At 55.8% G+C, this 140439-nt stretch overlaps 1 protein-coding gene and 3 long non-coding RNA genes across 7 annotated transcripts; all 4 read right to left on the bottom strand.

The window, feature by feature from the left end:
* Nucleotides 1–23334: 23334 nt before the first annotated feature.
* Nucleotides 23335–26783, bottom strand: LOC128795310 (uncharacterized). The gene is made up of 3 exons (XR_008433481.1): nt 26458–26783; nt 25327–25447; nt 23335–23587 (listed from the first exon to the last, which is right to left on the bottom strand). It is a non-coding gene; the product is annotated as an uncharacterized LOC128795310 (long non-coding RNA).
* A 49236-nt stretch (nt 26784–76019) lies between these two features.
* On the bottom strand, nt 76020–86384 carry LOC128795185 (uncharacterized). Its single transcript, XR_008433429.1, has 4 exons — nt 85855–86384; nt 85349–85431; nt 84210–85079; nt 76020–79575 (listed from the first exon to the last, which is right to left on the bottom strand). It is a non-coding gene; the product is annotated as an uncharacterized LOC128795185 (long non-coding RNA).
* A 12437-nt stretch (nt 86385–98821) lies between these two features.
* On the bottom strand, nt 98822–140153 carry STARD8 (StAR related lipid transfer domain containing 8). Of its 4 annotated transcripts, XM_053955640.1 has the most exons (15): nt 140055–140153; nt 137746–137779; nt 108461–108532; nt 107059–107140; nt 105950–106013; nt 104296–105662; nt 103514–103687; nt 102877–103036; nt 102436–102634; nt 102107–102317; nt 101834–101948; nt 101321–101536; nt 100888–101105; nt 100553–100729; nt 98822–100444 (listed from the first exon to the last, which is right to left on the bottom strand). In XM_053955640.1, the coding sequence occupies exons 1-15, from the start codon at nt 140097–140099 to the stop codon at nt 100327–100329; spliced, it is 3252 nt and encodes a 1083-aa protein (XP_053811615.1). In that variant the 5' UTR covers nt 140100–140153; the 3' UTR covers nt 98822–100326. The 4 variants fall into 4 exon arrangements, with proteins under 4 accessions (XP_053811615.1, XP_053811617.1, XP_053811616.1 ...); XM_053955642.1 differs by lacking the exons at nt 137746–137779; nt 140055–140153 and adding an exon at nt 128462–128694; XM_053955641.1 differs by lacking the exons at nt 137746–137779; nt 140055–140153 and adding an exon at nt 116803–116843.
* Nucleotides 122817–125008, bottom strand: LOC128795123 (uncharacterized). Its single transcript, XR_008433408.1, has 3 exons — nt 124791–125008; nt 123230–123434; nt 122817–122949 (listed from the first exon to the last, which is right to left on the bottom strand). It is a non-coding gene; the product is annotated as an uncharacterized LOC128795123 (long non-coding RNA).
* Nucleotides 140154–140439: the final 286 nt, after the last annotated feature.

The raw sequence follows: 140439 nt of genomic DNA, 5'->3' as shown, positions 1-140439 counted from the left end.
CAGGAGCAGGACTGGATGGAGCGAGGGGCAGAGCTGTAAGCCCCCTGTGCTCCATCCTGGGGAAGGGCTGGGAACAAGGATTCAGCATGAGGGAAGTGCAAGGATTCTTGCACAGGTCAGTGACACTGCAGGACATCCACAGCCCTTCTCAGACGTTCCCAGCCCAGGCTCCTGTCACTCCCATGCTCTGGCATAGATTCCTCCCAGCTTGCAGCTTTATCAGCTGTTCCAAGGCAAGATGCTTATCTGCCTGAGCCTCTTCAAGCTGATAGCTGCTCTTATCTCTGCTGCTCTCCAGGGCTTTGAGGCTGGGAGGTTTTTTGTGGCATAGTCATGGAAAAATTTCAACTTTGGGAGACTAAACCTGGGAGTGATTTCTGGATTTTTATCACTCATTGTTCATTGTTCAAGAGCCTATGAGGGACTCATGGCATGGCTGTGTTAAAGGGACGTAGAAGCAGAACCTTTTCCAGCAGCCTTTGTCCATGACAGACACAGCCACACGTGTCCCAGACATGGCAAAGAAGTGTCCCATGGGCACACAAAGGCCATAAGGAGGTCGGCACAGGAAGGCCAGTGAGAGACAGGACTAAAAAAAATTGCCCTGAAAGCTCCAGCTTTGGCTGATGGTCATCCGAAAGCCTCTTCATCCACCTTTGCAATTAAATTTTTGGATTTTGTCCGCTTTGACCTTGGCCAAAGCTCTCCAGCCTCTGTGGCTTTGTCTCCTGACCTTCTCCATCCTCCTGGGAACAGTGCCTCTGCCCACGGGCTGTTCCCGAAAGTTGCAAGGAAAACATAAACATAATTGAGAAAAAGTAATTGAAACTTGTAAGAGCTGATGAGAGAGTTCTCTCCTTGGCCCGCCGTTCGTCGCCAGGAAATAAACACCTTTATGGCTGCTGTAATTAAGGCCTAAATACAACGGAGACAAAATTTCTGTCATTAAAGGCATCCTCAAAGATCTCATGCCTCCACCTGCTTCCCTCCAATGCCGCTTTCCCAGACTTCATCCACACAGCAACAACTTTCCAGACACAAGCGTCACCTGTAACCTCAGCTAAGTTGAAATTTTCCCAGTTTCTCAGCAGTTTTTCCCCATTAAATCCACCGCACACCGCAGTGCTGCCCTGAAGCTGCTGCCCTGTTGGGCGCTGTCCCCATTGCCCGGTGTGACCTGGCCACGTGCGTGTCCCCATCACTCCCTGCATTCCGTGATGCCCCGAGACATCAGTGGCCCAAGGATGTTGTGGACTCCCCATTCCTGGAAATGTTCAAGGCTGGGTCACCGCAGGCCCCCAGCTGGGGAATAATTAGCAGGTGTCCAATCATCATTGACTCCGTGGTTGCAGGAGGCTGATCAATTGCTTTATTATATCATCCTATACTGTAATTACTATTCTTATAAAGAAACTCAGTAACCCTTCCAGCCAGTCCGATGCAGCTTTGACCTAATTGGTCAATCCATCCAAACACCATCCAGTGTCCAATTAAGAAATCACCCTTTGGTAAGCAAATCTCCATGACACATTCCACATGTGCACAACAGCAGGTGCAGCAAGTGGAGATAAGAATTGTTTCTCATTCTTTTCTCTGATCTTCTCACAGCCTTCCCCTGGAAAATGCCTGGGAAAGTCTGTGGCCAGTGCCTGCTCTCTTTGGCCAGAGAGCTGCTGCCACAGGACAAGGCTTGGAACAACCTGGGATAGTGGAAGGTGTCCCTGATCATGGCAAGGGGTGGAACAACATGAGTTTTCCAACCCAAGCCATTCCATGATTACATGATGCTGGAGCTGGTAGAAGCTTTTTAATGTCACATCTCCAAGCACTGTGTCTTGCTCATCTCTGCTGGCCCGCACTGGGGCCAAACCATGGCTAATTCCATGTTTTCTGGAGTGGCTGGAGACCCTTGGGCATGGTGGCTCTCAGAGAGCACCGTGTTGCTGTGTCTATTGTATTTCTAAGCTCGTTAGCTGATTAACCACACTAGCAAGCTGGCAGCCTGAGCTGAGGGGCTTCAATGGGAGCCTGGAACAATGCAATGACACAGACAAAGGGTTTAATGGATAATTAATTGTTCCAGCGTGTGAAGTTTCTGTGCAAGGATCCTGGTGAATCAGAGTTTCCAATTTCCACCCCTTTACAACAGAACTAAATAGTAACACAGAAATCATGGAATGGATTGGAAGATTTTTGAAAAGAGAAGGGCCAGAAATGAGGCTCATTTGGGGTGGGATGCCCCAGCACTGCAGCTCTGTATCCATGTCCTAATCCTTCCACACAGAGAAGGTGCTGCCTCTAGGAAAGCAAATACAGCAAAATGAGGGAAAGGCTCAGTGAGGGTGCCCAGCCCTGCAGGGAACACACTGCCAGCGCTGTAAAGGAGCAGAGGGGCCTGGTGCCTTCTCCATCCCCCTGTGCTGCCCTGGCACCACCGGGATTGTCACCAGCACTGCCTGTGAGCGCCTGGCATGGCAGCATCCCTGTGCCAGCAGATCTGCAGGGACAGAGCCCGCCAGCCACAACACACTGAGCACCCAACACATCCGCCCAGTGCTACATCCACACATGGCCTCCCGGAGCCCTGATCCCACACCGGAATTTCTGCCCTTTCCCTCGTTTTACCGGGTGTATTTGACACCTCACAAAGGCCAACATCAACACCCAGTCGGTGCACAGGGCTCAGAGTCTGGGGCACACGGGCACAGAGAGCGACAGCACACACACATACATGTGCTCACACACAGTAATGCTTTTCCCTGTCTGTATCCCCCTCTCTCTCTCTCGTTTCTGAGCTGTGGCCAGATCCAGGGAGAGAAGCTGCTCCCAGCCCAGGCCCGGCACAAAGCCGGGCTCAGCGGGACTGGGCACAATGGCAGATTACATTAGAGACAACAGCCAGACGTGTCCTTGTCATCCCAGGTTAATATGACTATGGATTAATGCTGTAGCTGCTGATTGTTATGAAAATCCCCCCATTTAGCTCCTTCCCAAAGCATTGACAGTTCTAGCCTTGAATTCCGAGCAGGGGTGGAACTTGTTAATGGATTTCATTTTCCTGCAGGAAGCCAAAGCATTTAGAGGGAGAGGCAGCGCCAGGGTGACTTCCTGGAAGCTTTCCAGTCTGCATTGAGGCACCGTGGACGGTTAATCCCTTGCTCGGATGCAAAGCCGTGTTGGTCTTGCCTCTCTAGGAAAAAGGAGGAATTTGGGTGTGGGGAAGTGAGTGTTCATGGGATTGTTTCCTCTGGAAACCTCTCCGGGCCTGGGTAATGAATGTCCCGGGCCCATCCCACTCCCTGTTCGCAGCCACGCCTGGCACTGCACCTGCTGCAGGGATGGCTCTGCCAGCCTTGGCTGCCTGGTGCCAGCTCGGGGACTGGAGCTGCTGCCACCCCTCTGCTTTGTTGCCATCTTGTAGCTGCTGTGTGTGTTCCTGGCTGTCCCCTGGCCGATGGGAACGTTCCGCAGTGCGGCTCAGCCGTGCTACGCTCTCCCTGCACCTTTTCAGTGCTTTGTCCCTGTCCTCCTGAGCAATAGGAAAATATCCAACTGCTCCTGAGCAAACCTGGAATGTCTCTGTACATCCCTACCCCAATGAATTATTTAGGATTTAGATGGTGGCTCATGGGGTAGGTCTCCAAAAACCTGAGCGAAGGAGGGCTCTGACACCAGCACGAGGAGCAGATGGATCGTGGGGCGCAGACACTCAGAATTAGGGTTTTCCTTACAGGTATTTGGGTTGTGTTTAAAACCAGGAGTGGCTGGAGACCCTTGGGCAAGGTCCTCTCCCCTTCCCTTCTGCTCCCTCTCATCAGGAGGGATCGTTAGTCCTTGCAAGACGGTCCAACTTCTCTCTGACATTTTTCTTGACTTTTGCTGGGGAAGTTCGTGGCTATTTCATCCCCCAGCCAAAGGTCACTGCTGCCCATAGGAAGGGATGAAATCCCATCCATCCCATCCCATCCCAGTTCTGCCACAGCGAAACAAACCAAATAGAGATGCAGCCTAGAAGTACCATGGCTTTTTCCACGGTGCAGGGAGTTGATTCCCAAGCCGACGCTCCCGTTGGAACAGAGCCCTTGGTGGGGTCGGAGCGGTGGGAGGTGACAGCAAAGAGACACCCGGGGTCCTCCCCTCTGCTGAAACACGTGTTCCATGGAGAAACCAGCGGAGTTTCCAGAGGCAGGGGCTGTGTCTGACAGCAGTTTTACACACTCCCAGCACACAGGATACCTGATCCTGACGGGAGCTTTGGGATGCTGCTGCAGAACACGCCATGCATAGTAATAACGCTAATGAATCCCGTCCCTAATTGTCCCACTCCCAGGGGTGACAGGAGCTCCCTGTCCCAAGCCCTATTCGGGGGAGGGAAGGGGGGTTGCTGTGGAGATGCCTTGAGGGATCTCACACTTTGGAGCCTGACTTCAGGTGCAGGAATAAGCAGCACGGAGAGACAAAGCTGCCCTTCTCATGGAAATGCCTCTGGTGGTGCCGGGAAGGGAGGGAGGGAACCAGAGGGTCTCTAGCCATGGAGATGCAGCATTGTTTCCCAGTAATTAGCATGTTTTCCAAAGCTTTCCACGAGTCATCAGCAGCCTTTTAAGGGGATTTTGCCAAGGAGCATTTAAATGGAAATCCCCCGGTTCAGGGTCTCCCTGGAAGGTAGCTGCTTCCCAGGGAAACCAGCCCCCACCTGCTCGGTGGGTTTATGTGGATCTCAGATTCGAGGGGTTTTCATGTGCTCCACTATGGGCACAGCATTCTGGATTGCAGCCCCTGTCCCGCGGTGCTGCTCCTCAGCCCCAGCTCCTCTCCTGCATGGACACAGGATGGTCACTGCTGCTCCCTTACTCACATGCCCGGGGGTTCCCAAGGGAGTAAAACCATGGAATCATGGAATACTCTAACTTGATGAAGTCCCTTCCAACCCCAAGCCTTCTGTGATTCCATGGGTGGAGCAGCACTGGGATCCCAGGGGACAGTGCCAGGCATGGTGGGACTGGCAGGGAGGTCAGTCCTCCTCAGGGAAGCCACAAGAAGACACCTGGAACAGTCGCAGGCTGGAGCCATCCAGCTTTTGGTCATCCAGATGAGCAACACCAGGTCCCTAAACCAGCATTTGGAGACAGAAATGACATCACCCGGTGGCCAGAAATGATGGAGACCCTGCAGCACCACCCCACGGCTCCATCCAGGTGCAGGTACAGGTACAGGTGTAGATGCAGATGAAGGTGTAGATGCAGGTACAGGTGCAGGCAGACACCTGCCCATGGGCAGCCCTGAGAGGTGTGGGCAGTGAGTGCCAGTGCTGCTCTCGGGGTGGCCAGGCTGGATGAAGATCCTTCTGCAGTCTCACTTTGCCCTTCACCACTCTTTTTACCAGTCCTGTGGCAATTCAGAGGTTCCCTACCAAAACCGTTTGTGACTTTCCCAGCTGACGGTCTCAGTGACCAAACTGCTGGATCTGACTCAAACCCCCCATTGCTTTCCTACACAAAGGAAGCTGCAATTTTGTTCCTTTTCTCAATGATGAGGAATTTCAGCCCAGTTTATTGTATCTGGGAGATTTTCCTGGCCTGGTGATTTATGCCAGGGCCTGAGTTATAACTCCCATTTCTGTTTAAAAGCTAAACACTCCAATAGTGGGGGCTATTACTGTCAGCACGTCCCAGCTCCCAAGATCCAATCGAGCCAGAGCCGACATTATCTGGGTGTTTGTCTGCCTGATGGAGCTGCCTTGCTTTTCCCTCCCTCACATATTGCTGTCTCAAGGACTGTTTTCCAAGCAACAATTCATGTCTCCTTCAGTCATCAGCGAAAACAATCAAGCTCAATTTTATTTTTGGCAGAAATCAAATGCTAAATGAGATCTCAGAATCATAAACAAGAGTGATGTCGACAAATCAGAGGGAATTCAGCGAAGAGAGGCAGAGATGATGAAGGGGCAGGAGGGATTGATGATGGGGAAAGATTAAAATAAGGAAATACAGCCAGGCCCAGAGAAGACTAACAGGGAATATAATGGCTGACTAGGAATATCTGAAGGGTGTAAACACTGAAAAGGAAGAAATATTGTCCAGAATGGCCCAAAAGCAGTGGAGCTATGAATAAAGGTGATGAAACTCAACACAGGGAAATTCAGCCTGAACACCGGCAGAGATTTTCCCCATTTCTGCCCATCCAGCCTCTCCCAAGGAAGGCAGGATAAACACTGTGCTTAAGTGTTCTGAGCCTGCCAAGGAGAACATCCCTTCAATAAATAATTGGCACTGGAACATTTTCAGCTTTCTACTCTTTCCTCATAAGCAGCTGGGATGAATGAATATTCCATGATGGAGAGTTTACTCAGTGAATCTGGCTGTGGACATCACTCACACTCCGCTGGTGAATGGATCACACTTCCCTTCAATTCATCTCAGATTGGTCTTACCTGATTCTTTTTTTTTTTTTTTTTTGGCAAAGGGTTTTACTGGATGCACTGAGTGCCCTTGGAGAGCTCTTCATGCCTGCCAGCTTTTCACAGAAAAAGGAAAAGTCCCCTGTCCGCTGGCCTGGCACTGCCTCCCCTGGGACACAGGGGTGCAGTGGGGAAGTTTATCTTTTGCAGGAAGTCTGCTTCTGCCTCCAGCTCATGCTGTGTTGGAGCTCCTGGATTTGAGGTCTGAGCGGGATGTGCAGCCTCTTGGCACGGTGAGAGTTGTTTGGGTTATTTCAGACTTGGTAATGGGCTCATCACCTGGCCCCACTGGCCAACAGAGTGCCAAAACCCCTGTGTCAAATGAGCCAGGACCCCCCTGGAGCCCTGCTAAGCTGTTCAGAGCCCTGTGTGGACCAGTCACAAAATCCCAGAATCCCTGAGGTTGGAAAAGATCTCCAACATCATTGAGTCCAACCTGTGACCAATCCCCAGCTTGTCAACCAGCCCAGAGCACCGAGTGCTCCCACGGGCATCGCCAGTCCTGCTCTCACGGGCATCGCCAGTCCTGCTCCCACGGGCATCGCCAGTCCTGCTCCCACACCTCCTGGTACCAGTCCCAGCTGTCCCAGTGCCTGGGGGATCCCTCCTGGTGTCCATGATGGCTCGCACATCGCCCTGTGTACACACAAGTCACCACAGCTGCTCACTCCAGCCCTGGTTCTGCCACGTGTCACATGGGGCTGCTTGGGGCTGTCCCAGAGTGTGGCACCCCCAGTTCATCCCCTCAGACCCCCATGTGTCACACGGGGCTGCTTGGGGCTGTCCCAGAGTGTGGCCCCCCCATTTCAGCCCCCCAGGTGAGGCTGGACCCCGGCAGTCACAGCTGTGCCCCGAGGCCACCGCGGGGTTTGTGTTCCCCGAGTCGCTGGCTGAGACTGCTCAGGGTAAAGAACAACAAACAAGGAATAACGCAAATTCAAACTGCCAGCCCGTGTTTGGGCCAGATAAACAGCAGGGGAAGGATGGATGGATGGATGGATGGATGGATGGATGGATGGATGGATGGATGGATGGATGGATGGATGGATGGAAGGGGTGGGAATGGAGGGGCTTCCCAGGACAGCCTGTGGAGCTGCACTCAGGGGTGTGGGGACACACCAGCCACACCAGGCAGTGCCAAGGGGACACCCACCGAGTCTGTCACCTGTGCCACTATGGGCATAGCATGTTCCCACTGTGCTGTTGCCCCAGTGGTGGAGATGGAGCTGGGAACACTGAGCTGTTTTCCTAACGGGCACCACTGAGCCAGAGGGGTGAGAGGACAGAGTGGTGCAGCTGGTGGAGCAGCAGAAACTGCCTTTTCTTTGTCATTCAGGAACGTTCCTGGTTTTCCTTTTTCTTTTTTCACTTTCTTTTCCTTTTTCTGTTTTTTTTTTTTTTTTTTTTTTCCATGACAAATGGTTTTGTGCTGGAAACAAAATAGTTGCTCTGACCTTAAAATAAGAGACCAGAAGCTCTGGGAGCCACAGGGAGCTGAACTATCTGGGGACTGGGATGCTCCTGTTCTTGGGATGTAGGGGCCCCCAGCAGGAACATCCCCCTGCCCAGGGGTGACAGTCCCTGTCACCCTTCTCCAGAGCCCCAGTGCCAGTGGGGTGGTCCCAGGTGTTCCTCTGGGACAGAGAGCTCCAGCCCTGCCATTTCCACCATGGGCTCACCCAGGCTGCTCCACAGGGAAGCCCAGAAGAGCCCAAATAGGAAACACATTGGGGATTAGTGGGAGAGATAATTCCAGCAGACGGGCCCGGGCTGGCCTTGATTAGTGCAAATCACAGTGATCGCTGCTGGTTGCAATCCCAGCAGAAGCAATTCCTTTTTTATTGTGATTTCTTCCTGATTGTGTTTGGGGTTTTTCTCCCTCTGGTGTGGAGTTGAAGTGACCCTGACATGTAGTTTAGGATCAGATCTGGCCCTGTCAGGGAATTGCTGTAATCTGATTACACAGGACTGTCCCCCACGTCTGTGACATGACAGCTTCAATTGCACTTGAACTGTCCTAAAAAAAAAAACTTCCTTTGTTTTATTGAACAAGCAGAAAAATTCCAGTTGAACACATCTTGGGCTCTCATTAGCAAGAGCAGTGCCTTGGTCCCGCTTTGCACTGAGGGTGCCTGGCAGCTGAAGGCACTTTAGCTAAACCACCCTCAGGTGTGGCAGCAATGCCACCCCGGTGGTGCCACAGCAGGGCAATTTGGGCAATCCGAGCTGCAGGTGCCAGTCGAGCCCCTGTCAGAGAGCCCAGCTGCTCCAGTCAGATATTCCCATGGGTCCTGGGACGGGTCCTGGGATGTGGCCCAGGATGGCTCTGCCAGGCTGGAGGGTCCCTTGTGCCTGGGGTGGCTCTGCCAGGCTGGAGGCCGGACCCTGCTGTGCCCGGGGCTGCTGCAGGGAGAGGCTGAGGCAGCTCCCAGCCCTTCCCTCTGTGCTCCCCACACTCCTGCCCGTGCTCCTGTTCCCACCAGCCATCACCTGTGGGATCTGGTGATTTCTCAGAGGTGCCAAAAACCCTCCAAGCAATTAAGTGAACTCCTGCACAACCCATTGCTCACTGCAGGGACGCGCTGGGGCCGGTGCCAGATGAGCAGCCCCACTCCCAGCAGAGCTGGGACAGCAGCACCAATGTCCTGGGAGCTCCTGAGGGCTCTCTGATTTGGGGAGAGTTGGCAGCGAGGGCCAGGGGTGGCAGCTGGGCTGGTGACCCCAAAAGCAGCTGCAGCATTTGCAAATGTATCAAAGCGTCCCAGAGGGTGAGGGTAGGGGGTGTTCCTTCGTTTAATTGCAGGATGGTTTCTTTATCTAAAAGAAGGGATAATTAGTGCCTTCTGGAAGAGACAGCCCTTCCCTGGGCACAGAGCAGGCTGCAGAGAGGTCCCTGGGCAGGAGTTCAGCCCACGAGCAGCCCTTTTCCTCACTGCCTTCCCTTTGTCCATCCTGATCCATTTAGGATCTCTGCTCATTCATCCCTACACTTCTCTCCCCCTCTCCCTGCCTGTCAGATTTCACCCTCCCTTCATACCTGCAGAGATGGGATTGGAAGGTTTTGAGAAGCACTTTTGGAGACAGCCCTCACCCTTTGTTTCTCTGATGGCATCTGGTGATAATAACAGCGCAGCAGCCCCAGACCTCCTGGCTTCAATTACTTTACAGGATCAGCTAATCCCAGTTAAAATTACCTTTGTAACTGAAGGATAATTGTAAATCAGGCTCTCTCCTGCGCTCGGGTGTGCTGAAAAATCGTTGCTGAGATGCTCCGTGTGCCAAGGTTGCAGAGATCAGCGGATGAGGAGCAGGCGCTGGGAGATGCTGTCCCAGAAGGTTGGTTTTCTTTTTCAAAGCAAATTCCAAACAGATGGGCCCTTTTTATTCCTATGGCTCTGTGGAATGGATGAGATTGAAGTGATGGAAAGGAGACATTTCACAAAGGTTTTTGCCTAGGTGATTTTCAGTCTCCAAGGATTCTCCCAGGATTGCTCCATGAGGAGGCTGGTGCAGAGGTAGGTTCAGGACAGCTCTGGCAGTACCCTCCTGCCTCAGGACTCTGGGAGCAGTGTCCCCAGGGCAGCTGTGCACCCCCTAAAACACCAGCACAGAGCCCCAGGTCCAGGGAAACACCACATGAGGCTGCAGGCAGGGTGAGGGTTGGGTTTGTCCCCCTTTGTTGTTCTCAGCCATGAGTGAAGCAGGGGAAGGTCTGATAGGAAAAGGGTGAGGGGCTCAAACTGAAGGAGGGCTCAGTTAGATTGGATATATTTTTTAAAATGAGGGTGGTAAAACCCTGGCACAGGGTGCCCAGAGAAGCTGTGGCTGCCCCATCCCTGGAAGTGTCCAAGGCTGGGTTGGATGGGGCTTGGAGCAACCTGGTTTGGTGGGAGGTGTTCCTGCCCATGGCTGGAATGAGATGGGCTCTAAAGTTCCTTCCAACCCATCCTAGGATTCTATGATTCCATTATCTCTTCTCTTGCTGAAGCCTCCCTGAGCTTTCCACCACCTCACAGTCTCAGGACATCTCTCTGGTACTGCCATCAAGTAAATCCTGCCACAATTCTTCCTTCCATGGCAGATAAATCTCTCCTGAACTGCTTTATCCAACCACTGTGCTCTGCTTTATCACTTTGACCTTACAGTAACTTCCATGGCAGTTTCTGCAAATTGTTCCTTTAAAAGCTGAGATTCCCTGGCTGTGACCCAGCTCTCATTGTGGTCACCTCGTCCTCTCTGCCCAGCCCTCCTGCCAGCCTTGCCTTAGCATCCATGGCAATTTCACCACCTGCCCCTGAGCAGCAAATTTATTTTCCCTGGCAGTTTAGCTGTAAGCCCTGATGAAGGATCAGACAGACTCTAAAGGCTCAAAGACTCAATAAACTTTATTAAGTCCATGACAAACTGAACACTCTCCCCACAGGCTCTGATATGGCCCCAGGTTTCAGGAATTGCTTGGTGCATCCCACAGAAAACCCCAGCCCAGCATTGTTTGGCAGAACTCACCCACAACTGCTGAACAGATCCCTAAAAAAAAAAAATAACAAATGAGGCAGGTGTATTCCAAGATAAATCATCTGGTCAGGTGCTGCCAAGAACAGCACGGAGTTAATCCTGAGCATATAACTCTTCCTGTGAGCTGCCCTGGGGCCGTGTCCTGTGACCGCAGTGGTGCCATCGGAGCAGCTCTGGCTGCCTTCGGCTCCCTGGCAGGGACAGAGAGCCCCAAAACTCCCACCAGTTGTCCCAGTGAGGGTGGGACAGACCAGGGTAATACAAGAGCAGAGCAGCTCTGCCCCTCTCCCTGTGTGCAGGAGATGCTCCTTCCTCCCTCCACTCCAAGGGTTTGACAGTGCAGGGAGGGGGAGAGGGGGCCTGCCCAGGGAATTTTCCTAAGGAAAGTAAGGGTTAAACCCAGCACAACACACTGGGAATGCAAAGAGCAGCAATGCCATGCGTGGGCTCCAGTAAAGGTTTGTGATGTCTGCAGTTCGCTGAGAACTTTCCCAAAGAAAGATAAAAATGGGGGGATAGTGGCATGATCAATGTTGCTATTTTGTCCTCCTCAAATTGTTTTTCTTGTGTAAGTGTAGCCCAGCACTCTGGTGCCATTAGGCCTCTCCCCTATTTTTCAGTCTGCTTTATGAAAGCTATTGATCTCCAGCTGCTCGAGGATCCGTCAGCCCCGGCTCGTCCCAGCCCATTACAGGCTCTGCTCTCTGCGGTGACGAGGGATCGATGCTGTCCTGGGCACGCTCCCACTCCAGCCCCAGTGTGCCTTTATTGATCTGTGGCTTCTGAGGTACCTGGGGACACTGGCAGGTGACAGGGGCGCCTGAGGCAGCGGGGAGCAGGCTCGGATCGCCCGGCAAAGCTCCACTCCAGCACCAGATCTGCCTCTCTGCTTCTGGGCTCGCCATAATGATTTTTGATTTGTCTCTTCCAGCAAGTAAATAATTATGTAAGGCCAGGAACCTGCTCAGAGGGAGGATGAGGGGAAGGCAGAGGCTTTTTCCTCTTTCCAGTCCCAAAGTCACGAGGTTCTGCAGAGGAATGAGGCCGTGTCTGGCTCCATCTGCCCTCACCTAGCCCATTCCCTCAGTGCCTGAGGGGTGCAGGTCATTGTGCTGGGCCAGAGAGGATTAAGGAGATTTTCACAAGTTATCTGGGATGGATTTACATGAGTTTGTTCAAAAACAGACCCCAGGGGTCTCCATGGCTGGAGTGTGTGCCCAGGGAGAGCCAGCATGCCATAGTCCCAAGGCTCAGGGACCGGCCTCGTAACCATGGGTGTTTTATTCTCTGCTTTGAATTACATCACCAAAACTGGAGGCTGTTCATGGGCAATTTTGAGTCAAAACCAAGCAGAATTATTCTATTAACCAGGTTACCATGAATGATGCAATCCTGGTGCAGAGGTGGAGGTGGCAGCTCTTACAGATGTCAGAAGGGTTTTGCTGAAAGGGTGAAAGTTTGGGTGTTGATGGGAGCAGACTGCCCAGAGTGCCTGGCCCAGGGCTGCTGCTGGTGTCCAGCAAAATGTTTACCCAAAACTGCTTGTAAGGATCAAATCCTGCAGCAGCTACTGCAGCTGATTCTCCCCATCTCCATCCTCCTGCCCACAGCAACCAAACTGGTGAGGAACATCTCCATCCACGCCGGCACAGCAGCCAGGCTTGGCCAGCCCGGGAGAGCCTCATTTCACAAGGTGGCAATTAAAATTTTATGCTCTGAGTTTTCCCCTGAATGATTTTAAACCATCTTTTCTGATGACTTCCTAGTAGCAAGTTGAGTAAATTAGAATCTGAATGCAATCAACATCCTTGATTCCTGGTCCGTCGGGGAGGCTGCGTCTGAGCAGCTCTGCCTGATGAAGAAGGTCAGGGGCTTGGGGTCCTCGGAGGCTTTGCCCTTGGGATATTGTCAGAGAGGGAAAGAAACAGCTGAAAGTAGGACACAGTCCCCCAAGCAGCACAGAAATCCCACCCTGCTCAGCAAACTTTACTTCTTTCCCTCATCTGTGTGTTTTCTGTCATGTCTCAGAGATGGGACTAAGATGATAAACGAATAAAGGAGCTGCAGCAGCAGCTGAGCCAGAACCAGCCTGTTCCTGTCTGTGGGGCCTGAGAGGGCACAGGGGTGATGCTCAGCACCCGCTGCAGAGTCAGGGGTGCTCTCAGGTCACTCCTGGAGGGGTCTGGCACAGAGATCTCATTCCCTGAGTCCTCTCCTTCTCCTCTCCACCACTGCCCCGGCCATCCCCAAGCTCCCAGCAGTGCCCACTGCTCCAGGTGGCTCCAGGTTCCCATCTCCACCTGCAGCAAAGTGATGTCACTGTGGGAAGGTCCTCGGGGGCTCTCCCACTCCTGATGAGTCTGTTCAACCCCCACAGCACAAGTTGTGCAGTGCTCAGTGGGGCTCAGGAGGCACCAAGGACACGGGGAAGGACCCGTTCCTGGGCTCAGGACCAGCAGAAGGCACAGGCTGGGTGTGGGCCATGTGCCCTGCACACACAAGGACGTGCCATCCTGGCTGGCACTGGGGACACTCCATCGGGGCAGCCTTGCAAACACACAGCTCTGAAACTCCCGGAGAACCTTTGGATGGAGACAATCCTGCTACACCAGGAGAGGGGAGAGTTTTCCTTTCCAGTTACCAGCTCAGAGGCTCTGATACACTTCAGCTGCAGGGAGTGGGGTCACTTTCCCCAGCCCTGGTGAGCTCGGGATGGCTGGGACATGCTCAGCCTTTAATAAATCACAAAACGGCTCAGGGAGGGGCTGCTGGCAGCCCACACTCCTGCACCACTCCTGGTAAACTCAGCTTGCACCCAGCACCGCCGTGGGATATCAGGGATGGGACCTTCCAGGGTGGGGAGATGCCCAGGGATGTGCCAGTGGCCATGGGCAGGTGATGTCCAGGATCACCTCAGCAAGCAGCCAGGCCGGGCATCTCCCTGGGGAGGAGGAGCCATCCCAGAGGCAGGAGCTGTACCCTGCCTCAGGGGGAGTGTGGGGGTCCCTGGGGAGGAGCAGCTTGGCCATCCCAGGCGCTGTGGTGGGTACCACGGCCGGGGCTGCTCCATCTCCCGGTCCCCTCCGTGGAATGAAAGCCGGGATTGTTTCACCTCCACCCCGGAGCCGGAGGTGTGTAAACATTAAAAGCCGCTCCCTGCACACTCGGAGCGAGGGAAAAACGAGTTGTTGAAAAGATGACAACCGGCTCTGCCCGGGAGTTCACCTGGGCTGGGAGCAGGGGCGGGAAGAGCAGGGAGCGAGGGATGGGGAAGGCGGGAGGTCCCCAGGAGGAGAGGAGATGCTTAGAAAATTGTATCCTTTATTTTGGGAGCAGAAAATATTCTCTATCGCTTCCTGGCATCAAAGGATTTTCACTTTCTTGCTCCTTGAAGAAGGAAAGGCAGGACGGCGGGAGGTGGAGCGGGGCGGGCAGGGGCCGGGCAGGAGCGGCGGATGAGAAGCGCCCTGTGCGGCTCCGCTCTCCCGGGGGCAATCAGGGCTCGGGAAAAGCCCAGAAAGAACCTTTATCATGGAGCGTTTAGCGCTGAGGTCATTGCTGCCCTTCCCCTCTCCAGCCTTCTCCTCCCTCCCCTGCTTGCGGGACCAGGCTCGGGGTTTTCCCAGGGAAACCTGCCGTGTCCCAGGCGCTCCCGCCGCGCTGTGCTGTGGGTGCCTGGTCTGGGGACAGTCACAGCGGGGACACGGCTCCATCAGCGCATGGTTGGTCAAGGCAGGATACCGAGACTCCCCCACGCTGCACCGCTGTGCACGGGGCTCATGAAAAGTCCTTTTTCTCCAAAGGGCTTTCGAGAAAATTGACATTTGGTAGCAGCTAAGATCCCTCCATCCTTCAAAAGCATTTCCCCATCGCCATACAACACTCCAGGGAGGATTTCTGCCCCGCCGCTGCTCCCTGGAGATCGATGTCCCAAGGCGCAGAGATTTCTTTTCCCACCCACCAGTGCCTAAGAGCAGCTGTCCGGGGCCGGGTGGCATGAAGGGACAGCCGGCTCCTGCACGTTGTTACCACCTGGTGGCACCAGAAAAGGTTGTCAGAGCAAGAACTAATTAATTCCAGCCGCAGTCCTTGGCTTGGGAATTTCCGCGCAGTTTTTCGGCTCGCTGTGGTTCGCCGTGTGGCTGTTAAACACCGAGTCAGGTTTTATGGCCTCAGGGTTAATGTTCGTGGGCTTCAGCCTCGCACCAGGGGCTGAGCACTCAAATAAGTGAGGGGGGGGCTTTTCCTGCCGAGTTCGGCCCCTGCACCCTCCGCTCGCCCTTCCCGCGGGGCTGGCACGGCGATGGCACCGCGTCTTCCCCGGACTCGCTCACAAGAGTGAGACTCGCTGCCTTTACGATGGTAGGCAGTGATTCTGTGGGATCCGAAATCCTTTCGGGCGATCCCAAACCCCACCGGGGCTGGATTGTCCCCTCTGCTCTGGGCACGGCAGGAGTGAGGATCGGGGATGGCTGCTGCGACCAGCTGCATCCCAGCGCAGGACACCTTCGGGGCTGGGGTGGCTCAGTGGGAGAAAACCCATCCGAAATTCCTCCACAAGGCAGGAGGGAGGTGTCAGCACCGCGGCCCCGGGGGTTGGACCTGTAGGAGCAGAGGTCGGGTCCCCGCGGGGCTGCATCGCCGGCTGCTGACAGCAGCTGGATCTCCGGGAGCCTGGAAGTGACCCTAAAACTGTCCAAACAAACTTTTAACCCGTCTCACATCTTGGCCGGGTGAGGCACAATCTGTCACTGGCTCTGCGTCGGCGCAGGGGGAAGGAGCTCGGCAGGGCTGTGCGGGTTCTCCCTCTTCCCGGGAACATCCCACAGGGACAGGGCTGGAGCTCCCCGTCACCGCCACACCGACAGCTCGTTCCTTTCTGCTAAAACTTTTCTTCATCCCACGGGAATGGCATGGACAGGCACCGGGAGAGGGGATGGGAGATGGGGGGACAGTGTGTGAGGCACCCAAGCTGCTTCCCACCAGCTGTGCTGCCCTCCCGAGAGGTGACCCCGGGGCAAGGGCTGCTGCTGGAGGTGACGGGGCTGCAGGACAGCAGGACTCACCTGAGCTATCTCTGCCCACATCCAGACCCGTGCAAGGCTGCAGGAGCCTCCCACATCCTTCCTTTGCCGGTGATATCGCTAAACAGGAGGTAAATTGAAGGCAGGACATCTGATGAAAGAGCTTAATTGCTTCAGGTTACATTCAAAAAACACAGCCTAAATAAAGAGGTGGGGGGAGGTTGCAGCTCTTGATGTCTGGAGAGATTTATGTGTCTCAGCTGCTCCTGATCAGTCCTGGTCACCTCCAGTTCCCCATCGCCTGTTTTTCACCTTCCAGGGTTGCCCCATGTGTTGAAATGTTTGGGTGTCCCCAGAGGGCTGAGCCTTGGCCCCCATTAATCCCCCCTCGCTGACCCGACAACAGGGAGGAAATTTGCCTCAATTAAACGTGTAAGGTCTCATTTCCCTTTGAAGTCAGAGCGGCACCAGGAACTGCTGGGGAGGTCTGGAGAATAACCAGAGAAACTGAGCCCAAAGTCTTAAAATTAGGGAGTTGCACACTAGAGATGAGCCCAAGCCTATGGAGCAGCCCAGCTCCTGTCTTATCTCCCTCAGGAGAGTGCCCACATTCCCAAAGCAGAGCTGGAACACCCTGGCAGGGAGGGAGAGCAGTGCAGAGATGCCAGAAGGACAAGAGAGAGACCCCCAATCCCCTTCAGCTGCTGTCCACGGGAAGGAAAACCTCCTCTGCTTCCCTTCCTTCTCCAAGGCTGTGGTGATGGCAGCTGGCACTGACACCTCCAGAGAGGGGCTGAAGCCCCCAGGTCCTGCCGTGCCTCGTGTCAGTGTCCGTGCAGGACGAGGGTGAGCCCAGATCCACGGAGCTGGCGGTGCAGGGAAGGCTCATCCCAGAGCCACCGTGCTGGAGCGAGACCTGAACTCACCCAGCCACATTTCCTGCATCTTCTGGCGCGGTGGGAATAACAGATCACCAGCTCCTGCCTGTCATCCATCCTGCTTATTTCCTGCACAGGGCCTGATTTATGCCGGCATCTCCTTCCCCTGTGCCATCGGCGCGTGCTGATGGATGGCCCCGCTCCCTGCTCTCGCTGTCCCCTTGTGCTGCATCAAACCATTAATTCTGTGCCAATGTAAACCTGTCTCACCTTCAGGACTTTAATTTTGCAAAGGCATAAACACCTTATAATCCCTCTGTCTTTATCTGGCTCCGGAGCTCTTCCTCCCCTCCCTTGGCTGGGGTTATCTGGGGTGAGGATGTGGCTGCAGAGGGGGAACAGCAGAAAACGTGGCCAGTGGGGCTGCCCCAGTCCCAGCACGGGGGACAGCTGGAAGATTCACTCCCCACCCCCATCATTCCTCTGGAGCACAGAACAGCCTCTGCATAATTCTGGAGAGATGCAGGAGGTGCAGCCAGGCCCAGTAAGTCATTAAATCCCAGGGTCAAGTGCTTGGAGAGCCACTAAGTGGCCTAAGCCCAGCTTCCAGACCCTGAATGATGCCCAGACCTCCAGTGCAGGGAGGGTTCTCACCCTGAATGAATCCCAGGATATCCTGGGGTTTTAGTCCTGGAGACAGAGTGAAAATGGAGCTTTGTGAGGACCTGGGAATGGCCACGCAGCTCTGGCCCACTCTGCTGCTCCCCCCGTTCTGCTCATCTGGCTGACACTCAGGGGTCCAGCTGAGGAACTGTCCCCTGGCTGGGAGCCAGGCAGCACCAATGACGCTGCTTGGAGGCACCACACAAGAGTGCCTGGGGTCCCCTCCAGCAGTGGCGATTTCACCATGGCCAGGAAGGAAAAGTAAACTCCAGTGATGTGGCAGAAGCAGCTGTGTAAGCCCTGGCACTGCACAAGGGCTGGACACGGTGAGCTCGGAGGTATTTTCCAACTTCATATCTAATGGTCCCAAGGGACACGTGTGTCACTGCCCTGCAGTCTGCTGATGAATGTGTCGGTTCCTGAGAGAGGGACACAAGGAGCTGCAGCCACCAATGTCCCTGGGCCAGCCCCAGGGCAGAGCTCTGAGCTGCACAGCCCAGGTGGATGGACAGAGCCACAGCAGGTCACAATCTGGGCCATCACTGCCCACCCCTCAGTCCCCAGTGAGTCCTGCAGCATTTTTTCCTTCCTTCCCCAGCTTTCCTCTTTCCCCTTTTTGATTCCCGAACCATTTGTCTCAATCTTTGGCAATTCCTACCATATAGAAAAATCCATGCCACTCCTCCCTTTGGGGAATGACGTGCTGCAGTTCCGTGGCTGCCATCCATTCAGTGCCAGGTTATGAAAATGAAGATATCTTTCAGCACTACAGACCTGTTAATCAGGGGAATGGCTTCAGAGGGCTTTTGTGGGCTCTGTTAATTTGTGCTGCATTGAGCCACGCAGAGCTGAGAGGAGCATTAGGGGTGGCAGAGAAAGGAATAAATCAGTGCAGGGATGGAGGAGAGCTGGGTTGGCTGTCCTGGGGCTGCCACGCTCTCACTTAAACACTTTCTATCCATCAGAGCCTGCAGGTGGAACTCTGCCTCCCAGGCAACAGGTTTTGTCCTTAACAGCTCAGCATGTGCTGTGCAGGCTCCTCAGGGCGGGGAGCAGCTGATCCTGCCTCACCTGGCTGGCCCAGCTCTGCCCCAGGGGCTTCTGCAGCTCAGGCAGCAGCTCTGGGGTGCTGGGAGGGGCTGGGCACACCATGGTTGCTCCGTGATGACGTTCACAGAATCATGGAATCACAGAATGGCTGGGTTGGAAGGGACCAAGGGACCTCAATGCCCATCCTGTTCCACCCCCTGCCATTGGCAGGGACACCTTGCACTAGCCCAGGGTGCTCCAAGCCCCATCCAGCCTGGCCTTGGACACTTCCAGGGATCCAGGAGCAGCCACAGCTTCTCTGAGCACCCTGTGCCAGGGCCTCCCCACCCTCATAGCCAGGAATTCCTTCCCGATATCTCATCTATCTCTGCCCTCTGGCAGTGGGAAGCCATTCCCTTCTGCCCTGTCCCTCCAGGCCCTTGTCCAAATTCTCTCTCCAGCTCTCTTGGAGCTCCTTTAGACCCTGGAAGGGACTCTAAGTTCTCCCACTCTTGCCCTGAGACAGGAGAAGACAAGCCCACCCCTTTTCTCTGGCCCAGTTGAAGGTTGGGTTGCCCGTAGCGAGGCTGTTCCCTGCGGGAGCATCCCCTGGGAATGCAGCTGCAGGGAGGTGAGATCTGGCCAGAGCCCTGTGGTCAATGCCACCACCCCAGGGACACCCTGGGAAGAGAAGAGCCTGGGCATGTTCCACTGGGCAGCTCCTGCTCATCTCGGAGGCAGCCCAGGGAGGAAATCATTCAACACATCCATTAATAATCAGCACTGCCCGTCCCCCGCCAGCGCCAATAGCCTGACTTTGGGAAATTCATAACTTCTGCTAAGTGGGATTTTCCTTTTATCCTAATGGCCTTCTGGCAAAGAGAATCCATCAGCCTCCCTCTGCAGTGCTGAGCTCCCGTCCTTGCAGAGGGGAGGCAGTGCAGATCCTGTGTGCAGGGAGGGATCCCCTCCTCACTGGGGATCAGCAGGAGCACGTGCCATTCTCCATCCTCCTTTTGGCTGAGAGGGAGCTCTTGCTTCTGAAGGAAATGTTGCATTTTCATTGGGTCTCATTCTTTAGGAAAAGGAATCATTCATGTCTCCTGCCTTTGAAACCTGCAAGTCTTATCATCTTGCTGTTAATAATGTTCTTTTTTGCTGAAATGTTTCAGAACAGCAGCTTTTAAGTCTTTGCTGTGGTCAGACAATGGGGAGATGGCATCAGCTCCATGCCTGTGAGTGGCCTCCAGGGAATTTTAAGGGAGAGAGATGCTGGAAGTTCAGTGCCAAAGAGATGGATTAGGATTGTTGCCAACTCACACTGCTGCTCAGGATGAAAGGTCAAACCAGGTTATTGCCTGGCTGGGGTGATGGAGTTTGGGCTTTCCTACACAGAGGTGAGGGGGGCAGAGGAGCCAGGTGGGTGCTGGGACCCCAGCACTGGCACAGGTGACAGGGTGTGACCAAGCAGGAGAAAATGCCTGATGGTTCAGAGATGGTGCAGAGAGCTCATCCCATCTAGAGCACACGGATAATTCAAGGAGCAGCCACCTGCAGAAGAGCCTTCCCCAGCACAATTTGCTCCTGGCATTTCATCAAGCTCTGCATGGACCACCCAGTGCCCTTGGAGATTGAGGAATGGGTAGAAAAGAAGAGTTTTGGAGTTCTCCCTGGGAATGCCTGATGAGGATGGGTTTTACACTTTGGAAAGAAATGTCACCTCTGGCTGCCACCTTCCCTGGGCTGTGGCCATGGGGATTTGCCCATCCCTGCTGAACCCCAGCTGTCTCTGAGATCCCCTTGCTGTGGATAACCATGGAATGTCCCCACTGTGGGAAACACAGGGAGGTGCCAAGGCTGCAGGTCCTCCCAGGAGCTCCAGATTTGTTTTTCCTTCACCTGAGGATGCTCTGGGTGAATCCCTCCAATTTGCTTTGGGGTTTTCAGCAGCGAGGAGAGCTCGTGGTGCCTTTGGAGAAGATATCAATGGCTGGCAGCCTGCAGCCCTGCCCTCAGCCCCCTCCCCACAGCCACAGGAGAGGGAAGGCACATGCATGAGACGCTGCAAAACGCTCTTTGTCAGAGGAGGAGCAGAGATTTTCATGCATTCTGTGTACATTCCTTCTGGGCTGGCTCTGGCTTTGTGTTTCAGAATCTCCTGGTAACTCACTCTTACAGCACTCTGCCTTTCAGCTTTGTGGGTTTTGCCTTTTTTTCCCTCCAGGCTGGATTTTCTGGTTTGGTTTGAGGCTCTTTCCTGCCCGCCCTCTGCAGCTGCTCTCAGTGCTCTGGCTGCCATCGGCTGTTTGGAGGTAGAGGAGCTTGGGGTGCTCTGCTCCCCCTGCTCACCCCAGAGGAGGGGATGCCTCTGCCTCTGAACATGTGCTCCAGAACCAATGGGGGGTGGAAGAAATCTCTTCATTCCCATGGATATTCCGTGAATCCCAACACCTGCCCTCAGGCATGGAGCACCAGCCTGGGTGGTTGAGCACCTGGAATAGTCCTGGGCCTGGTGTCAGGATGGCACCCTGGGCTGGAGGGAGGCTGCTCAGGCCATGGAACAAGGCAGGGATGAAAAATCCATCTGAACACAGAGGTCCTTAAGGACAGGGCTAAAGCACCTCCTGTGCAGTGACAAACCTGCCTTGTCCCAGCTGCAGGACCCCGGGCACTTTGCTTCCTTCCCTGTTCTTAACTGACTTTGACAAACATTTGGAGATTAAGAGCTACCATGAGATATAAAAAAAAATGTAGAAATCAACATCCTCCATTATATCAAAGAGGTTATCAAAATGCTTATTTCTTCCTTCCAAACAAAACTTAGCTGAAGATAATTTCTTCCTGCCGAAAGGCCGGTGTTCAGTGAAATGGTGTTGGGAAGAGGATGTAAAACCGTGTCCCCTTTCTCTATTGAAGTGGGTGGGGAGAAAAATCCCAAAACACCAAAGGCCTTAATGCTTCTCTCAGGGAATCTGTAGAAAGCATGAGGCAGCCCAGGGACTGCCAGGAGCTGCAGCTTCTGCTGTCCCTGCCATGTCCTGCTCCAAGGAATTTCAGTGCTTCCAATCTGTGGGAAAAGAAGGGAATGGTTTTCCTTCCCCTCGTAGGATTTTGCAGACTTGTTGTGTGGGCCCTTGACTCAGTTTCATCCATCCAGACTCTGCCTTTTTATTTTTTTAAGCAAACTCTTCTCAGAGATGATAAATACCAGCCCAGCCTCAGCCATTCCCCTCATGCCATCCACCAGACCATGACACCAGCCCAAGCTGCAGAATCCCCTCTGGGTGCTGGCAGCCCACAATTACCCGTGATGAATGGGAGGCTCCAAAGAGAGATACTGAAAGATAAGTTGCTCAAGAGGTTTAAAAAATGAACTGTAAGGATTTGGGGTAAAGAATAAGCCGGTGTCTGCCAGGAGGGAGGGAAAGCTGGCTTTAACACCCTCATCATCCAGCCAGTCAGTCCCTGGGTGCTCACAGATCTGGAAGGAAATTTTGACCAATTCAGACCTCTTTTCTGAGAGCACGTAGAGCACTAGATTTGTAGTTCTCATGTAAAAGCAGCTGCTGTTTAGTTGGGTTTAAATCCTTATCAGCATCAAGGCACTGTTTGTTCTTAAACAAGGAGAGGCCAGTGTGCAGTGAGATTTCTCAGCAATTGGAAATTAATTTGAGGCACAGGGAAGGAAGTTTTTTGCCTTTTAGCCCAGACCATATGTAAGAGAGAACTTTATATACTGAAATGCAATTATGAACCTGTATTCTCCCCACAAGCTCTGAAACACAGAAAAGGGGCCATTAAATGCTGGAATATTTACTTTGCTGTCCCAGCTGAGGAGCCAGAGGTGACAGCAGTGGCTTTGCTGTGAGAAGAGCACTCATCAGAGAATCAGGGAGTCACAGGATGGTTTGGGTGGGGAGGGACCTTAAAGCTCATCCAGTCCTACCCCTGCCATGGGCAGGGACACCTTTCCCTCTCCCAGGTTGCTCCAAGCTCCGTCCAACCTGGCTTTGGGCACTTCCAGGGATCCAGGGGCAGTTCTGTGGTATGTCCCTGTCACACAGGCATCACTGTGGCTGGTTCCCCTGGGTGTACTGGGTGTACTGGGCCCCTGTGATCATTTCTAGACCTCAGACCATTTTCTTTTACTGCAGAAAACTTGATTCTAAAGTTAATTTTTCCAGTCGACACACCAAGCTCTATTAACTCAGCGGCCTTTGTGAAGCTCATTAGGTGTCTGGGGTCTTTCCCTTCTGCCTCGAGGCCAAGGGAATGGTATCATTAAATAAGATGGCAGAATCTCCACGGAGGAGTTTTGCAGTTTGTGCCAATTAACAAATTCAGCAATGCTTTTAACTTTTCTTTTCCAGGTAGCCCAGAGCCCGTGGGCCAGGCACACGCTGCAGCGGGCTGTGTGTGTTCAGAAAGGGCTGTTAATAGCTAGAATGGCTGCTCCAGGATTGGGAAGAGTTTGAAGCCCCCGGGAAGCTCTGAATGCAGAGGAGTGTGGCTGTGGTGGAGGCCACCCCACAGAGAAAAAGGGAGTGCTGGCCTGCAGGATGTCCTGGGATGGAGGACTGAGGCAGGCTGGCTGTCTGTGGCCTCCGCTGGAAATGATCACAAAGCCTTTAAAGCAAACAAAGTTCCCTGAAACTGAAAAGGTACCATTTGAATGCGCTGAGAAAGAGGAGGTTTTAGCAGCACGATCCATTCTGTCTCCGAAATGTCACAAAACATTTATACAGCTGCTCAGCTGGCATTCAAATCTAGGTCTTGTGCAGGAACACGGCAAACAGCTCCAGGTCACTGGGAGAAGTCCAGGACCTCCAGCGAGGGGTGGCTGGGGCCGCTGGCACCCGGCAGCTGCGGCAGGAGCGGCTCGTGGGAGCGGAGGAGCCGCAGCCACGGGCAGTGCCAGCCGCCACCGCTCCCGGTGCTGGCACAGCTCGGGCTGGAAGGCTTTCCCTGCGCAGTGCAAGGGACTGCTTCCCGAAATACCGCATCCAGTGCAGGCAGAGCTGAAGAGGATGGAGAAAAGAAACAAAAGGAGAGGGAGGTGCCAATATGGGCAGAGATATCCCATTCCCTTGGCTGTGAGAGAGGGAGCGGAGCTCCCTGGTGAGCGCACAGCCTCTCCTGATGGTGGGAGCGGGGAAAACACCAAGCAGGCGTTTCGGAGGAATGGCTACATCGGCAGGAGCGTGGCGGCTCTGTCTGCTCGTTATCTCCTCTCTCCACTGGTCCTGTTCCTCACCCTGTCCCCCTTCGCTGTCCCCTCCTTTGTCACCCCGCGAGAGGCCGATCCCCTTGCAAGCACTCGCAGGTGCCTCGGTCCCTCAGGCACCGCTGCCACCTCTGTAACCACGAGAGCGGGTGGGAGGGTCATGAGACCCGTCCCTGTGTCCCACCCTTCGGGAGCTGCCCCGTGCCCTCGCTGACGGCCCGGTGCGAGCACCGGCGCTTTCCTCCAGCCCGGAGTAGAGGTCTGCGGCTTTGGGTGAATATCCCAGCTTTGATCCTTTCTCCTGGCTGCGGTTCCCTGTTTACACAGACAACCACAGCTCTTTGTATCCGCACTCATCAGCTCCTCGGAGGCGTTTCCTGATCCCCACGATACGGTCCCAGTGTCTGCGCGGGGCTGAGCCGCATCTCCGCGCTTCCCAGCCTGCCCCGACACATCCCCCCGAGCTTCTCGGCACTGATCTGGGTTTGTTGATGGTGGCAGCCGTCCCAGACAAACCCAGGGGGGACGGAGCTCTCCTCCCCGGGCAAGCACGGCTTTTGTTTCCCAAAAGGCCAGCGTAGGAGGAGACCCACCTGGAGCAGGCAGCGCACAGTGAGCGGCGGGCAGCGCTCCATGGAGGACATGCCTCGCTTACTCTGCCGCTCCTTCACGTGCATTTGGGGGTTTTTGGTTCTGTTTTATTTTTTTTTTTTTCCTTCTTTCTTTTATCCTCCCAGCCCTTCTGGCAGGCTTTTGACTCCACATAATGACTTGGAAGGTGCGGCAAAGGTTCTGGCAGCCGCGGCGCGGGGCGGGAGCTCGGCCAAGGCGCGGGGCCGCACAGTGGTTTCATCCCATTTGCAAACTATAAGGCAGCCTTTGAGCGGGGGGGCAGAGCAGGGAACATGTGCTAAACATCATGTCGGGGAGCTTAGCGCATTACAGGGAACAGCGCTGGCCACGCACAAACGGAGCCGCTCTGCTGCGAGAGGCAGGCGCAGGCAAGAACCGTCTCTGTTGATTTAGGGCTGAGTGAACAGTTCTGGCAGGGCAGGTAGGATGGGCTTCTCCAGGTGTTACAGTCGAGCAAGCGTCAGAGTGGCATAAATCAGAGAGCTCTGCCCGTGTCTGTCAAACCCTCGAGGAGAACTCTGCGGTGTCTGAGGGCGCACAAAGGAGCACAGGGTAACGAGATGGAAAGAGAGTTCTTGGGAAAATAAAAACCCAGACACCAACCTGCAGCACATGCTTCGAGGCTGGGCCCCAAAAACCTTCCCATAGCCACCTGGGGTGGCACAGAGGTGTCTGCTCCTGCTCAGCACTGCTGTGTCACCAAGGGGCTCACGTGCCAAGTGCCTCCAAGAGCCCCAGAGTAACCGAGCAACCAGCACACCAACCATCGACCCACCCACGGTGTTTGTGTGCTTCCCTTCCTCCCCTTTGTGTGCTTCCCTTCCTGCCATCCAGAGGCCATGGCATTTGATGTGCTGAGGTGGACCCTGGGTGCCCAGGGTGCTCTCACAACCAAAATACCTGCAGGACTGACAGGTTTCATCCATCATCGTGCTCCTTGGGATGGTGGCACGGACGGAAGAGTGAACTTCAGAGCTGGAGTTGTGTGTGCTGACTGACGGGATCGGCTGGGTCAGGTTCCCTGGGATTTCAGAGGAAGGTTCAAAGCTCCAGTTAAAAACTGACATCTCCCCTTCAAAGGAATTCTGGTGTGTCCCTCATTTTCCCCACCGCATGTGGCAGGAGAGCACCATGTCCGGGCTGGGACTGCAGGCAGGGGCTGCTGACAGCAGCAGCCAGACAAGAGTCCCAGGGTTCTGCGGAGGCAGAAGAGCTTTTCCAGACCCTCTTGAACTCTGAGCTCCCACAAAATGAAATGTCTGGGTATCAGTTTTGGGAAAGAAAAAGCATCAAAGCAGCAGAAGTCTTTTGAGAGTCTTTTGGCAGATGGAGGAGGATGTTCTCCCTGCCAGGCCTAGGGTGAGCACACAACACTCCACTGCAGCCACAGCTCCTGCCCTGCTCAGCCTTGGAGCATCTGCCAGACGAGGCAGTGGGACCAGCTCGGGATCAGAGGGGATTGGGCTGGGCTGTGCTGGGCAGAGCCGGCTGGTGACAAAGAGGCTGGTCCAGCATCACCAGGTGTGCCCAAGCTCAGAGCCTCTCCCAGCCACTCCAGAGCCCAGCTGCACATCAAGGAATGTGGGCCTAGGGCTGGACATGACTCCCCGTTCCCTGGCTGCTACATCTCCCTGGTGATTCTCCAGTGCACAGAGAAGGGTCCTCAGTGACATCTCAGTGGCCATGACATTCCCTGCTGCTGTCCCCTCACCCCACACTGAAGCACTGGCTGGTCCCACATGGATGCTGCACCACCAGGGCTGGGGAGATGCTTTTTGTGGTGCTCACTTTCCACCCCAGCACATGAGCGAAGGGATGGAGCCCCAGCCTGCCAACCAAAGCCCGTGGCTCCCACTATTTGTGGCGGCACAGCACTCACCAACCTGCTCAGTGCTTGGCAGCTCTGCAGCCAGAAAGGTTTGATACCCAGGAACCTGGCAGTGGCTGGGTGGTGACAGTCACACACATGGCACAGGGAGAGCTCCTTCCCTCCAGCACTCACAGCTCCAAAGGACAGAGGGATAAGCCCACCTGGCTGGTGTGAACACTCTGTGACCCCTCTGGGAGGATGGAGCAGCAATTCCAACATCAGCACTCCCCAAACCACTCTGGTTCTGCAGGAGGCCCTGGCACTACCCACCATGCCAGGCTGGGTGACAGGGGCCCCAGTCAAGCATGGGCAGGGGGACACAGCCAGCATCACCCTCCTTCCAGCAGCAGCTCTCTCTGCTCCACTGCTCCCTCCCCTTCCCTTTTTCCATTTGTTTGTTCATTCCTTCTTTATTCGCCACAATTGTCCTTAATGGAAACAGCATCTCAGCAGAGTCACCCCGCAGGAAAGCTCGAGCACAGAGGGATTTTTGTAGATGGCTTTAATAAAAACATTGAAGGTCTGTTGTTCTTATAGTGCTGTGTGATCCATTAAGTCTATTAAATACAACAGAGGAAAACTGTGAAAAAAGCCAGAGGAGGCCATGATGTCACAAAAAACAAATGAGCCAGGGCTGCTTTCCTGCTCCTCTCCAGTTCCACGGCTCTGCCCTGTGCCTCCCTGGCCCTGCCCTGTGCCTCCCTGGTCCTGCCAGCAGAACAGGGGCCTGTGCCTGGTCACCCCTCACTTGTGCAGGTCTGTGTGTGTGTAATTGGGTTCCCATAATTGTGTAGTTCCTAGATATTAATCCAGAGGATATTAAAACTGAAGACCCGGGAGATCTGTTCCTCCCTGCTGCAGTCAGACTCCTCCTCAACACAAATCTGCTGGGCCGTGTCAGCCATGTGTCAGCCAGGGCCTGGCCGTGCTCTCTGCACCCATTAAAACATCTTTGTGCCCCTTAAAACATCTTTATGCCCTTGGAAAAACCTTTGTGCCTCTTAAAACATCTCTGCGCCCCTTAAAACATCTTTATGCCCCTTAAAACATCTTTGTATCCCTTAAAAAATCTCTGAGCCACTTAAAACATCTTTGTGTCCTTTAAAACATCTCTATGCCCCTTAAAATATCTTTGTGTCCCTTAAAACATCTCTGAGCCCCTTAAAACACCTCTGCACCCTTTAAACCATCTGTGTGTCCCACAGATGCTCACCAGCAGCAGCCAGCCATGGACATGAGGATACGTGTCCCCTGCCACCTGCCACAGCTCAGGTCTGGCAGAGGCTCCAACCTGAGCCTAAAGAAGGCTGGAATTCAACCTTGGCTCCAGGGCAGATTCTCCATCCTGCTCAGTACCAAGTGGCTGTGGAGGGATGGAGGGAAATGTGCTGGGGGGAAGTTTTCATGGCTGGGGAGCAGCTGCAAGGGTGAAGCTCCTTCTGCCAGGACAAAAGGTGAAGGTGAAGCCAGGAATGGGATGACTGAGAGCAGGCAGGGGCATCGTGGCATGGGATCGGCATGGCACGGATCATCAGTGTGGAATTGTCATGGCATGGGATCCCCCCTGTGTGTCACGCACATCTCCAGCTCTCCTGCATCACCCGGGCTTCCCATCATCACCAAATTCTCCTCAAGCACAAAGGCTGGACCTCCCTGAGTCCAGGTCCGATGTGCCCTCTGGGCTGTGCCCTCTGGCAAAGCTGTGGGTGTCACCCCCAGCCCTCTCCTGTCACTGCAGCGCCATGGACTGCCTGGGGAGTGCTTGGAGAGCGTGAGGATCACTTTGCATTTAGCTCTTTATCTCTTGTATGTCTTGGTGCATCCTGGCTAGATCTCACTCTGATCTAAGCCTCTGTTCCTAGAAAAGGGATTTAAGGAAGGTTGAAGGCAGGAGGCAGGGAAGCAGGGATGCTGGAGGTCGGAGCTTTGTGGTTCACCTGAGAACAGGAGGAGAAGCTGCCCATGGGTACAGGGGGCTGAACCCCCTGCGCTGCTTCAGCCCGTGGCTACACCACAGCCTGGGAAGGTGACCCAGAGCAGATCCCTCCACGAGCCCAAGGAGATGGTGGGACAGGCTGGAGCCAGCCCCCCGTGGAAAACCAGCCCAGGCCCCCAGCAGCTCCAGGGAGCGAGCAGGCATTCCAGCAATTCCCTGCACAAACAACGCGGGATAATCCATCTCTCCTGTTTATTTGCACAAGATAATTTTTTTGTTGACACTCGAGAACCTTCTTCCTCCTCTGGTCCCCCTTCCCTGGGTTCTAGAAAATGTTAACTCCTGGTCTCACAGAGGCACCAGAGCCCTCCCAGTGCCAAATCAGGAAAGCTGATGGAACCTGGAGGGGTGGCCAGGAGCTGCAATGGTGGTGGCCACTGCAGCAATGGCCAGGGCGGGGTTTGAGCCTGGCCATGGTGAGCAGGGAGAGCTGCTGCTGCTGTGTCCCCAGGCACTCCCCGCAGTGTCCTGTCCCCTCCACAGCAATGCCCTGGCTGCCTCAGTCACTGCCAGGTTTTCAGAGCTCACCCACCCCCTTGGCCCCCTTGCCAGAGCCCACCTGCCCCCACCAAAGCCCCTTTGTTGATATTTCGGCCGTTTGACAAAAAAAACAGCCCCTGCACAAGCACTGTCAGAGCTCGGGATGCTCCAGCCCCAGCCAGATGGGCTTTCTCCAGGAAGAGCACAAGAAATCAGTCACGTTCAGGGTGATTTTATCCCCTGGGTGTCCTCCCATGTTCTGCCGGGCTGTGGTTTGTACTTCTGGAGTTGCTTAATCACCCCTTTGGACCTGCCTTCAAAGAGGGTGCCTAATCCCTCCTGGAAACCTCCTAATACCTTTGGCTGCTTCCCTGCTTTGTGGCCATGAATTATGGTGGGCCAGTCCTTCCTCAGCATCAGCTCTCCTGGCCATTTGCCATCCCCAATGGCTTCAAAGGGGTGTTCAGACCTCAAACAGACCCCCAAAACCTGTCATCGCTGCACATCCCCCACTCCAGTCACCAGCCATTGGACTGGTATTCCGTGGCTGGGGCACTGAGGAGCCATAGACAGTATTTGGGACCAAAGCAGCAGAGAAGGGCTCTGTGTGTGGTTTCCAGCAGAAGAACAATTTGTAATTCTGCTTTTATTGTCCTGCTACACGAGGGAAACATCACTTTGCCAGGAAGTCATGCCACAATGATTCACAAGGATCAGCTTGGGCTGCTCAAGTGAAAAAAAAAAAGAATAAATCACAGAATCCCAGAATGGTTTGGGTTAGACAGGATCTTACAGCTCATCTCGCAGGTTTATGTGCTCACAATTCCACCCACCACAGCCACAGCTCCCAGCTCTGCTCCCACCAGAGCAGGGCATCCCCAGGGGGTCATCATCCCAGGGTCATCCCCACCTGGCCTTGGGGACAGCTGTGGCATAGCCAAGAGCCACCACAGAAAGCAGGAGAAACCCAGCACAGATTCCAGAACCTAGATCAAAACCCACTCAGAGCACAAATACTGCCACTTCCTCTTCCTTTTTGGGGCACATACAGACCCCATACGGCAGCTTGGCCACACCAATCCTCAGATTAGGACCTCTTAAAGCGTGAGGCTTTTCCTCTTCCTCCAGGGACAAAGTGCAGGTGTCCCTGCAGGGCTCTGCCTCAAGGCAGGAGACTCCGTGATTGCAGAATTGGGTCTGAATAAAGAAGTCTGGTCTAGGAATAACAACACCGGCAGCGACAGAGTGCTTTATATAATGTCCTATAATAAACGATATTACAGCAGTACCGGGAGACAGGAATGCAGAGGGAAGGAAGGAAGGAACAGACGTGACAGTGATAAATCAATCTGGAGTAGAAATACCAAATGCAATATTCTCTTTGCCTCCTTTTGTTTGGGGCTCTTTAGATGTTTCGAATAACGGAGCTTGCAGGAACCTGCTCCTGCACCGAGTGCAGTTTATTAAACCCCTCTGTAAACAACCTCTGCAAGGCACCTCTCCCACATCCCCCCCCCCGTTCCTCTCTGGCAGATGTTGGACAGATGTGCAGCGCTGCCAGGCAGGGGGGACAGCACTTCCAGGTGAGATAATTCATCCTTAAATTGCTCCCGATGAGGATAATGTGGGATGTGAGGAAGCTGACAATAAAATTGGTTCTAAAAGTTGCCAATTAGGGAGGAAATGGTGAAAGAGGTGAGGAGAGACGGCGACTCCCTGATGTGGGCACTGAAAGGCTGTGGTCTCAGGGGGCTGGGGCTGGAGGGCAGAGCTTTCCCCCAGCCTGCACCCCAAAACACAGAGCAGGGCTCTCTGCAATGGGGCAGAGAATGCTCCCCATTCCTGAGGCTGTTTCACGGCTGTGCTATGAGATAATTTAACTTTGGAGGCCTCCCTTCAGCAAGGGGCTTAATCACACATCTCATTTCCAACACTTAAGTGAGTCCATTGACTTCAATGATTTTCTTCAAAGGAACAACAGAGACATTTAAGGCACTGAGCCCTGCTGGATCAGCCCTGAGCTCTCCTCCCGGGGCTCCAAATTGACCACTTGCTTTTATGTAGGGCTGGGTTTTTTTCCTATCTTTGATGCTGTTAATTTACTGTTCTTATGACTTTTAACCAGAGGGAACAAGAGGGCTGTGATGATTTTTTTTAAACTCTGGAAATTAGGAAGAAAAAATGGTGACCTGTGACTCCATCCCAAGGTACGAGGTTGTCATTCCTCATAAGATCTCCTGGAGTTTCACTCGGTCTGTCACGCTGCTCTGGCCAAGAGTTTTAATATTGGCACAAAGGAAAATGATGGGATAACTGCCAATGCTTGGAGCTGCTATCTTAAGTAACATTAATCCAGCATTTCTTGAGTATTCCAGGTGGATTTGGGGTTTCCTCGCACTGTTTTGGGGTGAAGCTCAATGGCTGGTGTGTAGCACAGCTGGTGGGAGCTGCACAGCCTCAGCTGTCCCTTCTCTGCCAGACAAATGGGCATTCTGGGGACAACTGAGGGACACAGCCTGGCCCAGTGCCACAACTTAACCCCGCTGGTCCGTGGCCCCTGAAGGCTCTGAAGAATAAATGATTCACAGCCGTGACTTTAACGAGCTTTGGCTTTCCATTCTCTTATTTATCTTTACAGGAAAAAAAGCAATATTTCCTCTCTTTCTGATGGGCCAGGGGAAAATAAGAATGCTTGCACCTTGTGCCACCAGCAGCTCCTCTCCAGCAGTGACCCCAGGACAAGGAGCCAGAGCCCAGAGGGCTGGGTGGGCTGTGCTGGGGTGGTGACACCCACGGGCCAGGCTTCCCTGGGATGGGGAGGGAGCAGGGGGGGAAGAGATGGGCCAGGAGAAGGGCTGGGCTCCCGGCAGGATCCCGCTTTCCTGGCTTGCAGCAGAGAGATCAGCTGGGCTCAGCGAGGAGGGTGCTCCTCCAGCCCTTTTTCTCTCAGAAGCAGGGACAGGAGCCAAGCTGACAGGGCTGGGTCCCCAGGACCCCTTCCCTCTGTGCCGTCCCTCTGCCTCATGCACTCTCCAACCAAACTCCCTTCTCCTCTCTGCTCTTGCCTCTTCCTCTCCTTCCATTTCTGCTCCCACCATGACTTCCCCTCCCCGTCACCTCCACGCATGCCCTCCCCCCCTGCTTTATCTCTGGATACCAAGGAAGATTAGACTTTTTTAATTACGGATCAGTTTGGCCGCGGAGTCTCCAAGCCTGGCCCAGCAGCCGGGCTGGCTCAGATGTTCCCTTTCTGCCTGGCTACCCTTGTTTATTCCTCGTTCATTAGCTTTTTTACGTTGCCGGAGATCTGAGGCACTCACATGGCGCAGGAGGCTCGAAGTGACAGCAGTAAAAGGCGCTGCTAGTGAGATTATAGCTGCTCTGAACTGCTGCTGGCGCGGGTGGGAGCGCTCAGAGGGCAGGGGCAGAGCGCTGCCTTTGTGCCAGCTCAAAGGGCCCTGTCAGAGCGCGTCAGGCAGCCTCCTGGAAAAAGGGAACTTTCCAAAACCCCATGAGAACTGGTTAAATTAACCCTTTCCCCGGTGGCCACCTCTTGGGAGGCTCCAGGCAGAGGCAGGGAGCTGCCTGTGCCTGCTCTGGGCCCCACGACGGATGGTGCGTGTGCCTCACGCTCAGCACAAACCCACTGTTCCCTTTATCTACAGGCTTATTTCTATCAAATCAGGACAGAAACTTGGAAATCTTACCGTAAGTCAAGCAGAAAATTATCAGTCCACAATCAAAACACTCCCCTTTGTCCTTAAGACATTAATTCCCTGAGCTGGCTCTACTCACACACAGGGCATCGCAGAGCCCTTGGCATGGGCCTGGTGGCCCACCCAACTCTGCAGCCACCCAGCATGGTCCCTTGTCTCTTTCCTCATTCCCTCATTCCTGTGAGATTCCGTGGGAGAAGAGCAGGAGGGGATGCAGACCCAAGCCCTGCACGTGGCTGGGTGCTGCTGCATCTCCAGCAGCAGTGGCAGCAAGGGAGCATTTCTCCAGTAAACCCAAATTGCATTTAACTGCAGAGGATTCCTGAGCTAGTGGGGCAGAGGAAGCTGGGTGGTGAAGAGGCCAAATGGTCCTAATGAGCTACTCCACAGCCATCCCTGGAAGTGTTCAAAAAACGTGTGGATATGGCCTTGGCAGGGCTGGGGGAACACTTGGACTCAGTGATCTCAGAGGCCTTTTCAGACTCTGCGTTTCCATGGTTGTACCAACATCCAAGCTCCCCGTGGCCAGCCCAGGCACAGCCAGCTGTGCTGTCACAGTGCTGGGATCCCTCAGGAGAGTCAGGGTGTCTGCAGGCAGCTCCCGTGGTCCCCAGGACACTGGGGAAAGAGTCTGGATGCGTTGTCATCCCCCAGAGCCCTGCTCCTGGGAAAGGGGTGCTCCCACTGCAGGGTGTTTACACTGAGCCCTGACAGATGGGCCCGGGCTGTGGATGTTTATACAGCATCTCCAGAGGCTCCAGATGGCCCCCGAGCTCCCAGGCCGTGCTCCCCTCTCTGCTCCCAGCTGGGCTCCTGGGCCCAGGGCTCTGCCAGCAGGGCAGCATCGGGACAGGGACGGTGCTGCCATCTAAACACCCCTGGGCTCGTCCCTCCCCATCCAACACTGCTGGCAGCATTGCTGGGGGCTCTCAGGTGTCACCACTGCCTTCAAAGTCCCTAGTAACCATTGGCTGAGGTACCTCCAAAGCCAGGGAGGAGAGGGGAAGGAAGCCCTGGAGGGTGGGGAACATCCCAGATCCCAGCAGCAGCTTCTTGAAAGAAGAAGGGCTGGAGCAGCACGCTGGTCCCCGTGGCTGTGTGTGGGGGATGGCGTGGGGACACATGGCATCAGGGGAGACAAAACCCTGCAGAAGCAACGTCCCTGTGTCCCTGTGCTTTGTGCGGGTGCCATGTGGCATGGTGTGCCATGCTATGGTCCCACGTGGCGTGGTGTGATGCCACGTGGTCTGGCATGGTGGAACTGTGTGATGCTGTGTGTGCTGTGTGGTGCTGTGGTGTCCCGTGCACTGGTGCGGTGTCCTTTGGAGCAGTGTGGTGTCCCAAGGCGTGACACGCTGTGGTGCCTCACAGTGCCACAACCAAGCCCTGGCACAGGCAGGAACAGCTCTGGGTCGCTGCCAGCCCCAGCCCTGGGGCTGCCATGGCACAGCTGCTGTCACACACACAGTGCCTGTCCCCCAGCCAGCCTCTGCCAGGAGCCACGAACGCCTGGACTCCTCCAGGGACCTTTCCCTGGCCTGGCAGAGGACAGGGCACAGGGGCCATGCAGCAGCCATGACATTTCCCTTCCCCCTGGCCCTTCCAAACGCACCCGGAACGGGCTGGAAGGGGGATAATTGGTCCCCTCCACCCCATGTGCATCACCCGGGGGCACACGCGTGAGAACGGGTCCCTTTCACAATTTGCATCGTTCCAAGGGAAGCACATTTTTTCCCAAGTCCTAATGAATTTTGCAGATTCCAAAGGCTCGGGGAGATGAGTCCTGCCAGGCTGGATCGCGCTCTGCAGAAACACTTTGTCACTTGCTGTTCCCATCACGGCGCTTTAACAGCCCGGCACAGTCGAGCTCATGATTCCGGACAGCGAATGTCTTCAAAGCCCGCACGGCCCCGGCTCCGCTTTCAGGTCATGGAAATGCCACTGTCACTTCGATGTCGAAATGTCCCCAACACGTTGTCAATAGGGATGTGAAATGCGCCCTCAAGGGGAAAGGAGACAAAGGGAGAGGGGCAGCCGCTGCTCCCGGTGCTCCAGACAGCGTTCATAGAGACACAGAACCCACATTCCCAGAGACACAGAGCCCACATTCCCAGGGACACAGCACCCACATTCCCAGGGACACAGCACCCACATTCCCGGGGACACAGAGCCCACATTCCCGGGGACACAGAGCCCACATTCCCAGGGACACAGCACCCACATTCCCGGGGACACAGAGCCCACATTCCCAGAGGCACAGCACCCACATTCTCAGGGACAGAGCACCCACATTCCCAGGGACACAGAGCCCACATTCCCGGGGACACAGAGCCCACATTCCCAGAGACACAGCACCCACATTCCCAGAGACACAGCGCCCACATTCCCGGGGACACAGAGCCCACATTCCCGGGGACACAGAGCCCACATTCCCAGAGACACAGCACCCACATTCCCAGAGACATAGCACCCACATTCCCAGGGACACAGCGCCCACATTCCCGGGGACACAGCGCCCACATTCCCGGGGACACAGAACCCACATTCCCGGGGACACAGAGCCCACATTCCCAGGGACACAGCACCCACATTCCCGGGGACACAGCGCCCACATTCCCGGGGACAGAGCACCCACATTCCCAGAGACACAGCGCCCACATTCCCAGAGACACAGCACCCACATTCGTGGGGACACAGAGCCCATATTCCCGGGGACAGAGTACCCACATTCCCGGGGACAGAGCACCCACATTCCCAGAGACATAGCACCCACATTCCCAGGGACACAGCACCCACATTCCCGGGGACAGAGCACCCACATTCCCAGGGACACAGCACCCACATTCCCAGGGACACAGCGCCCACATTCCCGGGGACACAGCACCCACATTCGTGGGGACACAGAGCTCACATTCCCGGGGACACAGAGCCCACATTCCTGGGGACACAGAGCCCACATTCCCAGGGACAGAGCACCCACATTCCCGGGGACACAGCACCCACATTCTCGGGGACAGAGCACCCACATTCCCAGGAACAGAGCACCCACCAGTCTGGCCCTGAGCCGGGGCAGGGGGAGGGGGGGTCAGCACCTTGCTCAGAATTTCACTCAGTGCCTCTCTCAGCACTCACACTGGCACCCTGCCACAGGGGCATCGCTAAAAATCAGACAGGAAAAGGCCTTAAGGAGCAGCACAGGGACAGTGCCACCACTGCCACTCCCTGTCTGTGCCCATGTGTGTGCTCCTGCCTGTGCCCAGGCATCGACACCCGTGCCACACTCATGCCACACCCATCCAGCACGTGTCCAGCATGCACATCCAGCACACATCCAGCACACATCCAGCACACATCCAGCGTGCACACATCTGGCATGCCACCACGATTCAGTGGCATTAGGACATGTGCCAGTCTGTGCAGGGACAGCCAGACGCCAGGGTGAGGGGCAGCGTCCCCAAAGCTTTTTAATGCCCGGCCATGGAGCACTGATTGCTCGGCTGGGATGTGAGCACAGACTGGGAGTGCAGTCCCTGCCCGGCTCCTGCCCGGGGGGATTCTCAGGAGAGCGGGAATGGAGCTGGCAGCGCGCCGGAGCTGTTCCATTAGCGCTGCTGCCTCGGCTGCCGCTGGTTTGCTGAGCTAAATAACAATAATATCGCTCATCCCCAGAGGCAAAAGGCTGCTCTGAGGAGAAGGGACAGGAAGGAGGAAGCTGCTGTGCCTCATGGAAAGGCCAGGGATTTGTGCCAGCGGGCACAGCCCAGGTCCTGCAGGTGACAGGGACAGGGTGGTGGCATTGCCCACTGCGCCAAAACCAACAGTTCAATACAGGTAACACTGGTGACACTTGGATAATATTTACCAACAGCCCCAAGTTAATTTTTTCTTTTTTTTTTGTGTGGTGTCATGATACCACAATTTACGGCAAATCATTGTGAAAATTTCTGTAAGCACTTTATCTGCTGTTCTCCTACAAAATACAGCAAATTCCACATCCCAGCTGAGCCTCAGCGCTTGTGAGAACACACTTCCCATGGCTGCAGGATGCTCATAGGTTGCCACTAATATTTACTACTCGTGGCTATAAATATTTAAACAAACCAGGCAATCGTTGGTCCGGTGAATCAAAATGTTTGGTTGTTGCTGAAGGAAATGTGGGAAAAACCCAAGACAAGGTGGTTTCATCCTTGTCTTCCACCCGTGCCTGCATGTGGATCCCAGGCTGCTTTGTTCTTCACAAATGGAATAGGATACAGGCAGTTAACCAAATAAATGGAATACTCGCTATTGTTATTCATCAGGAATGATCATCTCTACCAGGCTGGCAGGAGTGAGGGGTTCCATCCTTCTTGGTGCTGCTGGAAGGGATCAGGGAACACGAGAAAGAGCATTTTTCAACAGGCAGGGGCTGGTGATCAACCAGTCCTTGTGGGTTTCCAGTTTTTTATAATAATTGACACAATAATTTTCTTCACACCTCTCTGTACTTTAATCACCTCTAACACGGGCACTTCTCGGGTAATTTGACCTTTTCAATCTCTCCGTGCACGTCCCCCAGCAGCCTTTGGGCTGAGAACAAAACAAACAGTAAAATTAAACGTTGTTTTTAATCCTGGGTATTTTTGGTAGTGCTCTGCACTGCTGCTCCTTATTCCTCCAATCCATTTTTTGGCAATCACTTCTCAGACACTTTAAACTCCTTCATCCATGAAATGCTCTTTGGGGAAACAGGAGCCAGAGGAGTTTTCTGAAACCCTCAGCATCACCTCCCTGGTTTGGGTAATTTTGTTTGTTGGTTTTAAAACTGTCATGAGAAATGAACTGCAAAGGGAAGTAACTTTAGCGTGAGGGGTAAATAATTAGAACCTGAAAAAAATCTCCAATTTTTCAATGCAATGAAGCAAGAGGGAACTTTGCCATTTCGACCCTGGCCAGAGGAGGTGATGCCCACACCCCTCAGCCCTCTGGGGACATCTTGACGCATGGAGCCAGCAGCAAATCCTCATGGTCTTTATATAAAAAGAAAATATTTCAAATGGCCAAGTGCTCCCAGGGTGAAATTTGAGTCAGTTTCTCTCTGCAAGGGCACCCACAAGAGCATGGCCATGGCCTCTCCAGCACAGTCAGGAGAGCTGCAGGTCTGACCCCAGTGATGGGGCAGAGCAGCTCCCTACAGGTATTTCTTGGACCATCAAAAACAATTTTTTAAGTATTTGCGTCTTGTACAAGCAGATTTGTACTAAAATCCTTCATTTCAATTCTAATACAATCAAATTTTAAGGAAGAAACAGCAATATTGGTTTCCTGGGTTTTGACTTTTTTTAATATTAAAAGAAAAAAAAAAGACGAAGAATAATAACTGAGCAGAGCCTCACATAAAAAATCCTCCAACATTTCAAGTCCGTTTTCTTCAACTGAGATTAAGCCTAGCTGGTTTGGTTTGTACAGCAGAAAGGCAGAGTTGGGGTCTTGGGTTGGAAAAGAGCCCATGAGGGTTCCCAGTAGCAGGAACGTCTTCACCTCTCCCCAAGGTTTGTGGATTTGTTCACCTTATGCTTGCATTGAAGGGCCAAGAGCACACAGGGAGCACAAAAACATCCATGGGGGAATGGGAACAACAATGGCAGTGAGCAGTGGAATGTGCCCCAAAAGGCAGAGCTCGTGTTGGTGCTGTGGAGCTCGGGGTCTGATTTATGGGGGAGAGGAAAACCCCTCCATGCCCAAGGAGCTTCCGCCGTGGTGCCCGGGACGTGCGGCGCTGGCGCGTCCAGGGCAATCGGGGCAGCACAGCCTCCTGAGCTCCTGGGCATGGCCCCCGGCCCCGGAGCTCCCTGGGTGCTGGCTGCTCCTGCGGGAAGTGGGTCAGGAGTGGGGGCCAGGAGTGGGGGCCAGAAGTGTGGTCCCACTCCCTCCCTGGGCAGCGATGGGGTCCCTCCCGCGCTGTCAGGAGCCATCGCTCTGGGCTGTGCCCTGTCCCCCCCCACCTCGGGCTGCCACACCCAGGGCAGGGGGGCCTGTGGGGTGCTTTTATCTCACCGTGATAACAAACTGGGGGGGTGACCCAAGCCCTTTCTCTGCTCGTCCCCCTGGCCGCCGGCGTCGCTCCTCCGGCGGGTTGGCTGCCAACAATTCATCTGCTGCCTCAGCTCATTATCTCTGTGGCGCAGCCAGGACATGTTCTGGGTGGGAGAATTTGGGTCAGTGGGTTTCACAAGCCATTCCTTGAGATGCCCTGGCACGTATTTAGCGTTTGGCATTCCATGTGGAGACAGCCACCCATTCCCGTGCCCGTGTCTCTGCATCCTCCCAGCTCCAGGCGAGTGTCACGGGGACAGCGAGGGGGGCTCAGGCAGCCCCAGGAAGAGGGTGGGGAGAAGGCTGCAAGGGACAGACAGAGCTGGGATGTTTTCAGTCTCCTCCTGTTTTCTTTTGTACAAGTCTGAATATTTTATCTGGCTGCGTGCATCGTCCCTGAACTTAAAAATAGCCGGGTTCCTTCCTGGTGGAATGGAGCAGTTTGCTTTTCCTAGATTTTTCACGCAGATTTCTTGTTCCCCCCACACCCAGTAATTGCTCCTGGAGCCAGGAGGGCGCGGGGAGGGTGCCTGGCCCTGCACACACACACACACACACACACACACACACTCACACACTCCCCTCCCCTGTGTGCCGCGGGGACAGGGCGGGTTTGGGCATGTGGGTGTTTCCCACCCCCCCGGGCTGGGTGCACGCTGCTGCTCTGGTCCCACGGGGTGCTCAGGACGGGGCGCTGGTGGGGACAGCAGACTTCAGCCCTGCTTTTTAGTAACCAGCCACCCCCGTAGTGAGAGAACCCATCGGGAGGGAAGGGGTTGGTGAGGGACACGCTGGTCCAGTTCATGGAGTGATTAACACTCAGTGCTTAAAAACAGATGGAGTTTTGGGGATGGCTCCTGAAGTTCGATTGATTCTCATGGTATCTCCCATTCTCTTTGGTTTTGTGCAGGGGGGCAATGAAAAAAAAAAGGGACTGACAGACTTACAGACACAAAATCTCCTTTTCCTGCCACTGTGCAAGTGTTAGGGACCATCACAGGACAGGAGGGGGGCACACCTGAGCTGGGGTGGGGAAGCAAAGCTGTCTCCAGCAGCCACATCCAGGGTGCATCTCCCCTCCTGGCTCTGGGCTAGCTCAGGCCAGGGTGAGTGAGGAGCCATCACCCTGTGCTGCATTTCCAGAGCAGGTGGCATTGATACATGGATGCATCTCCTGGCATTCCCAGAAAACCTCCCTGACAAAGCACACGTGGCAGTTTGGAGCCTGGGAGCAGCTCTCCCTCAGCACGTGGTGGTGGTACCACACATACAGGTGCCAGCAGCACCTCCTTCCCTTGTGCACTCTGAGAGCTGTGCCCAGAGCCGTGTCCAGAGCTGTGTCCAGAGCTGTGCCCAGAGCTGTGCCCAGAGCTGTGCCCAGAGCCATGTCCAGAGCCGTGTCCAGAGCCATGCCCAGAGCCGTGTCCAAAGCCTTGTTCAGAGCTGTGTCCAGAGCCATGTCCAGAGCTGTGTGCTGAGCTGTGCCCAGAGCTGTGCCCAGAGCCGTGTCCAGAGCCGTGTCCAGAGCCGTGTCCAGAGCCATGCCCAGAGCCGTGTCCAAAGCCTTGTTCAGAGCTGTGTCCAGAGCCATGTCCAGAGCCGTGTCCAGAGCCGTGTCCAAAGCCTTGTTCAGAGCTGTGACCAGAGCTGTGTCCAGATCCCCTGGCTGGTGACACCGTGTGAGCGAACTGGCAGTGCCAGTGTGGCCTGTCCCCATGGCCTCTGTCACACACTCTGCTCCCCAGCCCTGCAGCTCTGGGAGATGGGATGGGTGAGGACACGTTGCTGGGCCCACACAGGACGCTGGTAACTGGCAGTGACACGTGCCAGACTCTGTCACCTCTCACTGGCCACACATACAGCCCTGCCAGAGCTTCTCTGACATTGCTTGTCCCGGCGTTTATTTTCAAGGAATGTGACATGCTGGCTGTGCAAATGGCCTCTCCTGAGCTGGGGATGCTGCACTGCAGAGATGCCTGTGCAGGCAGTCTGTCCCCATTCCCCGAATCTCCAAGGTCCTGCCACATGGCAGGAGGAGCTGTGCAACAACACCACATCTTCCTTAGCTGGTGCCTGGGCATTGCATGCAGTGACACGAGGGATCCATGTCCCCTTGCTCAGTCCACCCCTGCACCTGTCTTGACCCAAATTTTTCCCTTCTCACACCTCCAAAGGAGCAGCAGCTCCAGGCTGGGAGCAGAGGGCACAGGACCCCTTACCCTGGCAGGGATGGTGAGGGGGCTCGCTGCCATCTGCAGCACCTCAGAACTCAGAATTCCATCCAACCCACTCCCTTGCTGCCCTCCCAGTGGAAGATTCTCTTCTCGTGTTCCTGGAGTGCTGAATCCGTGTGACCCTGAGCCCTTCGTGTTCCCGGGCTGGTGTGAGCAGCTCCCTCACAGGCGCGTTCACGGCTCCTCGGACGTGCTGCGGGTGGTGAACTTTTCCCTCCCCCGGCTCCCCCATCCTCCCCCAGTCTCTCCACCATACGGATACAGCTGAGCAGCTACCAGATATTCAGAGCCGTGAAGGTTGATAAACAAAAGTGAGATAGGACATGGCACCAGAAAGACCTCAGCTAATGGAATTTTTAAGCTACTTAATTTGGGGGCTTGTCAACCTTGACAGCAACCCTTTAATAAATGATGTGTTGTAATTCCCACCCAGTTCCTCGGGTGCGGGGGCCGGTGCGGGGCTGGGGGGTGGGATCTGGCAGCTGGAGATCACCACGGGATGGTGCCGAGTGGGGACTGCGGGGTGGCAGCGAGTCCGGCTGAGCCGCAGCTCTGCCAGTGTTCCCCCTGCTGGGAGGGGCTGGGGAGTGGGATGGGGGGACACAACCATAGCCCAGTGCTGGGCAGGGGTCGCCGGGCTGCGCAGTCTCTGGCGATGCTCTGGAAGCGGGGAGCAGCCGCCGAGGGGACCCCAACAGGGCAGAGCCGCGGGGTGCGCAGCGCCCACGGACCCCAGGGAGCCCAGGGACCCCCGGAGCCGCGGGCTGGCCGGGGGAGGGGAAGGGCGGTAAATCCTCCTCCCCACCCCTCAATCTCGGTGCTTTCCTCCGGAAAAATCCTGCTGGCAGCTCCCGTGCCAAGGCGTGCGAGTGCCACCCAGTGTCTGCAGCGAGGGGACCCCGCGGGAGCGCAGCCCGGCTGGGGGGCTGGCAAGGGGGGCACCCGGACCATGCGGTCCCTCAGTGTCCCCACAGTGTCCCCGCAGAACGCAGCAAACCAGCGAGCAAACCCCCAGCCTGCGGTGCCCCCAAAATGCGCTCCAGCCACCGCCGTGGCACCGGGGCTGCTCCAGCAGCGGGGGCTGCAGGAGGCTGTGGCAGCGCCCCGGCTCACAGAGCCGCACCCCGTGTGATAAAGCAAAGGCACCCGAGCCCACTGCCAGCAGGATGGGGGCACGGGGCTGAGGGGGCACTGGGGGCGCCCCTGATCTCCGGGATCTCTGTGAAGAAGCAAGGATGGGGTGTCCTGGAGCCTTCTGCAGGAAGTTTTGCTGCCAGCAGGATGGAGGCAGAGCACGGGCTTGGGTGCATTTAGAAGAGGATTTAAGGCATTCTGGTCCACTCCTCATCATTGTGTTGTGGCAACTGAGATTTGGCTCCAGAGTCACTCTGCTCCACAGCCTGGAAGCCCTTTCCCTCCTCATGCCCAGATGCTGCAGCACATCTGTCACACATTGGGCTCACATCTGTCACACACAAACCTGCCCGTCCTCAGCACCGTGGCTGTGCAGGACCAGGCTGGGCTGGCAGAGCCAGGTGGTGGCACAGTGACACCCATCCCCTCCCAGCCCTGCCATCCCGGGGGTCTTGCTCTTGTTCTGGCTCCTAAAGGCTCCCCAGAGAATGACCCAGAAGAGCTCAGTTTAGGAAGATGAAGTAGCATGGAGTAAAACTGAAAACAGAAGGTGCAGCAAACCCACTGGGCATTCCCCATGGAGGCAGCAAGGAGAGTGGAAACCAGCACTTGTCCCCATGGAGGACAGCCACAGGCACTGTCCCAGCCAGTGCACAGAAATTATTTTGGAGCACTGATGGTTAGGGAATGGCAGCAGCAGCCAGGGCTCCACATTCACCGGAGCTGTGGAGCCACCAGAGATGCAAAGGTGTGCGGAAGTGTCCCGGCTGGGAAAGAGCCAGATGGCAACAGCAGGGAGCAGATGGGAGATGGAAAATAACGTCCCATGGCTGCATGGAGGGGCATCCCACAGCCCCAGGAGCCACAGAGCTGCCACAGGGATGGTGAGGAACCTGCCCAGGGCTGGTGAGGCAGCAGCACCCAGAGTGGGTTCCGTGGGTCTCCTGCCCACAGCTCCAGGCTCGTGCAGCACCTCCAGCTCCAGCAGCTGCCCTGCTCTGCTGTGTCCATCTGCTGGCAGCTGGCTGACCTTGGAAAGCCTCTTTTCTTTGGAAAGTAGTGTTTAACTATGGGGATTTGTGAGGATTTGGCCTTGTCTCCCAAAAACTCAGCTGTCACCTTTTGCAGAGCTCCATTCACAACACAGAGAAGATGGGCTGGAAAAGGGTGTTCAGTATCCTGGGAATGGTACCAAGGAATGGCACCAGTGCTGTACCCCAGACCTGGGCTGCAGGATGGGAAGCTTCCGCTTCTGGTGGCTTGTACTGACCCTTTAGCCTTGAGGCAAGAAATCTCCAACTAGGAATATTCAGGGAAATTAGCTGAAAATCCCACCTAGGTGTGAGATGGCTGAAAACACATCTTAAAGCAAACTTCTAATTTCCCAAGTCATTCCTGTTGCCTTTAGAAAAGAGTGCAGGAGGCCTTGGTCCTGTGGGGAGAGGGAAGTGGATGAAGAGTCAGAGGACAGAGCAGGACCAGCAGCACAGGACCCAGGCCAGGCCGAGGGGCTCAGGCTGGGCCAGATGGCTCCGAACGCTGCAGGGAGAGATCCCGCCCGGAGCCACCCGGGCCAGCTGAGCCCAGCACTCAGCAGCACTCACCAGGGCTTTATAGCCAGGGAAATGAATTTTTTAAGAGTCCCTCTATGATCTCTGGTCTCTGGTGTTTGGCTGAGCAGTCAGGTGGTCTCCAGCCACCCGACTCCACGTCCAGATGGCGGGGAGAGGTGGGGAAACCAGAGCCTGCTGCAGAGCCTCATTCCCAGGTGTTTGCTCTGGGACCCTCGTTCCCAGTGTTTTCTCTGGAACCGACATTCCCAGGTGTTTTCTCTGGGATTCTCACTCCCACTGCTTGCTCTGCAATCAGCAGCAGCTTTTCTGCCCATCCCACTGTTTTCTGCCCGTCCCACTCTGGAGGTGCCAGATGGACACGGCTCATCCTGCAGCAGGAGGAACACTCGGAGTCTTCTCCCTGTGCTCCGGTGATGTTTTGGGCTCCTCTCTCCTGCAGGGCACCGGGAGGCTCAGCCTGTTCATCCCATGATCCTGGACAGACTGACAGCTCGCTGGGAATCAGCAGCCTCTGCTTTCCCAGCCATGGCGGGTCAGGGTGCCAGGGAAGCAACACTTCACCACTCCAAGCAATTACTCAGGATTTTATCATTCAAAACTAAAACCAGAGCCTATAAATAACCAGGATCTCTGTCCTAATAGCTGCATTTCAGCGTATTTTTAATTATCATTTTATGAATGGGTGCATTAGAGGATATTTAAATACCACGTCAGCCGTGCTGGTAATGAGGCAGGATTGTTACAGGCCAGGGCTGGCCATATATTACCCCAGTATATACATATGCTTCGACATCACTTTTAAAAATTAGCTATTTCAAGCGTAAAATTATAATTGGTTTGTCTAATAAAAGGATAAATAAATATCTATTTAACTTCATTACTGTCAAAGGCAGGAGGCTTTTCTCCATTGTCTCCTTAGGGTTTTATGGCAGAAAAGCTAATTAGCTGTAATTGGGTGGATCCAAGGCAAGGAAGGCAGGGGCAGTGGCGGTGCTGGCTGGGAATGGGGCACCGGTGGCTTTCCCGGACTTTTGTCCCGGTCTCTGCAGGGATGGGAGTCCTGCTGGCACCATGGGCAGGCTCTGCCCCGGCGCCCAGCTCAGGGGTGTCGCTGCCCGTGCAGTGGGGCAGTGCCAGGCGCTGCTTCCCAGGGTCACTGGGAGGTCTCGCATGGCTCCCTGTGCTTTGGTGGTCCCTCTGCTGAGCATCCCTCCATCGTGCCTTGTCTGATGGGATCCCATCTCCTGGCCAAGGCTTGTTCATCGCTGTTTTGGGAGGGATCCTGCTCAACACCCACATTTTCACCTTTAAGCACCAAAGCTCAAAAGTCTCCTGACAGCGGCCACCTGCATGATACAGGCACCAGTCAAGACCCCACCAGCCAGCAGAAGGGGTGTGAATGTCCTTCCTGGAGAGTTCCTGGCCCAAAGGAGAAGTTGCCATGAGCTCCAGTGACACCCCACACAGCTCAGGCTGGAGCACAGGCCCTGCCTGATCCCCCACTGCTGACACCCCAAAACATTCTGAGCACCCTGGTCCAGTGAAAGGTGTCCCTGCCCATGGGGGTGCAGGGATGAGATGCTCTGTAAGGTCACTTCCAACCCAAACCATTCTGTGATTCTGTTCCCTGTTTTTCCCTCCCCCTCTCCCCCCAGGATTCTTCCTCCCAGCCACTGGGAGAGGGACGGCGCCTGCCGGGGACCAGTGGATGTCACACACAGCGATGCCTTGTGCCTGTGTACAAATCTCCTTTGCATATGGGATTTGACACAAGGAGAGAGAGGAGCAGGCCTGACACCCGTAGCAAATCTCCAAGCTGCCAGCAACAGCTTTCCTTTTTTTAATTTTTAAAGGGAAGGGAAAAGAAGGAAGGTTAATAATTGCACGTTCGCCCCTCGTGATGTGCTGGAGGTGGAGGGGGGGGAGTGTCTGTGCGGGGGCATCAGCGCAAAGAACACGGTCTGGGTTTGCTTATCAGTTCTGCTTGTTGAGTGTGATCCAGGGCTGGGAGAAACACCAACAGACAGTGTGGAAAATTAATTTTTAATGCCTTTTATTAGTGCTTAAGCCATTCTGAGAGGATGAAATAATCCCTGTTTAGGAAGAGTGCAAAGGTCTCGCAGGGCTGTCAGGAGCTGAGTCACTGCACCAGCCAAACTGATCCAAATGCGTCTTCCCAGTCTGAAATCTTTGGGAGCCCAATCCCCCACACACCCCCAACTCCTGCAGCATCTTCCTACACAGCCACTCAAAATAGAGTTTTCCTCCCATGGAAGGGAGCAAAGAGCTTTGTCTCTCCCTTCCACCCTCTGTCACAGTGTGTCAGCACTGCCACCAGTGGGGGACAAGCACCGACAGCAGGTCATGCAGGTCCTGCCCAGAGCAGGGACAATGCCCCTGAGTGATCCTTGCTGGTGGGATGGGCTGGACCCTCCTCACAATGGGCACCAGCTCCTCCATCCTTTGTGGCACTGAGGGCTGAGCAGGAGGACCAGAGCTGTCCCTGGGCTGTTCTCTGCCCTGCAGAGCCACTGAGGCAGCTGGACAGGACTGCAAACCGCTGCCACTCATCCCCAGGAGCCCCAGCAGCCCCAGGCTGGGACAGGCAGGGGCAGGGAGGGGACCCCATCCCTGTCCAACACTGGCAACACAGTCACTGCTGCAGGGGAGGCTACAGGTCAGGATGGTGCTGGAGAACCAGAGCTCTCCATTGCTCCTCCTCTCCCCAGGCCCTGGCAAGAACCTCTTAGATGGAAAACAAATTGACCAAGGCTGGAGGATGGGAAGAGCTGGAAGGGGATCCAGACCCAGCACTGGGCAGCCCAGGGCTGTTGGAAATAGGTTTGTTTGCCTGGGGATGGTGCTCTCAGGGCCACCCTGGTGGTGCCACCTGGCCCCACAGTCACCTCTCGTCCTTAGTGTGGCAGGCACCCACCAGGGTCAGCTCTGAGGGTTGTGCCCGGCTGTCCCAGGCAGAGCCAGCAGCCACAGCCAGGCACACGGAGCATTCCCTGCTGGGGTCCGTGTCCCTGGCACTGCCAGCCCCCAGCTGGGCTGACAGTCCCTGCACGCAGCCTGCCCAAGGCTCCATTTCCACGGGAACATTTCAGCCAGTCCCTAGGGGGAGCAGGAATCTGGGTTTCTTTCCACTTTAGAAATTACTGTATCAGTTCAGTGAGGAATTAACACACCTCCCACGTGAGGGTTGAGGGCTGCCCCAGAATCAGAGCTGCAGCCCGGCAGGAGGACGGCAAGAGTTGAGAGAATGAAAACCTGTATCATAACACACAGGCACGAGAGGGGCGAGCCAGAGCCGTGCAGATGACCCCTTTTTGTTCCTGGAATGTATTCCCTGCTGCCATCTACTTGCCTTTCAGTGCATGCATTCAGCACTAATAATAGAGTCCCTGCCCACTTCTAATGAATTTTATCTCTGTGTGCTCATGAACGTGTGGATCTTGCACACACAGAGGTGCATCCTGATACATCCTACAGGTGTGGGTAGAGCACACCAACACCTGAGAGATCACCCACATCCCTGCAGGCACCCCAGGCTGAGAGCAGCAGCACAGCAAGGGTGAGAGCCCAGCCTGCACTGCCCACCTGCCCCAGCACCTCCCAGGCTCGGACACTCATTCCAGGGTGCCAGAGGAGGCAGAGGTCTCCCTCCAGGAGGAACGAAGCTCCAAAGAACCTCTTCACATGATGAATTTTAACATTTCTCTCCACGTCCAGCCCTAGCACAAATCCCCTCAAAGGCCCAGCCCAGCGCAGCAGAACTAATTTGAAATGTCAGCAAGGTCAAGCCTGGCTTCCCCAGCCATTAACCTGCCTCTCAACTCCACACTCCTATTTATTTACATAGGCACATATTTATTTAAGCCCCCGATCCCAGTTCCAGGCCGGGACTGGTTGGGAAGGGAGGAAATTCCCTGCCTGCAGGGCCCTGAGCTGCTGCTGCTGCTGCCAGGGGGACTCTCCCGAGGGCTCCACGTGCAGAGCACGATGTGCAGGATGAGAAAGGGGCTCTGCAGAGAATCGGTTGTTCCAGCCCAGTTTTCTGGTGGTGCTTTTATTCAATCCATTCCTGTCCAGAAGCAGAAAGCACAGCCTTGGCTCTCCAGGCAGATCTTCTGCAGGCACAAACCAGGGTAACTGCTCCAGGACGTGGATTCATAGGAGCTCTGCACTCCCCGCCTTTTCATCTTTGCTTCTGCTCCCAAGCAGATGAGAGTATAGGGACTTTGAGAGTGCTTTTTCAGGTGCAGTTGCTGCAGAAATTTGATCCTATTCCTGTTTTATTTCTGGCTTCCCAGCCACCATGATGGACCAGGAGACCTGGTGAAGTTCTGGATCCAAACTCCACCAGACCCACCTGATCTCTGTCCCTGTCCCCTCAGCATTTCTGCAGCTTTGTGCTACCCGTGGATAAAGCCAGAATTCCTTCCTCCCTGCCGTGCATTGTGCTGCCCCTCAAAGCCTTCATGCCTGTCCCCCACATGTCCTGCTTCCCCCCCTGGACCAGTCCCACTGTCACAGGTGAGCCAGCCCATCCTGCTGGGCACAGGACACACCAGCACAAGCACTTCCATGGGAGAAGGACCTCCCAAGAGCACCAGGATCTTCCTAAATGCTTTTCCACCGGGATGTGCCAATTAGGAGATTAAAACCTCCTGCTGAGACATGCCTGGGACCAGCTGGGATTGCTTATGTGTGAGTGGGTGCAAAGTGGGTTTCTGGGAAAAGGGAGCCCCAGATGGATGCTGGGGTTGCTGGAGAGGAGGAAGGCTGGAATGGGGATGGTCTGGCCTGGCTGAGCCGGCCTAGGCAGGACCGGAGCATCTCTGTCATACAGCTGTGTCACACCAGCTTCCCTTTCCCTGCCTCGTGCCCAGCAGGTGCTTTGCAGGGAAAGCAGAGGAGATTGGCTGTTCTCCACTGGTTCCTGTGGACTCATATCTCCTGGATCCCCGGGGTCTGGGCAGGCTGGACCAGCACATCACCAAGGGGGCTGTCCCCCCTCCCCCCTTCCTGCTGGGCAGCAGCTTGTGTGCCTTGTGAACACAGCCTGACCTTTCTTTTTTTAAATTCCTGTTCTCATTGCTCCCTTGCATGTTCAATTCGAGGCTGTGGAGCTGGCTAGCCTGTGGTTTAAAAAAAAAAATATTTTGAAAGCCCTGGCAGGGAATTAAAGGAGTTTGGAGTAACTTGAAATTAGCAGGACGATGTGAGACAGATGTTGTGAAGGCGGGAAGAGGAGCTCACTTGCTGTGTCTCCTCTCTGCTGTTGTTTAAAAGACCTTAATTTGATGCTTTTTTCTTAAAAGGAGGCACCTCTAGGTCAGGATAATGAAATCACATTGTCCTCTTATGATATTCCAGCACCTTCTTCTCTTGCTTTCTTCCTCTTCCCGTGTGCCTGGCTCCCAACCCATGGGGCCAGCGGGCACAGATCTGACTCCTGCAGCCTGAGCTGACTCCAGGGTGCTTGGGTGTAGGGGATGAAAGGGGAAAAAACAATACAAAGTGGGGTAATCCTTCCATTTCCAAGCTGATCTCCAGTGTGGTCTGAGGGAGGGCAGGTGAAGGAGCCTCCTCGGGGGTGCTCTGTCTCCTGCAGCAGCATTGGGAGGTTCATTCCCACAGGGATGCACTGGCTGCACAGAGCATCTGCCCCTCCACAGCTGCAGCAATTCCCCTTTCAGGGGTGCCCCGGCACCACCACCATGTGAGAAATGAATTTGTAGAGAAACCACTGCTCCACCAGAGCAGTGGAGCTGCGAGAGCAGGGGAGAGGCTTTTAACGAGGTTATTCTGCAGCTGCTCCTCCTCAGCAAGGCTGGGATGGGGCAGGGAGAAGAGCTTGGAGCTGCCATCACAGCACAGGGAGAGGGATCCCAAACGCCCAGGAATAAAAGGCAAGACAGAGCTTTGAGGGTAAAAGCCTTTTGCCAGCAAAGCTTTCAGCAGGTGACGGTACAGAGCACCTGCCACCTTCCCAGAGGTGGTGGCTCCACTGCCAGAGCTGGGAGTGGGGCTGGAGCAGGGATGTTCTGCTCCTGCATCCTCCTCCTCACTTCAGACTTCCCTGTGATTTGGGAGCTGCAGCCCTGAGCCCTGCCACAGCCTGATGGTGCTGTGGGATGGGCTCAGAAGGGAGCCCCAGCTCCCAGCCAGCCGGGGGGGCCTGGCCAGTGAAATTCATGGGTTTGGACGCTGTAAATGGTTGTGAGACCCCTCTCTCAGCACTCCTCCTCGTGCGGGAGTGCCCACGGGTGGCAGGCTGGCTCTGGGGTGCAGGGTTTGTGCAGGAGGCAGCGGTGTTTGCGGGCGTTTTGCCCATTACGTCTTAACATCGGATGCTCCAGCTGTCCAGGGAGATCACACCTTGGGGATCCTCCACCAGCTGTGTGCAAATCCTGCCTGACATCATTCTGGGGACAGCTGGGTGCAGGCTGCCTCTGCTTCAGCCCTTCCAGCTGCTTGGGGGGAACATTTCCTGAGGGGGGAGAGCATCCTCTTCCTCCCTGTTGTGGGGAGCCAAGCAGGTAGGAGGCAGGGAGCAGATCCTCTGTGCTCTAACACCTCTCTGGGTGCTCCGGTGCCACTGCTCTGTTGGTGCTGGCTGTTATGGAGCACCCAGGGGCTGGATTGACTCCAGGATCACGGACTGAAGGTGTGCAGGAGCTAATCTGGAAAGGGAAGTAAAAATGCAGCAAACCCCAACGGGGAAGAAATGATGATGTCTGGCTCCAGATCAGAAGGCTGAAGGATAGCTTTATTAAAACGATACTATATTACATTAATATGCTATTTAAAGAGATACTATCCTATTCTACATACTTACTTCTTACTTACCTATCTAACTAACTCAAACTCGTGACTCTCCAAGCCACAGCTGGATCCCATTGGTCACTGACCCCAAACAACCTTCACCAGGCTCCAACCCAGCAATCACTGCAGGTGAACAATCTCCATACCACATTCCACATGGGGAAAACAGAGGAGCAGAGATAAAGATTTTCTCTTCTTCTCTCTGTGCTTCTCCTGAGAGACAGAATTGTGTCTCTGTGTCCAGAGGATGTGAATGTCACAGGGAAGCACCTGCCAGCCCTGCAGTGCTCCCAGAGTTAATGAGTCTGATGTCCTGCAGCTGATTCCACCCCTCATCGCTGTGCCAGAGGTGGATGTCCACACTCCTGGGACGTGTCAGCCCCGAGTGCCATCCCCACTTCCATCCCTGCTGCCACAGGGGATTGCTGGGTGGCAGCGCTGTGTGGCCCAAGGCAGGGCTGGCGAGGGAGGTGATGCTCCTGGATGCCTGGCCCAGGGAAGGTTTCTGTCCGAGGTACAACCACCTATGGAAGTTCTTCCCTCTCCCTCCACCAAACCAAATCCCCCCGTGGCTGGGAGAAAACATGCCAAGCTCTCAGGGAAGGTGGATGTGGGAAGGAGCACTGTGGGGAACACGGTGAGCTAAGGCTGGCTACTAAAAATAGGAAATCAAACAATTCTTCCTCTTGCATGCAGGCTGGGGTCCCCAAACCCAGCTCCTGCCCAGGCACCAGCAAGCTGGAGCGGGGTGAGCATCCAGTGCCAGGTGGGATGGTCCTGCTTGGAGAAGGAGCTGCTGGGGCAGGTGGGCAAGAAGGACTTTTCTGGCCATACTGAAGCCTTTGGAAATCTTCCTTCGTGGAAGAAGCACCAAGAGATGGTTAACAGGAACTGGGTTAGTCTGGACTCGACAATCACAAAGGTCTTTTCCAACCCAAATGACTCTCTGATTGAATGAAAAGGAAAGACACATCCCTCCGTTTGCTCTTTATCTTCCATCGCTGAAGCTGTGGGATGGATTTTGGCTGCTCAGCATCTGTTATTGCTTTGCCAGCCTGGAGGTGGGGCCCACAGACACGTGATGGAAGTGTCACGTTCAGCTCCTGTCACCGGCTGTCACACACGGACCCAGCGGGCAAATCCCTGCAGGTTCCCTTGAGGCCACAGAGGGGTCGTTTTCTCCTCTCGCTTCTCGCAAGCGGGGCACGGAGCAGCACAATGAGAACTGGCACACCAAGGGACAAGCCCGGCCAACACAGCCAAGGCCACCGTGGGGAGGGACAGGGCGGTGCAGAAGTGACAAGAGAGGAGATGTGTGACATCGCCCTCGGGCTGCGGGCAGTGCGAGACAGCCGGGCTGGCCCGGGCAGCCACTGCGGCTGCTCGTGGGGCTGGTGACACTCGTGTCCTTGGGCTGGGAAGGGAAGAGCCACGGAGCAGCTCCTGGAGCCCTGCTGTGCCCGTCAGGGGCTGCTCAGGGGCCAGGCAGTGGAGAGGGGACAAAAGGCAGCTCCTCGTGTGAAGGTGGGGACTCCAAACGGTGCCTGTGGATGTGACAGCCTGGTCAGAGAGCGAGAAAGCCAGATTAGTTTTCCCAGACTCGGCCTGGGAGACTTCAGGGAGCTGGAGATAAACAATGATAACCAATTATTATAAACAACCTGCAGGTGGTGTTTTTCTAATATCTGTTTTCTTGTTAGTCTCATAACGTTGTTTACTAATGAGCATCTTGTTAATTAGCCTGTCAGGTGAAATGTATTGATTAAATGCCCAATCAGGTCCACCTGTATCGATCAGGGTATAAAAGAAGCAGTTTGGAATAAAGATGGGTGCTTATGTCACTTAGCCTTCTGATGATGCTGTGTCACTTCTGTGTCGTTTCTCTGTCATTTCTGTCAAACTGTGACATCACCTCGCAAATGCCAGCCCATAAATTCAGCTTTATTTGTCATTTGGAAAAGTAAAATCCTTGTCTCTGTAGCCAGAGATCCCAGAGACGGCAGGAGTTTGCTGCAGATGGGAACAAGCTCTTCTCCGCATAACTTTAGAAATAACAATGACAGACGATCCTGACCACTCCCAGGAGATCAGTGCAGGTTCTCACTTTTCCCTGTGCCTTTGTCCCTCTGTCCAGGCCAGGCAGAGGAGGTGACATGAGCAGCAGTGTTGCCCGTAGCGACACAACTGTGCTGGCAGAAGGTCCCCGGCTCCAAGGCTGCTGTGGGGGATGCTTTCACCATTCTTGCCGTTTGCCGCCCGAATCCCCCCGATGTGCTCAGCTCTTACCGTTCCTCCTGCCCAGGAGGAGCAGCTCAGGCTGTTCCCAGCCTGGCGTCTCCGCTGTTCCGCGGAGAGAGGGAAAGGGCCGGGGAGCTGCTGAGTCTGTGGGCAGGCTGCAGCAGCCGGAGGCGTTCTGCTCCTCCCTTCTCTGCCCCGCGGGGTGCTGCTCCTCGTGTGAGCGCTTGTACTGCCTGAAAGGTGCCTCAGGGCTGCTGTGCTCCCACGTCTGTCTCGCTGTGGTCTGGCTGAGTAATACCAGTGAGGTTCAGGTCTGATGGCAACGAGCCTCACTGTGCACTCCCTGTGCAGAGGGGCCCATCCGGGGGGCCCTGCAGCCATCCCCGCCCAGTCTGTGTGGTGTAAGACGCTGCCAAACCCTCCTCTCTTTATGAGCACCTGCAGAGCTGCTCTGCAGAGCCTCGATGCCTCCCAGTGCCCCTCGACCAGCTCTGGAGGGCCCACAGCCACCTGCTCCTGCTGCTGGGTGGTTCCATGGAAAGGCAGCTCCGAGCCACCTGCTCCCACTCATGAGTGGTTCCATGGACATGGACAGGCACCTCAGAGCATTTTCCTGTAGCCCCAGGGCACTTGGCACTGCCCATGATGGCATCTTGGGTTCTGTGGCATCCAGGGAAGCCCAACAGTCCCTGTCAGCTTTAAGGATTCCCTGAGCCCTTCCCGTGCCTCAGGGAGCCTGGGCTGAGACAGGAGGAAGGGCCAATGGATGTAAATTACTGGGAGCTCTGCTGGCTCCCTTCTGTGGCACAGAAACCCCTTGGCTCAGTGCTTCCCCCAGCACCGGTTCTGCTCCAGGCCCATGCTGGGAGAGAAGGAAAGTCTGGGAAGTGTCTGTGCAGAAAAATCTCCATGGCCATGTGCAAGCTGATATATAGATCCAGATATGGGTGTTTGTAAAAATGTTCTGCAGAAGCCAATATTTGATCCAGCACAACCTCCAAGTGTTAATCATAACAAATGGGAAAGGGAAGTAAATGGGAAATGGCTGTTAATAAAGAGGTGTTGTGGTGCTGGTGGGATGAAAGGCAGTGAGCAGATCTCCACTCTCAAGCCCCCTCCTCCACCCTTTCCTGAGCCCACTGTCCCCCAGGGCTGCCCCACTGCTGCTTCTGCAGCTCTTGCAGGGCCCCCATTCCCAATTCCACCCCCGGACCTGGCCCAGGCTGGGGGGGATGTGCCCCCAGCCCTCCCTATGGACATGGCAGTGAGGGGAGCGGGGCCAAGCACTGCCAGAGAGGGCTGGAACACCTCGGTGACTGCCCCAGCTCCCCAGAGACCCTCCTCTTGTGAGCTACAGCCACCACCCCATGGTTCCTGAAGCCTCTCCAGGGAGGATTTGTTGGGGATCATTCAGCTGGGATTCCCTTGGCTGTCAGGCACCACAGTCCCAGTACCAGGGGACTGTGCCTCATCCCTCTGCTTAAACTCCACAAGGCTCTGTGGTGTTTGCTGCTCAACCCACAGCGAGATGAGCAGGGAAACTGAGCCTTGTTTGAGTCCTGGCCATGCCATGGGGAGAGGGGGCCTGGGGACAGACATCCCCTTCCATTGGTAGGGAGTGATTTTAGGACTTCCTCCTGTTCCCCACCAACACAGCACAGCCAGCACCTTTCACTCTTTCCCGTTTCAGTCCATGAAACAGGCACTGACAGAATGATTGGACAGGCTGGGGGCAGCAGCCCGGGGCTGGCTGGGTGGGCCCATGATGCTGGGCTGTCCTCGCGTGTCCCTCAGGGCCCCACAATGCCAGACTGTCCTGCCCCATGACCCTCACAGCTCCCCCAGCCCTGTGATGGAGCACAAGGAGTGGGTGCCTTGCTCTGGGATAGAGGGACGTGTGATTTTATCACTCTTTACAGCATTTTGCCCTGGAAGCTTGTCACCAGCCAGGCTGCTAAAATTCCCTTGAGAAATGAGGGATTTGTGGCACATTACTGTTTATAGGATGGTGCTTCAACCCCAGACCCAACCCAGCCCCACGCAGCCACTCTCTCCTTGTGTCTGGGCTGTCCCCAGGCTGTTCCACGTCCTTCTGCTTGGGAAAGGGACAAGGATGGGGCTGGGGCCAGGGAAGGGGAAATTTTGACCACCTGTGCCACAACTTACTGGTGCCAAGTGCCAGCAGGAGCCGTGTGTCAGTCCTACCCCTTCCCCAGACATTTTGGGGGAGCAAGAACAGGGCATGGAGGGTGGGAGCTGCAGTGCCTTTTCCTGGCTCTGCCCTTACATCCCCTCCCACCATCAAGGAGGGGCAGCAGCAAAGCAGCTCAGTGCAATGGCATCAGAAGGGGAGGGGAGCCCTCAGAGATGTTGAAGCAAGTCAGGAATGAGGAGGCACTTGAGGAAATCCAGCGTGTCGCTTCGTATATTTGACCACACCAATTCCTAACAAAAGAAAACCCGAGCTCATTACACAGAAACATCAAACCAGCCAAGATAATTATCTCTAATTAGTGCTAATTTAAAAGCGAGGTCTGTTCTAGAGCTGAATTGTTGCATATTTCATTAGTTCATTAGATGCTGAGCAGACAATGCAGATAAGAGGATCAGTTCGCTGGGATGATATAAATTTCATCCTCCCTTCACTGCAAAGACCTTGGGGGTCCATGTTCACAGCACACACCATGTGCTGGGCCACAGAGCCCAGAGAGCCCCCCCGGCTCACTCTGTGCTTCCTCTGCTGGGGAAGGTCCGTGGAATGCTGCATTAACTGCAGAAATTAAAGAGAGACACAGAGAGAAACAAGCAGTTTGTCAGTCAGTGTTGTCATCTCACTGTCTCCAAATATCAGTCAAATCATTCTGGGTCTCCTCCAGTGCCTGGGTGGGGAGGAAAAATGTTGGGTCCTTCAGGTTCACCCCTGGGAAAAGGAGAAGCCTCCCAAGTGGGGAGGGGGTTCCAGTGAGGATGTGCCTTGGGCTGTCCCATCTTCCCACAGGCAGCAGAGAGGGGGCAAAGTGATAACCCAGGGTGGAGTATGCCCCCTGTCACCTTCAGTGAACTGTCACCCCCTTTCCCATCTCTCCTCCATCCCCTTTTTTGTCTTCTCCACACCCTTTTCCATCTCTTCTTCACCCCCTTTCCACCTCTTCTCTGTCTCCTTTTCCATTTCTTCTCCATGCCTTTTCCTCTCTCCTCCATCCCACAGAGCAGTGGGAGTTCCTAGTGCAGCAGAGCTGTCCATCCCCTGGTGTCACAGCCATGAATTCCAGGTGTCCCCTGAAGAACCTCTGGAGGAGCCAGTGCCAGGATGCTGCTGTGGGCATCTGCCCCTTCCAGCTCCAGCAGCCACATCCCCAGCTCGACTCCCATCCCTGACCCCTCTCCCTCCTGCCACAGCCCTGCCTGGCCCCAGGCAGCCACTTCTGATGAGATGAAGAGCAAAACTGGGCATTTAAGTGGTGATGTGTGAGCAGGAATGAAGGATTTGGCTTTCAGATCCACTCCAAGATTGCAGGAAAGTAACCCTTCCATAGGCAGGATCCTTGGGAGACTGGAAAACAGCTCCTCACTGCACACTGCAGGGTTTTAGTCAGATTAACCCAAATTTATGGCTCTTTCAGCTGTAACTGCCAGTGGGGCCTGGGCCTGGCTCAGAGCAAGATTTTGTCAAGTGAAAGGCAGAAGAAGTTTTAATCCTTGAGAAGTTCCTGAGCAGAATCGTGGTAATTGAAGGAAGTTACTGCAGGTGTTTGAAGCTATAATTAATCTCTGAGAAAGAGAGGAAAGCTTTGAGTCCTTTGAAGGAGCAAACCTTGGAGCTTTAGAGTATTTCAGAAGGGAAAATTGAACAGGGATGAGCCATGCAAAGGAAGGAACAGTTTGGGGTGTCAGCTCTGGCAGATGAGAAGCTGGGATGGGGGGGACAGTGGGAACCCCCTGCTAGGACCTGGGGTGAGGGAGCCCAGAGCAGGAGTGCAGGAGGGGAAGGGGGGTGATGAAGGCAACTGGATCACCCCAAAGTACCCAGGATCACATTCCAGGCATCAGACCCAAACCCCAGACCTGATTAGTGAGGTTCCTGATGCCGAAATGCTGTTTGTTTTCCAAAGTGCTGCTGGAGAGGCTGGAGATGGCCAGGGGAGTGCACACATGGCAGGGACAGGAGAGAGCAGAGTGTCAGTGGGAACAGCACCAAAGAGCTCGGGTACAGCACCTGGAAGAATCAATTAGTTAATGTCTGCTTTTCCAGACAGGGAATGGTGATTTAATAACGCAAAACTGATTTATTGATTACTCAGGAAGCTCGCCTTGCTAAGGAGACAGCTCATTGCTGCCTGGCCCCTGCTCTGCCTCACTGCCAGCTGGGCCAAAGGGCAGGAATTTGGGGAGCAGGAGCTCGGGGAGCTGGCACAGGAACAGGCTTGCTCGTGTCTGAGCATCCTCTGAGTCCCATTTCTACAACATGATCCCAAAATCTGCCTTGTTTCTTCTGCTTTAACCGTGTGTGTTCTGAGGATGGAGTTGGAGATGCTGCACTCTGAGAAGCCACCACTAGTGAAAAGGTGCTGAGGTTTGGGATGATCTCTGAGATTTTGGGGAGGTTCTTTCCACAGGCTAGGAACCACTCCCCCAAACCATTCTCTGGCAGCATCCTCTGGCTTCATGTCCCAGATTGAGAAGCAAGATGTTTTCTATTGCCATCTGTATGGCAGTTGTCTTCTGTTAAGTGGGCAGTTTTCCTTATCTCTTTCACAACCAGTTCTCCCTCCGGGGAGACATCTGCTGATAATGGGCCATTGAATGTGCCTGCGTGACTGATAAAAGTTACAGCATCCCACTGTGAGATGCTCCGCCCAGAGGGAGGAGCCAAGCATTCCTACCTGGATATAATCTGGGTTTTTGGGACACTAGAGTCAGCCTTCCCACACGTTTCTAAGAGGAACAGTTGGGATTTTCCCACTGGACCTTCAAAGGAACACTATACCCTTCTACAGGATCACTGCTCTGACAGAACCACATCTGCCACTCCAGGAGGGCTGCAGCCACTCCAATTTGGACTGCTACCAACACGCTGGCCAAAGGGGTGTCAGGTTGTATTCTGACTCTGTCAGTGGTTTTCCTTTTGTATTATTGCAAGAATTTTGTTTCTTTTCCCTTTTCCTAATAAGTTGTATTTCTGACTTGGAGTGTCTCATGGGTTTTGCTTTCAAACCAGAACACTTCACCTGATCCAAGATTCAGGAGAGCTCCAGGTGGGTCTGGGAAGTGACCACACAACCTCCTGGCCAGGTGAGGTTGTCTGTGGTGCACAGATTAGTGACACCTCTCTCTGTCCATCCTCTCACCGGTGGGTTCCTGCTGCCACCACAGGACACAGTCCTGCCCAGTAGCCCAGGCAGCAAAGCTCAGGTGGCAGAGCCCTGGGCATGGTGTTTGTAGCCCTAATACAAAAAAACAACATCAAAACAGTTCAAAATGTGGGTCTGGTTGGTGCTGTGCCCTTCCTGCAGCCCCCCAACCCCAGCTCTGGGTGTCCCTGGCCCCCTTGGTCTTCCTCTCCCCCAGGGAATGGAAGAGGCTCCTCCATTATCCCTCCCTGTGTCTCCCTCAGCTGCCACCAGAAGGAATGTTTGGATTTCATGCTCAATATTCTGGATGCAAGCCGAACATCAAAACCTCAGCAGGGTGCCCGGGAGCATCTGAGGGAGAATATCAGAGGAATCTGTTTCTACAAAGGAAAAGAAACCAACAAAGCCTCTGTTTGGGGATGGTCTTTTCATCCTTGCCTGTACATACAAGTAATAACTTTAGACATGGGTTTTTTTATTATTATCACCCTTCCTGATATCAATCTCTCTTTTTCATTATAATAAATATTGATTTGTGCTGTTAGAAAATGACTTCCCCAATCAGCTGCTGATCTTCCCGCAGGCACAACGATGGGGATGAGGACAGTGGGATTGTCACCCCCAGGAACAAACATCCTGCTTGTGCCCCCCTCCCTGCCAGCAGCACTGGGGGATGGAGCCCAGGGGCAAAGGGGACCATGAGTGACATTTGTGCTCCTCTGGATGGAGGTGGCTGTGGTGGGGGATGGCTAAAACAGCCCCCCCAAATCCCACTTCTCCCTTCTCTCTCCTGCCACAAGGCAGGACAAACACCTTCATAAACCACTAATGACAGCTTTTCTTGTCAGTGAACATTTTCTTACTCCCAGGCATCTTCAGGGCTCTGGCCTCATTCCTCTGCCATGTGTGTATCGTTCCCAGCACAGCTCTGGGGCCACATTAATTCTCTTCCACGTGGAATTTGTTTTGTGCCTGCAGAAATGTGCTCGGGTTGGTGTAAGAACTGAAATAAAAATAGCTGCTTTCCCCAGAAGAGCTCTCTGGTTATCCAAGATGGATCAAACCCTGGAGCAAAGGGAAAGGTAACACCAAGGGCTGGATTGCAGAGTCAGCCCTCCCTGAGCATCCCAGTTCAGCTGTAACTCAGGATGGATTTGGAAATGGGGACAGTCAGGGGAGCCAGGGAAAAGAGCATTGCTTGGGAAGGAAGCACCAGGCAGCTGGGAGGAGGACAAGGAAGAAGAGGAGGAGGGGATGAAGGCAGTTGGAGCAGGATATCACTGAGCACTGGACTTGATCCGTGCCCTGCTCAGATGGGAGAGCCACGGCATTGTAAAATCCCAGAATCGTTTCCAAAAGTTTGGAAAAGCCCATGGAGTCCAGCTTCAACGTTCCCAGACTGCCAAAGCCACCACTCACCCATGTCCCCAAGTGCCACACCCACGTGTCTGTTAAATCCCTCCCGGGACGGGGACTCCACCACTGCCCTGGGTAGCCTGTGCCAGGGCTGGAGCACTCTGCCCATGAAGGATGTGTTCCTAATATCCAACTAAACCTCCCCTGGCTCAGCCTGAGGCCATTCCCAGTACCCCACACCCACAGAGCTGGTGGGACACTGCAAATGATGCCCCTGTCACCAGGACGGGGGACAGAAGAGTGTAACCCCCATCTTCCAGGCCAAGCCCTGGCTGGGATATGAGTGGGAAAATGCAATTTTCCAGCCCAGCAAGCCCTGCACCACCTTTGCCGGAGGCTGGGGAGGAGGGAGAGTGAGGAGGGGGTTTGGCAACCCGAATATTTCCAGTCTCTGCTTGGCAAAGAACAGGCTTTGCCCTCGGATGTCAGAGCTCCCAGCCTGAACCACGAGTGCAGCCAAAATCATTTTCATGAGATATCAACAGGATCTACAGGAATAAAGGATAACAGTGTTTGTTTCTAATGCAGGGAGCCCGTTTGAGAGCCAGAGCCTCGGCTCAGAGCACCTGCCAGCCCTGGAGCAAAGCACAGGCAATTTCTGCCGGGGAACAAACCCACAACCTTCTTGTTTCACACCCTCTCTGTGCCCTCAGGCCCTCCCAAGCTACGCCTGAGCCTGGGGGGCCACGGGGAGGGAGGGAAAACAATCGTGTTGCATTTTAAGAAGTGATTTTTATCAGAAAGCTGCTATTTATCAGTTTTATTAAAGTGCCATCTCCCAGACTCCGGGGTCATGAGTTAATCTCGGCTTTCATTAACTAAAAACACACGTTTCTCACAGTGGGAGCTGAGAAGTTGGCTGAAGTGAGGAGAACCTGGCAATGATTTCTGCTTCCCAGGACCCTGTTTGGGGAGAAAGTGGCTCTGGAGGCTTTGCAGCTGATGGAACAAGATTGGGCAATCCGCTGGAGCTCCCAAAAAACCTTTTGGGTGCTGTGCCAGGTGCGGGCTCCTGCCTGTCCTGCAGCACCCAGAGTGACATTACCCTGTCCCCTGGCTCGGGGCAGTGCCAGCTCTCAGTGACTGCAGGTGAGCTCTGGGCAGAGCCGTCCAGCTCTGAACAGCTCCACTGGAGGAGTTTCTGCCCTGTCAGGAGCCCTCTGGCCCTGCAGCATCCCAGCGGGAAGGCAGCCCCATCCCCGGCCCCCATCCCCGGCTCCCCGCCGGGCGGGAGCAGGATTTGCAAGCTGCTGACACGGACATCCTGCGTGGGTGAGGGAGGCTCTGCCGTGGAGCAGAGCCCTCCAGCAGCCGCTTTCACTCACAGATTTATTGGTGCTGCGAGGGAAACGAAACCATGTGGAGCCTCTGCGCAGAGCCGGGCAAGGAGCTCGTGGAGCAGACGGAAATTTCCTGAAAGGTGAATATGGCAGAGCATTAAAAGACAAATAAATACAAAAGCTTTGCTTTATTCCTCTGTCTCAGCTGTGCTCCAGCTTGCCCTAAAGCCCGGGGAGTAGAAGAGCCCAAGATTTTACAGGGGATAAAAAGCCAAACCAGAGCTCCCTGTATCCCAAACACCCCAATGTCCCCCAGTGCTCACAGCCAGAGGCACATCCCATAAAGGACATTGATAGGACAGCCTGCTCCGGTGGGATAATCCTACCCAGCCCCAGGGAGTCAGGGGATGCTTTAGGAGTGGAGGGGGGAAGGTTTATCTCCCCCACGTTGGTCTCCTGTCGCATGCCTGGCAGCAGCGGGAATCCTCCTGGTGGATCCGGAGCATGGCTATTCCTCTCATGGGATTTATCTCCAAGGTGTTCCCTCCTGGAAGTCACTGGGAAGCCACATCTCCCCTCCCTGCAGCAAATCAGGGATCCTTGGCCAAAGATCCCCTGTCCCACGGAGCCCCTGGCACTGCCAGGAGGGTGGGCATGTCCTGGCCCAGGCCCCAGCCTGGCACAGGGTGAGCTGCCCCATGGATGCCATGCAGGGATGGTGTTTTTCCTGCACATACCTCTCCCTGCACCCAACCCCACTCTCCAGCCTCTCCTCCCTGCCTGTCACGTTGAGCCCAGATGTCTCCTTTAAAGGGGAACAGCAAAGTTTTGTTTAAAATAGCACTATTTAAAAAAAAAATACAGCCCTTCCAAGATGGCCAGTAATTAATCACCTCTCCGTGCAGGCTCCCAGCTTGCACACGCATTTGAAAGCAAAGCCGTGGAGCCGAGCTCCCTGCTCACCTGCCAGCCCCCACCCTGGGATTTTGGGTGTCCCCTGCCAGGAGCTGATGGAGTCTCGCTGAGCCAGACCTGGGTCCTGGCCCAGGCACAGCTCCAGGAGATGCAGAGGGAGAATTCCAAGGCTGGAGCTACCCTGCTCCTGCATTCCTTATGCACAGAGCTTTAGATGCTTAACTGGGAAAATAGGGAGAGCTGGATGCCCTGCTTGCACATTCCCCCCGTGCTCCACTGCAGCAGGAATTTTAGGTCTGAGAAAATGAGATTTGTGTCTTTTTCCCTTATGCATCCCTGTGTGCCTCTCTTGTGTCACCCCTAAGCCATCCCTGCACAGGCTGTGGTGTGGGAGGCAGCAGAAGCCAGGTCCTGCAGGGCTGTCCCAGCTCCTCATCCCCAAGGGGGAAGGCCCATGGCCCCATCTCAGCCCGGGACGGCTTCCCAAGCCCCAAATCTCTAAACAACTCCCCTCCCCCGTGACCTGCTCCCTGTCCCCCTACCCGAGGTTTTCATTTATCAGGAGAATTATTAAAACAGCCATTTCTCAGCTGTCTAACGTTTCAAACCCCGCTCCCATTCATCTGATAAATATTTACAGAGCTTGACATTGTCTTCAGCTCATTCCCTTCTGCAGCAAACAATCCCAAACACCCGCTTCCCTTCTCCCGGGGCTCGCGGGGCGGCACTGCCCACCCCGGCATGGCCAGGCCCATGTCCCCCCCTTGCTGCCCTGCTCAGGGGTATGAGGGGGGAATCGCCCACCCCTCCCTTGGAACCACCCGCTGTCCCTCTGCACGGTGCCAGAGCTGCGGGGGTGCCCGGCTGGCACTGGCCACCCTGACCCCATCCAGCCCCATCGCTGTCACCAACTTCACCCCACCATCCCAGAGCCATCAGCCCGACAGTGATAGATATCCCAGGTGGCTCCAAGCCCCATCCAACCTTGCCTGGGACACTTCCAGGCATGGGGCAGCCACAGCTTCTCTGGGCACCCTGTGCCAGGGCCTGCCCACCCTGGCTCAGCTGTTTCCCCTCTCAGAGCCCATTTGCTGTGGGGCACAGAGGTTTTGAACCTTCATAGCTACTTCTGCTGCCCGGTGTCTGATTATTCTGCAGGCAAAGGAGGAGGCACGAGAAGCTGGAGTGTTCATTTGTTAGACATCATGTAGAAACCAAAATCCACGAGGTTTATCTGGTGAACTGTGACGCAGCTGAGCCCAGCCATGACCACAAGGAGCCCCCTGGGATCTCTTCACAGCCCTGATCTTGACCAGACGTCACCCAGGAGCCCACCCCAACCTGTCCTTTGGCTGCCAGCAGTTCCACGGGCATCACCTCCATCCAACCCCAGCTCCTGTCACACTCCATGGTCATTAACTTCAGACAACACCCCCTCACCCTCCCCTCCCTCGCTGCTGCTCAGAGCCTGCTCAGCCTGTGAGTGACAGCGAACACGGCGACGGTGGCAGCAAAGCCATCAAGTGACACAGCTTTAGCTGCAGCTGGGGCTTTGCAGCACTGAAGTGATGTCTCACTGCTCTGCTGCACTGATCGTGTTAAACGCCAATTGAAACCCTGATCACAAAAGAGCCGAGCCCGAGATTCCAGCCCGAGGAGCGATGGATGGCAGGAAAGGGAGATCTGCAGGCTGCCCTTCACTGCAGTGCCGTGGAGAGAAATGAAAGGAGCCTTTTTATCTCTCACCTCCTCTCCCTGGGCCAATACTGGCCCTGCATTAACCTCCAGGGCTTCCCCAGCCTAAATTTAAACAGCTCAAGGCTTCCAGCACTCCCTTTAGGACACTGCTCTGCAGCCTATGGAGCTGCTCTACTCTATGCAGTTTCCCTGGGAGTCAGCCTAAATACTTCATTTCTCCCCCCTTTGTCCTAATTAGAGCTAGCAAAGTAATGAGAACATTATTTACAAATTATTTGAAGCTGAGGTTTGCACACAGAATTCCAAGCAGCCAGAACACGTTTGCAGGAAGCACGTGGGCCACGCTCAGTGTGTGACATCCAGTTATCACCCACCTGGACCTGCCCAAGCTCACTTCCCAAGGATCTTCCCAAGCCATTGGGTGCTCACAGCATTCCATCCCTCAGACAAACCCTCAGAAATGCCTTTTCCACCCTCTGGAGGCCAAAACATCAACTGGAGGATGGGGTGACACTGCAGGGCACTGCCATTCCCAGGGGTACCCCCCAGGCAGCCTCAGGACACACGGGCTCCTTGCCATGCACCAAGCACGGGGCTTTTTGGGAGCTGTTCTGTCCTGGGATGTGTCTGGAGCTATGTCCCCTCTCTCCCTGGTCTCTTGATGCTCCCCCCAGCCAAACTCTGCCAGAGGACGGGTCCCTGCCTGCCTGGGAACCATCTCCAGCAGGACACCGACAGCAGAGCAGGGGTAGACTGTCCCTGTCACAGAAAAAAAGCCTTCAGAAGAGGCCGAGCAGGATATGAACACATTGCAATCCCCCATGTGCTGCCCTTGAGTGGAGAGGGTCTGTGGAGACTCCAGTTTTAAGCCCCCCTTTCAAAGGCTTTTATTACAGACTTAGTCATAAAACTCTGCCTGGGGCGGATTTGGCACTCGGGGCCTCGGCCCGGAAGCCAAACCCTTTTCATTTTTTAATAACATTTCATGAAAATCCATTTGGCCCTTTGTAACTTGGACAGGTGGGAAAACAATGGAGGCTTCTACTCCCAGCCCCTCGTGCCAGCCCGGCCGCTCTCCCGGCAGCCTGGGGGCTGCTCCCTTCCCCAGGACCCTGGGGACCCCACAGCCACAGCCAGGGCTGTGACAGGGCTGGCTCTGGTGACAGGGACCCTCGGCAAAGCCCTGACTTATCGAGGGGTGTGTGAGAGCAGCACAACCATGCCAGTCTCCAGGTCCACCTGCTGGAGGCTGGGGATGTTTTATCCACCCTAGAGCTGAGATGGGGCGATGCTGTTGCTATTGCTGATGGGGCAATCCTGGGGGATTGCTTTGCCCAGGAACGGAGCCCCTGGCACTGCCAGCAGCAGGCAAGGCCTGTGCCTGTCCCCAGCTGGGTACCCACATGTCCCCCCAGCCCTTCCCTCCAGCTGGGATCTGGATACTCCAACTGCCCATCACTCCAGAGCCACTGTCACCCTAAAGCCACCATCACTTAGAGCCACTGTCACACAGGCTCGAGATGCTCATCTGGGGAGGGAGGTGAAACCTGAGCCCCGGCAGGGCCACATCAGCCTCGGAGCCCTGTGCGAGGGGCTCCTGGCGTCGGGCTCTATTTTTACAGCTTGTACCTTAATGCTCCCAAAGTTTAGACAATCGGGAAGGGAGCAGCAGCTCTGCAGGGAAGAACACGCCGGGTTTAGCACAGCCAGTGTGAGCTGAGCCCTCGGGGGGGGCCAAAAGCCCAGGCACAGTGCTCCCAGTGCAGCACGACAGAGTCCCCGGCTGTCCCAGGGACAGCACAGCCTGGGGACCAGGGGACAAGCTGTGCCTGCTGCCTGCACCTGGGACAGGGATGCTGCAGCCCTGGGAAGAGCTGGGAAGAGGGGTGCCCGTGCTGTGGGCTCAGTGCCGTGCAGAGGAGCAGTGTCCCCAGCCAGGCAGAGGGAGCAGCCCCCCAACATGAGCCCCATGATGCTCCCCCCACCCCCATGTCACTCGAGTCCCCTCCTCGGAGGGCTGCAGGGGCAGTTTAACACCAGACCTGTGTTTGAAAGGTTGGAATTACAAGTCTGTCAGCATTTCCATTATGAGCCCTGATTAATTTGGGGGTACAGGGTAGGGTTAGGAGCTGTCAGTCCAGATGTGAATTTTTGCTTTAATTCCCCTTTAAAAAAAATGGAGGGGGGGTTTGTGGGGGGGGGTGTTTAAATCCTTTAACTTTGTGTTTTCCCTTTCAAAGGAAGGAAAATATGTGCCGTCTGGGTCTGTTTTGTTTTTGCTGCAGAGCTCCAAATGCTTCTTGCCAGGTTCATGGCCATGAGGGATTTCACTCGAGCCGGGATCGCCTCTGTCCTTTATGGGATCGCCACATTTTTATCAGGGAATCCTAACTGGGAGATCTCCCTGGAAACAGCCCAGATGTATGGGAAGGGACCTCTGAGCCTCTTGGTGTGATGCTGAGGCAGTGCAGTGGGTACCTGCTCACAGAGAACTGGAAGAGGTAGGTTTAGATGGGATATTGGGAAAAAATCCTTCCCTGTGAGGGTGGTGAGACCCTAGCACAGGCTGCTTAGAAAAGCTGTGGCTGCCCTGCCTCTGGAATTATTCAAAGCCAGATTGGACAGTGCTTGAGCAAGTGTCACCACGGCAGGGGTGTGGAAGAAGATGAGCTTTAAGGTCCCTTCCAGCCCAGATTTTTCTGGGATTTGATGATTCCCACCATTGGATGGAAGCAGTGTGCAGGCAGCTGAGAGCATGTGTGCTCTGGCAATACAGCCAAGGCAGCGCTTTCCATTCACCCAGGAAAAGTCTAAACCCTGTGGAGGGGGCTCTCTCCAGGCTGCTCCATTCCCCCTGGCTCTCCTGCACGTCGGATCCTGCTCCCAGCCACGTGCTGCAGCAGCACCGCAGGAATCTGCCATCCCTCCCACCTCTGCTGCTTGGAAACACCACTGAGAGCTGGTGGGCTCAGGATGCCAGAAATGGGCCCAGAGCTCTGCAGAGACAAGCTCAGAAGGCCAGGACTGGCTGCAGCTGCGTGGGGAGGCAGGGGCTGTGCTATGGCCAGGGCCCTTTTATTGCCATCTTTTCACTGGAGAATCTGCCTGGCAGCTTTTCAGCTCCTTGCAGAGACACAGTTGCTGCTGTTGCTGCTGCTGCTGCTGCTGCTGCTGCTGCTGCTGCTGCTGCTGCTGCTGCTGCTGCTGCCAGGAGAAGACTCACAAATAAACTCCCCATTAATGCTGCCTTGTATCAAAGCTGGGATCAGCGTTTTGCAGTGAGGACTGAGGGAGCTGCATCTGCTCACACAGCCTTGGGGGCTGGCAGGGAGCACGGGGCTGCCAGTGGAGCCCAGCACCAGCCCAGCCAGCCCCTGCTTCCCTTGCTCCACTCCCTCCCTCTGTGACAGGGTGGGGAGAGGAGCCAGAGGTGAGTCAGAGCTGGAGAACCAGGGCATCCCAAGGAATACAGAGCTGGGAGTGAGAGCGGCTGGCAGCAGACCCTAAAACTTTTCTGTCTGTAGGAGCCATTTAACAAATAGCTCTAAAACCAATGGCACTTTAAGGTGTGTGACCATGCAGGGTCCTGCATCCCTAAAAACCTGCAGCATCATTGTCCCCAGTCATAACCTCCACACACATCCATCCTACAGGCAGTGTCTGTGCTTGTGGGGATCCGTGGGGACCCTCCCTGCCACCAGCCCCTCACATCCCACACATGGTCCTGCCCCGCTCACGTGTGACACAACCCATTTACTTTTTTCCCAGGGAAATTCATGTTTTCTCATGAGGGACAATAGATTAATTGCTGACATGAAGAAAAACTGCAGGAAGAGCAGAGTTAAAAATCCGAGAGCGATCAAGGGAGAGGAAGCCCTGTGCAAACAGAGGGTATCTCTGGCAGATCTGGTGCTGCCCCTGTGCCCAAAGGCTGTCCCTCAGCCTCTGTTTGCTGCTGGTCCCAGGAGCAGCAGCAGCAGCAGGAGCCCATGTTCCAGGAGGGAATGCTGGTGGATAGGGGGCTGCTGAGTGGAGGCAGGAGAGAGAGGAGAACTCACCTTGACCTAGGGATGTGAGCATGCCAGTGCCCACACCACGTGCTGCTGTGCCACAGGGGCTGTTCCCCACCTCACCCCAGTCCCCCTGTTCCCAGCCCCTATCCATGATCCCTGACCCCTGTTCCAGCTCCGGTCTTGGGTACTCCTCTGTCCCCTTCCCCTGCAGGTGCTCAGCAGCCAAAACCCCAAATATTCCAGCTCTGCACCCTCCCAAGTGCCAAAGCAACTCGCAGGATGATCCCCACAACTTTGGAAAATCATTCCTTTGGTCTCTATGACTTGATATGATTTAGGAGCCTGACTGTGGGAGTGAAAGGCCCGTGTACCCATTGTCCCCAGCTCCAGGCCACAGGATACAGCTACAGCTGATGCCACAGTCATGACTGCCTGGAGGAGAAGTCCAGTGGAGAAGTGAGAATGGCTCTCGGGATCAGCACAGGGAGTGCAGGGAGCACAGGGCCAGAGAATGCTTGTTCTGCACTCTGGAAATTAATACCTGGGCTCTTCATGGGGGAACAGGGATGGGATCAGGTCACCTCCTTGCTTTGGGGGCAGCCACAGAGAAAAGGGGGTGAGGTAACTGGACATTGAGGGCTGATGGGGCTCCCTGACCTCCATCCTCCCCCAGCAGCAGGACGTGAGCACAGACCCACATGGAATGTTCTGATCAGGTCCTGGAAAACCTGCCTGGAAGGCGGTGCTGGGTGCAGTGACAGTCTGCTGTCTTTTCCCGTCTTTCCTTCCTCTTTTCCGCTGTTTTTCCATGTTTTTGCTGTCGCAGCTCGGAGTGTGGGGAACAGATGGAGGTGGAAAAGGGTGAAGGGGAGGGGGCTTCTCGGTGCAGATGAAATTAGTCATGAAAACACAGTCAGCATGTGCCTTCGCACGTCAGCCCGCAGTAAGTGTGTGGGGGTTTATGCTTCCCAAATGAGGTTGGGAAGTGGACAAATAATTGTTTCAGGGTTTGGTTTAGTTAATTGATTTCTTATTTTTTTCCTGGTGAATTCTCACAATGTGGGAAGCTGGAGCAGTGGCCAGATGAAAGAACCCTCAGTGAGAGCAGCACTGCAGGCCAAGGTGGGAGAAACCCACAGCAAGGTCTTCTGCGAGCCCATCCCTCCTCCGCTGCTGTGCCCACAGCGTGGGCAGCACAGGGCAGTCCCTGTGCCACCTCAGCCCCACACTGCCGGCACCACAGCGATGTCCCAGGGCTTTTGGCTGTCCTGGTGTGAGCAGGACCATCTGTCAGCCCCGGCTCCCTGGGATGTAGTTGTGACTGCCCGGAGAAGCCCATTAATTAGCGGGCAGCCCGGGCTGTCGGAGCTGCCGGCCGGGCAGCGCCGGGAGGAGGAGGCACCAGCCAGGGAGAGAAAACGGGTCATTTTTCAAAGTGATGAATGGGAGGAAAAGAAAGTGGAAAGGCGGACAAGGGGAAGAGAAGGGAACTGATTTCCAGATAAAGTTTTCAGGACACTTAAATAAACATCTCAGCCGGCAGAGCAGGGGTGGGGGCGCGGGGGACGTGTGCGAGCTGGGCAGCGCAGGGAGCACTTCAGCAGGACACTTCAAATAAACAGCATTTTAAACCATGTGTTCTCCCCCTCGCAGGGGTTTACCTCCGAGATTATCTCTCTGCAGTTCCCAATGTGTCTTCAGCTTGGCCCAAAGCTTGACAGCATTTCTAGTGCTACTTTGTCCCCTCAGCAAGGCAGGTCCCAGGCAGGGGGACCCTTGGCTCAGAGGTCTCTCCTTGCTCCCAGCCCTCCTCCATGTGGAGAAGAATTGCTGTGGATCCCTGGGACCCCATTCCTGGAGGACAAGGAGTGGAAGAGGCAAAACCATCATGCCCATCACACTCCACTGTGTCCTGCTGCCTCCTCTTCCTCCCATCAAGAACAAAAGAGCAAAGGAGGGAGAGCAGGAATTGCTGAGCCATTAAAATAAAAAATGAAAGCCCATCAATGAATTAATACACCATTAAATGTTAATAATTAGGGCATCATAAACGTTTATGGGAACAGATTAAAGCCAAGTTCTGCTCCGTTAAGCTGCTCATGTGGTCTCTGCTTCCCACCCACCTCAAGGGAGGAAGAGCCAGGAGAGGAGAGGAGCCCTGGAGGTGCTCAGTGCTCCGGGGGTCCCAGCAGCTCCAACCCTTCCAGCTGTGCCAGGAGCATCCCTGGGAGCAGGGATGGTGGATCCCATGTGCTCTTTGGTGGGATTAGCTCCGAGGAGCAGAGCTGTGTGTGCCAAGAGCACGGTGACTGCGGGACAGCACGGTGGGATGTGCTGAACAGCCCGAGATGGAGTTGTCCACAGTGGAAATTACATGGATTGAACATCTGAGGGGTGATGGCACCACGATTAATCACCCACACTGAGCCCCGTGTTGTTCACTGGGCTTATTTAGGAAGTATTTGGAGTCAGGAGAGTTGGGATGAGGTGGTTAAACACCAACCACAGGTGGAGTGTCCCCATGGCTACATGTGCCTCCGAGCCCTTCTGCTGTGTGCCCCTGTCAGAGTTAAAGAGATGGGAAGTTTCTACTCCACAGAGAAAAAAGATGTTTTATTTTTATCATTTGAGTCTTTGTTTCTTGGGGAAAATTTTCTATTTTTTTTTCAGTGATGGGATCTTTAAGGACCACTTTTTTCCTAATAATTTTTTTAATGCCAAACCTTTTCGAAAATACGGTTATTCAAGCACTTTCATTTACCAAAAAACCCAAATTTTGTCAACAGCAAAAAAAAAAAAAAAAAAATTTTTGGTGAAACACTCTTGAAATAAAGGAATGTCAGTATCTCCAAGGGCTCTCAGGGCTACCTCTGCCAGATCTGATTTACCTATCACTGCTCGCTGCTTCTCCTACCAAAACAACCACTTCCAAGCATGTGGTGGGATCACAGGAGGAACAGGAGGGATCTGTCAGCCATCCCTGCACTGCTGGGAACACCTCCTAGTGATTCCAGTCAGAGCTGGCAGTGAGAGTATCCCTGGCTCTGTGATGTTTGGGGGGAGCAGGGCAGCTCTGTCGGAATTCTCAGCCATGGGGCAGCGACTGGGGAAGGAGGAAGGTTCCCCACACCGACACAGCTGGAAAACATCCCAGCTTTGGACTGAGGCCACGCTGGTGGGATGCAGGAGCAGCCAGACTCTCTGGAAATGGGCAGCTGTGGCCATTTCATGGGGCTGTCCCTGTCCTGGCAGGGATTGGAGTGGGCAGCCAGAGCAGCCCTTTGCTTCACCCCTTGGGAAAAGTCCCGTGCAGGGCTGCGTGTCCGTGGGCAGGGAACACATCTGGGCCCCCAGAGCCCATCCCAGTGGGAAGATGTTGTTGTTGGCCGTGCTGGGGGATGGGGCTGGGGGTCCACGGCAGCGGGGGCCCTTTGCAATCGAAAGCTTCCTGCTGGGGACCCTTCAAGGGCAGCCCTTGTAGCAGATCTAATTATACAAACAATTTTGTTCTGCTTCTCCAAATAAACACAGTGAGGTCTGCGGGACACGGCACGACGGGAAATTAGAACGGAGAACACTTGCTAATGGGCTCCTTAGCTGCAGGGGTAAACAGATTGTTTGAAAAGGCCCCAGCCCCTCCGACAGATCCACTCACTCCGCTCCCCTCTCCTCCCACCCCTTGGTCCCGCCGCCCCCCGCCCCCCGTCGCACCAAATATTAACCAAGCTTGCAATTTAATCAGATCTCTGAACTGTGAAAGGAGACTTCTGGAGATTCGATTTCAAGGCTTTTCCCTGTTAAGATTTGCATTGAGAAAATTAGATTAAAATCCTGCATGGAAAAGGAAAAAGGGTTTGGAGGCGGGGAGTGGGCATGGAGCGAAGCAGGGAGGAGGAGAGGGGGCACAGAGGGGACCTCAAGTCTGGCTGAGGAGTGAGGAGGAGACTGGCAATGGAGAGAGACAGGGGATGCCCTTCCCTCCCCAGTACCCAAAGTTTTGGGCACAACCCTCCCACTGCTCCCCCGTACTCCCAGCTGGAGATGCTCCAGATCACCTCATACAGAAAAAGTAGCTTGTTTTGTGCTGGGAATGGCTGATGCCAGGAATGAGGCTGGCAATGGGGGGACACCATTGGCATCCCAGGATGTGAATCCCTCAGTGCCAGTGAAATGGGAGAACATGATCTCATCCCCAGCACAGCTGCTCCCAGAGCTGGAGCTGGGCTTCCGACACAGCCGTGCCCTCAGGATCTGCAGCACTTCCAGATCCTGGTGCTGGGATGTTGTGCATGAGCCAGGGGGCCCTGGCGTGGTCCCCAGTGGTGGCAGTGGTGGCACAGGGTGTCTGCCATGTGCACACTTTATTGGGGTCTATCAACACCCACCACCCCAGCACCAACAGGAGCCAGAGCCCTGCGAGGGCGCCTTGGCAGGAGCAGCTCTTGGCCTGGACTTTGTTTTCATTCCTGCTCCATGGAATTTCTAATTGTACCAAACCAAAGAGCTGATTGCTCTGCTGGCCCACCCCGGCCCTGCCAGCCCCACCATGCAGGAGGGCTGCTCCCACCTGGGCTGTGGGACAGAGCACTGGGCAGAGCCAGGACTCCCCTGGGATCAGGGGTCCCACAACACCACTGGAACCTCTACAATGGGAAATCATCCTGTTGTGTACAAGTTTCCTTGGGCAGCTACTCCAATTCTGCTTTCTGCCTTCATTTCAGTCACACTGAGATCTTGAAATTAAATTTTCTTTTTCCCAGATGAAGAACCTCCCTTTGACATTTCGACAATGGAATGTGTTGATTTTGCTCTCCAAAACCCCTCACTTTTTTAAAACACCCTTCAATCCTACTTTTTAAAAACCAGCACTTCAGAACAAACCAAATGTTTCCCTGAGAGTAAAATGTAACATTTCATTAAACCTGGATCAATTCCTTTTTCTTTTTTTCATTCCCTAAGCCCAAGTTTTTCCCAGCAGCAGCTCTGACCGAGTCCCTGTGCTCTGCCTGAAGCATCCCAGTGTGGGAAGCTCCAGGAGCAAAAGGTGTTAGGGACACTCAGGCCAGCAAAATTCAGTGAGAAAGGGGGAAAAAAGGAGGGGAAATGGGCTGAGGGAGGGAAATAGGAGCTGGTGAGGGAAGCCCAATATTCCAAGCACACGAGGGCAGACACTGGACCTTCTGCTTCTCAGGCGGTTGAATCCCAGAGCTCCACCTCACCGGGGAGCAGCTTTTATGTTCCACTGAAAAGGTATCCTGCTCAGACAGGCGGAGGCATAATGGGAGAGATCCATTAACCGGGAGGAAACGAGGGCATGTTAAACATGAAATATGCATGGGGGCTCTCGCCAGCTTGTTAATGCAATTGTGTTTGCAAAATACCTCTGGCTGGGGAAAGCAGGGAGGGAGAGAGGGATGCGGCAGGTCGGGGGCACGCTGGGCACGGCACGGACAGGAGGAGGGTGCGGAGAGCAGGCTGGAGCAGGGACAAAGGCAATTTGTGCCTGGTGGGAGAGCAGTTTGGTCATGAAAGACCTGCTTGATGCTGCAGAGGGGAATAAGGGCAGCTGCCTCTCGATTCAGCCCAGCTCTGTCACAGGGGTCCCCAGTGCTGGGGGCCTGGGGAGTCAGGCGCTGCTTTCCCTTCCCTGCACACCCTAGAGCCCCTGCTCCCCACAAAGGCTTGCCAGCATTTGTACAGGGACCTCAGTGTTCCCACAAAACTCACTTCCACACATTTGCTGGGACATTATGAGACAGTATCAATAATTAAAAATAAGCTGCAGCTGTCGAAAGGGGCAATCCCAGTGCATGAGGTGATGGATGACCCCGGCTGTGGGACGGGACTCGCTGAGGCACAGATTTCATTAACTCAGCCCGGCTCCCCCAGTCATTCACTGCAGATTCCTGTTGTGGTTCTCTAGCACAGTCTCCTGGGTGAGTGTCACTCACCAGAGCTGCCTCCCTCTCGAGGGAACTGATGCAGGAGTGTCCTCTGGAACAGGGACAAGTCCCAGCAGCACCAGCCCTGGGGTGTCTCCGAGCCCTGTGGAAAACCCTGGGTTGGGAATTTGCCTCTTCCCAGTTTGGGCAGTTTCCAGGTCTCAGACCACAGCTGTCCATCCTTTCTCTTGTATTGCCATCCTTCCATCCCATCTTTCCAGAATGTTCTTGGCAAAGCTCCCCAGAGGGTTCTGTCCCTGTTGTGTGAGGCTGCCCACCCCTCCTGCCCCCGGTTTTGGTGACAGTGCTTGGAGGCCAGGACAATTCTGTGTCCCCTGTGGCTCCACTGTGGGAAGAGGAGCTGGGGAGAGGGAAAAAGGGAGGAGAGGGGCTCTTCACAAAGCAATGTAATGGGATGGAGCAACAGCAGATGAGAAAGGCAGAAGAGACAAATTGATGGTTGTTATTTTGTAACCAAATTAATGGTTGTTATTTTCCCCTCCAAATTAATGAAGGCAGGTTTGGGAGGCACAAGCAGGAGCAGGGCAGAGAGGACTGAAGTGGCTTTGTCACTGATGTCACTGAAAGCAGCTGGTGGCTCTCAGCCCATTGACCTGGGCTGAGAGAAGTGGAAAAATCAGCATGAAACAGAACTGTAAAAGTGCTGGTTGTGCTGTTGTAAAAGTCTCTCACTCTGAGGAGGAGGCTGGGGAGGACGAGGGTCCCACTGAGGAGCTGGAAGGCTGTGAGCCCCCTGGCCACTGGCAAGGACCCACAGACCAGGTGACAAACCCTTCATAGGCTGAGCTTCTCACACCTCGAGACCTGGGAAACAGGACCAAAGTGTAAAGGGGAAAATGTCAATACAGGTTTACGCTGTGCAAATACATCCTTGCATTGGTATTTGGGAAATGCAATCCCAGCTCTGGCCAAGGAGGGATTAGCAGCAGATTCAGAGGCAGCTCAGGCTGAATATTTGATCAGAAATTGTCTGTTTCTGAAGTGCCTGCTTGACTTTGCTCCCTAGCCCCTGAGAGTGGGAGTCCACCTGAGCCCAAGACCATGCAGCTTTTCCCAGGCTCATACTGAGGTACATTCTGCCAAAAACCAACTGGAATAAAAGCCAGAGGGATAGAAATAGCCTGTATGGTCCTGAGGGCCAAGAGCAGCCCCTGTCCCAGAAGGAGACACCACATATCCAGCCATGCTGCAGCTCCAGCTGGCCACAGGCCTCATGGAGACCCCAAATCCATCCCCAAGAGTTTCCAGCCAAGCTGAGGGCTCCTTGGGAAGCCCATCCTCAAGTGCTGCTCACAAGCCTGGCCTCTTCTTCAGACACAGCCACATGCTTGGCCCGACACAAAGTTCTGGGCTATTAATTCGTCTCCCCATTGCAAACTTCCCAGGGATTTGCTTTGTGAAGGGGAAGTGAGCTGATCATTCCAAACTGATGTTCAGGTTCACCAGCTGAGCTCCTTCCCACAGACAGTAACTCCAGCCAGGTCCTGTTCACCCCATGGTCTGAGCTCCCACCAATCCTTAGAGCTTTGATATCCCTGGGATGGTTTATCCCTGCACCGTCCCATGCAAACAAAAACTTGATGGAACATTTATCTAAAATTTCTCTCCCTTTTTTATTCCAAATTTCAGGGCAATGGACTCATTAGCTGCTCAGAGCAGACCCCAGCTAAAGGCATTAACAGTGACTGGGGAGTGGGCAGGGAGCTGCAGGCAGAGCAGGAGGGGATGGATGGCTCCACCCATGGAATATGAGGATCAGGACTGGGAGAGCAGCAGAGGTTGGGCAGGATGTGGTGACTCTGCAGCAGGACAAGCCTCTGTGCCATCCCTGAGCCTGAGTCTCTGCTGACTCTCCTGGACCAGAGCCCTACTATCACTCCAGTGTCCCCATCCAGCCCAAGGCATGCCTCAATCCCCCCTGAAAGAGGCACCACCCTGAGGCCTGGTGTGCCTGGACACCCCTGCTTGGACCTCAGATGGGGCTTGCTGGGAAGAGCAGCTCCAGACATGCCTTCAGAGCTCACCCTAATTCCACCCAGACCCAGTTATTTACCACAGGGCTTATACGTTCTTTTTTTTTCCCCTTTCTTTTTCTTTTCTTCCACTGGCATTAAGAGCCTAAAAATAGCCTAAAAATAGCCACGTTTCCCAGTGCAGCCGGCAACACAAAACCAGGTTACCAGTGCTGCACAACAGCAGCCAGCTCGTTTGCTCTGAAATCGAATTTGTTAAGGCATTAGTCTCCTGTTCCCTCTCTCCTGCTGCTCCCCCTCGTCACAGCCAGCCCAAGCTTCCCTGCAGCCCCTGCCACAGCTGGCTCTGGGCATGGGGGGGATGTCATGGGGTCACTGCCAGGGGCTCAGCATGTCCCCCCACGGGCACCTCAGGAGCCTCATTGCTGGCCATGCCCCATCGGCCCCATCAGAGCTCACCCCTGAGCTCAGGGAGCAGCCTGGGGCCAGGGGATGGATGGAAAAGGGTGATGCTCGCTCAGGCTGCAGCAGGGAAAGGCTGAGCAGCAGTGCTCAGCCAGCACAGCTTGGGCTGGGGGCTCCTGCCAGCCCCACCTCAGGACACGAGGAGGAAACAGCTCCAAGGGGAGTGACCCTCAGGCTGGGCAGGGGCAGAAGGAGCTGGGCAGGGGCAGAAGGAGCTGGGCAGGGGCAGAAGGCGGCTGGAGCCTCTGGGGGCTGGGAGAGGCTGTGGACAAGGCTCTCCGTGTGCTCTGACCGCAGGTCGTTACAGACCAGTGGGATCCTTCATGAATTATGAGCCCGTATCGATTGTCTTTGCCAGTAAACACAGAGTGACCTTTATTAAAAATACACGAAAAACTCACTTAGGGAAACTCACTGACTTCTTGCTGCTGACAGATTTACACAAAAAGCAGATTTGTCCCACAACAGGAAATGTGGTGAATGAGGCAGGAGAGGGGAGCAAGGCTCCAGCACAGCAAGCGCCACGTCCCTGCCAGCTCCTGGCACCGGGACCAGCTGCCTGCTCATCTGGGCACCCCTCAGGGCAAGGGTGCAGTTCTCTGCCCTGGGGGAAGCTGCAGGGGGAAATATGCTAGTTCCTGATGGATGCAGTTATTTGGGACAGGAGAGGGACTGTGTAAATCTGGGAATTTGCTGGGAGCTGCCCACCATTGGTCAGGTCTCTTGGGGTTAGAACAATTAATTTTGTGCAGTACAATAGCACAACCATTCCTCCTGGCCAAGGTTAAACATCCCGGTGCTGCAGAACAGCCTTGGTGTTTGCCCAACATAAACCCCTCGTGCTCCCTCAGGAATGCTGCTGCTCCTGATGTCTTGTCCATGGATTAGAGAAAGGAACATCTGTGGCTCAGAACTAGATGGAGATCAAGAGCTCCTCACCCCTCAGCCACCGCTTGAGCTGTGAGTGTCCCCTTGGACCCACCTGTGGGCAAATCACTCAGGATCCACAAGGATCACCGAGTCCAACTCCTGGCCCTGCACACGACAGCCCCAAAATCCTTCCATGTGCCTGAGAGTATTGTCCAAGTGCTCTGTGAACTCCTGGGTCTATGACCACTTCCCTGGGGAGCCTGTTCCCATGTCCAGCCACTCCCTGTGCTGCGGAGGGTCAGAACTGCATCGTCTCCAGCCAGTAGATCCCACCAGCCAGGGAGCCCACAACAGCCACAAGTGCATTTGAGATCTAATTAATTTATAAATAGGAACACATGGCACTACCAACTCAATGATCTTGGAGGCCTTTTCCAACCTAAATAATTCTGTGGTCCTGTGATCCTACCCAGAGCATCTTCAGGATGATGCCTCAGGAGCTCTCAGCATCCTAGCTCAGTCCCACAAACCGACCTGCAGGTTTCCCTCACCTTTTTTTGTAATTCTGTTTTCTAGACATCAGCGAGAATCTGGCTTTTAAAGCTTGTGGGTATTTCTCAGACAAACAAATGGAAACCAATTGGTAAATGCACGCAATGATCAATCAATCAATCAGTGGCTCAATTTGCACTTGCTTTTTACCCAGTGCTGAGGAGAGCTGAGTGTAATAAATATATACGGAAATGGAAATGATGGATCCGTTCCCAAACCAGCTCAGGTGTTTGGTTTGGGAAGCTGTGAATACCTGGGGCCATGTTTGCTCCTCACCTCCGTGACCTGCACTGTGCTGGGATCCAAGCCAGAGGGACAGGATTTGCATTTTGAGCAAATTTCCCAACTTTGCAAGTTGACTGTGCTCAGCTTCCTGCAGACACCTCTCGGCAGAAGGGCTTTCTGGCAGACAAAAAAACCCTTCTCTCTAGAATCCTCAAAATATTCCATTTTGGAGCAGCCAGAACAGATGATGGAGGAGAACAGACTCTCCAATCAGTGCCGGGGCAGGAGGGCTGGGAGCGAGCGGATGCGACACGGAATGGGATGTGCAGTGGGATGAGATAAACTCCCCAGCTTGTTTGGGCCCATTATGGCACATTATTCATCAAAACACTCAGCTGAAATCAGCCGGCTCCGGGGTTTGTTAATTTGCTCTGTTTCAAAAAACCCTCAGGCTTCGGAGAAAAAAAAGTGCCCAAAATATCTCTTTAGCAGACTGCAGCCAAGTGGTCCTAGAGAGGAGCCCATCATCCCTAGCTACTGCCTTACTTACATCCCTGTGGAAATTTGGGAATGGTTCTTCTGAGCCGAGAGGGGAGGTGAGGAGCTGGATAACTCTCTGCCTTGTTAAAACATTCAGGATATTTTCCTGCATGGAAAGGGGCTGCCAGGATTAAGTCATCCCAGGAAGAGTGTTATTGCAGCACGCCTGGGTGAATTCCTTGCACAGGCAAAGGTGATCCCATGGGAGGGGGGCCCTCACTCTACCCTGACACTGCTGGTGAGAGATAAATGAACCCAAGCGACAAAACCTGGGGGCTCACGGGCAAATCTGGGCTCTGTGAGCAGATCTGGAGTTTGTGGGCAAATCTGGGGGTCCATGAGCAGCTCTGGGGTCTGTGAGCACACCTGGGATGTCTCTAAGCACATCAAGGGGGTCTCTAAGCATATCTGGGGGGTTCCTAAGCACATCTAGGTGGCTGCACCCACTGTCTCCCTGCCTGGAGAGCAGGGATGCTTTCCCAGGGAGGGAAGGCAGGGAGCAGGCTGGGGTCCTGCACCCTCCCTCACCCCTCCAGTCCTGTCACTGTCCCAGCAGGGGCAGAGGGACAGTGCCAGGTGGGGTGGTGCCTCTGATTTCCAAGTGCTGATAGTTTTGGGTAGGTTGGACCTTGCTGGAGTTCCTTAGCAACAGAAAAGCTGACGCTTTCCCTGCCCAGGAACTGCAGATGCAAACGAAGCCCTTCCATCAGCCCCTCCATGGCATCCACACCGAGACCCTCAGGAACTGTGTGGGACCCTCACCATGCCCCAGCAGTGACTCAATCCCACTGCAATCCCCCAGTCTGTAGCTCCTCCTGCTATGTTAAAGGGCAGTCTGCCACGGCTGGAGGGTTTTACCCTGTTGCCCACCTCCCTCCATCCCTGGGGGCACATGAGCTCCCTTGGGGACCCCATCAGAGCCTCCTGGATATCCAGAGCCCTCCCTGAGCTCCTCGAGGCTTTGTTCAAAATTTCCCTAGCACCAAGCATGTGGCACCACTTGCTAGCTGGTGACATCACTGAGCCTCTGTGTGAACCTCTCCTGTCTCTGCTTGGCTCACTGATTTCCACCAGTATGGAATCTCCAGGCTTTGCAGCATTTCCAGGGGAAATCCAGTTTTGTCCTTGCATTCTCTTGGTCCAGGGATGCTCCAGTGCCACAATTTCCCTGTGCCACCACACAAAGATAAGGGATCCCAGGTTTGGATGGTTTTACTCATGAACTCATTGTGGAACAGTTTCACTTGTAACCTTTAGGATGACCTGGGCTTCCACAGGGGACGTGGGCTGGGATTGCATGGCAACCGTGAGGGCTCCAAGGAGCCCTTCCAGATCCTGGCAGTGCCTGATCCACCTTCCCAAAAACGTGTCCACGTTGTGAGCGTGGGCAAGGCTGTGGTGGGAACGTGGCCAGGCGTCCCCCTCGCCGCTCCCCTCGCGGCGCGGGCAGCTCCCGGGGGCTGCTGGACGTGCCGAACCCGCTGCAGCAGCGGCTGCAAGATGGAGCCGGCGATCTGGTTTCAATAAAAGCAGCAGATTGTTTCATGGCTGGATGGAAAAGTTGTGAGGCTCCAGGATTTGCTCCTCTGGCAGCTGGAGACTGTTTGTCCATCGCTGCAGCTCCCACCCCACATCTCTGGAACAGGCTTTCCAGGGAGAGGGTCATTGTCCCAAGCCTGTCAGGGTGTCAGAGGCATTTGGACAGTGCCCTTAATGTGCTTCAGCTTCTGGTGATTTCTGAAAGTATCAGGTGATTGAAACTGATTAATTTTGTCAGTCCCTTCCAGCTGAAAATATAATATTCTATCTTATTCTTATTCTAGTCTTATTCTTAGTCTTAGTCATAGTCTATTCTTATTTTTATTCTTATCCTTATTCTTATTCTATTCTAATTCTTATTCTAGTCTATTTCATTCTACTCTAATCTACTTCATTCTGTTCCATCCCAGTCCATCTCATCCCACTCTGGGCGCTGTGCTGCTCGGAGCACAGCGCCTGTCCTCAGTCCAGGTGGAGGCAGCGCTTTGATATATTGCAGAGTTTTCTAGGTTTTCTCTATACCTTTAAATTCCAAAAGCACTGTGACTTCTGAAGGAAAACCCAAGCCTTTAAAGCTGTAAACAGCTGGTTTCCCTCTTCTTATATAAGAGCAATCTTTAAAAAAACACTAAAAATTTAACAACCTTATTGTTTTTTGAAGTACTTTGTGAAGCCAGGCCATTCCTGGGCTCAGTCTGTTACCCAGGTGAACTGGATAACAGCAGGACATATCCAGGGCAGCATGCCCAAGAGCCAGCCTGGCCTTCCTCCCTTGCCTGGCTCTATTGCAGTCCCCAGACCGGCCCAGCAGGAATTTCTGCTCCATATTGAAATGAACTTGAGGCAATAACGTAGTAAATGTGTAAAGAGAGGGGTGAGCGCTCTGTCAGCTTGGTGCAGTGGAACTCCTTCACTTACAGCCCCTTTATCTTCTGAGTTCTGGCAGTGGCAGAGGCACTGAGTCACCCCCAGAGCCTCCATCCTGCAGCGCCGTGAATCCCAAACCCGCGGCTGCACTCTCAGCGTTCTGCTCCTGCCAGGACAGAAAAAGCGCAGAGCAGGACAGAGCAGCTGCGTTTCGCGCCCCATCAGCTAAATTTCGATGAAATCATTTTGATGAATTGTTTAGGAAGGGAAAAAGCCCCATTAACTGTACATTTGCTGTTAATTAATAGGCTGCTTTTTCCTCCTCTAGCACAGCACTTCCGAGCTGCCTCATGCTCTGCTCTGAGCATCGCATTCTGGGGGGCACAGGGAGGTGGGGAGGGGGATCGGGGCAGGGTGGGACCTGCAGCAGCCTGACCCCGGGGAGAATGGCTGTTCCCAGCTCCATGCCCTGCTCCAAACGTGACACGTGAGGATGGGAAAAGCAAACAGCCCCGTTCTTCTCCCAAACCTCTGCAGGGCTGCCCCATCCCAGTCCATGGGCAGCTCCCCGGGCACTGTGCAATGCCAGCAGGGCAGGTGAGGAGTTCCACAGCTTCTCAGCTTTATTATTTTTAGTAAATTCTCTTTTTGTGTATTTATTTTCTGTATGTATCTTGTAAACATCTCTGGAATGTTATTCCAGGGGAATGTTGGCTGATATCCCACAGGAACCAGACGCTGGAGCTGCTGGGGGTGGGAGCAGGGCAGTGCCCTGTGCCTCAGGGCACTGGGTGCCCAGGGCTTGCACCGGCCACACGCACAGCAGGGAGCTGAGATGAGCAAAAATTCTTGGCAAATCATTTTCATTCACAACCATTCTGTCAAATGCCCACAGGATGCCAAAACACAGGGGAGAGGAGGGAGCAGTTACATCTGTCCCTGTCCCACACAGCCTCTGGCAGCATGGCTAAGGGGACATCCACGGTGTCCCCAGCAAAGAGCTCAGGTGGGAGAGCTGGGGGGGCTCACCAGAAGAAGAGAAGGCTCCAGGAAGACCTCAGAGCCCCTTCCAGTGCCTACAGGGGCTTCAAGAGAGCTGGAGAGGGACTTGGGACAAGGGATGGAGGGACAGGACAGAATGGCTTCCTCCCACCCCAAGACAAATGGAGAAGGGTCAGGTAGGAATTCTTCCCTGGGTGGTGAGGCCTTGGCACTGGGTGCCCAGAGAAGCTGTGGAAGTTCCCTGGAAGTGTTCAAGGCTGTGCCACTTGCTTCACTACCCAGGCCACAGAGAAGAGCCCTGTAACTTTTGGTCCCAGTTAAAGATGGTTTGTTTTGAGATGCAAATAGTTTGTAATCAGAGGGGGAAAGGTGGAAATAGCCACAACTTAATTTCTACAGTCTAAAATGAATCAGGCATCTGTGGGGCTTTTTTAATATGTATTTCTCTTAATAGGGTGAGTAACTTTTGTGTGGGCTGAATTAGCTCTAAATGAAAGCAAACAAGGCATAATTAGAAACTGGTTCACTTTTTTCCTGGTTTCTTCCCCTCTGGAAGGGCAGCAAGGTGTGCATTCAAGGTGTGCATCTGGAAGGGATGGACAAGCCCAGCAGCAGGGTCCAGCTGGGGGCGAGGAGGGGGCAGCAGGAGCTCCCAGCATGGGAGCTGGGCACACACTGGGAACCATCCAGTGGCTTTAAGGCTTCTGGAGGTACAGGAAAAGGCCCCCTCCCAGCTGCCAGCCCCACGAGTGGCTGTGGCACTGTGGGTCCCTGTCTCCACAGCCAGACATCCCTGCTGTGGGAATCTGCCTCTGCCCAGCAGCAGGAGGAGGGCTGCTTTGCAAAGGCAGCTCCACATGTAAATCTGGGAAGCTCCCACTTGGGAAGTACATGAGTTTCTCATTTAACGTGGTACCACACTGCATTCTTTCTTTATAAAGAGCCCTCATTTAACTTTAGGCATGTTTGTACATCCAATTAAAAATGGGTCATGTTTAATTGATTTCATATATCACTGCTGCCACCGCCAGCACAGTCCAGTGATGGTGGCAGAGCTGCATCCCTGGCACAGGCACATGGCTGGGTCCCAGGTGTCCCTTCTGCTCTGCCCTCGTTCTGTTGGCATGGCCACAATGCCATGGCTTCTCTCCAGCTCCATGGTGCCCACACACAACCACTGCGGGCTGGTGGTTTCCAAATCCTCAGGCTGGGGAGGAGGACACTGCTTCCAGGGCAAAGCAGGAGCTGGAGAGCTCTCTCCACATCCCTGCCACCCCTGCATGGGCACTGGGGCTGGGGCTGAGCTGGGGTTGTGCCATTGCCTGTGCTTCCCATCACCCTGTGCTCGATGTCCCCAATGTCCCTGCTGCAGCGCCACCACGGCGAGGGACACACCAGCTCCTCGGGGCAGGAGCCTCTCCAGAACACAGGGACACCAGGACAGCAGAGGGGGACAGCACTGGGGGACAGGGAGCATCACTGGGGAGCCCAAGCCTGGCAGGACACGTGCCCGGCGTGTGTGCCCAGTAGCTGTGCCCGCCCTGCCAGCCCCAGAGCTGCAGCCGTGACGGGCACTGCTCGTCCTGCTCCTGTCACAGCTCTCCTGGGGAACTGAATCCGACTGTCAGCAAAGAGGGGATGATGAGTCAGCTCCCACCAAAGGCTACCCTATTACCTAGCAGCTTAATAATGAAAACTGTCATCATTCCTGCAATAAGGAAAGATAAATAAGTTATTAAAAGAGGAGCCTGCCACCCTGCCTGGGCAGGGCACCACGCCAGAGGGATATTAACTGCTGGCTACAGCCTGTCTGTTTGGGGAATGGAGAGGGACACCCTGAGTGCTCCGAGGAAGAGCTCTTTCTCCTCCAGCTGGCTTGGAGAGAGCTCATGTGCCTGGCACAGCGAGAGCCACCACTCCTGCTTCAGCCACAGGTCCTGCTCCAGCCACCACTCCTGCTCCCATTCCTACTCCTCCTCAAAGCTGCAGAGATAAATACAGCTCCAGGAAGGGAGATGGGGCTGCGGGGGCAGGACTGAGGGTGAGAAGGGGCCAGAGCAGGCTCTGAAGATCTGATCACCCCAAATCCAAAGCAAGGAGTGCATTAATGAGAGCTTTGCTGGGCACTGTCAGTGGGACCCTCTGCTGCAAGAGCACCAAGGGAACACCCACCAGAGCATCCCTGTGGCAGACCCTGCAGCTGATCCTGTGCAGAGAAGAGGCCGGTGCAGCTTCCATACTGGGCTCTGCTCAGCCCCACAACCAAAAACACTTTCCCCTGCCAAGCCCCCTCTGGTTGGAGCTCAACTTTAGCACCTGTCAATATGTGACACAGCAAAAGGCAGCTCTGATCTGGTGAGAGAAAGGTGTGAAATGGTAAAGGAAGGAGGAAAGAAGTCACCTCCTTGCCCAGCTGTATTTTACTGGGAGAACATTCATGAGCTGTTCCATCTCTGGCCAGGAATAGTGAGGCCCTGGCTGCTCTGCAGAGCTGAACAGAATAAATGACCCTCATAACACTTTCTCTCTGAAATCCTCCAACTTTGCACTAATAAACAATGTGGTTGTCAGGGCAGTCCAGCCACTTTATCTAAAAAACGCTCCTTCCTTCCTCCCTGAACAGTCAGAGAATCTTCCCTGGACCCTACAGCAACACATTCTCCTCCCTGCTGTCTTCAGGGGGGTGAGTCGTCCCCAGGCCCTCCCACATCCCCAGCTGTGCCCCCATCCCCACTGGTGTGAGCTCCTGGGGGCTTAAAAAAATAGAACACTTATTGTGGCACCCCCCCTGTCTCTCTGGGCTACCTCAGTGCCATTTTTAGCCTCAGCACAGCCCCTGGAACCACGTTTTCTAACCGCTGCGTTTACATGCACCTTCTGGAGCAGCTGAAGTGTCCTGACAAGCCTCTGGAATCAAAGGCTTGGAGCCGCCCCAGGGGCAGGGAGCAAAGAGAAAGAATCACCTGGGCTGCCATGGGGATGGCCCAGGAAGGGCTGCAGGAACACGCCTGGCACGGACGGGTGGGGATGGCCCAGGAAGGGCTGCAGGAACACGCCTGGCACGGACGGGTGGGGATGGCCCAGGAAGGGCTGCAGGAACACGCCTGGCACGGACGGGTGGGGATGGCCCAGGAAGGGCTGCAGGAACACGCCTGGCACGGACGGGTGGGCTCCGGGCCACGGCCCTGCCACCCACGGCGGCGCAGGCCCCGGCACGCCGCGCTCCGGCAGCACGGCCCGCAGACGCCACCGGGGACCACAGGCAGGTTTGCACTCTCGGCCGGGAAAGAGCCCGTAAAGTTAGGGAGCATCTTAAAAATTAAGCACCTAATGAGGCCCGTGGTGCAGCCAAGGGCTGGGTGCCAGCTGGGCGCTGGCGCGGCACCGGGCCCTGCCCATCCCACAGCACCCACCTGGGTGTGGGGCTGTGGGGACAGGGCAGGCCCAGGACACGGCCACTGCTTAAATGGCCTGGGGACACTGGAAAGAAGTGGGGAAATCTGGTGTGACACTGAATTGTCTCACCAAAGCCATTTGCTCTTCACTCCCAGAAACATTTTACTTCCTGAAAACCCGTTTTCAGGTCTTGCTGTCACTGGTTCATGTTCCCTCAGCCACCAAGGGGTGACTCTCTGCGAGTCTCAGTCTCCTGTGCCCTCAGGCTAAAGCCAAGGGTTTGTCCGTGGTGCCATCACCCTGATGCCATGGTGCCATCTCCTCCATGCTGTGCATCCTCCCTGCCGGAGCCGGGCAGCAGCAGTCCCAGCCGTGGGACCTGAGGGCTGGGCTGAGGGCAGTTTGTCAGAGCTTTCCACCCCTCTGTGCTTTTCTGGCTGTGAACAATGCAGCACCCAGTATGTGGATGAGTCCCTCGATGTCTGAGCTTTTGCTGCAGGAGAGGACAGCCCCATCCCAGCCCACGGCACAGGATTTCCTCTCACATCCCACAGGGCAAAGCTGACCAGGGCCGTGCCCACTCTCCAGCCACCCCTCCCTCCCCCTGCTCTGCTCTGGCCATGCTGAACCTGACCCATCCCTCCTCCAGGTGCTGCTCCCCTACCTCTGCCCCAGCCCAGACCCTGCTTCCAGGGCACTTGCCCACCTTGGTGCTCCTCTGGAGACTCTTTCCCCCAGCCTCCCTTCCTCCTGGCCAGCCTCCTGCCGTCCCTGCCCTCTACTGCTCTCCTGCCGCCCATAAAAATATATAGAATATAGAACATTATTTTATGATATACTATAAAAAAAAAAAAAAAACAACCTGGAACTAGGAGACACGTGCCAAACCTCAGCAGCACATGCAGGAATGCCTTTGTCCCAGCTGTTGCTGGATTGCTTGAGTCTGAAGGCTTTTCAGGACAGGAATCTTGTTTTTCTTAATTTATCGATTTTTTTCCTGGCACTGGGCAGCAGTGGTGGCAGTGGCTGTGCACAGTCAGTGATGCCATCTGTCCTTTGGGTCCCATCTCCTGAGGCCCTGCCCAGGGCTCCCCAAACCAGAGCTGGGAGCGTGGGTATCAGTGGAGCTGCAAAGTGTGAGGAGGGGCAGGAGCAGGGGCCTCCCATTGTCCCGAGGATGCTGCTGCAGTTATTGCTCCTCAGCTCCTGTACCTGTCAGAGCATCTCCCTCCTTCCTCAGGGTTGAGCCTGTGCCCATCTGGGATCCCTCAGCTTTTCCTGGGGTTTCACTGAACTGCTGGTTCCTGCACAGGTGATTTGGGGCACCCATGAGCAGGGAACTGCTTGTCGTTCCTATCGGGGCTGACGTCAGACCCTAAACAATCAAGGGATTCCATCCCACACCAGTACCCACACCCTGAGGTGCCAGCCCCACTCCCCAGGGTGCCAGCCCCACACTAGGAGGTGCCAGCTCCTGGTCCTCCCTGTTTCCTTCCCCTCCTGGGCTGGTGAACTTTCCTACAGCCCTTCAGCCCTAGCTCCATAAAGCTCCCGATTCATTCCGCAGATATTTCCTGCGCCGGGGCTTTCCGCAGCATCTGCTGGTTTGAAGTGCTCCGTTTATTCGTCCTGGGGGCACCATTACTTTCTGCTTTAGCAGTTCTGCCTGCTCTGAAGTCTCTGCCAGGCTCCATCCACGGGAGAGAAAATTGATGAAAGAATAATAATGATGATTGTTATAAATATATATTTCATTGCGGTGGCCCTTGCTGCACGTGTTCGTCACTGATGAGGAGACCAGAGGGTGAGGGGGTGCTCAGTTCCCAACAGGCTCCCAGCAGCAGATGTGTGTCCTCACCCTGCTGCCCTCCTCCTCTTCCTCCCCTTTCTCTTCCTCCTCCTCCTCCCAAGGCACCCCTGTCTGTTCTCCCCAGAGGGTCTCAAGTGGGTCTGGTGGCAGAAGAGCTGGACATGTCTGGAGACAGGATTCTGGTAGTGCCTGTGGGACATGTCCTGGGCAGGCTGGAGCCACTTCCAAGCTCATCCATTCATTGGGATGGCAGGAACGGGGATCAGGGGGAGAGCAGCTGAGCTGGGAATAGAGCCTTACAAAGTGGGGCATGGGGAAGAGATGCCCAGCCAAGTCTCCTGGCCTCTGCCTCCATTTCTCCATGGATTTCTGCTCTCATCCAGCTGAGTGGAAACATAAATCACCAATAACTTCACCCATAAATGATCCCCATCGGCACCAGCAGCACATTTCCCCTCTCCTCAGGGGATTATCCAACCAGGGATTCTGTGAGTGAGTGCAGAGAATCTTTCCCCTTCTCTTAAAGGAAACCTTTTTCCTTTGTTTCACCAGCTGTGGATAATCCTTTTCCCTCCACATCCTCAGCCACAGCAGACTGAGGATGCTCTGGGCCACTGTCCCGGCCCTCATGGCCACTCAACCTCCTCCACTTCCATTTCCTGCTGCACAGAGTTTCAGGTATTTCCTGTAGACACTTTAAAATTCCTCAAGGGCTTCTCCATTTCACCCACAGTGGGATGGCCTGGAAGCAGGACAGCAGGAGCTGCGTGGAGTGGGGTACCTGGGAAGGCTTTGTACGGATCAGCATTCCTTGGCTCATTTTCCCACTGGCCTTCCCACTCAGAGCAGCCCTCCCCTCCCTGCAGATCAGACCAGAGAGTTCTACATGGGCCCTCCTGGGTCTGAATATCAGTAAATGCAATTCCATCTGCAGCAAGGATAACGTTACCACGGCTGGCTCATCCCTGCTCCAGCCAGGAGCCATCTGTGTGCTGGGGGCTGTGCTGGGGACACACACGGATGCACGGAGAGCACCAGCCCAAGGGGGTACTGTTACCTACAGATGGAAATTCATCTCCGAGGCACTTGATCTCCCCTAAACTCCTGTGCTGTAACTCTTCCAGAGGACATCTGTTAAATCCCTCCAGGGATGGAGACTCCCACTGCCATGGGGAGCCTTTCTCAGTACCTCACCACCGTTCTGGGGAAGAAATTATCCCTAATATCCAACTGAATCTCCCCTGGCACAGCTTGAGGCCGTTTCCTCTCATTCTGTCCCTGTTCCCTGCGAGCAGAGCCTGATCCCGACCTGGCTGCGCCCTCCTGTCAGGGAGCTGTACAGAGCAAGAAGGTCCCCCCTGAGCCTCCTTTTCTCTGAGCCCCTCCCAGCTCCCTCAGCCACTCCTGCTGCTCCCAAACCTTCCCCAGCTTTATTCCCTTCCCTGGACATGCTCCAGCCCCTCAGCATCTTCAACTCTTCAATTCTACATTTCTACATCTTCATCTCCACATCTCTCCAACTCTACATCCTGCAGCCCAGGAAGGAGGGAGAAAGAGATGGAAATACATCAATCACCAGAGCTTGCACAAATATAGATGCAAAATCTGGGATTTGTTTATTCCTTATCTGCTGTTAGACCAGTCATAACTTCTGCTGGAGCCCCCTCCCAGCATGGTCAGAGGCAGCAGAGCTCTCCTGTGCCCTCAGGGTCACCATCTCCTTCCCCATGCTGCTCCAGTGGTGCATCCTGCAGAAGGGAGCAGCTCCCTGCAGAGGACCCTGCTGTGGCCATCCCAGCCTGCGGCAGAGCCTTCCCAAACACTCTGAGATCCAAATGTAAGTGGGCAATTCCATGGAAAAGCCACAGCTCAGCTCAAGCAGCAGGTCAGGGATGTTGGCTGAAAGGCTGTTTGAGAGCCCAGAGAGAGACCATGCAGCCCAGAGGGTCTCAGCTTCCCTTGTTTGCTCCCGAGCAAGTTGGTTCTTACGGCAATTTGCGCTTCAATAAACGTGAAATAAAATCCATTCTGCCCTTTCCCTGCTGGCGTCATCCCCATTTCCCTCTGTTTATCACATCATATCCATTGCCCCGGCAACCACGGCAGCCCAGGCAGGGATGATGGTGGCAGGTGTGGCCTGTGCCAGCCCCACACCCTGGCACGAGGATCCCACTGTCACACAGGTGTCTCCAGTGGGACACACCACAGGGAGGGAGGGGGGCTGGGAACAAACCCAAGATGGGAGAACACAGCCGCAGAAGAGGATGCTCTTGGCAGGAGCTGGTGCTGGCCCCAGAAAGCACTGATGGGAGTGACTCTGGATGTGTTTGCCTGTGGGATCTGCAGGTGTGGACATCCACTCCCATTGCCCTGGCTCTGGCTCCAGGATGGACACAAACAGAATCCCAGCTCAGAGAGAGAGTCCGGGAGCCGTTTGGGGATTTGCTCCCAGTGCAAGTCCCTCTCTTCACTCACTCGTGCCCTCACACCTCGTGGGGCCATCCTCTGCCTGTGCCTCCCCTGCCCTGTCACCCTGCAAGTTCAGCCCTTCGCCCCTGCAGTCGGGAGCCCATTCCCGGTGGACTCGTTCCCTTCAGCCCTGTATCGGTTCGGATTCAGAGCTCATTGTCCCACCTCTCCCCAGAGAGCTCGCGGACCCCACTGAGGACAGCGCAGCCCGCGGGGTTCCCCCAGCTCCAGGATTCGCCTCCATCCAGGAGATATTCCCATAGCAGCGATAGCCGGGCCCCACGCTCCTCCCGCGGTCTCCGCCTGCCCCCGCGCGGCGGCTCCGGGCACGGACCCGCACCCACGGACAGACCCACAGACAGACCCACGGACAGACCCGCACCCACGGACAGACCCACGGACAGACGCACGGACGGACCCGCACCCACGGACAGACCCACGGACAGACCCACGGACAGACCCACGGACAGACCCGCACCCACGGACAGACCCACGGACAGACCCACGGACGGACCCGCACCCACGGACAGACCCACGGACAGACCCACGGACAGACCCGCACCCACGGACAGACCCACGGACAGACCCACGGACAGACCCACAGACAGACCCACGGACAGACCCGCACCCACGGACAGACCCACAGACAGACCCACGGACAGACCCACACCCACGGACAGACCCACAGACAGACGCACGGACGGACCCGCACCCACACTCACAGAGGGACACACACCCACCGGGGAACGGTGCCCAGACACACGGACAGACCTGCAGCAGTTTGAGACAGACGAGGGTCACCAGGAGGGAAGAACGATGGGAAGGATGGGAAGGAAATGCTCAAACAATGGGGGAGATTTACTTGAGAGAGAAGACTGAGAGTGTTCACAGGCTGGGGAAGCCCTGGCACAGGTAGCCCAGGGAAGCTGTGGCTGCCCCATCCCTGGAAGTGTCCAAGGCCAGGTTGGACAGGGCTTGGAGCAACCTGGGGTAATGGAAGGTGTCCCTTAAGCTTCCTGTGCCAATGGGGATGGGATGGGTCCTATCTGTGCTGGAAACAGAACCTCCTGGAGTCTCCAGAGGCAGCCCTATCTGGATTGACCCTACAGGCAGCTCTCATGTGTCCCTGCCCCACACCCTCTGTGGGCACCAGAACCTCACTGCCACGTGCCCAGGAGGGACACAAGGACTGTGGAGCAGCCAAGGGACGGGGTGGAATGCTGGGGTCACAAAGCCTTGTGCAAGGCTCCTCCGCTGGCAGAGTCAGTGAATGAAGATTAACCCGCCACAGGGAGTTGCTTCACATCTTATCAAAGAGCTGCTCTCCCCTCCCCTGCAGTGACTCATGCTCTGCTGAGCCCTTCCCACCTCATCTGGGATGTGTTACAGCCCTGGACCATACTCCCTTTCCATACAGATGGAGATTCTCATGGAATGTCTGCCTCTTCCTCCTCCTCCACCTCCTCCTCCTCCTCTTTCTCTTCCTCCTCCTCTCCAGTGTTTCTGCTTCTCAGGTGTCACCTGCCCAGGTAACACAGCCTGTCCCCTAAGCAGGGCTCCCTTTGCCTCATCCCCACTCTGGAGCAGCCCTGGAAGGGGATGCTCCCCAAAGGTTCCCCCTTTCCAGAAGCTGTCCATGGCCGTTTCTGCCTGCTTGGTTTGGCTGCCAATCCTCCCCAGGCCAGTGTAACTCTGCCCTGCAAGGGGAAGGAGGCAGACACCCAGACTCCAGGGAGTGAACCCAGATCCATTGGCTCCTGGTGACGAGCTGCCAGCTGACATTTCTGAGGAGCTGAGCACGTGCCCCTCGGTTGGGTGAGGTTTAATTTAACTGTCTCAGAAGCACACACATCTTTCAGAGCTGGGGACAGTGGCGACTTGAGGAGAGAGCAGAGCTAAATCAGATATTAAACACTGATTCCTCCACACATCTCCAGGGACTGACAGCTGGAGTCACTCTCACCATCTGTCTTTCCCGCTGCGGCCCCCAGAGAAGACACACTCTGTTAGCTGTTCCTCCAGCTAACAATGGAGAGAGAGAGCAAATGCTCTCATTTCCAGGCCTATGGATTTTCCATTCAGGGATTTCGGGAACACGCTGCATTGGGGAATGTGCTCTGTTTGTCCCAGTAGTTCCTGTGCTGTTACAGGGACACTGATGAACCATCTCCTCCCCATTGCCTGCCCAGGGCACCCTTCAGGAATGTGTGTCTGGGTTTCCTGATCCTCAGAGGAAAAACTGTCTGAAAGTTTGCATTTATTGTTCCTCGTGCTCTCCTCCTCACCCCAGGCAAGCTTGGAGACCAAAGGGGTTGGCCAGAATCTTGGGACACATGATAAAAGCAGTTTGTCTCTAGATAGGACACATCTTCTCGGGAACGAGTCCAGAATTAATAAACCATCTTCCAGCAGCCAAGTGCATTGTGTTAACTCAGAAGTAATGAGGTCGTGGGGAATCACCAGGAGTCTGGGACGCAGGGGGAGAAACCAGCTCGGAAAAACACTGGATTAGACCAAACCTGGATGCAAATGCTGTTTCTTTCTTCATGGCTGAAACCCCTTTACAGTTTGTGTTCCTGTCATTAGAGCTCTGTCACAAGCTCCCAGGAAAGCAGAAGGGGAAAGCTGCAGGTACCACAGGAACCAACCCAGCCCAGGGGGATGCAGGAGCTGGCAAGTGGGTGGGGGGCTCAGGAGGGTCTGGCCTCTGCCCCCCTGGCAAAGGCCCCCTCGGGGATCACAGAGCTCTGCCCTGGCCCTGCAGGGCAAGGCTGGGGCTGTGGGTGATGCTGCTGTGCCGGATGAACCAGGAGAGAGGGAGGGCTGCAGGCTCTGCCAGCCCAACGCATCCCAGGGAGCAGGAGGAGGAGGAGGAGGCTGAGGGCACCCTCCTGCTCTCTCAAGTTGTCCCCCTCCACAGCAGCTGTTCCCAAAGGGTTCTTGTTCCTTGGTGGCAGTGCACTCACAAAATGTGAGCAGAGCGTCCCTTTGCAGAAGTTTTCCAGGTTACAGGTGTCTGGGGCTTTGGGAAAATGACTCCATGGTGGGGTGACATCCAAATGAGAGTTTTCACATTGAAAGAGAGCTGCAGTGGGACAAACCCTTCTCCCCAGCTTTGCATATCCATTAATTATGATTTACAGGCTAATCCTGTGCCCCTCCCTGTGCCGTGACAGCACCCACCCATACTTGAATCACCTTTTTCCCTGCAGACTCTGGCTTAGACCACCCACAGGACTGCCAAGGCCTCCTCCCACATCTGCCCTCCGTGTCTCAGGGGAGCCACCTCCCTCTGAGAGTCACCAAGGGTGTGGGAGCAAACCCCAGCTCTGAGCATTCCTGTGCAGGGGGGGCTCAGCCTCAAACCCCAACCATGGTCCAGCCAGAGCTGGTCTCTGCTCTGCAGTGTCTCTGCCACACTCTTCCCCAGCCCTTATTCCCGTGCTTGTGTTCTGGCAGGTTTTCCTCATCTTCCCCATCCAGCCACTCCAGATGTCTCTTCCTCAGCCCCTGCAGAGGTGCAAGGTCTCTTTGCCCAGGATGGTGATGCCTCATCTTCCTCCTGTCCTCCCTGTGGGTCCCTGACCCGCATTCCCACTCCCAGTATTTAGCTGTGCCATCAGTCCACGAGTCCCTCACTGCCTGCAGCAGAAGCATCATTCCAGGGCTGGTAAGAACTCGCAGGGGCTGCTGAACAGAGGGTTCCTGCCCTGACTCCTCAGGAACCCTCTGCCTTCATTCTGGAAATGCTCTTGGGCAATTCCAACACTGTGGAGGTTAATCCAGGTTCTTGCGCATGAAAACCAAGCCAGAAGAAGGGATATTTCAGCTCTTCAAGCTGCAAGAGACAGCAAACCCAACACGCCGAGGGTTCAGACATGCCCCACTCAGAGCAGTGATATTTTATTCAGCACTGATTTGCAGGTCTTTGCATTCACACCAGCACTGAAATGACTCTGGTTTCCCACAATGGCAAAACCAGGCTTGGGAGGGACGGGAGGGAGCTCACCCTCTCCAGCAGCTCAGCTCCCTCAGCATTTCACACTAGAGCAGGGAACAATTCTGCAAACCATGAGCTGAAAAGTGACATATCACCCTCCTTCCTTTTCTCATCCATCAGCTCAAATTTTCCTGTTCCCCAGTTCCTGGAAGGCTCTCTTTGTAATTAATTTCCAGGAAAATGTGAGCCCCAGCGTGCTGTGAGTTCCTGGGCAGCACAGGCAGCCAAGCAGGACAATCCATGGGAAGCTGCTTCGGGAAGGCCCAGCCTGAGCCTGGTGCTGCCCTCGCCCAAGGTCTCCCGGGTGTGTGGGCATGGATGGGCTCTCCAAGGAGGGCAGGGCCTGAGCACACCCTGACCCCCGGGAGCTCATCCCACTTCAGCCCTGGCAGCTCCCCCATCCCAGGGATTTCGTTCAATCCAGGTGCACTTTTTATTGGATTTTGTTAAATTAAACATGTGATCCCATTTTATCTGACCCAGCTCTGAAGTCTCTCAGGCCCAGGCAAACTCTGCTGCCTCAGCTCTTCATTCCCATGTTTATTTACTGCCTTTCAGATCGCCTGGGCTGCACGGTGCAGCCTCTGATGAATAAATAACTCGTGCCCTTCCAGACCAGATTGATTAGATGGATTTAATTAACAAGACCAGCTCCCCTTGAGGACTATCCCAACTAAAACACTGGAACCAGCCAGTGTGTTACAGCGCCAGGACCTATTGATTTACGGGAATATGAACAAGGGATCGTTTAGTGACTTCATCGATGCCATAACAAGAGGCTGCGAGGGGCTGGGTCACAGCTGGTTCATCACAGGGAGGTTGTTCCCTCCCACTGCTCAAGTAGTGCCGGCAAACATCCATCCATCCTCCCCACCCCGGCTGGACCTGTGGCCAGGGGAACAGAGCCAGAGCAGCCGACTCGGTCTCAGTGGGATTGAGCGCACACGGGCGCTCAAACCACAGGGGAAAAAGGGAAAATCCTCAGGAGAGCACAGCGGGGGTTTCTCCACACCAAGGTGAAACCTGGAGCTTTGCCGGGAAGAGGGAGCAGGGCAGGAGCATGGAACCTGCGCTGGGCTGGGGTGGAGGGAGCTGCGCTGCCAGGACCAGCCAGAGCCCCGTGTGCCCAGGACCATCTCTCTGAAGGCGACAGCCGTGTGACAGGGCGCTGAGCCCAGCTGTCCCCTCCCCAGCTCCATGGCAGACGGCAGCTCCCGCACAGACCTCACCCCGCCCGCCCCCGCAGCACCCCGGAGAAGGTGCCGCATGGGTTTATTAATTAGTCCATTAAATTATCGCAGAAATAATTGAGAGCCCGTGTTCCCCCTGCAGGTCCCTCCCCGCCAGCCGTGGCACGGGCAGGAGCCGTGACACGGGATCGGATAATGAGCTGCCATGGGGAGCATCCGGTGCCACCTGCCCTGGCCCTGTCCCTGTCCCCGTACCGCCTGCCAGGCTCGTCGCGGTGACAATCGTCGGGTTTTAATTAGTCTCCAACACGACTCCTGTCACAAACACTCTGCTGGGGGTTGTTTGTTTTAATTTGATCAGGGACAGGCACAGAGAGGGGGAAAAAGGAAGGTAATTAAATTTGACTAAAAATCTTGGAATGCCATTAAAGCGGATCTCCTCATTTGCATAATCCGCTCCCCGTGGCGCCCTAAACTGCCACCAGTTTATTGTGACTCTCCCGAGGTGCTCCACAGCAGCCGGGTGTGGATGACCGAGTCCCAGCCAAGGGACAAGGGGGACACCGGGGTGCCATGTCCTGCTGGGGGCAGGACACCAGGGCCACGGTGACAAGGCAAATACATCCAGCCGTGCCTCCGGATCCCAGCCTCGGGAATGCTCCTGGAGCTGTGGGTTCAGGCCCCTGCACAAGGCCAGCCAAGCAGGAGGTGCTGTAGGGTCAGAGCGGGTGTCTCTCCTCATTTTGTAGCCTTCAACAACTTTTGCCTTTTGGTTTCTCTTTCCCTACTTGTGTTTCCCATTTAGCATGGAGAAAATAGTGTTCCCTGCTTGGCTGTCCATAGAGCAATTACCTGTAATTATTTCTGCTCATTGGCAAGCTGTTACTAATGATGTTTGCTATAGGTTTGATTATTATTGCAAACACTGCTTCTACATCTGGAGCTGGGGCTGGAATGCTGGGGAAGTTTCTGGGAAAAGCAGGTTTGCCAGGGAGGGGCTGTGCTTTATGGAGATATCTCAGTTGTGATGCTGTTGGGGTGGGGTTTGTTTGGTTGGGGAGGTTTTCATTATCTTGCTAAAATAACAAATGTGATAACCTCACACCAGGTGACAAACAGGTGTTTGAGAGACAGTAAAAATCCTGGATAATTTGGGAAGAAACATGAAATGCCACCAGCTCCTGGCTGGGCTGCAGAGGCAGCAACACCTTTGGGAGAGCACCCATGGTGGAACTGCCTTTTCTAGAGGCACTGGGGGAACAGTGAGAGCAAGGCAGGGGAGCAGGAGCCACTCACCTGGCAGCTGTCCCACAGCACACAGCTTCAGCAGGTGATGTGACGTGCTCCTGCCCTAGGCAGCCTCCCATAGCCCCCAGCAGAAACAGGATGTGGTAAGAATGATCGGCACTTGGGAGCAGGATCACATCTGCTGTGCCCTGGGAGTGCCTCGATGCTGCCCCAGCTCTGGCTGCAGCAGCCACGTGCACTGAGGATGGACCAGCTGGGGGAGGATGGGATCTCCTCCTGACCTCTGCAAGCACAGCGAGGGATCTGCAGGGTGTCATCATTCCAGTGGGACTGGCACAGTGATTGTCATTAAAAGTAGAGCTGGAGCATCCTCTGAGCACCTTGCCCAAATATCCTTCCATCCTGTTTTGTAGCTGTGCCACTAAACCATCCCTGCTTCCTTCAGCACCTGGGTCTTCCCCTTGCCACAGGGACTGTCTGACTTCACTTACCTACAGGATCTGGTCAGATTTGTGCAATCTGTTTCCAGCATGCCTGTGTTCCTTTTTAAACTTTCAAAGTCCCAGTTAAAGCAATGTTATCTCCCATTTCCCCACTTCCATCTCTTTTCTGCCTGAAGGATCTCCTGCATCTGAGGACAGGACAGAAAAGGAATGTAGAGCCCAATGAGGTGCCTTAGGCTGGGAGCTGCAGGAGGATAATAATCTGTGTTCCGATCCCTTGGGATTCCTGCTGGGTGCACTCACCATCCCACAGGACACATGGCAGGCCCTTCTCCAAGCTGGGTGTGTCATCCCAAGAGGAGCTGTGTCTGTCAGGGTGCCAATGCAGTGCTGGCAGGGCCAGGAGCACTGCACGGGTTCACAGCCCTTTCTTTTATGTAAAAAAATGAATGATTTTGTCCCAAATCTCTGTCAGTGGAGTCAGGCAGGGAGGATGTCTGAATTCCCATCTTGTCCATGACCAGACAATGTCTGTTCTGCAGGAATGCTGAAATCAGAGTGCCTGTGTGACTGCCAGGCCAGGCAAGTGGCGTGGTCTTCATCCAGAGACAGGGAAAAAGCTCCAGGAAAAGGCCTGAGTGAGAACTGAGGGCTCATCCCAGTGGCAAACAAAGCAAAAGGAAAAGCTGGCTTGGTTTGCTCAAACACAAAGTTATCCCGGTGGGAAGGGGCCTGCATTGCCGTGCTGGAGCGGGGGCTGCCGGGGACACGAGTGCAGGGCTCTGCCATGGAGGTCACACCTCTGAAATCCCGGGATATAAATCTATATCATGAGGTTGCACAAGCCTTCCCCGAGCCCCTCAGGGTCTGTATTGTGACATTTGCTGGGCTGCACAACCCAGAGGCTGAACCCGTGTGGGGAGGTGTCCAACAGCCCTACATCATCCCAGGCCTGGGAGGAGATGCAATCCCAGGAGCGGGACCAGGACTGCTGCCAAAGGGTGGGAAATTCTTGGACCACTAACAAAGCTCACGTTGAGAAATACAACCAGAGTGTAAAGATGCTGTGACAGCAGGGGTGGGTGATTGGACTGGGCATCACTTGTTTCTCCTGGTTTTATTTCTCTCTCTTCATTAGCATTGTAATTTTTTGTATTAATTGCTAAACTGTTCTTATCTCAACCCACAAAGTTTCTCGTCTTTCCCATTTCCATCCCGACACAGGGGGTGGTGGGAGTGAGTGGCTGTGGTGCTGAGCTACTGCCTGGGGTTAAAAAGCCCAATCTGAGTGCAGGAAGAGAAACCAGTTCACCCCTATCCCCTGAGAAAGTTATTCCAGCCCACTGGAAGCTCACCAGCATGAAGGAACTGCTTAAATCTTCCCTGGGACAAGAGAGTGTCTGCTGGCTGGGGCTGATTTAGGGCAAGGAGAACATTCTGCCCATGAAGACAGAGAAGTTGCAGAGCCATGGGGGCCCTGTCCTGGCACAGGTGTGGTACAGAGGGAGGTGAATTTGAGAAGGGTAGGTGGGGGTGGGGGGAAGGTAGATGCTGTGTAGGTGGGGGCGAGGCAGGTACACTCCACCACCAGGTGTTCCCTGTGCACTGAGAGCTGTGGCTGAGCAATGCCTTTAAAGATCCTTCTGCCAGGGCTGAGGTAACAGCCCAAGGATCCCAGGGATGGGCAAATGGTCAGGCTGGCCAAGCATCACTTCTGTGCTGGGGATGGCCCAGACTGCCAGCTGGGATGGCTGCAGCTTCTCTTTGGAAGGAGAGAATCATCATTAATTTTCCCCAGATGCACATTTCCAAGTACCTGTAATGAAAGACAACTGTGCATGTTCCTCCCTGTAATTGGGCTGTTTGCACTCTAAATACAGTACAGCTTCTACCTGACTGGCTAATAAGGAATGATTTCCTCCCCTTTTATCTCTAATTAAGCCAAACTGAGCCTGGCATTGCTGCTCTGCAATCATTTCCCAATGCAGGGGTTTGTTAAGTTGTAGGGATTGGCTTTTATAAGGTTTGGAAAGATTCATCTGTAATAACGTGCAGAGAGAAAACATAAATCTCTGTTAATGAAACTTGGAGGATTTCAGTAAGAAATTGATTTTAAATGTTAGTGTCTGCAAAACAGGGGTTGGAGAAAAACACTGTTGGACTGAGCAGCTGGCACTGCTGAGGCGAGGCGGATTTGGGAGCGTGGCTGGGTGAGCCCAAAAGCCCTGGGATGGCTCCAGCCAGCTTTGCAGAGGCTTTGTGGTGTTATTTAGTGTTTGCACCCAGCACAGCATTGTGCAGAGGGGTGGGGACAGGGACGATGTGAGGCAGGGCAGGGTTCCCTGCAGGAGTGGGGGTCCCTGAGAGCTCACACCCCTCCATCAATGGGATGCCTGGGTGGGTCTGTGGAGTGCTGCCATCCTGCTGGGACCCTGCAAGATGACATGCCACCTTGGCCTCTATCCCAGGATGGGGAGGGTACCCTCTCCATCCCAGTGCTGGAATCCTGGCCATGGGTGGATTTGGGATGAGCCAGGGCTGCCCCGATATCTCTGCCTGTTAGTGCTAAAAGCCAGAGCAGTCCTGCTGCTGCCAATCCCACACTTTAGCCAAGCTCAGAGAGGGATTTCTTCCTCTCCAGGCTTTAATCTTGCAGCCTTCATCACCATCATCTTCATCTACTCCTGCATGTTCCACCCCATTCCCATCACTGCTCCCAAAACAGTGGCCAGAGGTGTCTGCTCCAGGGAATTCAACAGCACAATGTGGTTCTTCTTCATCGGCATCACCGATGCTGGATGCTCATCTTCCTCCTCTAGGTGCTCTCCCTGCTGCAGGTGGCAATGCCAGGAGAGCTCCAAACCCTGGCAAGGCCCTGGAGCACAGCTGGATGTGGAAAATGCTGGGTTTGAGTCTCTTCACCCACACAGGGGCTGCCCCAAGGCCACACATTGCTCAGCATTGCTCCTCCAGTGCTGGAGAAGCCCTGAACACGGAGGTTTCCTCATCAGCCAGCAGATCTTGTTAGTACTTTATTAATTGCACGGATGGGAAGAGCAGCCCCAATCCAAGTCAAACAACTGCTGCAGTTTCATATGATACAAAAGAAAAGTCCCTTAAATACAAAATACCCAGCTCTAAGCGAGCATCACCTGGTGCTGAGCTCTGCCACCAGAGTTATATATTAATATTCCACCTGTACAAGTATTTATAGATAGAAAAAAAAAAAAAAAAGAAACACTTTAAAAAAATATCAGGAGAAAATTCACTCCCCCACATGTTAGTTATATTTATATATATATATTTAAAAATACATATATATAAGAACACAGAGTAGAGGCTGACTTGTGCTTTTCTCTTTACCAAAAGAGAGGTATGGCCAAACTGACACTGGGAGTCCCTAGCTCATGGGTCGTGTTGCCTTCCCGTTGGAACGACGTTTGGGAATTTGGGTGCCTGCCTGAATGGAGAAACCAGGTCATCTCCTGGGTGCTGACAGCTCCAGTGAACAGTTCCTTCATGAAGAGAAGGAAGGGGTGGAAAGGGGAACAGGTGTCTCTGCAGGGAGTAGGTGGGCATGGGCCATGTGTAGCTGCCCAAAGAGGGGTGAATCCAAATCAACTGCCCCTCCTGTCATCCCTCCTCCCCCTCTGGGTACAGCCCTCAACATTGAGGGCAGCACAAAGGGGGAGCTGGTCTGGGGAGTCCCTCCCCACCTCGATGCCTCTTTCCAGGCACTGCCCCTTCCCACCCAGGTGCAGCTGCTCCAGGGCTCCAGCAGTATCCTGCCCCATGCAAATAACAGGTCAGCTGGTTGAGGATGGCTTTGGCTTGGAGTGTGATCCATCCACCGCTCCTCTCAGTGATATCCAGGGCAGAGAGAGGGCTTTTAGCCAAGGAAGAGCAAGGCACAGGAGTACAGGGCTGCTTCTTCCATGAACTCAGCACCAATGCTGCAACAGGTTCCGTATGCCCCTCAACAGGGGCTGGCACCTGTGTATCTATAGACAGCCCCCTCCTCCCAGAACAGCAGCCTCTTCCACTACCACACAGTGACTCCCTGGCTGTCCCCACTGGGTGACATCACACACACAATCCCCCCCTCACTGCCCACCCTCCACTTCCCAACCCCGCACTGCGACCTGCGGACACGGCCCCATTTTCCCCGCTCGCTCCTCCCGCTTTACTCCACGCTCCTTCATCCCTGCTGTTGCTCCTGGCTAGTGTGGGAGCCCCAGCTCCTGCCACAGGCTGCATTCAGGGGTCACCCCATGGCCACCCTTTCCCTTTGCTCTTCCACCTCTCCTGCGGGACACCACGGCTTCCCCTCTGCAGCCACCCTGCCCTACAGCACCTGGGCCGTGGCATGGGACTGCCCAGCCCGGGGTGAAAGGACGTTTATAAATATGTGCCTCTGTCTCCCCCTCCACAGGCACTGCACCACACCGTGCTTCCTGCTGAGAGCCCCAGGCCGGATCCAATGGCAAGTTCATGTCTGAAAGGACAGTGCATCTTCCTGGTGCCTCAAATCTTTGTCTCGGGGCCGGTGGGACTCAGGGCTGGGAAAGAGTCTCGGATCCTCGCCAGCTCCATGGCACAGAGGTGGCCAAAGACCCTGTTATACCACTCGGGAGACCGGCCCCTGGAGAAGGGAAGAGGCAGGAAGGGGTGAGTGTGCAGGAGAGACCCTGGCAGTATCATGGAGCAGCACATCCTGCTGCTCCATCCCCGCCCCGGAGCGTCCCGTTACCTGAGGTCAGCCCTGCAGATGTGGGTCACCCTGGAGCGGCCCATGGCGCCGGGCTCGATGAGGTACTGGGACGTCAGCACGATGGCCTTGACACCTCCCTCCACTGGCACCTTGTCGTGCTCCACCGAGAGGGAGCTGAGCAGGCAGGCTCCCCGCGGCAGGTCCGTGCGCCAGCGCCTGCCACAGAGCAGCGGTCACTGCGTGCCCACGCGGGGCCACAGCGGGATGGGACAGCAGGGCCCAACACAGCCCGGGAAAGGAGGAGGAGATGGGGCTGGAGCAGAGGGATGCGCCCAACTGAGCCCAAACCCCCCGCGGGTCGCGGCCGCCCTCACCGGAGCACCATGCAGTCCCTGCGCGGGTGCGGGGCCATGCTGTCCGTCACGTAGTGGTACAGCTCCATGTCCTTGTCCAGCGCCTCCACCACCCTGCTCTGCAGCAGGTCCTCGTCCCACAGGTGACGCTCCCGCAGCACCCGGTGCAGCACCATGGCAGGAGGGGCCTCAACATCCGTGGAGACCTTCCACAGGCGCAGAGGGTGCCCGTCCCCAACCTGAGGGGACGAGGTGAGGGTCACACAGACTGTCCCACAGGACCCCAGTGCTAACCCCTGAGCAGCTTCGCTGATGGCTCCCACTGCCATAGAGCAGCACAGTCCCATCTGCTGGCTAGTGAGGGATGAGGTGGGACCTCCTCTGGATGCTGGAGATGCCACCCCATACACATTTCCCTGCATGTCCTCAAGCCCCTCCACACAATGGCATTTACCTTTTTGCAGGACAGCTCCGTGTTCAGGGGCCCCGGCGTGCTCAGCCATCCCTTGAATTTCTCTGACGACTCTTTGAGCAGGTTCTGGACACTCTGCTCAAAGTAGGAGTGTAAATCCTTGCTCTCTCCCTGGCACACCAAGTCAGCCAGGGGGTGGGGATAAGCATCTGCAGCCATATAGGAGCTGCTCAGCTGCAGCAAGATGTCATGGGAGACCTGCAAGCCAAAAACACACAGATGTTCAGTGAGGCAGAGAGATCTTGTGGGGACTTTGTGAGTGGTCCTGGACACACAGAGAACCGTAATTCATTCCCCAGGGAGTGGGGAGGATGGACATACAGCCTGCACCACCTCCTGCCCCAGGACATAGCTGGGCTTGGCTCCAGGGTGAATGGCTGGTGGCTGCTGTCCCACTGAGGGAAGGATGCCCTCAGCTTGCCCCAGGACCAGCACCTGCCAGCAAAGTCACACCTCCCACAGGCAGCGCTGGGCTGGGACACCACTGCCACCCACCTGGAAGAGCTTCTTGCAGTCGCTGATCATGTGGGAGAGCCCCTGCGTGGCGGCCATGTTCTCATTGAGGTCCTTCTGGTCCGGCTTCCCCATGGTGCCCCTCTTGTGTATGGCCCTGTGGGGGATCAGGTAGCGCTGGCACCAGTGGGCACCTCTAGACCCCCTCATTTGTGCCACAGAGCAGAGCCAACAGCCCCCCCATATCTCACCATTCCCTGCTGGAATGCAGGCAGGGAAGGAGCACTGGGGAGCTGGGGCTCAGCCAGCCCTTACCTGGGCGATGTGCTTTCCTTCTTGGACACGTTGAGGTGGAAGATGGAAGGGGCCAGGCACACAGCCAGGTTCCCAGCCGTCATCTGGTTCTCCTCAGCCGAGGCGATGTCGCTCAGGAAGTAGAGCAGGGTCTGCAGCACCTCCCGGTTCTCGTCCGGCATGAGGATGATGGCGGCCTGCACCGCCTGCAGCCGCTGCTCCTTGGACACGACTGCGGCCACGGGGCAGCGTCAGCGGGGCGTCCCCACGGCCACCACCCATCCCCTCCATCCAAACAGGGGGACCCCTCCTCCCCGAAGACCCTGAGCTGCCCCCAGCCCGGCCCTTACACTGGTAGATCTGCAGGAAGGTGTCGGTCAGCTTGCTGGTGAAGATGGGCTCGGGCAGGTCGCGGAAGTATTGCTTCAGCAGGTCGGCCACGTCGTACGCCGACTGGCCCGAGTAGTCGACGTTGTCGGGGCTGGTCTCGTTCATGTGCCGGAGCGCCTGGATCCGGGACTTCACCCCGGACTTGCGGAAAATGCCAACCTGCCAGAGCATAGCGGGGGTGAGCGGGCACCGGCCTGGGGGGCACCTGTGGGACAGGCAAAGACACTCCCTCCCCAAAGGGATCATCCCTGAACCCAGAGGAGGCACTGAGTGAGGGACAGCCACGGGGATGCTGCTGGGTTCCCACTTCAGCACACACCACAAGAGGTGAACAGCAGGACCCCTAAAGCTATTTTTTCCCCCCAAATCCCAGTGCTGCTTCCCAGCAGCCGCAGCCTCACCTGGTCCAGGCACTGGCTGCGCAAGTAGCGCATGGCCTGCTGGATGCTCTGGGGCAGGGGCTGCCCCGTCCGCTGCACGTTGACGATGGGTGGCACCCCAAAAACCATCTTGTCCCTGTAGTCAGGGACTTTACTCCGCTTCATGAACTTGGGGACAGTCCTGCAGAGTGGGACAGAGAGACATCAGTGCAATGATCAGTGCCCTCAGCACCCTCCTCACAGAGAGAGCAGAACCCTGGGAACAGACACACACACACACACATTTCTGCAGTCTTTGGAATACAAGCAAGGCAGCTTCCTAGCAGGAATGGCAGCACCTTTTATTAAGCTAAAATATTTTCATACTTGGCTATTAAAAGAAACTACTGTCCCACTCTCTTATGTTGCTGCTGTTGCTGCAGCACTTTTAATGCCCCATGAACACCTGCAGCCCCCACAGTGGCAGATAATGCCAGAAGCCCTCTGGAAGCCAGGGTGATGCCAGGAGCCTGGTGCTCAGCTCTGGCTCACACCTGCCAGAGCAGAAAGCCCTTGGTTTAGCTCTTCCCCCTCCAAACCCTGAGGCTGCCCCAGGCTGGGGACACAGCACAAGCTGCAGCCTGTGGGCCCCATCCTGGTCCCCCTGGCCCCAGCTCACCACGTCCAGGCCTGCTTGTGGGGCACGGAGTACTTCTCCATGATGGCTGTGAGCCGGAGCAGGGAGCACTTCTGGAGCAGGTTGAGCTGGGCCGATGACTGGCGGTTGATCTCCAGCGAGGCCGAGTTCAGGCTGGGCCGGTGCGAGTTCTGGAAGCTGTGCCAACGCAGCTTTCTAGGGACACACGGGACATTCCCAGCTAAGGAAACCCCCAGTGCTCTCCACTCCTTCATGGTTACTGCCACATCACCCTCCGGCACCAGCCGAACTGGGTGAGCAAAGCCAGAGAACTCGGCATCAGCCGTAGCTCTCCTGGAGAGAGCCCCAGGGAATACTGGCACAGGGGAGGCACCTGCCCGCTGCGTTTACACTTGTTATTCGTTAATGAAAAACCTTTTAATCGCGGGTCTGTGCAGGCAGACAGGGCCGGCAGCGGTGGCAGAGCTGAAGTGCTGGCAGCGGTGTCCTGCGGCCACCAGAGCGCACCAGCGCCCCGCGCTGCGCTCCCCTGCCCGCACCGCGCGGCTCCGGAGCACTCCCCTCCCTCCGCCCGCTTCTGCCTTCCCGGGAAGAGGCGATCATCCAGCCCTGCTCCCCAGACCCACGGGCTGTGCACCCCTCCCGGCTGCAGCAGCCCCGTCCCGGGAGTGTTCACGGCCGGGCTGGACAGGGTTTGGAGCGATAAGGTCTAGTGGAAAGTGTCCTTGCCCATAGCATGAGGATGGAACGAGATCATCCCCATGGTCCCTTCCCACCCAAACCACCTCGGGATTCTGTGATACCTGCAGGGTCTTGTGAGAGATGCTCCCACCCCCGAATCCCGGCGCTCCCGTGTCTCGATCTCTTCAGCCTCGTTGAGGGAGTTCCCAGTGCTACCAAAGTCACTGGCAGAGGTGCCAACATCCGACATGGACTGTTCTTCGAAATGCAGGTTGGAGGGTTCCCCTCCCGAGTCCGACTCCTCCTCATCCTCCTCTTCCTCGCCCCCTACCTCCCCATCCAGGCCAGGGGAGACGGCTTTACACCAGAGCTCCACCTTCTGCTGCAGCCCCCACACGTGCTGCAGGATGTCGTCGAGGTTCTCGTAGGTGACCTCCCCGTCCTTGCAGAAATCCTCGCTGCTGCCGAAGTCCGGCACGTTGTCGTAGACGCTGACGCGGCTGCCCAGGGAGCTGCAGGAGCCCCGGCGCCGGCGGGCAAAGCCCCTCGGGGAGGACGAGCCCTCCGCGCTGCTGCTGCTGCCGCCCCCGCCCAGCCCCACGGCCGCGCTCCCTGCGTTCCAGTGGCTCAGGGAGCTGCCGGCCAGGGGACACAAGCTCTCGATGGACAGGGATTTGGGGAAGGTGCCGGGCTTGTGGTCACAGGGGATATAGACCAGGCAGTCGCCATGGCGAGCCCGGCGCTGGCACTCGGCAGCAGCCCAGGCACTGCCGGCGGCAGTGGCTGTGTCTGTGTCGTAATCCTCCAGGTAGACTCCGCTGCGTTTGGGGTCAGAGCTGCCCTTGGTGCCCCCGGGGCCGAGCAGGCGGTTAGTCCTGTATGATACCGAGAAGAAGTGTTTTTTGCTGTGGAAAGGGGCAGGTGTCCCTCTTTTAGAGGAGTTGGTCCTGGTGGCTGCAAGGTCCCCATCACTCTTCAGAGAGCCCCATCCTGGTGGGAGAGTGGCGCTGCTGTGCGGAGCCACCCTCCTGTCTGGGCTGGGTTTCTCCTTGTCCTTCCTCCGCAGGGACTCGATCCGCTTCAGGAAGCTTCGAGACCGTCGCTTCTTCAGCTTCTCCTTAGAGCCCTCTCCCTGGCCCGAGGGCTGCTCCGGCGCAGAACCCTCGCTCTGGCTGCAGCTGGAGGCGGTGGCAGCGGCACGGAGGGGGGACGGGGGCTCGGATGGCAGGGCCGCAGTGCCCAGCGTGCCGCCCGTGCCACCCACGCTGCCCACGCTGCCCGTGCTGTGCAGGGACGTGGCCTCGGGGTTGGTGCTGAGGTCCGTGAGGACGCTCTCGCGGCTGGACACCGGGCGCATGGTGCAGCTCAGGGCCTCCGAGCCCTGGGACAGGACATCGGCGGACCCCACCCGTGACCACCTTTTGCTGTCCCTCTGGAAGGCCCACCGGCTGCTGATGGCACACTGGTCTTCCTCCTCAGAGTCTTCATTCTGTGGGCAGTTGAGGACAGGGGATGATCAATCAATTGGAGCCGAGGAGGGTCAGCACATCCCCCCACCTCAGTGGGGCATGGGACCAGCATGGCCCCAGGTGGGGAGGAGAGCAGCATGGTCACCCCTTAAACCAGCTCGTGACCCTTTTGGCAGTCCTGGAGGCCTCCAGGAGCCACTCTGTGCCCAGGGCAATCCCAGAGCTCACCAGGACACTGCCCCACCATCGAGCACATGATCCCCTGCACTCCTCAGCCCCTCACCTGCCTCGAGCAGCCAGGATGTACCTGTTTACGCTGAAAGTGAACATCCAGCTTCATGGAGGCACAGGTGTTCAGGGTCATCAGCCTCCTGCAAGAAACAGAGTGGCTTTACCCTGGTCCCAGCCCCTGTCCCAGCCCTGCTGCAGTCACAGGGATTGCTTTGGCTTCTTTTGATTTTCCTGCCTTAGAGGTTGGCTGTGCCTGTCACCTATCACCCGTTGCTTTGGGTCCGCAGTCAGAGGGACACCTGACTAACAAGGGGACAATGCCAGCAGATGGTAGCTCCAGCCAGGCGATGCTCATGCCAGCTGCTGGGGCCACCAGTTCTGCAAGTGGGCAGGGGTGGTCTGCTCCAGGCTACTAAAGCAAAACCACCTCAGAAGCTCCTGTGCCCCAGACACAGAATGACTAAAGGACCTGAAAGCTCAGAGAGGGAGGAACAGCAGAGACCTCCCATCACCTCCTGCCTCACTTATCCCAGGAAATGGCACGGGGATCCCCTTCTGCCCAACACAGCAGCCTCTGCTGGGAAACAAATAGGAAACAGACCCTGTTCCCACCTCTTCTCTATTCTGGGTGGGAGGGACAGCGTGGAGCCAGCGCAGGGATGTGGCTGTGATGACGTGTCCCGAGAGCCAAGGCAGGGCTGAGTCACCTGCAGCACGGAGTGACACATGGCCCATCCAGACTGACCATGCGGTCAGTGCCCCGCTTTGGGTGCCAGCCTTGCTCTGCCCAGGTCCCCCACCCACTGCTCCCTGCACACCACCCCTGGGCAGCTCCCCAGCCTGCAGCTGAAGCAGCGCCGTGCCCAGGTGGAAACACACGGCCGGGCTGCGGTGCCTGGTACTGGGACGACCAGCATCACATGGAGCATAAAAACCTCTTGTTTCCCTGGAACCACCCAACACCAGCAATGTTCCCTGATATGAATGACTGAGTTCTCACTGCACAGGGCGTGACAGTGCTGGAGCAGGCTCTGAGCCCAACCAAGGTCAAGGCAGGAACCCTACTAAGCCAATCCCCCCATCAGGCACCCCCTGAGCCCACCATCCCCTCAGCCTGGGCCGCTGCCCCTGTCTGTGCCACATCCCCGTGCTGATTCCATGTGAGGGGGGGCAAGGGAGCATTACCTGCACAGGGATTTGAGGGAATCCTGGTCCAGGAAGCTGTGGTCCTTCTTCACAGCACTGATGTCAAGAGGGAATGACGACTCTGGGGAAGGAAGTGACATCAGTGGCAGATCCCCAGCCAGCTGCCCCATCAGGGGCAAAGGGCAGCAGTGGGCATGGGAAGAGGAGGAGAGGCCGGAGTGGCTGGAGATGACCTGGAGGTGGTGCATGCCCTGGGCACGGCTCTTCCCAGGTATGTTAGGTGAGGTGATAAGGTGCCCAAGGGCCTCCATTCAGTTCCCTGCTCATCCCTGTGCAGAGACAGCTCTGCTGGGATCGTGCATGTGGGACCTGGACCTTCAGCCCCAAGGGTCTCAATCCATCTGTTCATGAAACCATGGAGTGTAATCACCACGGGAAGAGAAACAGAGGAAAACACTTGGAGGATATGGGAAGTTCTATGGACAGAGGCTGGAGAAGGGTTGGTTGATTCACAGACGGCGGCACCAGCACCGCTCCTCTCTGCCCAGCTGTGAGCCCTGTCTGGGGCCAGCACCTGGGGCTGGGTATCCCAGCAGGAACCCGGCCCGTCCTTGCACGTGGGGCCTGCCCCCCAAAATAGGCACTGGCAGCAAACAGGCTGCTCATAAAGCCATCACCGGGGAGCTGGTGCTGCAGGGGGCGGGGGAAGCGCCCGGGTGAACAATGGCCGTGGCTGCGGCCGCCGGAGCCCCGCTTCCCGCTATTGTCCAGCCGGACGGGGCCGGCTGCAGCCGCCGCTCCTCGCACCAGCCGGACCAGGATCCCCCCATGGTCCAAGAAAACACAGCCGAGCCTGAGGCTAGAGCCACCACCACAGCCACCCCGCCACCGCCCTGGGTGCCTGGCACAGGAGCTGGGAGTAGGAACGTTGGCCGGGGAATGCCCGTGCCCAGGGAGGCACAGGGACATGGTCTGCTCCGGGCAGGGCTCGCTGAGTGCTCAGAAATGACAGGCTGGAGCAGGGCAGGGGTTGTGGGAGTGGGGAGGGACAGGAGGAGGAAGAACATGCTCGCTCTCCACATTACCTACACTGGCTGCCCCTATGCTCCCACCCACGGCAAACACTCCCTGAACCACTTCAGAGCTGATGGCTCTCCAAAGCCTGGCTGCCCTTGGCCAAAGCAGCCGCCCCAGGATTCCTCAGAGCCCTGCCTGAAGGGGAAAAGTTCAGGAATGCAGGGAAGTTAACTGGCTGGTTCTCCAGGCCGTGGCCAAGGGCTCAAAGTGTAACAAACAATCATATAATCAGTGAACAATCCCCTCCGTCTCCTCCTCTCCCTGGAGCTGTGGGCGCTGTCCCTGCAGCCCCTCTTGGAATCTGGATGAGATAGAGGCTCTGAGCAGGTACAGAGCAGGGTCAGTGGCAGGAGGCAGCTCTCACCTTCGTACAGCTGGGCATACTGGGGGAATCCCGCTGCCCGGAGCCAGTCACACGCTTTCTTGGCTTCAATTTCTGTAAGAAAGCAAAGAAACAGCCTGAACATCCCGCCAGCAGCAGCAACGCCCTGAGAACACAGCCCACACCCCCAGAGCCCGACACCAAGCCCATGCTCCATGCTCTGCACAGAGCAGAGGAGATGTGTGACTGCAGAGCCAGGGGTCCCACCAGCAGCAGGGTCCTGGGCAGACAGAGCTCAGCTGCAGCTCTCTGCCAGCACTGGGCAAAGAGCAGGTGACAGTGATGCCACCTGAAGGACAGGGACATAAGACACAGTTTTAACTTTCTGATGAAACGCTTTGTTTCTGAACCCACCAAACCAAACACAGTTCTGGGCCAGGCAGGAGAGGAAGATTTTTCTTTGTAATCATCAGTTCAGAGCTCGTCAAAGCTCAGCGCTGATCACTTCTGCAAACATCCCCAAGCAAAGGCTGCCAAAGGAGCCCTTCCTCCCCGCCTCCTTCCCACCACCCAGCCCTCTCCACCTCTTCTTTCAAGCTGGTGTTCATCCCAGTCAGCACCAAATCCCTGGTGGGGTTCTTCACCCCTCGCCCAGCTGGTTCCCACCCCTCACACAGGGATCACCATTGCCCAGATGAGCCCATTCAGCAGCCAGCAGTATTTCCTGGGAAATTCCTCCAGTTTAGAGTAACTGAGGGAAAAGAGCCCAGAGCTGCCGCAGCCACAGCAAGTCATTGCCAAGTGTCAGCACCCATCAGCCCGATGACATTTCTGCTGCTGAGGGTGACAACATTTGACCTCCAGGGTAGAAAATGCCTTGGCAGCCTCAGGGTCTGATCTGTCCCTCCTGGAGGCAGCAGCCGGCACAGAGTGGGCTGAGGCCAGACCCACCCAGCACTGGAATACCCTGATTCCATCCCCATCCGCCCACTGCCTCAGCCCAGAGCTCTGGCCACAGTTTGCATTCCCAGTTCCAAACTTAGAGAAGGAAAAAAAAAAAAAAAAAAGCTCCAAATAAGCAGCTCAATTCAGGGCAGGACTAAGCCAAAGCCCTGGACCCAAATACTTGGCAAGTTTTGGGAAGAAGTTTTGGAATGAGCATCTGGATCTGGGTCCAAACCGCACAGCTGTCATTAACCGTGCCATGAGTCCTGCCAAAACCCAGGGCTGACCCCTCCTGCCCCCTCCAGGGCTCAGACCCAGCAATCCCAGTGGAAACTGGGATAGACCCTGGAGCTATCCTGGGTTTGCTGGTCCATGTGGAGCACCACATCCCTCCCAAAGAACCCAACCTCCCCTGGAGTGGGCACCCCATGGCTGCATCTGTCCAGCAGGAGGGCACCAAGACTGGTGGTCCCTGGGAATGCTCTCTGGCCACGCCAGCTCTGGAAGCAGATCCCTTCCACACTCCTGGAGTGGGCAGAACCCAGGGACAGGCATTTCCCACAGCCCCTGCCAACCGACCTGCCAGTTCCCACTCCTGCCTGACTCTGCTCCCAATGGGAATTCCATGGGGCCATTCCCAGCCAGCGACCGCAGCTCCGTGTGCCCCAAGCCATGAGCAAAAACACCGATCTCCCACCTGTGCCATGGATCCTGCCCCAGGGATGGGTCTGGCGGAGGGCAGCAGGAGCAGGGCCGTGGCTGAGCTTACCCCTGCCCGCAGCGGGGCTCAGCTGGTACCAGAGCATGGCCGGGCACTGACTGGGGCCACACCGGAGCCTGGTGACACCCAGCGTGACCACGGCCACCCCACCAGGCCGGGAGCAGCCAGAGCCCAGGGCTGCAGCAGGATGCTCTGTGCAGGACTGGGCTCGGCCACCCATCATCGTGGTGGAAATGCGGAGTCAGAGCACGACATTTCCTTCCCTCCGCCGCCTCCCCCACGCACAGGCTGGCAGGGGGCCAGGGCCCCAAACCTCCACCTCTCCTCTCCGGGAGCCAAGTCCCAGGCTCTGCCTGCTGTGGCAAGTCCTGCATCCCCCCAGAGCCCTTCACGCAGGGAGAAGCCCCCCTAGAGCAGGGGGATGTCTGACCAGCCCGGGCTGAGCCCTGCTCATGTAGAAGTGCTGTCACAGAAAAGGTCTCCAAGTGTCCTGTCCCAGAGGGAGCCAGCAGCCAGCTTCCTCCTCTTCCCGCCCTTCCCATGGACGTGCTTTCCCAGGGAAGTGCAGGAAAGGCCGGGCAGGCAAACACTCCTGCCGTGGGGCATGGCCGGACGCTGGGCACAGGGTCACCCACTCCAGCCGTGTTCCCAGCCCTCCCTGTCACCTCTCAGGAGCCTCACTGTCGGGCAGGGTGATGGGACCTGAGCCCAGGGATTGCTGCCCAGAGACCCTCCACCCTCCCCCCAGCTCAGCCTGAGCCCCAGGCAGCAGCCACAGAGATGGGTTCCCAACATCTCCAGATGCCAGGATTCTCTGATGTCTAATGCAGGCTCATCAAGCACTACACCCACCCTCAGCAGGGCACAAACAGGGACTCCTTGCCTCCACTGGTCAGAAAATTTCCAGGAGCTTACAGCAACTCAATATCTTTGAGATCTGTGGTTTAAATGGTGCAGAAATCGTCCCACTCTAGTTGTATAGCAGGAGGAGCAGGCAGAGGGTACAGACAGAGTTCATGCATCCCTGAGAAACAAGGGGATAAATCCCACCAGCTTCCTGACTGCAGGCAGGGAAGGTAGACCAGCAGCCCCATTATGGAAGCTCTCCATGGGAGATGAGCCCTCAGGAAATGCCTGGACAACCCCACGGGGGAAACCAGCACCAACACCTTCAGTGGAAAAAGCTCCCAGTGGTGCACAATCCTATGAGCCACCAGAGAATCCTCCCCCAGCACAGCCTCTGCCCTTGTCCAGCAGCTGTTGAGGCTGGATGGTGTTTCCCAAGGAAAAGGTTTCCACAGGAGCTCTCCCATGCCCTGCACCCAGCAAGGGGCAGAGACTGTAACCCAAGTGCCACCATGGTCCATCAGAAATGCCCCAAGTGGGTCCAGCCCCCCCAGCCTGACCTCCCAACACCCCCAGGAAGGGGTGAAAATCAAAAATGAAGGAAGAGAAGATGTTCCCATTGTTCCAGAAGAAAAGGATGAAAACCAGTACTGAAGTGGAGAAAAAAGGACAAAGTTCCCCAATCCCCTTCTTGCAGTCACTGCACTGTGGCATTTCCCTGGGGCAGCCACTGGTGACTCCAGCAGGAATGGCTCCTGGCTGTGGGCGTCTGGAGCCTGATAGCTCTCTCTCAAGTGCTTTTGGTGTTCCATCCACCCCACCCTGGCCTGGAACAGGCGTGGACCAGTAAAAAAGGGAAAAGCCCAGGACATTCCATAAAAGCTCTAAAATAAGCAACCTGGAGCACTGGAAGCCAGCAGAATTACAGGCAGGAAGGCCACTTCCCAGAACCCCAGCTCTGCACTTTCACTTTAACAATCAAAACTGACAAGAAGTCCCAGGCCAGGCTCTCAGCTTCCCACAGCAAGGTTCCAAATCCCCATAAAACGTCCCACACAGCCAATTAGTGTGTGAGGAGAAAACCCCGCCACAAAATTGCTTGCTCATTACCTCATGGAAAGCTGGAAGCAGCTGCCTGGCACTGCGGGGGAAGCTTCAACCCCAGCACCAAGGGGAGAAAATTGCTCTTTTTGCTTTCGTGTTGGTGTGATTTCTTTCCATCCTGCCTGAAAGTAAACCTGCCTACAACAGGACTTTCCTTCCCAGCTATAAGCAGAAGTTTCCTGCCTGCTTTTTGCAGGAACGACAGAAAGTCCCAACACCTCTCCTGAACCAGGGGGATGTGCCTTCACTGCTTGAGAACACGAGGAGCTGAAGCAGGTGTCTCCATGGGAAAGGTGTACCCTGCTCATGCCAAAGGTACCAGGGACAGAGGGACTGACTCTGCCTGGAGAAATCAGAGCTGCCTTCCTGAGCAGGGCATCACTCCCACAGCAGCCAAGGGCCAATCCCAGACCCTCTCAGGGCGCTTTGGAGGAAGCCCCCACGGTGCCCTCCCAGCACTGGGCATAGCTGGAACTCACTGCCCACCCAGCCAGGCTCCTGGGGCAGGAGGCACACAGAGCTCCACACAGCCACGGGCATCTGCCAGCCAAGGGCACCTCCTGCTCCCAGCTGCCAGCTCCACTCAGCAAAGTGCAGAGATTTTGGAGCTGCCAGCACAGACATGGTCAGGGCACATGGACAGGAATGAGGAATGCTCTTGGATGTTCTCCCAGACACGGCACATTTCCATAATTAACCTTCACACAGTAAATAGGTCTCACAAGCTTTGGGAACTGTTCCTTGCTATGTCACCAATCAGGAACTGCTCAAATGCCTCCTTCACCTCCAGCCCTGAGGTGTCTGCTCCAAGGGCATTGCTCCCTGGGGACCTGACAGGGGGGATGGCAGCAGAGCCCTCTGCCACCCCGCTCCTCTCCCAGACAACTGCTGGGAACATGAACTTGAGGGACATGCAGAGGTAAAAATGATCCTAGAGGTTGCACAGGAATTGCTGGATGGTGTCTGAGTACTGGCTGGTACAACCCAGACAGGAACCCCTCTGGCCACCACGGGGCAGGGAGACTGTAGCTGTTGGGTGTCTGGATCATAATCCAAGCAGGCTGGGCACAGAGACCCCCCCAGTGGCACCATCAGAGCCCCCCAGAGCACTCCCCTGCCTTATCTCTGCCCACTCATCCCTCCGTTGGGCTCCAGGGCTGTGTGTGACCACCCTTATCAGCTGAATGTGGCAGCTCTCACTTCCTCCCCTCAAACGAACCCAACAGCAGCCTCAGGTCTGGTTTATTCTGTTCTAAAACCTCAACCAGGCCTTCACGCCCACAGTGTGCAGAGCTTTGTGCTGCACAACGCAGGAACGCGGCCACCAGGAAACCGAGGTGATGCTGCAGCACCGTCCACACAAAAGCAGCTCCTGCCCTCACAGGAGGCACCTGGGAGAGGAGCTGGGCCCAGCCTGCACAGGGAACACCTCTGTTTCCACAAACATCACTCAGAACAACCTAAATTCAGGTTTGCAGCCAGTGCTGTCTTTAATAAAGATGAGAAGGAAGAGCTGAAGCATATATATTAACCACAAAAAAATGACGCGTAGGATTATGGAACCATGGAATGGTTTAAGCTGGGAAAGTCGTTGCAGATCATCGAGTCCAGCACTGCCAAGGCCACCACTAACCCGAGTCCCTTCTTCACACCAAAACATCTTCACTGACCCCACAGGGCAGGGTTGAACAGGGGACAGCCACGCTCAGGGGCATGGGATGCACCAGAAGGACCGAGTGCTCTGGGACATGCCATCTGATGGACACTGGAAACAGGACATGGTGGGGTGGCAGAGACCAAGTCAGTGTCCCCTGGCACTGCTGTGATGGCTACAGGAGTGTCCTACAGCATATTACAGATTCCTGCCCCCCCCCAGGCAGCTCCTCAGAGTCCTGTAGTCCCTTTGGCCTACAGGACACTCCTCCCAGCAGCTCCAGAGCACTCGGGAGCAGGAGCTCTGCGGCAGCTCGGGGGCTGCACGTCCCACTGCTCGGGCTGCAGCTGCAGAGCAGATGTCTGGGGAGAACAAGGGATGCAAAAAGAGAAGAACAGAAACAAAGGCCAGGAAGGTGAGGACCCTGACCTTGCCTCCCCCACCTGCATTTCTGCAGCTGCTCTGACCCCAGAGGAACAGCAGAGAGGGCAGGACTGTCGCACTGTGCCAAGAGCACACAGCATTAGCCCCCCATGTCTAGGGCAAGCCCAGCATGGAGGGAACCTGGGGTTCCATCTCTGAAAAGGCAATGGCAAAGCAAGCTCAGAGCAGAGAGAGAGTCTCTGGCTCCAGCCCACCCTGTGCACCACCCCGAGAAGGTCTGTCAGGGCCAGCACAGCCACCAGCCACCTCTGTCGGATCTAGGCTTGGGGTGAAGTTTCTTCCTTCTCTCTGGTGTTTGCTGAAACCAGAAAGAAAAATCCAGAAGAGAATCCCAGAATAGTCTGGATTGGAAGGGACCTTAGAGATCATCTCATTCTGGCCCTCTGCCATGGGCAGGGACACCTTCTACTACCCCAGGTTGCTCCAAGCCCCATCCAACCTGGCCTAGAAAAGTCATGCGGCATCCACAAGGAGCAAGATGAAAACAGCTACTCGGATGCTGAAGAAAATTAATCCATCTTGCCCATCCTGTAGTCCACCCTTTCTAAAATTGCTCCGTTTTCCTGTTGGCCATCCCACGGATCTCACGCGCCCTTTGTTTGGACAAGCGGACGCCGTCGCTCTGAGGGCAGCCATTGGTGCCAGAGCTTTGGCATCCTACACCCACCACAGGTACCAGCCAGGCTGCCCTCCCGATGAGGAGACATCACATCTCTCATTTCTTTACACGGACAACAGCAAAAGTCCAGTTTTCACCACCTGGAAGAGTGTTAAACCCAGCACGGACTGAGGTCAACGTCCGGAGTACTGCACAAGACCCAACACCAGCCACCACCAAAGGCCAAGGAAGGCCAAGCCAAAGGAAAACACCAACAGTTCTGCTAAGAAAACAGAATCAGCAGCAGCTCTGGCTCTGCAGGGAGCTCTCAGCTCCAATCACCCACTGGAGCATTTGTATCTCCCATGGATGTGACCTCTGAAGCTGCTCTCCTGCTTCCCACGCCAAGGAACGACCCCCAGCTCCTGCTGCTAAATCCAGGCACTAAAGAACAGTTACTTCCTTAATACACAAGGGAATTCCCTCCTACTTTTATTCATTTATTTAGCATAAACACGTGTGTTGCCAGAGGAACCCATGGAGCAGAATTCCCTTGTGGTCTTGCTGCAGCTTTTTCCATGTTGTACAGAATCACAAACCCACCCCGTTGCTGGCTGAAGAATGCTCAGGCTCCAGCAGCTTTGGTGGGAGCCCTACATGTCCCCAGAGACAGGGAGCCCAAGCCATGGCTGTGACACCCAGCCAGTGGCCACTGCCACAGCTCTGGCATGGGCACGAGCCCTTGCAGGAAGGAACAGGCACTGAATTCCCAGCAGAGGCATGAATGGTTAATTTAGGGCTCTCTTCTTCCCTTTTGCAATACAAAAATAACCCCAAATCAAGTATTTCCCAGCTCAGCACAAGATCCTTCCTCCTCCCCCAGCAGACTCAGCTTTGTTTTATCGACTGGTCCCTGCTGCCCAGGGGAAGTACGGGCGCCTGCATGCGCTCCTTGCTGAACTCCTGAAATCCCATCCCACATCAGAAAGATCTGCAAAATTCAGGCGTTTAACCCCAAGGAGTCCTGGATGTGCAGCCGAGCACAAGGCCCCCCTCAGCCCGCGGGGGTGCAGGCTCAGAACCCCTGTCTGTGCAGGGACTCCTCCAGGCACCGCCACGCATCAGGGCATAACCCAAATTCCAAGCTTCCAATGCAGCCAAGGGACATTTCTCAGGGGGACACGGCTCTGTGTGCCCAGGGGAAGGACTCACAGGCTTCTCCCATCAGGACCCCCTTCTGCTGCACCCCACACCCACTGGCACCGCTTGAGCATCGCTCACCACAGCTCTGGGGGCATTTCCACCTCCACCAGGCATTTCCACCCCACAGCCCCAAACCCCGCTCTTTTCTCATTCCTCCTCCTGAAAACTGCTTTTAAATCAGTGAACTGGTGTCAGCAGGTGATGCCACATCCCAGAGCACGGCTGGCACCAGCACCATCGCACCCCTGGCCACGCCGGCTGCCGCCCTCACCGCCTGCCAGGGCCGGGCTCACACGGAAGGATTTTGGCTCAGGAAACAATCGGAGATCAGGAGGAGCTGGCACGCGGCACTCCCACCGGCTTGGCTGCCTCTGGCAGAAATAAACCCAAATACTACCAGGGCTGCAGGTCTCTTCTGCCTGCTGCCCCTCGAGCGTGGAGCAGAGAGGGGAAGGAGAAGCTCCTCGCGGTGTCACTGAGGCCAGCCCGTGCTCTGTCACTGCCACCGCCCCTCTCACCCCTGCCCCGCTCAGCCGCATCCCCGGCCCCAGCAGGCTCCTGCACACCCCGCTGCAGCCCCGCTCCGGGCACGGGAAAAAAGGTGAAGGAAATTCTGGTTTTCGAGAAAAGATTAAAAAAAAAAAAAATACCCAACAACTTAACAACAACACAAGCGACACCGCTGAGCCCTGCTCTCGCCCCGCTGTGTAAGAGCCAGAGCAAACCGCCCTGCTGCACAGGAAACGCTGCTTCCAAGAAATCTCCAACAAGAAAAAAGGTCATTTTAGAGCCTTTCCCACCTCCCCCGAGAGCGTTTGCTGCCTGGATCCTCCCATCCAAGCACAGAGCCGGGACGCGAGCAGACTCACCGTGGCAGGAGCTGTTAATCCCGGCTTTGTTCATTGGAACCCGTGGCTTAAATGCAGAAAAAAAATATCAGCATGACCCCCAGCCCCCTTCACTCCCTCCTCGGCCACCCAGCACTATCCACCGGCGGCAAGAGACCTTCCCACAGGCACTCCATGGCAGAGCTGCAGTTTTCCCCCCCGGCAGGGCTGTGCCGAGCCGAGCCGAGCCGACGTGTCCCCGCCGCCCCGGCAAACAGGACATCCCGGCCCCGCAGGGCTGAGCGCCACGGCGGGGGTGGGAGCGGCGGGGAGGGCTCCATCCGGTACCGCTCCCAGCCCCGCCGTCCTGCCCGGCACAGCACAGCACCGGCCTGCCCAGCCCGGCACCCCGGTGCTGCCAGGCGAGCCGCAGCTTTCCATCCCAAGCGGAGAAATAAAGGGTTAAGGGCAAAGCGGTGCCGGCTCCAGGCGCTGGGAGCAGGGTCGGTGGGGAGTCTGAGCTGTCTGGCAGGACACCGGGATAGAGGAGAGGGATGGACACCCCAAAACCCCCTCTCATCATCAGACATCAGCTACACAAACCACTGTCCGTGAGCCTCGGCTGAGCCTCCTCAGGAGCTGCCAGCTGGTTCTGTGTGCAAGGGATGGGAAAAGTGGCTAGATACCTAAGAGGACTAAAAGCTCAAAAAGATGGTTCAGGGACAAGAACAGCAGTGCCTGCAATCTGAGATATCCAGATTAAATCACCCAATTCCCTACAAATTTCTGGTTTGTGCTGAGCCCAGTGTGCTCCACCTGCCCTAGGAATGTTTCTTGCCTGTGCAGCAGGCGTTGGCTCACCTCTCAGCCCAAAGCAGAGGGGTCAGCACAGCCCAAGCAAGAAGCTGTGGCTGACACAGGATTAGTCTCTGCAACGAAAACCACATTTCCTGTGCCTGCACTTCCCAAACCAGAGCTTTGGCATAAATCATTCCCCAAACAAGCTGAGCATCATCTCACCTTGCTTCTGATTCCCGGTGAGAAACACCATAGGTCTCTCATTCCCACCCAGGGATACAGCATTGGAAAACATCCCACCTGCCCTCAGTTCACACCTGGCAGGTCAGACCCTGCAGATCCAGGCCCAGAGGGGAGCCCAGGCTGTCAGATCTCGCTGTCCTGACAGGCTGTGACAGCGATGGAAGCTCAGCAAACAGGACCAATGTCATCCCAAAAACACGGGGGGCAGTGAAACCTGCAGATAGGGGTGGAAACACAGCAGGGACATCAGGTTTAGGGAGGTCACTGCGTCAAACAGGAGCACAAGGTCTACCTCTTTCTTCATCTCCCAACTGGAACGAGATGATGTTGGGGCTGGAGTTGAAACTCAAGGCTTCCCATTCTTTATGCAGCTAGCAGGAGATGCCAGGACAGCAGGACGATGGCATTTTGAAAAAGTCTTAAAGGATGTCACAGTTTTCCAAAGAGATGAAGGAACATTTCAAAGAAACACAGAAGTCTCCTTGCCAGGAATGTGGGGAATGTCAGGGAATATTATAAAACAGGATGAAAAACCTGGCCTCAAGCAATATTAGAGACTCTTCTCTGACAGTCAAGATGCTGAATCCCAATGGAAGACCAATCATGGGAATGGCAGAGTCAGCTTACATGGTCCCGTCCATCTGCCTCCTACCAGAGACTCCAGCACAGCCAGGTCTGCCTGTGCCCCTTTCCACAGCCAAGCCCACCCTGCACCCGAGCATAGGCCAAAATGGGGCCCTTTACATAAAAAACAGCATTTCTGAGGAGCCAAGGCAAGCAAAGCCTTGTGGGACACAGAGGAGAGCCATGGATCGGGAAGGATCCAAGGATGCACAAAGGGATCTGGGCTGCTCCGTGGCTAAAAGACAATCCCAAATCCAAGACCTTTGCTGTAAGCCAGGTGGAATGCTTCCCAGACATGGTTCAAACAACTCTTTTTCAGTTTGGTTAATTAACCAAGCACTTCCTGTCCTTCTGAGGGATTTACAGGCACAGGAGCTCACACCCCTGGCACAGCTACTCCAGCTCACGGGAAGTTACGACGCCGAGCACACCGGAGCCAGAGTGGTGGCTGCTGACAGCAGGGTCAGGAGCAGAGGAACAGCTCCTGGGGTCAGAAGGAGAAGCCCTTGCTGAAGGGGTCAGCAGGCAGCAGGAAGCCCCAATTCCACACATCAGCCGCTTGCAGTAGGAAGCAGAGGCGAGTTACTGGCAGAGCAGTGCCTTTGGCAGGAATGGGCATGTTTGTTCCAGCTTCCCTTCCATGTGAAAGCCCCTCTGTAAGGAAAAGATTTGTCACAGCAAGGCCCACTTGAGGTTTTTCATCTGGGCCTGACTGCACAACGGCCTCGCTGGTGCTCACAGCTGGACATGGTGAGGATGGGGCTGCTCGTGGGTGACAGATCCCCTCCTGATTTTGGGCTTGTGCCAGGGCTGGGAAAGGCTCCAGCCTGTTCAGAGCTTCCCAGGGGTGATACTAAGAACACTTTGCCCTCACAACAGCCATTCTGGAATAGCCACTGCTTTCACACAGGGAGGAACCTCCCCAGCCAAACCCTCACCACAGTAGCTGTGCATGGCAGGGGAGCCATCCCCAGCAGTCAGGGCTGTGTCCTTCAGAACACTCTAAAATGCTCCTTCCCCAAGCACATGTTCCTTTCCAGTCCCAGCAGTGTGCAGCAGCTGCCCCACTGGTGTTTCTGAGGAAGCCTTTGCCTCAGCAAAGCTCTCCCCCAGTGCTTCTGGCTGATGTGCTTGTGGTCAATCAATCAATCAGCTCACACCCTTCTAGAACTTTATCCATCTAATTTTATGACTAATTTTTGACTGACATGCGAGTTTTCAGAAGGGACCCAAAGCCCCAGCACACCTCAGCATCCTGGGGGCGAGCGGCACCTGCCCGCAGCCCCATCCAAGACAGCTCGTGCCTTGATTTGCCCAAAATCCCAGTCCCAGTGCCTGGACCCGTGGCTGCTCACCCAGCACTGCCTCACTGAGAGCCACAGCCACGCACACATGGCCAGCCACGCTCCACTGCCCTGCCTGGCACGTGACAGGTGACACTGACCCGTGACCGCCGCACACAAGGACTCGCTGCTCTTCCCGCCGGCTGCTCACCGAGTGTTTCATTCCCACCTGCCCACAGGGCTGTGGAGTGGCACAAGGTCCCTGCGGGCTGAGAGCACCAAGTGGGGCTGCAGGAGCTGATCTTTGCTTTCCTTGGTCTCCAGAGCATTCCCAGAGAGAGAGGTGGGATCTGGCTTCTCCTCCCCCTTCCACTGCAAAACACCCCCGTGCCCATCCCCACCCTCAGCAGAGCTGGAGATGAGCTGAAGGGGAGCAGTGCTGGAAAAACAGGGAAAGCACTGACAAAGCCACTGGTGCATCACTCCGTGCCACGATGGGCTGAGGAGCCTGGCCAAGAAACACAAATGCTCAATAATCCACGGAACCCAGTCTTACACAACATCCTCCATGCTGCCAGGAGCCCTTTGCGGCTCAGTCCCTGCTCAAGGAGCAGCATGAACCACCTGAGAGCAGGTAAATCCCAGGTGAAGCAGCTGAGCAGGTGACTGGCTCTGCCAGCACAGCCAGAGAACAGCCCAAAAATGTCCAAGATCTCTGTGGGTGCTGGCAGTAAGGAGAGACTGGGATCTCTGAGGATTTGAGTTCCATCCCGAGCCAGCACAGAGCACTCAGGGGGATGTGGCCCTGTCAAGATAAATGTTCTTAACTCACGAAAGTTTCCTCCTGTCCTCGGAGACCACTGATAAAATATCAGTGAACCTTATCAAACACCAATCATTGAGACTCCTGACCTTGCCGTCTCTGTCTTCTCCAACCATTGCGGCCAAAGAAACAGAGACACAAGGCTCAGGCTCCTTCCTCAGGACCCTGCCTGGGGGACCCCAGCCCAACCCTCAAAGCAAAAATTGACACCCAAAGCAGGGAGAGAGCAGGGCAGGAAGGAAAAGCGTCAAACTACGAGCTGAGCCAAGGGTCCAGCACTGCTTCCTGCCACAGCTCTGCAGAGAACTTCATTAATGAGCCAACAGCTGCAGCTCCCCAGCCTCTAACAGTGTTCACAGAAACAAAAAGTTAATTAAAAAACAATCCCTGCTGCTTGAGCAGGTGGGAAGGCCATGGAGAGCAGGAGAAGAGAGGCACCCTCACAGTGTGGCTGCAGCACGGCGGCGGTGCTCGAGCTCCAGGGACAGCATGATCCCCACCACGGCTTCCTCAGTCAGAGGAAGAGCTTTGGGCACACCCAGCTCCTCTCAAAGCAGGCTCTGCCGGTGGGGAAGGACGATCCACCCAAAAGTCACCAGGTCCCAGCAGCCTTTTCCTGCTGCACCTCGCTGTGTCTGGGATTCTGCAGTACCCAGAGCTGGCTGCAGCTGCAGCTGCCGGACACTCACCCAAGGTCAGGCTGGCAGCCCCGTGCCCAGGAGGAACATGAGGCACAAAACTGCAGCTCACCAGCAACTCTGACTGCTGCCACTTCTTCAATCCCACACCACCACAGGGATCACAGCATCATTGACTCGTGGAACTAAAGGATGGTTTAGTTTGGAAGGGACCTTTCAGCTCATCCAGATCCAACCCCTGCCATAGGCCGGGACACCTTCCAGCACACCAGGTTAATCCAAACCTCATTCAACCTGGCCTTGAACACTTCCAGGGATGGGGCAGCCACAGCTTCTCTGGGCAACCTGTGCCAGGACCTCACCACCCTCACAGGAAAAAATTTCTTCCCAATGCCTCAGCAGCACTTGAGGGTCACCTCTGACCCCTCTCTTTGGACACTAAAAAAAGAGATTTTAAATTTAAAATGTGTGCTGCTTCTTTTGTGCCAGGAACTCTCCTCACCACACCAGCCAGCACCACCTCATTTTATCTATCCCTTCTTCCCTGCTTCCTGCCATGCACACGCCATCCATCAGAGCAGTGTCACCTCCGTGCCTGGCCCAGCACACAACGACCCCAGTTTGCAGGTGGTGCTTGCAGCCAACCGAGCCAGCACCCTGCCAGCTCGCTGCCTTTAACCTGAGGCAGCCCCAGGTGCTTTCAGAGGCTGCCTAGAGAGCACCAGTGCTCCCAGTGCAGCCACTGGGACCACCGCTCCTGCGGCTGCTGGAGCAGAGCGACACCCCAGTGCTGCCGGGGCCAGGAGCCAAGGCAAAACAATGGGAACCATTTACAGGGCAGGAAGCTGCATCTGCTGGATGAAACGCTATCTTCAAACAAGACGTGTTTGGATAACTCCAGTTTCATAAGTCGCCTCTTCCGATGTTAGGAAATCACGGTAATAAAAAGAAAATAAAATGGGGGAGAAGAAATTTGGCATGGGGAGCATCGGGGAGCAGCTCGAGCCTGGGGGAGCCCAGCCTGGGGCATGGGGTCTGGCTGCAGCCCCTGCCCCAGGATCAAGGTCTGATCAAATATCCTCGGGGAAAGAGTTAAATCTGCACTACCCACCCCAGGGGCACAGTGGATGTTGATGATCTGCTGCATTACCACCTTGGCTGGTTTGACTTTCCAGTGGCAATCAAAGCCATCCTGGGGGAGGGAAGACAGCCTCACCAAGCACAGGATACGGGGTTCAGCAGCTCTTATCTTGATCATCTTAAAGATAATGGGAGGCACGGCCTGAAAGCACCCTCGACACCCCGCGGATGCCAGCTCAGCCTCAGCACAGCGGCTGCAGCACTGCCGGGGCACACGAGGGACCCCGCAGGACCCCGCTCCTCGCCCTGCTGTGACAGCCCGCCCGGCCAGCGCCTCCCGCAGCTGCCACCTCCACAATTCGGGACAAGGAGCCAAAAGCTGAGGTCACCCGGCTCGGCTGCCGACCCTCCCCAGCACCCACCTCCCCTCCCCACCCTCCCCAGGCCAAATATAAATTTGCTTACAGGAAATGCCTTAAAGAAAAGGCACCTCCCTGAGTCCCGAAGAATGCCCAGAAAATAAACTGTCTCTGGACAAGAAGGAAATGGCTTTTTTTTTTTTTTTAATCACATTGCAAAGCAGCTTTAACCCCTTCAGTCCCTGCTGCAAATGCAGCCTCTGTGTGCCTCAGGGAATCTCAAGGTTTCCGGACCCTGGATTGGTGATGTGAGGAGAGCTCATCTGTGGCATCGCCAGATCCTGAAAAAAATGCCACAAAATCCAGAATCCAAACACAAACTCTCTGTCTGGCAAGCAAAGCACGGGACCTCTAAGAGGGGCTCATAGCTGGGGACCCACTCTCGATCTCACAAAAGTGCTGGCTCCATTCCCAGAGCCGCTGGGCAGAACAGGGATTTGCACAGCTGTTGGCATTGCTGGAGGTCCTGCACTGCAGCCAGGGGGGCAGGGGGCTGCACCTGTGCCCCCCTCCCCACCCAGACCCTTTCCACAAGGGCCCTGAGTGGGGTGTGTCACTCACCCCCTCTCTGACGGTCCCTCAGGGGCTGTGCTGGGATCTCCAGCAGATGGAAATGTGGCTCCTGAAGCGTGGCTTCTTGTGGAGGGCAGGGATGGGGTACCCCAGCCCCCTGCAGCCCCCCCAGCCCTGCACTGCAGCTGCTCCAGCCCAGCAGGGACACACGTGGAGGCTTAGGAAGCACAAACGTTGCCTTCACACCGACGTCCTGACACAAGGCACAAGAAAGCAAAAAGAGAAGAAATACAGGAAATCCAGGACGTGGAGAAGCAGCTGCCTCCAACAGTCAGTCAAGGACAGAGCAAAGCCAACAGCCCCGTGTGGAGAGCAGAGAGCTCGCTCTCCCCAGGCCCTCCACCACGGGACAGCACAATAAATAAAACAATAAATAAGCTCAGTGCCAGGATCTGGCAGTGTTCCCGTGCACTCACAGGTCACAGCCACAGAGAGGGTGATTCCATTCTCTCTGCACAGCGGAGGACACCGAAGCAGGAGCAAGGCCAAGGGCACAGCCAAAGCACTCCCTGTGTCACCAGCCCCCAGCACCCCTGAACATCCCCTTAATAACCAGGCACTTGGGGTTTTCAGCCCCAGAGGCCCTTCGTGGTTTGATCCTATTCAGCTGCTGCTGCAGAACGCCTCCAGTGCCTGCTGTGGTTTGGAATTTCTCGGCGCTAGAAGAGCTGTGTGGAGGTGTGAGGCCAGGCGTGGGAAAGGGAAGCGTGGGGTCAGCTGCCACTTGGCTGGGAAGCAAATTTCTGTCCAGAGCAGCAGCCAGGGCTCAGGGTTCAGCAGGCGATCACCTGCCTGGAGAACAGAGGCAATTTCTGCCTTGTCCCTGATTTTTTGCACTTTGTGTATGTCCATTATTTTTAGCTGGGGGAGAACCACTGCTTCCTACATCTTTGCTGCTCCCAAGAAAGCAGCACCACAGCTCCCAGGACTTCATACCAGGAGAAATCACACAGCCACAGTCCCTGTGTGCCCCCGGTGTGTCTGTGTCCAGGAGACTCAAGCCAGTGGCTCTCTCCATGCAACAGCCATCCTGGGATTTGCTCAGGAAGGTGTCTGGAGGCCATGGGGCAGCCCTCTGCCTGGAAAAACAGAGCTGGAACAGCAGCCCTGGCTGCCCAGACATCCTGCTCTTGCCCAATGACACTGATGAAACGAGGTCAAGTGCCCTCTGCGTCACCGCTGTGGGCACTGTCCTGCAGCCTTGTGACACCCCTGCCCAGGGTCAGTTCCAGTTTCAGCAGGAGCAGAGAGGGAACCAGCCAGCAGCCAACCCTCTGAAACCCCACAGAGCAAACCCCACCTGCAGCCTAAGAACCCCCCCTGCCCCCAGCCTAGCCTTCAGCACTGCCAGCAAAGCCTCATCCTCTTCACTCTTTGTCCTTTTTTTCTTCCTTTTTCCTTTAAATGCCAGCTTTCTTGTCCTCTCCACCTGCACCTGCAGGGCAGGAAATCTCCCAGCTCCCCCAGGCTGGGGCACACGGGACCCCTTGGGTTCAGCACCAGGACACCTTGGGAGAAGCTACCAGCTTCTTGAGCAGTGGGACCAAACCTTGGCTGCAGCACCCATGGAAATCCAGATGTTCATCCCAGGACCACGCCAGAAGCCAGGTGTCCCAGGACTTATCCTGACCACTCCACCAGCCTGTCTCCCCTGTAGAACCCCAGGCTTTGACGCTGCACCCCTGCTGGGATTCCATGTGTCCCCAGTGCAATGGGATAAGAAGTGGCTGAGCCCCTGGGGAAGGTCCCCTGAGCTGCTGAAGTTGTTCCCAGCACCGGCCGTTAACGTTTACTCTGCCTGTAACTGGCACGGGGTGACAAGTGCCCTGTGGTGATAAGGGCTCTGCAAACAGCCAGGCCAGCACCCATGTGGCACGGGGACCTGTCAATGATTAACCCAGCAGCTGCAGGGGACAGCAGCAGGCTGGGGACACGGCCACCCATGGGTGTCACTGCACCCAAAGGCAGGGAACACATGGGGACCCAGAAGGAGCCACATCCCATGGGATCAGGGTCACATGGGCATCATCAGGCAGAGGGTGACGAGCATGGGATGGGCAGAGTGAGGCCAGCACAGCTCCACACTGGTAATGATCCTCCTGCAGGACATGCAGGTAACACACCCAATGAATCAGAAGGCAAACAGATAAAAATCCAGAAGCCATCACCTTCCGGCACCAAAAAAGTATCCTCTTACTGGAAATGTAGGAACAGACCCTGTCTCTTTAAATCCCCACGCCCAGCCCCGCAGCCTGGAACGGTTCACATGTTGCCAAGGTGCCTGTCCAAACGGCAGGAACCGAAGGGCCATAGCAGCTCAATCATTAACCTGCCGAGACCCCCGGCCTCGCAGGAATGTGCCGCCGCTGCCGGTCCCCTCCGGAGCTCTGCTCAAAGGTTCACAGGCGCTCCTCTGCCCTGGCCACCAGCCCCTGGAGGCTCCAGCCACTTTCCAGCACAGCTTTCCTCCAGTGCTAAATCCCCCCAAACACCTCTGTCACATGTCCCAGCAGGAGTGGAACACCATGTGCAAGAAGGGAAGTTGAGAAATAAGAAAGCCCAAGTTCCAGGGAGACATTCCCATGCTCAGCAAACCTGTGACGTGGTTTGGGGAGCTGTTATCCCCCGTGGCTCCTCTTGCCTTGGAGTACCATTGCTGCTGCAGCAGGACCAGCATGGGCATGGCGTGGGATGGGAAGACTGGCAGGGCAACAGCATCTCAGCTTTTACAGCCCCCACACCACTTCTAAAGCTTTTTACGTGCACAAAACCAGCTCAGCTTTCATCCCCGGGCTCTGGTAATCCTTGTCACCAACTCAAAAGGGCAGAAGGGACAGAGCAACATCTCTGCTATGGGGCTGGGGGGAGGAAAGGAGACCCCCGTGTTAGGGGATGCTCTACTGGGCCAGGGAGATGAGCCCTGGCACAGGGCAGGAGTCCCACCACACCACAGGACCCCCCAGGTCCCCATGCATCAGGGCCACAGTGACCACTCCAGAGGCATTCCCTTCCCCACAGCGCTGCTGCCAGCACACTGCCTGAATTTGGGGATTAAAATCCCACAGACACCAAATGCAAAAGCCCTTCCAAAGCCACACTGAGGGCAAAGGCAAATCGCAAACTCTGCAACGGGCAAACTGTCTCAGGCTTTTCATGGAGTGATCCCTTGAAGGAAGGAGACTTTGTTCTTCTCTCTACTGGCAGCGATTTACCCTCGGCAGTGCCTGCACCCTTCAGTGCCAGCCAACTTCCAGGCCTGGTCCTTCTGCCCAAAGTCACGCAGCAACCTCAGCATGCCCTCGGGGAAAGGGCGACCTTTCGTTCCCCCACTCACTTCAATTGACTTTGAGAACCTTCAAATCTTTTTGAAATTAGTACAAAACCAAAGGGAAGTACTGACGTGCCCTTGGGCACAACCACATTTTGTTCTCTTACGAAACTGAAGCGCTGGCAGCCTGTCCTGTGAACACAGACTGGGGTTTGGGCATTGGAGGCGATGCAGACAAAGAATTCTCAACGGAAGCACGGCTGGATTTATGCAGTCAGTCTTTTATCAGAAAAGGATTTCTTGGAGGAAGTGCAAGCACATGGCATGAACGTGAGCTGCTCCTCAGAAGGAGCTTTGATACCTGCTCCACGCTGGAACTTCGTGTTTTGCCACACACAGAAAATACTGACAAGCTTTCAGGATAGGGGTGGGAGCTGATTTTTTCCCTGCAAGAATGGAGGGAGACTGATGGGATGCGAGCTGATCCGTGGCCCCTGCTCCTGTTGGCACACAAGTGCCAAGAGCAGCAAGGGGTGACTGCACAGCCACCTCCTCAGCTGGGCTTTGGTGAGAATGCAAACAGAAAAAGGCACAGCCATTGATAACAGTTCACGTATGCAAGTGGAAAAGAGTGTGGATTTCTGCCAAAAATTCACGATATGCACTCCAACACCCAGGAACTGTACAAAGGTCTTTAAGTAGAAGAGGCTCTGCAGCCCTCGGCACACACGGAGCATTTCAGAACACAAAGCACACATCCAAACGCACAAAGAGCTGGTGTTTGAGCTCGGCACATCAAAGAGCCCCCGAGGAAGCAGCCTCTCACCTCGGCAGCACGCTTCCCTAGAGCACTGCTGGGTCACAAGGTGACGAATGACACCGGCACAGCAAACCCGCCCGTCCCTACCAACGACAAAGGGCTCCAAAGGAGCCGACCTGCTGCAAACGTGCCCATGGCACTGAAAGCCAGGACAGAGAGCCCAGCCTCCCCCACTGCAGCGAGAGGGCCCGATCTGGAGTGCCCTGACAGATGGCAAATCCGTGTTTTCCCAGCCACCAGGCTACCTGCACTAATCCCAGGTAAAGTAGGCGAGGAGGAGCCCTGGGAAAACGCAGGTGGCCCAAACCCCACATCCCTCCTGAACCCTGCCAGCCGCGTGCGGGTCAGCGCGGCCGGGCCCGGAGCTGAACGTGCCAAACCCGAACCCGGCCGCTCCAAAGGCAGCCGCGGATTCTCGCCCGCACGCTGCCGTGACTCAGCCCGCGATAACAGAGGGATCCAGTTACTGCACGAGGCTGTCAGGAGCTGCATGCCAGCTCCAAGCTTCTCATCCTCCCCACCTGCAGCAACAGGCACCTCATGCGGGCACCGAGTCCGTCCCGACACGGACACCGGTGCCAGAGCACGCACATCCCACCTGGAGGCATTCTGGTGCTGCTGGAGGCAGCAGGGCTGAGCAGCGTTCTCTGGAGCCACAGGTGAATCACAAAATCTCATTTGGGTCAGAAAAGCCCGCTGTGACCACCGAGCCCAAGTGTTCCCCCCGCTCTGCCAAGGGCACCGCTAACCCATGTCCCCAGGTGCCACAGCTGCACAGCTGTTAAATCCCTCCAGGGACAGTGACTCCACCACTACCTTGGGCAGCCTGTGCCACTGGACAATCCTTTCAGAGAAAGTCCTTTCAGAGAAAAAATTGTTCCTAATAGCCGACTAAACCTCCCCTGGCACAACTTGAGGCCACTGTACCTCCATCACCTCATGCCTACTTACTCCACTACACACAGAGCTGTGAGTGATTTCAGGAAGGGATTCTGCCACGCGTGTGCAACAATCGGAGCACAGCCCAGCCGAGCCAAGGAGCAAAGACAGCAGATTGCTGGGTGCTTTCTCCCAAAACCCACCTCCTCCTCTGCGCTCACTCCCCGCGCCCAGCCGTAGGTTCCCCGTTTACCTTCAGGCTGTGCCCCGTCCAGCCGCGCTCTCGGGGCACCTGTCGAGGGAGGAGAGAGGGCTCCGGAGGAGATGGAGGGCGTAGGGGGGGACTCTCGGTGGCCGGGCCGCCGCGGGCAGCGGGCGGGCTCGGCAGTGCCAGCCGGCGCTCCGGCTGTTGTCGGTGTGAGCGCGGCCGCGGCAGGTGCGGGGCTGTGCCGCGGGGAGCGCCCGGGATCCGCCCCCCATCGCCGAGATCCGCCCCCATCCATCACAGCACCGCCCGCCCCGGGATCCGCCCGCCGCCCCCGGCACCGCCCCGCGCCCGCAGCCCCCGGCCCCGGGCTGGAGGAGCGGGGGCTCCCCGGTGCCACATCGGCCACTGCCGGGGAAGCGGCTGCCGCGACACAGGAGGGATAAGGAGATGCTCCTGGAACCCCTCTGCCAGGGAGCCGGGCTGGGAGTGTTCACCTGGAGAAGGCTCCAGGGAGACCTTAGAGACCCTTCCAGTGTCCCAGAGCTTGGGACAAGGGATGGAGGGACAGAACAAGGGAGAATGGCTTCTCACTGAAAAAGAGAAGGGTGAAATTCTTCCCTGTGAGAGTGGGGAGGCCCTGGCACAGGGTGCCCAGAGAAGCTGTGGCTGCCCCATCCCTGGAAGTGCCCAAGGCCAGGCTGGATGTGGCTTTGAGCAATAGTGGAAGGTGTCCAGCCATGGCAGAGGAGGGAATGAGATGAACTTTAAGGTCTCTTCCCACCCAAACCATTCTGTGATTCTGTGCGATATGTGAAACCCAGTGGAACCCCAAACCCCATCCATGTCCTGCACTGCCCCAGGCCCCCATGCCCCCCCAGCTCAGCCATCCCTCTCCCTCCACTCCCAGACTGGCAGCAGCAACTGCAGGGCCTGCAGGATGGGGACACCAACAGCTGTCACCTCCCCGCAGGGCTGAGCACCCACGAGGATCCCTCTGTCTGTTATCTCCACAAAGAGGAGCCCCAGGACAATTTCTGGACACACCTGGCTGTCCCCAGCTCTCCCTGTGGGTCAGACCCAGCAGATGGAACAGCTGGGGTGGAAGCCACAGAAAAACGGTGCTTAAAATGGACTTGAAGGATGAAATTTTTGTGAGTAATGAGAGGTGAAAGGGCTGGAGGTCAGGAAGCACCAGCCCAAGCATGGAGGGAGAGGCAGAAATGGAGGCAGACAGCAATCTGGGGTGGGATGACCAGAAAACCAGGAGAGAGACCAGGTATGTTGTAGGGATGCCAGAAACCACCTTTCCTCTGGAAATCACTGTTTGGGGGGATGCCCAAGCTCCCAACACGGGAGAATCAGGTTAAAAAACAGGATTTTCCCCCATTGTTTTCATAGTCTGAGAGGCACATCTTCCTTCCTTCCTTCCCAAGCTCCTGACTTTCCTCCCAGCAACCTCTGCCTGCCGCAGCCCCCCCTGCCCTGGCTCTCCCCACGGAGGGAAGGGACTCCAGCACAGGCTGCTCAATGCGGCTCTTGTTGGCTACGAAGTCCTCCCGCAGCTTTGTGCGTGAGAGCCCCTCGCCAGCTGGCCCCGAGGGGTGGGCAGGGGGTGGCAGGGGGTGACAGCAGGCAGCCGGTGCCCCTCGGGGTCAGCCCCAGCGAAGGGAGAAGCTGTTGATCTGGGGGGATCACTGGAAGGTCATTTAGGCTGTGAGCACCCGCGGGCAGAGGAGGGGTCAGGGGGATCCGGGTGTCAGGACCCAGACGAGCCTTGACCCCCACAAGTCCCGACCCCGCCAGAGTCCGGCTCCCCGGCTCATGGGGAGGGGACAAAAAGGGACAGAGGGCGAGCAGAGCCTCTGGAATCACGATGGGTGCAGAGCCCTGGAGCGCTGACCAAGCCCCCAGCCAGCACCCCAGGGGACAGCCGGGATGGTTGTTTCACCCGGGTGGTCCCAGCACGGTGACTGCCACTGGAAAAGAGCCGGGCTCAGAGGTTTCAGGCATTTTTCCACTCGTTCCTTGCGTGAAGTAGGAACAGGGGAGGGTGTGGAGGCAGAGAGCAGGAAATCTCGCAGAGACGCTGAGCTGGAAAGAGGCGGGGGCAGCGCGGGGCCCGGGGGTCCCAAAGCGCGACCCCCCCACGGCCCCGCGGGACACGGCTCCCTCTGCTGCCCCGGCACATGAAACCCCGGGAAGAGTCACAGCAAGGAAACAGCGGAAAGGGACAAAAAACGACTCAGAGTCCACGGGAAAAGCACCTTTGCTCCAGCTGGGAACCCCCCGCAGAAGAGGAACCCACGCACCCCCCCCGGACACATCCTGTACCAGCACGCCACGGCCTTTTCACTGCTGCTCTTTTCCAACAACCCGAGTAAATGGGAAAAAAAAAGGTTACAGTTTTCTTTCAGGTGTATAAATACAAAGAGAGCCCAGAAAGGCACCCACAGGCAATGGGGTCTGGGGCCTGTGTGTCACACCCAGCTGCCAGGGGACTCCTGCTCTGCTAATGCATTATCCATGGCTCCTGTTTTTCCACTGCTGCAGATGGAGAACAGGAGAAACTCGTGTTATTTTCACATGAAGGGTGCCACCCCCTGGCAGAGCTGGCCCAGCCTGTACTGGCACCCTTGCCCACCTCAGGATGCCCCATTTATCTCTGTCCAGCCGCCCTAGTGCAGAATGCTTGTTGACTTTTTCCAATCCCCAGCTGTAAAAGCATCACCCAGGTGCTTCCACTGCAGCCCTTCCAACCACAGGGTACCCAGAAAATCCCAGAAGGAGCCCCAGGCCCACAGGGCATCCCTAACACCCCTGAAAACAGTGAATTTGCAGCACAGAGAGCCCAGAAACCACCTTTGCCCATCCACCTGAAGCTTCCAGGACCACAGGGATGTTCCAGCGCTGGCCTCACACCAGCAGGAAGGGAGCAAACCAGCTCCAGCCAAGAGGAGGAGGATGGCTTCAATGTCCTTCATGAGAGGAAAATCAGGGGAAAGAGGTCGACTGGCACACCCGAAATGGCAGCTGGAGCCGTGCTGCCAGCTGCACGAACACAGCAGGCGGGATCTCAGCAGTGCCGAATTCCCCGGCTTCCAAAGGAGGAGGGAGGAAAAGAGAAGCTCAGAGACACACACAACAGCATCATTCATGGAGCTGGGTTTGTGCAACAAGGGTCCTGTGTCTGGCTTGGAGCTCCGGGCAATTAAAAGAGCAGCCACAGATCTAGGAGAAACAGCAGGAATTTATCCGAGGAATCCGGATTATGTGGCCACTGCTGAAGCCGAGCAGAAAGCCCCCAGCTCCTGGAAGGCAGAATGCTGGCAAGTGATGAGCAAGCAGCTCCATTATCCAACTGCTCCTGCCTCACCCACCCGAGTCAGAGCCTCCTCTCGCCACATCGGGGGTGGGGGAATAACTGCTGCTGCTCCAGACAGTCCCACCAAGGGGAGGGTGAGGACCCCGGTGCCCAGCCCACACGTGGACCTGGCTGCAGCAGGCAGGGGTACGAGGGGCTCGGTGCTGCAGGGCTGCTCGGGGGACACATGGCAAGCCAAGCGGGCTGTGGTCCCAAAGATAAGGGCGGCACTTTGCAAGTCTAAGAACGTGGTTTTCCATTCTGGTCCATCCTTGGAAGCATGCACGGGGTTACCAGCACGTGTGAAAAGAGACAGGATGCTGAGCAATCTTGTCAAAATCTTCCTGGCAGGGCTAGCTCCTGGGAGCAACCACAGACCCTCCAGGAGACCCCAGGGAGGATCTGTGCTCCCTGCTCTCACGTGGATGATCCCAGAACTCCCTGTCCCCTGTAGGAGATCCTGTTCCCCCTGATCCATGGGGCAAACAGCCCCTGGCTACAACTTGCCACATGTGCCAGCTCTGAGCCAGGCAATGTCACTGGCATGGGGAGAACTTTAGAGAACTGCACTTCCCCCTCACCTACAAGAAACTAAGCCTATCTTCTCATCCCTGAGGAATAACCCCTGTCCACACAGCATGTTTTGGGCCATTCCTGAAGGGATCATTTATCAGCAGAAAGAATGAGTCTCCAGGTGTGAGGTGGAATTGTTCATTAAGCATCACAGCCGATGGAGAAACCAGGCAGCAGCAGTTCCTCCTTCACACAACCCAAAATAAATGGCTTTCAAGATCATTACCCACACCCTGTTATCACAGGCATCTTTACAAGCCACATCAAAACAGTTTTAGCACTGGAGTTCCAAATGAACAAAAACTCCTTAAGCATTTTCACAGCCTTGACAAGATGACTGATAAAAGCATCATTAAAACATTATCAAATACAAAATAATGCTCTTTCTTTGATGAAAAGTGGAAGCTCTTTTCATCTGACCAACCCTCGGGCGGATGATTTGCTTTACCAGTCGGTTCAGAACAGTCCTCGCCTCGGCTTTGGGACCGGCAACACTCAGACACAACAGATAGCCGGGCACGGCCCGGAACACCACCAAAATCGCCCGGCTTTGGAGGGAAAGCAGAACCCGAGCCCCTCAGCCGCATCCCCTGTCCGCGCTCTGCCCTTTGCATCCACCGCACCGACACGCACGGAGCCCACCCTGCGCCAGCCCCGTCCCTCGCCCGCCGCGCAGCAAACGCGACGTCCCCGCTCCCGGCGCTGCCCCGCACCGGGCTGCTCGCAGCCCCCGCACCGGGCTCGCCCCGCAGCGCCGGGCCCGCACTCACCTGCCCGCCCGCGCCGTCTGCCCCCGCACGGAGCCGCGGCCGCGGCGCGGCGGAGCCGCAGCCCCAGCGAGCGCCCGGAGCCCCGGCGCGGAGCCGCGACCCCGGCCCCGTCCCGGCGACCCATCGCTGCTCCGGCGGGACGGGCGAGAGCGGCGGCTCCTCCCCCGCCGGGATGCCGGCACGGGACCGGGGCCGCTCCCGGGCAACGCCCGCTCCCCTTCCGCTCGTTCCCCGCAGCCCCGGCGGAGCCTCCCCGGCCGCGCCTCCGGCCGAGGAAGCCGCTCTCCCCGCCGGGTCCCGCAGCATCCCCGGGACGCGTCGCCTGGGACCCCGCTCAGCCCCTTCCCCCAGGGTCGGGCATCACCAGGGGCCAAGGTGAAGGTGATGCTGAGCCACGTGTTCCACCTGAGCCCTCCCAAAACTGAGTCACCTCCGCTCCGCTGCCACCCCGCGCCTGGGCGCGCTCGCTGCCGCCTCCGCTGCCGGGGGCGGGCGGATGTTCAAAGCCCTGCAGACGCGCCGGGCAGGGCTCAGGGGCTCTTCTTTAAGAAGAGAATGAATTAACGTGATCAGACTGGCCCGCCAACACCTCACACTGCTTTTTCCCCATCTGACCTCTTGGGCTTTGAAAACAAACTCCTGTGAGCATCACACAGCCCCAGGAGGCCCCCACAGCCCCATGCCTGCTCCCTTTGTACCAGCTTTGCCCAGAAGGACTGAGGGGCTACTTCAGGAGCAAGGATTACCTTCCTGTGCATGTTAAGGCAGTTTGCATGTCCAAGTTCTGACCAAAGAAAAACCACTGCCCAGCCAAACCTTTCCACCACTTTTCAGTGTATTTTCTCATGATAATTTCAGGGAAATGACCACACTCGGAACTTCCCTCTCACTCCTTTCAGTCTCATGCAAACCACCCGAGGATGCAGATAGAAATGTACTTTCCTGCCTGCAGTTACTTTTCCAGTCAGTCTCAGTTGCTCCTTGCTGCCACGGAAAAAACTTGGCGACACTCCGGGCACGAGGTGGCTAAAGGGGCTTTTTCCCAGCTCATTCCCTGCACTTCCCATGTGCTCTGAAGCTCACCAACACAGAAAAACCTTCTCTCTAAGCCAGGCCCTTCCTTTCTGGCCTTCAAAGAAAATCCCCCAAACTGTGAGCGGATCCTGCTGTCCAGAGGGGGGAATCTGTATTTTGTTAGCTACAGGAAACGGGAAAACTTCCAGCCCTGGAATTAAAGCCCAGAAGGAAGGAGCTGAGCTGGGGGAGGGGTCTCTGTCACTGCAGCAGTCATCAGGGGTTCAGAGCTACACAAATTTTGCAGGCAGAGGGACACAAGAATGAGAACTGGTGATTCGCCAGCCAAGCCTGAACCCAGGAAGGCAGGGAAGAGGAAGAGGAAGGAGCACAGAATCCCCTCATCACATGTCCCACCAAAACCACAAATAATCACATTCGGTTCAGCTTTTCTACTTCCCAACGCTCTGACCCACGCCCAACCCCATGACTGCCTTTTCCACCATGTAAGAGCAGCAGTTTCTCAACGAGTCCCAGAAGTGCCCAAAACGGGTCCTTGCTGCCACGTCCAGCATCCCACTCACTCCATGGGTCCCTCCTGATCTCCCTGGCTCTGATGCTACAGCCAGAGCATGGCCCCAGTGCCACGAGCAGCAGCACTGGCCCCTGCATGCCCACACGTCCCAGGACAGCCCCCTGCCAGCCCCCTGCCCCTCTCCCTTCCAACACATTCATGACAAAACCAGATCCCAGTCTCTGCTTCTCCCCCAAACCCGGGGAATCACAGTCATGGGCTCAGGTCAGGTGAGGAACGGGGGCCTCGTGCTCAGGCCACAAACCCACCAAGTCAGCGCAGGAGATTTTTGTGCGAGGAGAGACGAACAGCTCAGCTGTGACAACACATCAACAACAGCTAAATTTAGCAGGTTATTTTCGGTGATCCAGATGCTGAGTAAATACAACCTTATTATTTCATGCAGGGGCAAAAGTTCAGCCGAGTCCCTTGTGCTGCTTTTCCCTGTTAGTTCACCACATCCAGCTGCAGGAGCCCACCCTGACATGCTGCAATGTCACCACTGTCAGGCTGTACTGGCAGGAGCCACCAGCTCCATCCCTGTCCTTTAGCAGCAAGAGGAGCCAGTGCTCCATGACATGGGCAGAGCACCTCCCGGCCCCTTTTGGAGGGGCCTGGTGCTGCTGTTGGTAGGAATTTATTCTGAGGATGCAGTTTTCAGGTGCATGGCCAGGCTGCAAGCCTTTCCTTTCTTCAAGCTTTTCCTTTCTGCCCAGTCCAGAACAATACATGGGAAGTGAATGCTGGAGAGGAAACAGAGGGTTAGGAAATCCATGGAAACATGACCCAGCTGGGATTGTTCCAGTGGTTCAGTCTGGGGCTGTGCAGGAGCTCTGTGTCCCACGCAGCCAAGGGGACTGCAGGGTGGGCCAGGGAGGGCTTTGCTGCAGGGCAGAGCAGCAGGAGGGACAGCAGGGACACAGGAGTCCCCATGTGCTCCACAGCTGAAGCATCACCTCCAAGAAGGCAGATGAAATCCAAGTTGTTTTCCACCATCACTGCTGCAGGAGCTGCCATGGCATACCCAGGTGTTTTAATGCTGGGGGGAGCCACAGTGACCTCATCCAGCCAGTGTTCAGGGAAGGGGACGTGGCAGCACAACCACAGCTCCAAAAGGGGGGCTGGGAGTGGGTCTGCCCATGCCTGGAGAGCAGCTCAGGGAGTTTGCCAGGTGTGCAGGGAGAGCAGCAGTGCTGAAGGGGGAAAGTCAGAGGCAAGCTCTGGGAACTGATGGAAGAGACCCTTTACCAAGAGCTACTGGGATAAAGCAGAACCATCTCCACCCTGCCTCGTGCCACCGTGTCAGGAGCTGAGGTCCTCGTGCCACCCATCCAAGGAGACTGAAATTCACCATAAGGGAAGGGAATGGTGTCCCCCAAGCCCACGGCCTGAATGCCCCCTTTGTCTGAGCATCTTCTGGGGACAATGAGTGAAGAGGGCAGCAGGCACCTGCCCTGGCCCCTTCCCAGTGGAGGGCACAACCCCCTGCAGGCTTGCTCCTGTTCAGTGTAATCCATGGGAAAGGGAGAATTCCAGCCTGCCCCAGGCACCGCTGCAGGTCACAGTGACACCAGGAGCAGCTACATCACATCAAGTCACAGGTGACAAATCCCACAGTGAGAAACTCTGCAGCTGCTCAGGACACGAGGCTCCTGCTCAGGACACGAGGCTCCTGCTCCTCCTGCCCCCAGAGCCCATGGCCACCCAGCATCCCTCCAGCAGCCAGAGCTGGGACAGGGACATGTGACAGGCAGGTGTCAGCTGGGGTCACGTGAGTGTCATTGAGCCTTCATCAGGAGAGACCTGGATTCTACAGGCAGTTTTAACCAAGGGGGAAAAAAACCTATAAACATTCTTTGCCCCAAAATCCCAGTCACAGTGTGATCCATAGGAGCCTTCCCTGCCCCTTCCCTTCCACAAGGCTCTTTAACTCTTGACTTTTATGTTCTTAATCTCTCCTGTGCAAGGGCCAGAGACCACCCAAGATACCTCTGGGGCTCTTTCACAAAGCACCTTTTGTTACCCAGAGCTCTCCTGTGCTCTGGGCTCTCACCAGCCAGACTCAGAGCTCACTTCACCCTTACGTGCATGAAAACAAGAGGCCCTCAGTGCATCACCCTTTGGGCAGGGAACTGCCTGGAGATCCCCAGGCACATCCCACAGGCTCCCTGCACGGGGGGGTTCCCTTTTCATGGTGCCAGGGCTCCAGCCAGCAGTGTGGGCAGCCCCACTGCCCCCACTCCGACACCAGAGCCACCATCCACGGGGCGTGTCCTGAGCCCTGTGCCCAAAGCAGCAGAGCCACCCGGGCTCCAGGTCCCTCCACTTCCAGGGCCACCAGAGCCATGGCCATGGGACACCCTGTGTAGGATGGGACGGGTTTGACTCTCGGGGTGTCACTGCACAAAGACCCCCATGGTACCAACAGTGGGATGATGAAAGGCAGGACCTCTGCCCCCCTGCCACAGCCCCATCCCCATTGCTGCTCCCTGGTCCTGCTGGCACACATACCCTCCCCTTCCTCCTCCTCTTCTCCCAGAGACCAGCACAGCCTCCCCAGCACCCACAAACCCCTCATGGCAGGGCAGCTCCAAGCCCAGCCTGTGCCCCCACCTTGGCAGAGGTCTGATCAGGGCAGCAGCAGCCAGGCACAATCGCCATGGATCAGCCTGCAGCTGCACTGCCAGTCCCTCCTGCCCCACAGTCATGGCTGAGACACTCCAGTCACACGAAGCTGAGGGGCTCCGAGCCAGGGGTGCCCTTCCTGCCCATGGCACTGCAGTGCCAAGGCTCTGGAGCTCCCCATGCGATTATCTGCTGAGCACAAAGCTGCTCACCACAAAGACAAGAGGACTTGAAAAGGAACCAAGGTCCCTTTGCAAATATATTCTCTTGAAAATAACATTTCTGGGGGAAAAAATCACACTGTGGCAGAAGAACCCAGCAAGGCGACATTCCTCCTCCCATGATCCCTGCTCACCTGCCCCTGTTTAACAGCAAGGGCACTCCTGCCCCAAATATTATTGCTGCAGCTTACCTGCATCTTTTTTATCTTCTAACAAGGTGAATTTCTGTGAAAAGAAAGAAAGAAAAAAAACAGATTTTTTTTTTTTTATCATTTTGATTCTCACATTTGTGGAATGCTGCCTCTCACATCTGGGCTTGGTCCCTGCTCCAGCCTCCCCTGTGCCCAGAAGTGACCTGAGACCAGCAGTGCTGCTCCAGCCACAGGACAAGCAGGGCATGGCAAAGGCTTCTCCCAAGGGCATCAGCCCCACTGCTTTTAAAACACCATCACCACTCCCAGGGGCTCCGAGCACTGGGCAAGGATGGTGTGCCCAGCACAGCCACCAGCCCGGCTCCCGAGGGAAGCCACGAGAAATGGGATTCACAGCAGCACCTGGGACACAGCAGAGCTCTGCAGAGGTGCAGGAGCAGCAGAAGGTCCCCATGCCCGGTGCTGAGGTGAGCCCAGAGCCCGGGAGGCTCCCCAGTCCCTCTCTGGGTGCAGATTGAGCCCCTCCAGCGCCGCCGCCCCGCGAACGGGCCAGAGGTGCCGGCGGGATCACTGCAGGAATGCGCCGCGGAATGAGCCCGGCTTTCCCACGGAGCCCCGGGACCCCTCTTCCTGCCGGGGCAGCAGGGCTGAGGATGGCCCAGGGAAGACAGGCTTAACCATGTCCCTGCTGCTGTGCTTCCCGCAGCACCGCCTGCCCGAGGCGTGCCATCACCAGGGCTGGAGTCATCACTGGACCTCACAGCGCGCCCCTGTCCACAGGGGAGGTCACCCAGCTCCTCTGGATCCTTTGGCATTGCCCAGTCTGTTCCCACACCTTCCATTTCCCATGAAATCTTCCACCAGCCACGGATCCACCTCATTTAGCCTGGAAAGCTTTAATCCCACAGACAGAGCCCAGCACGTTTCTCCCTGTTCAAGAAATTCCTCAGCAAGGAAGGTGAGAATTCCTCGCCTGTTCGTGGTGAGCAGCTGAGCAGCGCTGGCATGGGGAGGAGAGCGGGTCCAGGCTGAAGCAGAAGGCTCAGCCCTACAGGAGGCCACTGGTGTCCACTGAAGGCCACCAGGAGGGTGGTGCCCTGGCCAGCTGGGCCACCGGACCCCACGTTGGGCCAAAGAGATGGGCTGAAGGCAGTGGACTGCTGGGTGCTTCCAAGGAGGCTGAAACCCGTGGGCACCAGAGTCTGTGCAGGCCAGGCTGGAGCCATCCCAAGCTGCAGCTGTGCCAGTGGCCATGCAGGACACAGTGTCCCTCTCTGTGCCACCACCAGTACGATGGCAATGCCAACAGGCAGCACGCAGGGACAAGCAGGGTTAATGAGGACAGCTAAGCTCTCCAGAGACAGCAGGGACGAGACAGCAGGGACAAGACAGCCACTAATATTACCAATGAATTTCACAAATGTCATTTTTAGACTCAACTATTTTAAGCATTGCACTGAAAGCCCGGGGGGACAGCGTGCATTCCACATTCATTTCACCACAGCAGATCCACTCACCCAGCACAGCCCGGTGTACAGCACTGTCTGAAAAAGGGATTTTACCACTTTTCCCAATCTGAAACTCCTGAAATTCACACTAACCATAACTCCACAACCTCCCCAGCTCACCTCCCACCACACTGCATAGGCTGGGACACAATAAACCAACAGTGATCAGGAGCAGGCAGGGAGAGTCGTTTGTTATTAAGGTGACAGATGAAGAATTAAACCCTAAAGAAAAATCTCAGATGTCACGCCATGAGAACTGCTGCTGCAGGAAATGAAAACCTGGGGGCCCTTGGACTTGCTGCTCCTTTGTCATCCTGCTCACAGTTGCCCTGACCCTCCAGCTTGGCCGTGGCCCCACAGCCACGCCACGGCTGACCTGAGCCTCTGGGCTGGCAAGGATGTCCCAGCCTGGCCACACCACACAAGCAGGCACGGCAGGACCCTCCTGGCATGTGCTGACCACCTCGGGGGGCTGAGGGTGCTCACACACACACACAGAAACACACAGACACACACACACAGAGACAAGAGACACAGAGACAGAGGCCAGCTGGCCGGGCACAGCCCCCTGCCCGCCCAGGGCTGCCGCTGCCGGGACACGGTGACCCAGGAAAGGGCAGCGGGCGAGCCCAGGGCACAGGGACCAGCGCACCTACACATGGCCCAGCCAAAATTAAAACCGTGTACGTGGGGCGCGGGCAGGACACCCCCCCCAGAGCAGACATCGACCCCGCGAACAAGCCGAGCCCCGCCGGGGACGCGTCCCCAGCGCCCCTTCCAGAGGCTTCTCCCAAACCGGAGCGTGTCAGGGACGGACACCGTGGGGCAGCGCTGCCTTACCTTGGCTCTTTTGAAGCAAGCCCAGAAGAAATCCAGCAATGGCATGGTGTGCCGGGGGGCCCGGCAGACCCCCCTAGAGCGCGGCGCTGCCCCCGGCGGCGGGGAGAGCCCCCCGCGGCACCCCCATGGCAGCGCGGCGGCGGCGGGGCCGGCGGAGCCCGGGGCGGCAGCGGCCGGCGCGGAGGGAGGAGCAGCAGGCAGCGGCGGAGGCGGGCCGGCGTTCAAACCCTGCACCGTTATTCAGTTGGTCGGGAACGGGCTTGGACGCGACTGAAATTCCCTGAAGATTGCGAGTTTTAAACAGCTCCAGGCTTTCCTTCCTGCCTGGAACGCACCGAGCTGCTTCCATTCCCAGGCAGTGGGATGACCGACACTGCAGAGCGGG

The sequence above is a fragment of the Vidua chalybeata genome, chromosome 14 (assembly GCF_026979565.1).
Source record: "Vidua chalybeata isolate OUT-0048 chromosome 14, bVidCha1 merged haplotype, whole genome shotgun sequence".
NCBI lineage: Eukaryota > Metazoa > Chordata > Aves > Passeriformes > Viduidae > Vidua > Vidua chalybeata.
This window is presented reverse-complemented; position numbering and strand designations above follow the sequence as displayed.

What these genes read in the sequence shown, in the direction of transcription:
- STARD8 (XM_053955639.1), bottom strand. Translation starts at nt 110,169, where the DNA reads ATGCTCTGGTACCAGCTGAGCCCCGCTGCGGGCAGGGGTAAGCTCAGC. An exon ending in CTTCCTGCAGATCTACCAGT is followed by an intron (nt 102,318 to 102,435) that starts GTAAGGGCCGGG and finishes CCGTGGCCGCAG; the next exon opens with TCGTGTCCAAGGAGCAGCGG. An exon ending in ATCTGCAGGGCTGACCTCAG is followed by an intron (nt 100,445 to 100,552) that starts GTAACGGGACGC and finishes TCCCTTCTCCAG; the next exon opens with GGGCCGGTCTCCCGAGTGGT.